General features: G+C 41.1%; 4 protein-coding genes and 1 long non-coding RNA gene across 6 annotated transcripts; 4 read left to right on the forward strand and 1 right to left on the reverse strand.

The window, feature by feature from the left end:
* The first annotated feature begins 17,344 nt into the window (after positions 1-17,344).
* Positions 17,345-18,818, forward strand: LOC124290418. The gene is made up of 2 exons (XM_046727119.1): positions 17,345-17,767; positions 17,874-18,818. The coding sequence occupies exons 1-2, from the start codon at positions 17,398-17,400 to the stop codon at positions 17,909-17,911; spliced, it is 408 nt and encodes a 135-aa protein (XP_046583075.1). The 5' UTR covers positions 17,345-17,397; the 3' UTR covers positions 17,912-18,818.
* Positions 18,819-28,964: 10,146 nt separating this feature from the next.
* Positions 28,965-29,908, forward strand: LOC124290414. The gene is made up of 2 exons (XR_006901922.1): positions 28,965-29,352; positions 29,465-29,908. It is a non-coding gene; the product is annotated as an uncharacterized LOC124290414 (long non-coding RNA).
* Positions 29,909-44,405: 14,497 nt separating this feature from the next.
* LOC124290394 (peroxisome assembly protein 26-like) lies at positions 44,406-51,435 on the reverse strand. The gene is made up of 5 exons (XM_046727099.1): positions 51,227-51,435; positions 49,699-49,839; positions 47,191-47,519; positions 46,157-46,312; positions 44,406-45,118 (listed from the first exon to the last, which is right to left on the reverse strand). Exons 1-5 carry the CDS (start codon positions 51,433-51,435, stop codon positions 45,027-45,029), a joined length of 927 nt encoding a protein of 308 aa, XP_046583055.1. The 3' UTR covers positions 44,406-45,026.
* Positions 51,436-55,398: 3,963 nt separating this feature from the next.
* On the forward strand, positions 55,399-62,353 carry LOC124290419 (laccase-1-like). The gene is given in 5 exon segments (XM_046727120.1): positions 55,399-55,501; positions 56,077-56,299; positions 58,035-58,283; positions 60,746-61,127; positions 61,130-62,353. Coding segments are annotated over 5 exon segments (1,962 nt in total). The 5' UTR covers positions 55,399-55,490; the 3' UTR covers positions 62,227-62,353.
* A 5,912-nt stretch (positions 62,354-68,265) lies between these two features.
* On the forward strand, positions 68,266-103,783 carry LOC124290401 (laccase-4-like). Of its 2 annotated transcripts, none has more exons than XM_046727107.1 (3): positions 68,266-68,390; positions 96,030-97,996; positions 100,198-103,783. In XM_046727107.1, the coding sequence occupies exons 2-3, from the start codon at positions 96,031-96,033 to the stop codon at positions 100,404-100,406; spliced, it is 2,175 nt and encodes a 724-aa protein (XP_046583063.1). In that variant the 5' UTR covers positions 68,266-68,390; position 96,030; the 3' UTR covers positions 100,407-103,783. The 2 variants fall into 2 exon arrangements, with proteins under 2 accessions (XP_046583063.1, XP_046583062.1); XM_046727106.1 differs by lacking the exon at positions 68,266-68,390 and adding an exon at positions 80,132-80,253.
* Positions 103,784-109,578: the final 5,795 nt, after the last annotated feature.

Raw genomic sequence — 109,578 nt, forward strand, 5'->3', positions numbered from 1 at the left:
CTACTGCAGCAGTTTTATGAAAGGTTTGCAGTTTTGTACCCGAAAGGTTCATGTGGCCTCAACGTGCATAACATTGGGGCTCATTTCACAAATTATGTAAAAGCATGGGGTCCAATTTGGGCCTGGAGTTGTTTTGCTTTTAAGGATGCAAATGCGATGCTTCTCCAGTCAGTCCACGGTACAGGTTCTGTTAGACAAATCATGCGTATTCGCCAGGCTAAGATTTTGCTGAGGAAATGTTCTGTGAGCAGAGAAGAGTCGAATGCCTGGAAGATCCTACAAGAAGCGGCAAACACTACTGCACAGCTGGCTCTCATCAGCCTCTCATGCATGATGCATTCTCTCCTGTCATTCTTGAATGAGTGGAAGAGCAAAACATAAATACTCTGAAGAAGGTGTGACGCATAGTACGTGAAGGATGTAGATTTTTCTCTGAAGAGTATTCTAGAATGCAGAAGAGAGAATGCAGCACTGTGCTTCTTCATGGTGGAAAAATTGCAACAGTGAAATACTTTGTGTTTAGTGAGAAATCAACAAATGTTTTTGCAGTTGTGGAATTTCACCAGATTCAGGAAAGGACATGAATGCTCTTCAATATGCTCTACTCTTGTGCCTATCAAGAAAACAAGTGATGTTGATTATGTTTCTGTGGAGGATCTTGCCGAGAGATTGTTGATATCTCCAGTGATTTCATTCACAGATACATGACTGATAGTGACCAAGCAACGTGGGAAGAACTCAAGTTGGACCTTTCTAGCATGTTCGCAGAAATAACCGACTTTCATGATTCTTGTATGCTTAAACAGAAACCAGGGGAGAGTGTACAGCACTTTGCTGAAAGATTACTCAACCTACCAGAAGAGGCCTATGCAGGGCTAGGGAGACAGCAGAATGACTTGGCAATATAACGCCAACTTGAAGGTTTTTATTGATGGATTAGCTTATGACTATCTGAAGATGAAAATAATGTGGGAGAACCCACCAAATTTAGCAGCAGCTGTAACAAGCACAACACATGAACAGAATTTCAGGGCAAGATTTAACATAAAGACTAGAAAAACAAAGCTTTGTTGATTGAAAGGCTTTGGCTGGATATTACTGTAATGCTATTCAATCGGACTACCATATTTTTTTCCATTTTGAAAACTATAAGTTTTTCTTTTGAAGCTTCTATATGTTAACGTATGTATAGGTATGAGTGTCTGTACAGGAAGTGTCTGTGGCTTTGCTTGTAAATGTATTACAGTCGATGGGTGGAAGAAGCGAAAGTATGGCAGCAGTCACAGACTTGGCAGAAGACAAACAAGGTGCGGCAATAGCTCTTTCATTGCCAGAAACGGACAACATTCGGGATAAAGTGTTCAATGAACTGGGAGCGGTGAAACTCAGTGACAAGAATAGGACATTGTAATTATTCCTAGATTATCTTGCATATTTCTGCTCTTCAGTTGCCAAGATTACTCATCGGATGGGTACGCCAAAGCATCAACATCTTTTGTCAGATCAAGCGGTCAATGCGGTTGGATGTGGTTATAGAAAACCAGAAAGAGCAGATGTCTCTGATAAAGCAACTGATCACCACCAGTAGAGGTCAAATGGCTGACAACCTCGAAGATATCCTCCCTTATCAACTCAAATCTCGACTTGAGATGGAGACACTCACTGACAAAATAAGGGAAAGCACTGATTTTAGAAAAAAGATGGTTGGTAAAGTCACAGACTCAAAATGAACCAATTACTGAGATTCCCAGTGGTACAAACAGAGAGAATATAACGAAATTCTGTATTGTTTTAAATCATAGCTTAGTTGCTTAGTTAATATATTGAATGTGACACATTCATAAGTAATGGGCTCCGTAGTCACGATAATCTCATTACATTTTCATTCCATTTAAATTTAGTGAAAGGAAATCCTTCAAAGTTATAAATGTCATTTGCTTCTTTGCCTCCCTTGGAGGATTCAATGCTGGGGATACCACAAGAAGGATCCTGAACAAGAAGACAAAGTCATCAATATCCCCCGCAACGGCATAATACTCATTATGAATATGTCTACAACTTATGGTTATGTCAAATGTTTGAAGTGTATACAGCAAAGTGGAAGGAGAGTATTGAAAGGTTTTTAAGATCTGCTCCAGAGAGGAGCACTACCATCAAATTCAGTTGAAGCCTAACTTGTTGCCATGGAAATGCAACACGATGACATCCTCATAGTCACAGCCTAAGTCACGTTTCCATGGAAACCACAAAAAAATACAATTCATATCTGTACCAAGTTTGATGACACTAGCATGTATAATTTAGGAGAACTGCTACAGACAAGATAACATCCTCATAGCCACGGCCTAAGTCATGTGTCTTTGGAAACCATAAAAAATACAATTCATATCTGGGTCTAAACCCCAAAAGGCACATCTAGGTTTCATGCTTGATATGTGTACCAAGTTTGATGAAGCTAGCATGTATAATTTAGGAGATCTGCTACAGACAAGATGACAGCCTCATAGCCATGGCTTTGAGATTCAGATATCCGATATCAAACGTGCATTCTCCTGGCTGTCTACATCTTCTACCATTCGTCCACCTAAACGTCATTCCCAAGGAGAGGGGACTTCTACGAGCATGAAAACACAGTTCACTACCTCAGCATCCTCAGACCTGACATAGGCCAAAGTCCAAGCATCATGAAGTGGGCACAAGACCTGCTGAAGACAGGAGCTACGGGGAAGTCCTCTTCACCTTGGTGGGACCTCCATCCTCTGGCCACCGAAGGGATGGATGGCCATGACAGCGGACAAGAAGCTGCTGAACTGGGAGTTTGCAGCCATGAAATTCGAAGAAGAGCTCCGGGGCATCCAGCAGACAGGACCTGTTAGACAAGTACAACTTCCTGGGACTTCCAGGCACAGAGATGCTAAAGTCGAGTTGAGTCAACTGCACAAGGTGAGACTCTATCAGTATAAGTTCCTGGTGATGGTGGCCCGAGCAGAGAAAGAGAGTGACCTGCCCCCAACTGCTGCCAGACAAGTGCAGATGATGAACTCTTGCCACCATGAGATACTCCGAGCTGGATCCTCTACTTCAACAACTGGACGGTGTGCCGGTGTGCCGCTGCGCCTCGAAGCATGAACAGATGATGGCAACTCTTGCCACCATGAGAGACTCCGAGCTGGATCCTCTACTTCAACAACAGGACGATGTGCCGCTGCGCCTCGAAGCATGAAGAGATGAAGACACAGCTATTATAAATACAGGAGTATTTCGGATTTTAGTGGGAGAGGGGAGTGTAATAGAATCTAAATAAATGTAGTAAAGTATTAAAAACATCATGTAAACTTTGTCAATCACAAGTGTCACCTATTTTATAAGTAAGTACATCATAATCATCAGGGTACAATCAATATAATGAAATGTTCCTGGTCTCCTGCTCATCACTGTAATTGTAGTGTATAGCTCTCTATTTATTTCCGTGTGCCTCACCTCATTTTTTTAAACTGCTACATGAAATATAGTATACAAAATTATATTGATATTAATATTTAATTTCAGACCAAAAAGAGGAATGTGAAGATTATAACTTCACAACAACAACTGAAGCCTCTGACTCTGAATTTGAGACATCCCAACACTTGATGCAGAAAAGAATGCCTAAAAAGAGGACATTCTCTGACTTTGTTTCAGGTATTTTTTCCTATTAAATCTAAGAAGAGGCGCAAGTGTATATTTATTCAATTAATTCAATTAAAGAAAGTACAGCCTCCAGTAAAGATAGCTCAAGACTTGCAACATTGCCAATCTAGACTGTTTACAAAGTCCGACACTCTTCAAAACAGAGCCTCAACTACCATACACATATACAGACTTTTAAAATATATTGTTTTTGGGTAAAATTATTACATATTGAATGGTTACATCATCTAACCTGTCTTTCAAGCCATTTTCTTTTGTACATTTTTAGACCATGACAGTTCCATGTATGGGGATGACTCTGAAGGTCAGAGTAATGCCAGGCGCCAAAGACAAGGTATGCATAATGATACCAACTCAGTGGCAAATGTATGGTTTATGGTTTAACAAATAACTCATTTGTCATCATTGAATTATTGGTGCCTTCCACCCTTTCATGTTGGTGTTGAATAAGGTACTTGACCATTATAATGGAGAGGTATATTATGATTTCATCATCGTATTTATTCTTTGATTTCTGTGTTTGTTCAAAAATTTAATTATACCATTGAACATTGAATTCTCATTTTCAGAATCGACATCAACTCTCCCACCTGTGCCAAGAAAACAAGTGCCGAATTCAAGACAAGCTGGTAAGTAATAACTATAAAGCACTACAGTTCATACCATAATTACATATTTTCACGTAATTGTAAACACAAGAAAATGTATTACCATAGATTACTAGCTTTTTCCACAAATATAATAACTTGGCATTATTTATTTTCATTATGAGCGAAAAGTATATACTGGCATATTATGATTATTACAATATAGGATTTGAACTTTCAGAAAGACATTTGACTTCTTGTGTGGAAGAATGTCTGTCCAGGAGCTCGACCCCAGCTCCATCTCTACCTCCACGCTCTCCCTCTCCGCTCTCATCTCCTGATGCCTCTCCTGTCCGTCCGCCTGTCATACACAAGCAGAGAGTTGGAGGCGGAGGCTCATCTGCACACAATTCATCAGGAATGGTTTCAACCATCCGCAAACCAGATGCATCTCCTGCCAGTGGTTTCCCAATGTCAGAGGCTCGTATGTATATTAGCAGCATTAAAACTTTGCAACTCTATGAACTAACTATTAGAGAAGTTACTTGTCACATATCTCATTAAAATGAGATCTTGAAGTTGCTCCCTGCTTCTCTCCAGTCTAAGATCTTATGGAGCTTCATAGAGTTGTCCACCGAAACTTGGAATATTCTGAAAGTGCCTTTGAAGTTCAAATGAATGAAATCATTTCGGTACAAAGTTCACAAGGATGACCTAGTCACAAGTGGTCCATCAACTCTTAGACCGAAGTGAACCAGGGAACAAATCCAAGCTTGGATTTTATTGAATATGTGAAAACAATTTACATTTTTTATAATTACTATTGTCATATTATCTGTTGATATCAATGACACACTTATCACCCATGTCCAGTTTGTCGGAATCAGCGATGATGGTATATTTTTTTATTTCCCTGTAATTTTATCACAGACGACAAGAAAATGGTAAAAATATACAAATTGATATTTCAGGTTTTCAGCGAAGAGTTCTCTTCCTTTTAACTGACATAAGGGATTCACTGAAGAAAACACAGAACCATCCAGGAATCCAACAGCCACAGCCCATCCTGCAGAGGTTATCAGTTTACTCCAAGCCAGCAACCTGGAGGAATTTAAAGACATGGAAACACATCTTGAAGAAGAGAACTACCGCACTTATGTGGTAGGTAAAGTTATGTCCATTATATAAAAATATATTCATTATTCATTGTTACTTGTCATGTTTACACATTTATGTACACGTACCTGTTGAAACAATTAATTTAGACTATAAATCAGTTTTCATTCAGCGGCCTTAGTTTTTGTTGAAGTTTCTTCCTTAAATGTTCTAATTTTATTGCAGGTGTCAAGTCTACAGAAAATGGGAGGCTTAAACTTTAAGGACAACATGAAGAAGGGCATGTCAAGGTAATTGAATGAACCTTCTACTTGATATTCTCTATGTGTGGTGGTTAGCATGTTTGGCTTTGTTTGGAAGAATAGGGCTTGGCAGAGGTAGCTAGAGAACTGTTCTGTATGCAGTAAGGTGTGGGTGCGAAAAAAGCAACATTAAAGTTGTGGCTGACTTCCTAAATTTCAGAAGTAGGGCAGGTAGGTATGATATAATAGGATAGTAATTGGCTTGTCTGTTCACAAATTCCTTGTTTCTATAAATGAGTTTTTCTGTATTTTAGACAATGTGTGTCCATCCTATTGCATAAAAATTATTCATCCGAATACTTTCGTATCTGACAAGTGTCGTTTACACTTTTTGCAGTGGTATATCAACAGGTTTGGAACAAATCAATGAATTATAAAATGTTGTCATAATCCACGGGAAATTGTTATCAATATCCGCCAATAGTTAGGATGTGCGAGGTCAGGCATGCAGGGTCTGGGGTTTTAGTGAGCCATGCTCATATTTGTGCTTCTTTTGTACTGTAGTAATCTCATTATGTTGCAGATGGATGACGAATGGTGTAATGGCCAAACTGAACCTTGCAGGTCATGGTGATAAGTTTGGATTCAGAACAACAAAGCTGTGTTCACCTCTTGTAGGTAAGTCAAATTAGGTTATTGTTAGGAGACATGTTTTCAAGGGTTCACATTCTGAAGAGCTTGCTTTAAAAGATGAGATAAATTGTAAGTTCACTGGCTAAAAAAAAACAATTGTTGAAGTTGAGTTACTTTGCAGACAAAAGTTTTCAAGATATTCTAGTTAAATCATAATATAAGGGTTTTGAAAGTTTTTATTGGAATTGTAACATTTCACTAGCAAAGACTAGTAATTAACAAGTTCCTTTGAGCCCTGAAGGAGGCAAATATGACTTGACTGTCACTTAGTCCTTCTCACTAAATGATAATTCTCTCAGTTGTAAAGACTTATTAAGTTACGCTTATAATAGGGCTAAATTGAGATTTCCCCCTCAGGGTCTTTGTAACGACTGCTATCAATAGTATACAAGCAAATAAGTAATGTCAAAATGATGCTCTGGAAAACTTATTAATGTCTGAAAATGAAAGGACAATATCCCCAAAACAGTATATGCCTATTGTACCCCAAATATCCTGTAAAATGGAATTATTTCTCAAAACCATGAGGAATCAGTTCACTTAATTACTTGATTCAATTTGATCTTTTCAGAGACTATAACAAACTCTCATAGAGTAACAGAAAACGAGGTCTACCTCGAGATGGGAAAATACCTAAAGAACGCCCCTGGACGATGTGGCGGGGGTGGCAGATCAAAAGAAGACTGATGCCCCAAATTTGTATTTATATTGAAATGAAATGAATAAACTTGAGTTTACATCATTTACAAATTTTGTCTTCTTTTATCAATTTATGTGGAGATAATGCACTTGCGCTTATAAACTTCATGAGTTCAATTTCATGCTCAACTCAAAGTTCATGCTTAATTCTGACTTCATGCTCAAACTTACTGCTGAAATTCAAGGAAAAACATTGAGCTGCATGAAACTGACCTCAAGAAGTCTTATAACCTGGAGCCCATCCCGGTGGGATGAGGACGGTACATGTTTGAACTGGCAACTTGTGTAAACAACAGGTATTCTAGTTAGTAGAATAAAATGTGTTTTGGTGCACCATTAAAACAATACAGTAATTGGCATCTAATCAACGTCTTTTATATGCTTTTTCAGCGTTTAGATGACGTCTATCTCTAGACGTCTAAATGACGTTTAAGTTTCAACGGCTTCTAGACTTCCATTTTAAACTATATTTAGATGTCTTTTCAACGTCTTGTGTAGACGTCATTTAGACGTCTATTAGACGTTGATGTGCCTGCTGGGATATTGCTTCACAAGATTTGCCAGCATTTGGGAATCATTAGCAGAAAGCAAATGAAAAATCTACAGCTACTTTTATAGAGTTTCCATGGCTTTAAACAAGCATATCTATTTCTGGATAATTATCAAAGCAATTATTTATTTATACAAACAAGCCCCAAATTTTATATCCATTTTGATTATGTCATTATTTGTTACAGATACTCTACATGGTTGTTCCCTCAAGAGAAGCCATCGATCCGATGGATTTCTCTCCGATGACAATGATCTTCAGAGAAAATCAAACTTGGAATTTGAAGTGGAAATAGAACCTAGAAATAAGGTAAGTGCCATTTTACAATTTAACATTAGTGAAATAGTTTGTAGATAATCTTAATATTAAAGTGAACAGATATTAAATCTTTGATTTAAGGTGTACATTGTGCATAAATTGAGGATATTAAATGAACACCAGTGTAATACCATTTTCAATAGATGTGTTAATGATTTGGAATCAAGTGAGTGACATTGAGTTTGATACTTAATCTTTCATAGGTTTAATAACAAACATATTTCATGGGAACAAGTTTAGTATTCTATTTATTTCTCACCCCAAAAATCAAGTGAAATAAACAACAGTGTGATGACACTTAGATTATCGCTGGTCAAAACTGGTCAAACATACCTTTGTGGTGGCTATACTGAGATTGTGACGGCATAATTATAAACAGTTATGATATCATACGTGCAGTGGTATGACACTTGTGTCATTTTGCCAAAAAATATTACACTGCAGTATCTTCCACGGGCAAGTAACACTGAGATATCTCATTTCCTATGATGAAGTGAGTTGTTAATATGCATTTCCCTACTATTCCAATTATTCAAATATAAATTTTCTTTTTATTTAGATGAACTAGATAACAAAGTAAATCATTATTTTAGACATGTATATTTTCTTAAAAATTCAGATCAATGTGGTTTCAGGCTGCCTCACCTTCCCCTGTCAATAAGCTTCTTTTGTGGGACATCATAACATCCATCAGGAAAGATGTCACAGCTGCTCAGCAATCAGCTGGATCACTTCAGACGGACTCGGGGCGATCAGTTCACGTGGATGTGACTGAGAGTGAAGCTGATGTACCAGAATCTGGACATTCTAAAGTGAGATATGTGGCTGGATTTACAGTGGCAAAACTGAAAAACCACTACATGAATATCGTTAGGAATTCACTTCATGCCATCAGACTCAAACTTGACATCAACAGCAAGCTACAAGTGGACCTGCTCCAGTCACTAACAACTGCTCATACCGACATTGTTGAAAGAACAAAGAATCCTGCAAACATCGCAGAAGTGTCAAGAAAACAGAAAGACAGATCTGGTATCACCAACATCTCCGATGAATGCTTTGAATTCTTCCTATTACTTGAAAAGAAGAGATTACCATTGTATGGGCAGAGGTATTTGGAAGTATACAAATCAGAGTTGTTGACACATATCCATTCATGTGTTCTGGCTGATACATCTTTATTTCAAAGATTTGCAGGCCTGTTTGAAATTTTAGGTTGGCATGGTTTCCAACGGATTGGGCAGACATCAGTTCCATACTAGATGATCTTACCCTTGGATACAACATTGTCACAGATCTGTTCAATCAAATTGTCAACAAGTACTTGGATGTGACACATTCAGAGTGGTTGTCGCCAACAAGTATTGGAAAACCTTATTTTGAAGGAAAAGACATTACAACTATTTCCAACAGGCCTCTAAGGCTCATATTGTTAGCCTCTGATATAGGCTTAATGTTGCATTGCAAGTTTGTTCTATATTGTACTTCCCAACTTCTAAAATGCCACTCAAAGAAGGATTCAAGTTAAGTCTCTTATTATTGAACTTAAATGATGACAACTCAACTTAAGAATATATCACCTCCAGTGCGTATTTCTTCCAGGACTAATAACATCCTCTCTTATAAATCATATGTACTCTAATCTTTAATTGACTCACATGGACTCTAATCTTTAACTGAACAAGACGGATGTTATATTATGCAATAGATACATCAATATATGTACATCTAGTAGGAACTATATTTCACCATCACCAAGCATGCAGTGTGGTGTATGAATATAGCACTTCATCATGGTGGATTCAAGAAGAAGAATGAAACAAAGTTTATGAAGGCAGATATTATGGCAAGTTCCATTTGTTTCCACTATGATGTTTTAACATCACTGTCCTAGGAACTATTTCTTATTCTTTCCCTAGCAGTTATACTCGTGTATATTTTTCATAAAATTGCAGGAGAAAGAAGTTATATCATGACCATATCAGAGCCTTATAAGATACCCTTCCCAGGCAAGGGCCAAAAGCTTACACCCTATTCTGCAAAGCTTTGGAGGAATGCGGAGAGACAGAAGCCATGAAATTGTTGGAGCTTGAGACTTTGAACCCTACTGACAAGCCGTTGACAGAGTTACACGATCCTCTTTGTCATTTGAACTTCTCTCCTGGCAACCTATCTTCTTCCTTCGTCAACATGGCCTCACAGTCAAAGGACATTGCTTCCCACATTGCCAATCTCCACAACATGATGATTCAAAGTGACTTATACAAGACCAACTACGGGTGATGAACAGAAGCTGCCATTGATCATCCGCAAGTTGGCCGGTATTTGTCCTAAAAGAGAGACACTGTATGGGTTGATGGGCCGTTTCTGTGAGTTGACTGAGGAAGACTATTACTGGATTTCTTATCACAAAGACCACTTACAACTCTCTGACAACGCCAACAACTCTGTTCACTTGTTACTAACAGGTGGCAACGATGTGTGTGCAGCAGAAAATGCAAGGGAGGCATTCCTGAACAAGCTCCTAGAATTCATGTTCAAGTTGAGGAATGGATGTCCTATGCCCTTGGGCAATGACGTGGTGTACATCAAGATGCTGAACAAACTGCAGGTGAAACTCTGGGCTCACCTGCCCAGCTATGATCATTGGCGTGCCACCTGCACGCTACCTTTGTTCTCCAAAGATCCCGAGGTCACAGATAGGTGAAACTCTGGGCTCACCTGCCCAGCTATGATCATTGGCGTGCCACCTGCACGCTACCTTTGTTCTCCAAAGATCCCGAGGTCACAGATAGGTGAAACTCTGGGCTCACCTGCCCAGCTATGATCATTGGCGTGCCACCTGCACGCTACCTTTGTTCTCCAAAGATCCCGAGGTCACAGATAGGTGAAACTCTGGGCTCACCTGCCCAGCTATGATCATTGGCGTGCCACCTGCACGCTACCTTTGTTCTCCAAAGATCCCGAGGTCACAGATAGGTGAAACTCTGGGCTCACCTGCCCAGCTATGATCATTGGCGTGCCACCTGCACGCTACCTTTGTTCTCCAAAGATCCCGAGGTCACAGATAGGTGAAACTCTGGGCTCACCTGCCCAGCTATGATCATTGGCCACGTGCCACCTGCGTGCCACCGCTACCTTTGTTCTCCAAAGATCCTCCGAGGTCACAGATAGGTGAAACTCTGGGCTCACCTGCCCAGCTATGATCATTGGCGTGCAACCTGCACGCTACCTTTGTTCTCCAAAGATCCCGAGGTCACAGATAGGTGAAACTCTGGGCTCACCTGCCCAGCTATGATCATGGCGTGCCACCTGCACGCTACCTTTGTTCTCCAAAGATCCTGAGGTCACAGATATGATGCCAAGGACTGTCCCTCGAAAATGTATACTTCCCAAGGCACACCCTGCAACTGCTGTTGTTTGATCTCCAAAGAAGAAACTAAAGCAGCAGAAGAAGGCGGCACCGAACAAGAGTCTCAAAGCATTCAAGAAACAGTTAGAGACTGATGAGCTTGACAATCTGATTCGTGGGAGAAGAAACAAGCAAAAATGCCCAAGAGTCTTAAAGCATCCAGGACTGCCAAGACACATGGAGATTGCTGATTTGTGGGAGAATTATCAACAAGCCAGCTGTGCTGTTGAAGAAGGTGAAACCAACCCTGGCCAAAGGGTCAGTCCTTGTGCTGTTGCACAGCAACATTTTATTTAGTAGTCTCAGATTGAGATTTTATGTATGATTCATTACTTCTGTGTTATCTTTTGGAACTCTCCTTACTTGGGAGATGCATATATCAGGTAGAAAACCGCATGGTCTTGGGAGTGTAGCAGGGAGAAATTTCCTGCCCGACCATAGATTGAGTATACAGACCAGTTATCACTGATGCCTTTAACTATGTATGAATGTATGGTGAGGTGATATTTCCACCAAAACAGTTTTTTTCCCCGGTGCATCACTTTTGACTTAGTCTGCTGGATTGAGCTATACATTGTTGTTGGTTTAGTTGCATTTATATGTGAATATGATTTGTTTGTAGCCATATTTTGTTAATTTATGGTGTAAACACACAACAAAGGTGTATGTAACAAGAATATATAACTGAAATAAGGTTTGTTAGTTTATTCAGTAACTTTCAGTAGCTTTTCTCTCATTCAAAGTATATTTACTGAAGCGTCCATAAAATGGCTATATATTGTCCATGTCAAAGATATACATGCTGTCAATGTAATGACTAAGTTCCTGTTATTTTGCAGCCTTTCACCTAGTGTCAGCATACTTGATGTTGATGAGAAGAAGAAAGTTCAGATAATTCTAATGGGTTAACTGCTGTTATCTCTTCCTAGTGTGAAACAGTGTAGCTACAGAGGGACCAATAGCGACCGAGGCTTCTACGTCACAGACGCCCCAATAGCAGGAGAGATTGAACTTCTGACATTACTTATCCTGCCAACAGAGTATATACCGGTCAAGTATATATGAACTGTCTTTCTCCACAGCAGAGGGCAATTCAGAAAATGTTTGGTAAAAGGTGTTTGGTAAACTGTGTTATTGACAAGATAAGATAGAGATATCTGCATTGTGGGACACAGGTGCAAAAGTGACTATTATTCTTATTCATTGGGTGGAAGCACATTTACCAAACCTCAAGATTTGAAATTTAGATGAGCTGTTTGAAGAGGGAGAATTGAATAATGCAGCTAATGGTTCACAAATGGCATTGTAGGGTGGCTGAAGTTGAAGCTTTCCAGATAATCAGGCTACCAAACATAGTCTCAGCTTTCATGTGATAATTTGTGAAGAAGAGACGCTCGAGTTGCCCATTATGAGATACAATGTTTTTGTTGATATTGTTCATGCTATCCAGAGATGCCAACCACTACGATTTTGGCATAATCATTACGTTTTTTAATGATAAAATTAAGCTCTTACGTTTAATCCGACTTTAATTATGATGTTTCACATGTTTTCATGCATTATTACAATAATCAAATATCACTTGAGACAAATTGCTGTGCATCGGTTTCTGAATCTAAATAGCCAATGAGAAGCGCCACATGCAACGGCGATAGTGTTAAAATACCAGCTAGTTAATGATACAAAGAATTTGATTGGTTGTTTGCTTTCTCGCTTGCACTAGCAATTGATCTAAATTCATCTAACACTAGTATGACAGCAGAGCTCATTACATCGCGTTGGTTTTGAAACTCTTGACATACTGGATGGTTTATAGTTTGATAATGAGCATGAAAGCAGAAAGTGGATAAAATCTTGGACAAATTGGAAGCCTACTGTATTGGTGAGACAAATGAGACATGGCAACATTTCAATAAGAGAAACCAAGAACAGTTTGATTCTGTAGATGCTTATGTCACTTAGGACTACACAATGCTAGAATATATACTCTTAGAAACAAATAAGGGAACACATGAAAGTACAAGTGTTCCTTTATTCTTTTCCAGGTTTCTTCGCAAGGTATGTATCGCACTGTGGGTGAAAATCTGGAAATAAATAAAGGAACACTTGTACTTTCATGTGTTCCCTTATTTGTTTCCATGAGTATATTTCTCTTGGTAAGAGAATAATTTCATACACTATATTTTTCCAATCCCGGCATCAGAATTTATTTCGATATATCATTGGGTATGTTTTAACTAAATCACCGGGAAACATGTGGACAGCTGATTGCTATTTCCGGCGCTGTATACGAGACAAATACACACGGTAATCATAATCCCTGCATATAATACGAATATTTTGCCTAGCAAAAACAAATTAGAACTGAAAAGATAAATAATCTTGTCTAGTGATTTTTAATTGCAAATTTAACGTGTTACTGTTACGTGATATATACTGCCCTGATAAGTATACAAAGAAGGAAAAGATTGATTTGTATGACATTCCTTGGGTTAACTGTGTTGCCTTTGGTGTCGACAACACCAGTGTTAACCTTGGGAAGAGGAATAGCATCAAATCCCGAGTTACACAAGAGGTTTCATCCTGCTACTGTGTTGGATGTCCTAGCCACTTGGTCCACAACTTGGCTTGTAGGGCATCAGATTCCTTTCAACAGGAAGTTGGGTCTGACGTCAAAGATTTTTGTGTTGATGTATTCTATTGGTTCGAGAAGGGAACAAAAAGAAAATCTATCTTGGCTGAGTTTTGTCACTTTTGTGACACTGACTACAAAGATGTCAGACATGTTAGCACTCGAGGGCTCAGTCTTGAGCAAGCTGTTGACAGGAATCTGGATTTATATGAATGGACAAAAAGTTACTTCAAGCAGGGCTTGCATGGGTCATGGAAACCTGGAAAAGTTTTGGGAAATTAGTATTACATTTCCAGGCCTTCAAAAGTTATGGAAAATGGGCATATATTTAAAAAGTCATGGAAAAGTTATGGAAATTTAGTTCATGTGAAATTTCAAATTATGAATTAGTATTTTTCACGCTCATTTTTAAATTAAAATGAAATAGGACGAGATCTTGTGAAGAACCTATCGACCAGCAATTCTGTTCAGCTCTGAACATCATTGTTTAATATAACAGTGTGCGTGGTAGCACTGTGTGAAGTAACCGAGTTTCTGGTGTAAAAAAAATGTGGCTGGCTAATTTTAACGGTTTGGGATTGTTTTTATGATGGTGAAAGGTGATAAATTGAACAGTTTTGCACCTGTATTTTGTTTTTACGATAAAAAACTATCAAGCAACATGATATTCAATTGAGCTATGAATTCCTTGAGTAAATAGATAATATTGAAAATTTTATAATAAATTGTATATTTATATACTTATCCTATCTCACGGTATGCACCATCTCTCTCTTCTATGACCATGTGTGGAAACGTGCTGTCAGCTAAGTAGAGTCAAATCTAACTGGCCTCTGACCCGCCCTGACCTCTGCCCTCACCCCGACATCAACACGTGTCAATCATCCACCAAAGCGTGCGGCTCGCCTAAACGATCACATGACCACCTCTACTTGTCATTCTCTTTCTTGTCGCCACGCTGTGTGGACGTGTGTTGTGGTTAAGAGAGTTTTTGTTTGTGTTTCTACTATGGGAAAATCAAATCGTCACGCTTCAAAGAAACGTAAACATTGTGAAAGATGCATTAGTAACTTTTCGGCAGCGGACCCTCATAACTCTTGTGTGGATTGCCTTGGACGATGCGATTGGTCTAAACGTTGTAGTTTATGTGCTAACCTGGACGACGATGCATTCTCAGAGTATCGTCGGGTAGCTAGCAGGCACAAGGCAGATAGAGATCGGAGGAATCCATCGGAAGGTCCATCGGAGCCGAAACGTTCTACATTAGATCGCCGAGTAAAATCTGCAATACGTTCAAAATCCAAGTCTCCTAAAGAAGATTTTCTGGACGAGGCATCGGACTCTTATCTTAGCAAGAATGTGCGTCAACTGTTCCGACCCCATTCGTCTAGCCCTATTACTTTGGAAGATTTGTCACCTCCACGTATTGTTGTTTTGTCTAGATCTGACATTCAACCACGGCCTGGTCCTTGTAGGTAAATGTGACTCAGTGCCCTAATGGGTCGGAGGTGGCGACTACTCATACTATTACATCACAAGTGACGGATAGATAATATTAATGTATTATTTCGTTTGACAAATCATTCCATCTTTTCGCGAATTCTGTTTGACTGGAAGGAAAACGAGAGCAATTGTTTTGACAGTTTATGAGAAAAAGTTAACGGCGATTTGCTTAGTTACTATGCCTGGTCATACATTTAGTGCCACATGGCTGTCAAAATATTCATGGATAAGAAGGAGCCCACGAAGTAAGTTCAATGCAGAATGTTGCCTTTGCGTAAAAGATGTCGGCATTTCGAATATGGGCGAGGCTGCCCTTACAAGTCATTTGAAGTCTGTAAAACACAGAAAAGACATTGAAAATCATCGATATAATGAATGTAACCTCGAGAAGTTCGGAAGATACTCCACCTGAAACTTAAATATGTGTGTAAAGTGCAGGAACTCCAAAACAGACTTTACACATGGTTGGCAGTTTGCAGTGTCAGTTCTAATATGTAATGGAAAAAGTCATGTTAAATATGTCCAAAGACATGATTTAGTAAAGGTGTTTGTTTTCTTTCCAAGTTTGGTGGTCTTTAATTTTGTGTTTTTGTGTTTAAGTATTGGGTCCTTGCCCTGTCATGGAAAGCTCAGAAAATAGCCTTGAAAAACCATGGAAAAGTCATGGAATTTAGGGTACTTACAAGTGTATGAACCCTGTTCAAGTCAGAGAACGAGTGCCAACCTAGGTTCAAAAGACTTCGGGGAGTATTTGAGGATCCAATGACTGAGGCTTCTCTCCTCTTTTATCAGTCAGTTCTTCCAGTCTTTACAGCCTTCAACAGATTTCTCCAAAGAGAAGACCCTTACCTCCACAGATAACATCATTTCTCAAGAAACTGCTCTGGACGTTTGTCAAGATAAGCATTATTAGAGAGAATGTTTCTGGAAAATCAACTGGAGGATGGCACAAGAGACATTTCGCCTCACCAGCAGAAGACCTTCTTCAAGGGTGTCAGGTCATTCTACACAAAGGCAGCTTGTGAAGCCGTGAAGAAGCTGCCCTGGCAAGATGATCATGACTTAACATTAAGGCATGCCCGGTTAGTTGATGTGTTCTGGAGGGAAGAAGCTACATTCGAAGACGTTCTTTTCTTCTAGAAAAGGTACAGCCACCTGCTGCCATTCAGCACCCCACCAGAAATGGCTACCCTACAGGAGGAATTTACTGACCTTCAGCTTCTGGACAGATCCAACATTCCTGGCGCTATATGGGAGAAGGCCACTGTGAAGGGGGGAGGTGAACATGGTCACTATGGTATTGATGTAAGCTGGGGATATCTTGGACAGATGACCAAGCTGCAGGCAGACTTCAGTTTCCCCGATTTTTAGATGCAGCCTTGCAGTGGATGGAATCATCATGTCCCTCCTTACTGTGCAGACTGCCTCCGTGGTGTAGTGGTTAGAGCGTCCGCCTGGAGAGCGGAAGGTCGCGGGTTTGATACCCGACCGCGTCATACCAAAAGTCGTTAAAATATGGTACTTGTTGAATATATCTGTCAGAAAAATGGTTAAATTTGAAATTGTAGTTGTTTACAATCCTGAGCGTTCTTGATTCATGATTCATGTTCAAACAATAACATTCCACGAAAGTGGTTTGTTACCCAATCAGAAAGACGATATACTATTCAATTTTTATCCAATCAGACAACATCTGCACTACTCAAGAACCAATCCGACGGTAGATGTACCATACAATCCCATGTTGCAACTTCCACTATAAGACGTTTTAAATCTTGCATGTTGTCATTATCACACACACACAAGTGTTTGGAAGATCGCCCCTGCGTGCAATCATCATGGCACAGAAGTGTCTGGACATTAACAACATGGTCTTTTCAACAGACCAGTTACTCACCAACGTGTTTCAAGAAGTGAAGGATATTCTTAGTACTCAGGTACATTTGCATGAAACTATGATACGGACAAGCGACTTCTACAAGACCACTTACACAGAGATGTCAAGACAGATGAAGACCTTAGAAGAGAAACTTCCATCAGTATCTCCTGCTCTCCTGACTTTGGCTTTTGATCACACAAAAATCGCAACCACATCTACCAGCAGGAATTCAGGGAACAGAAAGCAAAAATCTCATAAGAAGACTCTTCCTAAGGTAAAGAAGTCTAGAGAAGTGGAGGAGATACCTTCAGCTACAGAGAATGTGGAACCTCCAGCTGCAAAGAAGACCAAAGTTTCAAATACAAAGAAGGAGAAAAAACTACACAGAAGCAGAAGATCAAACAGAAGAAATCCCTTCAAGCTGCTGCAGTCTCTTTGCAAACAAGGTAAGTGTATTAAATCTACTCATTTCTTTTTATTGTATGATATTTTTCTATGATGAAAATTTTACGATTCACATGTCTTTCATTTGTTTTTTATGTTATTTCATAGCACAATGTCGGAAGATAATCCACATACTGAGTCAGTAGTACAACCATCAACCTCGCTCATGGCAGACCCTGTAACTCCTCTAACAGAACCTACCTTGGATGACTGGTGGTTGGAATACACTCAACTCACTAAAGACATTGAACAACAAGAGAAACAACATCAAGTCATGGAGATGAATGTTACCGGTGATTTATCCAGAGGTGTTACTGATCATTCAATAGTGGAACATCCATATGAAGAAGAGAAACTTACTCTCCTTCAAAAAGAGCGTGGCATATGTCGTCACAATAATATGTTACGTCACGTGAGTTGTCATAGTGGACAAGTCCATTGTCATGTCTGTTGCAAGGAACTTATTGACTGTTTGTGTTACTATGATCCAGAGGGGATGATGCAAGACATGCTATCTCAAGACTTTGAAGGACATATCCTATCAGTGTAAATTCAGAAGTGTTTTGTTGATATGCTGTAACATAATGATTATGTATTGTAACAAACTTTTGTAAATTGAAATAGGGGAAAGAAGTGGAATGAATAAATAAATAAACCTTATGTGTTTTACGTTATATATTGTTTAGTAAGTCATATTATGAAGACTTTTCCTCGCTTATTATCTATAAGTGAGCATATATTCACTGCCAAAGTAAATGATAAACTGAATGATATACATGTACCTTACAGTGGTTTGAAAAATATAAACAGTAACTTCTTAAATATAACTGTATCAAGTTTAGCCTTCGTCCTAATTGAACTAGAGAGTGTTTTATTGGACCTGTCAACAGAGACTCGCACTTCTGTAATTCAGGCCATTCCTTTGATATTGCGGACAAGCATCCGAATTCTTTCGCCCTCAGGATGAGGAACATTCTTATTGGCTTCAAAAGTATGAGTTGCACCACTAAAACATACAACAATCCCTGTGTAGAGTTGATAAGAGCATTGATGGCATCAAGATTAGCGAAAACCATATACCAGGATAGAAGGCCCACGATAGATACGATATATCGATTTGAAGGATGTGTAATGTGAAAAATAGGATACATTATGAATGCACTGCTACAAACTTCAATCTAAAAATATCTAAAATATAGAATGACATATTGTTTGGAAACAAAAGGCCAAATTCGTGGTGATTAATAATGTTTAAAACAATGACTTTAGTAACCCACAATGCACCACACAAATACGCATGTGCATTGAGCAGTGTGCACAAAATGGCCAGTGCAAGTGCAGACAAAAAAACGAAATAGCAAAGCTTTTGGACCCACCAGTATAGGGCAGCAATTTGCCGAAATTATGGTTTCAATGATAAAGCGGGAGTTTCAGCTCCTGACAAGAGCAAAGTTAATTGTCGGCACTGCCGAATGTCCGATGACCGATATGCAGCGACATAATCCCGAAATTCTTGTTAAAGTTGAGTCAGGCATGTCAGTAAGTGACACCTGGAATAAATCTGGTCTTGCCAAAGGCACTACAGTCCAAACATAACCTTGATGAACAGTTCAGTTTCACTAGTAGGCGATCATAGTCAATAACAAGGTTGATGCCAGAGTTTATAGTGAAAGACTTACGACCTTTCTCAGTCTTTGAAAACGAAGGTTTCAAACACATGGTGCATATGTTAGAGCTGAGATACAAACTTCCTTCTCGTCCCTACTTTCTGATCAAGCTATCCCAGAAATGTACTGCGAGGTCCAAGCACAACTGGAACAAGATTTAAAGGCAGCCCAGTCAGTGAGAGTGACATCAGATAGTTGGACTTTGAGAAACACCGAGTCCTATGTTACTGTTACAGGGTTCGAAATCGCTATATAAATTCTGCACCAGTGCAGGTGAAAATTGCCTTGTGCAGCCTATATCTCTTACCAGACTGCACCAGGTACAGCTTGAAAAAAATCGTATTACATTCGAAGAATAATGTAAAAAATCGATTACTAAAACGTTTGAAACGTTAGCGATACGTAAACAGTGGTTTACTTCCGCATTGACAAAAATAGACTTGACCTAAATACGGGCTTCATTTGCATATTCATTTTGACAATGAACCAATCACAAACGCTTTCTCGAGTTTTTCCTACGTCATTGTTGCTAACAGCCAATGAAAAGATTCAAAGGTCGTAACTTCATTGTCCTCGGATATTTCCGTGAGGACTCGTGTGCACTCGTTTTTAACTTCGGAAAAAAACGTTATCGCTTAGTAAGGAAGTCTTCCGGCCTCATGTCAGCTGTCACACCACAGGCAATCGATGCATGGGATTCACCCCTTATACTACTATAGGAACAAGGTAATTCACCCGCCATATTGGATACCTCGATAAACCTCTATTCACGCTGATTTCTCGCTTGACATGGATAAACATGGATATATTCAGTCACGTAAGTATTCGTTTTCGTTGTACAACTATATGTTTGTAGTGATCAGTGCTTCCACACTCGTACATCGGGTAACATTGGATTGGCCATCTGATGCTGCTCGTATGTTTCCGGGTGTGATCGAGGCACGTGATCAACTTACCCGCCAAATCTGACAGGTGACAATTAGGATATCAAGACGAGACACTGAACCGAACGGACGCATATTGCAGTATACTTACAGAACGCTTGATCTCCCCATCATCTACGCTCACGAAGCAAGGTAAGCGCCTTTCCTATCACTAGGCTTTCACAACAGGTTTATCGAGGTATCCAATATGGCGGGTGAATTACCTTGTTCCTATAGTAGTATAAGGGGTGAATCCCATGCATCGATCGCCTGTGTGTCACACGTGTGTTCAAAAGCGAAAATGTCTGGACCGACGGGGCAATAAAAAATCTTCAATTTCTTAAGCTAAAAAGACACTTTCAGACAGAAAAGAAAGTGATGTTGATCAAGCAAGTGATAGAAGTGCGAAACCTGCTTCAGGTGGACTTAATGACATAGAAGTGAAACCGAAACCAAGCACAAGTAGCGAGATTGCCGAGAAACGTACGAGTTCCGAAAAACTTGACACAGAACCAAAGTAAAGAAATCTAAAACTTATTCGTTTCGAAATGAATGGAAAACAGGGCGGGACTGGTTAAAACATGATGAGAATGTAATGTTCTGCTCAGTGTGTCGGAAATTCGACAAAAGTGGGAAATCGAATGCGTTTCGTGCAGGAACAAAATCTTATAGATTACAAGAAATAAAAATTCATGAAAAGAGTGAAATTCACAAACGATCTGAATGCAGTGAACTTGCTGAACTTTGTGCTAAAACCTCATCTACTAGAGCGAAGTTGCCACTTGAACAATCAATTTCGAAAATGCATGAACATCAAACTGATATGTTGAAGGTTTTATTCACAACTGCATATTGGTTAGCATTAAATGAAAAAACAAAAAGTGACTTTCCAAAGGTATTGGAATTGTTGTCAATTGCAGGAGTTGACAGTGTGGGCATGAACTATGCATCAGATAAACAGGCCAGGGAGTTCATCAAGTTTATTAATGAATGGACAATGAGTGAAATTGTTTCTGAACTGAAAAAAGCAGAGTTTTTTTCGGTGTTGTGCGACGGCAGTACAGACTGTAGTACAACTGAGCAGGAAATAATGTTCATCAGATATGTTCATGATGGTTTGCCGAAGTCAGTATTTGTGTGTTTGTCTAAAGTTACAAAGGCTGATGCCAGTCATATCTAAGATGCAATTGTGGAAATGATGCATGACAAGTTGGAGTTTGACTGTGATGAATGGAGATACAGCTTAGTGGGGGTGTGCTTTGATGGTGCTTCGACAATGATGGGTTGCAAAAGTGGAGTCACAACACGTATAAAAACTTTTGTACCACATCTAGTTGCAATACACTGTTGCTCTCATAGATTAGAACTTGCAGTAAAGGATTCAGCAAAGTCAATCTCCTACATGTCAGTGATAGATGAAGTTCTGTACAATGTGTACAGTTTCTACAAATATTCAGCCAATAGATGGGAGGGGCTGAAGGCTGCTGCGGAGGCTTTGAACTGTAGTCTGTTGCGTCCAGTTCGTGTTTCTGGTTGTCGATGGGTGCCACATCATGCAAGGGCTATCAAAGCTGTTCACCAATCGTATGATGCAATCGTGACACACTTGGAAAATGAGGCAATCAGGAAAAAGCAAGAGCCATTTTGAAAGTGATACAGTCTATCAAATTCATTATGTTTTTGAACTTTTACTTGGTATTCCTAAACATGCTCTCAAAACTAAGTAAAGTCTTTCAGTCAGACAAGTCAGGCCTACACACTGTCCATGAAGCCATTGAAACAACGTGTGGAAATGGAGAAGATGTCTGGGGATCACCTGAAAGATACCATGATGCAGGGTATTCATGTGACAGAGGTACCCAGTGATACCAAGAAGCTGTACCAATTCAATGGGCACTCCCTCAGCATACCTGAAAGGGCACCAAGCCGATCGAAGATTAAGGAAAAACCTGAAACAGAAATTGCTAATGCTGTTTCTGATGGTGAGAAAGTTGTGGCAAATATGCAGGCAAACCTTGCCAAGCGTTTTGACATTAAAGATGCTGTCTCAGCAGGATCATCTGTATTGAATCCAGATGAATGGCCAAGTGACCCAGATGTTCTCAGGACATATGGTGACAGTGAAGTAACAGAAATATTCACACATTTTCAAGCCCCCCTGACAAGAAAGGGATTTTCTTTGGAAAATGTTCTTCTACAGTGGACTGGTGCTAAAAAGAAAATTCTGAAGATGAAAAGTGTTGAGGCAACATTATCGTTCCTTGCTGCATGGCAAAAGATGGCCCAGTTGCCAGAATATGGTGATCTTATGGCACTTGTGAGGATCATCATTTCCCTCCCAGTCAATAGTGCCATCTGTGACAGGGGATTCTCACTTATGAAGCGTGTTAAAACAGACTGGAGATCTAAACTATACGTCAGACAGTCTGACAGACTTGATGTCACTCAAGCTAAATGGTCCAGCTCTGAAAGACTTTAATGCTGATGGACCAGTAAGTCTTTGGTTAAGTAAAAGGTTCCCAAGACAGCCGTATGGGAAGAGAAAACCCCTACCTACTGACAGTGACTCTGCAGCATGGTCAAGTGATGATAGTGATGATGACTTGGATGAGTAAATCTACTAATGCTAGTATGTAGCAATAATGTGACTTACCATACTAAGAGTTTCAAGACTAACAGTGATACCATGATGCACTTAATAGACTATGATATTAGTGCATCAAAACATTTTCTCCTTTTCATGCTAAGTTGTTCAGCTTTCTTTCACATGAATAAAAAAACAAAACAAGTGTATTTAATAGTTATTTTTAATTATACAAACTCATAAAATGGAACACATTAACGTGACCACTGAGGGTGCAGTCTGAGTCTCTTTGGTGCAGTCTGGTATAAACACTCAACTGCACTTGGTGCAGGTACTGAAAAAAGACGAATACGTACCCTGTGTTACCTGCCACTTTATTTCACCTGTTTGAAAAATGCTCAGCTGTGTGCTTGGGACAGAAATTATGAGTGAATCTCATACTGCTGAGAATGTGGCTAATGCATTACTCAAATGTTTCAGTGATTGAAACATCCATGAAAAGACTTCTACAGTGGTTACCAATAATCCATCCAACATGGTGGCTGACATGGAGATGCTGCCTCAACATCACATGCGTTGCTTTGCTCACACCCTGAACCTAGCTTCACAAAATGCTATGAAAGTTTTGCTGTTTTGATTCCAGTTTAGTGACAAAAGAAATGCACTCATGATACAGACTTAATAATGACGCATTTCCAATCTAAACAAAAACTGATCAAGTGAGCAGGTTCTATAATTTCTCTTTCTGAGAAGATTTGATGTGTGAAACTTGGAGAAACATTGTACACAGGTATTAAGCTAGACCAATTTTATTGCTTGTTTTACGGATCTGCCAGGCTCATTTTTTCAAGATTAAGACAAAAAAAAAAGAAGAAATTTTCCCCGTTCGAAAAATGAACACCTAATGTTATGATATACGAGAGCAGACTTCGATCACGCAAGGCAGTTTGTTGGACACTAAAACACCGGTATCTGTTCTCAGAAACTTTAAACTAAATTATCTAACAACATTTGTGTTAGAAATCAGTGCTCCAAGCACCTAAGCGAGAGTGAACTTGAAAAACAATCCGGCATTGCATTTCACGATATTCCGCAAGTAGTCAGTGTCTCGGATGCCATTTGGCAACAGATTCAGGAAGGGGGTTATGTTAATGTTGCGCTATTGTTAAACGACCATCACCAAGATAACGATTTTCAGGCAGTAGCAGATGTGGATGGTAATGAAAACCGTATCAAGGGCCCACAGTCAGCCAAGCTGCTGAAATCACTGACAATTAATGAATTTCATGTTGCTTTTGGACGATACATGTCTGTACTTTGCAAGACAGACCCTGACAGACGAGCAGAGCTACAGGCTTATCAAGCAAGAATTGCGGAAATGGTGTCCACTTATGGACTATCTGTCCGCAGCAATCTTATGGATCGCAGAGAACGTATTTGGCGTGCAGCACATCCTGCACTTACTGGACGACTTCCAGGTGGTTGATGGGCGGCACTGTGATGGTAGCAACACAATGACTACAATGTTTAAAGTGTTCGACATGTAAGGGGTGCTGCTGTCTCAGAAGAAAACTTTGGGCCCCACTCATTGTCTAGAATATCTTGGCATCATCTTAGACTCGTGTCAGATGCAAGTGTGGCTCCCCCCAAACAAAGTGGACCATATTTGTCAAGAAATCAGGTATTTTCTAGAGCGCAAATCATCTATGAACAGGCAATTACTACCGTTACTTGGACACATGCAGCTTGCTTTGAGAGTGGTGCTCCCGGGCCGATCCTTTGTGTCTCGTTTGATACTGTTCTCAACTTTAGTCAAGCAGCTCTCCCATTTTGTGCACATCAATCAGGACACTAGGACTGACCTGTATATGTGGTTGTTTTCCCTGTCCCAATGGAATGGGGTGTCTCTCTTTTTCGAACGGGAGATATCGTTGACAGCAGATATGAACACAGTTCACAGACGTGTCAAGCACCAAGGGGTTTGGAGGTTACTACCAGGGTCAGTGATTCAGCTCCTCTTGGCTACCAGACTTGCTGAACTCCAATCGTTCCTTAGCATTACTGGAGCTCTATCCCATCATGGTGTGTGTAATTGTGTGGGGTCATATGTGGCATAGGAAGCATGTTATGTTCAACTGTGATAACCTGGCTACCGTGCACATCATTCGGAACGGAAGGGCTAATTGTCAGTGCAAGCTACTTCATCAGGCCATCTCATCTAAACGTTGGGGCGATGGTCATCTATGGCGTACACATGGTATATTCATACCTCTTTGGCTACACTAAAAGCTGCTCAACTCGATATGTGTCATTATTAACCTATTTTTGGGCGGCACTCGGCTCTGCTCCCCAAAGTGTTTCTGGGCTCAACCTCAAATTTTTTAGCAAGCCTCCTTTTTGGGAAGCTAAATCATATTAGCTTGCCACCCAAAACCGTTTTTTGTACTTACGTGGTATAATGTATATACTTGTTATATTCATATCGGTATACCTGTCATGTTTTTACTATGTGCTATCTGGCAATGCAACAGTAGGGGTAACACTTACCTGTCTACTCTACTGGCTGCATGCAATAGAGGGCTTCACCCATAAGTACCTACCATTCTGTCAATGGATGGGCCAGTAATGGGCAGCCCAGATCTACTTGACTTACTGTACTCACTCCAGCATTACTAGTGTTAGTAGTATCAGTAGTGCAGTGTAAATCTTCAGTCTTTTAACAATAAGTAAAGGGGGGCATCACCCTGGTTTACTTATTCTCATATTAGTGGAGGGGCCAGTAATGGGCAGTCAAGATTGGCCTGGCTTACTGCGATCACTCCAGCTTTAGTATGTTTTTTAGCTTGTATCAGTGCTGGTGTCTACTAGCTGTAGTAGTAGTCCTAGTACAATAAGTAATGGAGGCATCGCCCCTGGCTTGCTTATTATGGGGTTAGTGGATGGGCCAGTAATGGGCAGGTTACTTGGCCTGTCTTACTGCGCTCACTCCACCGGTAGTACGCAATATTCATGTGTCTACTTAATTTTTGTACATGTAAATAGTGAACAATGTTAAATACCCTCTAGCATGCATGATAGATGTTGCACCCCCCTTTTTGCCATATTAATAAAATGTTATTAAGTTCCAAACCAAACAACTTTTAAGAGTCTATACTTTGTAGTCTATATTTTGTAGTCATTATCAATGTGAACTTTTAAGTAGTTTTTTGCATTTTCTCATAAGAATATTCTTCGCTTTCAGATGGGTGAACTGGTTGACACAGGACCTCCTTCCAAGAAGAAAATATGCAAACCCATATTCAATAGCACACCATCAAAAAGAGATTTCTCTGGCCACTTGCTGAACAGCCTTTCATCACCATTGAACCACATTTGCAGTAAGACACAGGAGCTTTGTGATGACTGTGAAAACTGGGACACTAGTTTCAATCAATCTATTGAGTGTGATAACAGCCACCATTTTGACACATTATGTACAGGGTGTGGAAAGCTTCCAGGGGATAGTATCCTGTCCAACACTCACACGGCCACATATGTGGTAAAGCAAAGAGTACTGACTGTGGTGTTATAAGTCAAGATGATACAGAATTCCTGGACTTGTACAAATTAGCATCATCAAAACTGTCAAATGAAAGCAAGCCAAATGTTATTTTTGAACTAACAAGAATTATTGCTAATGAAAAAATGGCTCTCCATGGAATAACATTTGAGTTATTTTGGGACACTATCAAGGCCTTTGGATCTGATTCCTTTACTTCCATTAGATTTTCTCAAACATTTTGGAAAGTTTTTACGGAAAAATTTGGCGGTGCAGCTATTCGTGCCTTAACAGGATGGAAATTGATTAGGTCATTGCTCTCTGGTCAGGCTGAGCCAGGATATTTGTCAGGTTCAGATGCAAATCTGATTCTTTCAATTCCATCTGAAGATGTTTTGAAACATCATGACCTGGAATGGAAACTGGCCAAGAAAAATTCCTTCAGGCATTTGTGAAGAAGTTGTGAACAGATTTGAAATGAAGCACTCACAGACAAGCATTTGCCTTTTGTTTGATGGAGAAAAGCTTGCACCAGGTCTGAAGGACCAGAAGGGGGACATTGACCTTGTTGGTAAGGAAACTGATGGGCTCACTGTGGACAAAAGGCACCAGCAGCATGACACAGACCACCAGAAGATCAGGGATTATGACACAGACCACCAGAAGATCAGGGATTTAATGGAATCTGTGATAACTAAAGCGGCAAATCTTGGCGATTGTGACCATATTTCAAAGAGTATGACAGCTGTCATCACCCTTCTCGCTGAAAATAAAAACAGTCTGGAGCAATTAATAGAGAAAAAGCGGTATTCTGTGGAAAAGCTTAAACAAAGAGGAGGTGATAATTTTGTCCAGTCAAAATATGCTTATGCTATAAACATGCTTACAGCCCTTTTGCTCGAACTAGATGACATCAGGAAGAGGAACAATCGGTGCAGGGAAACCCTGGGTGAAACATGTGCCATTCTGCATCAGAATACCTGGCCTCAGACAATTCACCTGTTGATTTCTAGCTGCAAGTTCATTCCCTTGGAACACAATGCTATTGAACCAAAGCAAGGGACAGAAGCCTGGTTTAACGCTCGAGAAAAGGCATCTGCCACAGGGAGACGCCTCTGGGATGCAGTTGGGTGTGATGGACTAAGTGCTCAGAAATTATACTTCCATGAAAAAAGGGGCAAGGCAAAGAAAACCTTCAGTGACACCACAATAGCAGCCATGAATCATGGAAAGAAGCATGAGGTATGTGCTCTTGCAACATATTGCTCCAAAGTTGTACCATGTTCCTTTCCTGACTGTATTGTTAAGGAAACAGGAGGTATCCATTATGAGACTGCTTCTCTAGATCTCATCATTTCACCAGATGGGTTACTCTACAAACCAGGATATTCTAGTCACGTGGCAGCAATAGTAATAAAGTGTCCCTTCAGTGCTGGACTACACCAACAAGTCCCTGACAGGTACTATCTGCAGATCCAAGCAGAAATGGTGGCTTTGAATGTTGATACTTGTCATTTTGTTTCATGGACACCGCAAAGTACAAGAGTTTTTCTTGTCAAAAGGGACGATGCAGTGTGAAATTTAGCGCTGAACATTCTTTCCTCAACTTTTGGGAAACATGTGAAGAAATGTCCTTCACGTTTGACATCAAAAGTAAGAATTTGAAGGCAAAAATAAAGGAAGGTATACATCGGAATGCTCAGGTCCTTTGCGAGTTCAAGTTTCTACATTCCTGTGATGACAACTTGACAGAGACATTGACAGGAGATCTTTGATACATTCCTCTTTCCATAACCTCAAGACCTGTATAATTGATGTATCTGAGGATGCACTTTCCCTTACGAGAAAACAGTATCAAGCCACCAGACAAAAAGCAGCTGAAGTGGTAACATTTGTTGCTGGGGATCTTGACAGACTATGGTCTGAAGACCAGATTCATGGTGTACCTGTAGGGTACTTTCTTCGTGGTTACAGCTTTCTAGTACACATTGTTGGAGATATTCTTGAAGACTTTCTGACTTTTTGTCATGCCAACAGCCTTCATATTCCAATAACTTGCTTCGATGGTCAGTTTATGAAACTTCTTCAACAGTCAAGAGAAGGTCAACCACTTACTTTGATGGAGCTCCAGAAACAGTTCTGGCATAGTGTGACAGTGAAAACAAAGGTCCAAATACTCAATGAGATTAAATCCTGCAATGTCAATACTATCAAGATTGAGGTCACTCCAGATGGAAAGAAATTAGTGACAAGTGAACTCTCTCGAATGCCAGCAACAGCATTGAGATTTTTGACAGAATATCGCCAGAAGAACCTGTTTTTAAATCAAACAGAATTTTTGGAGCGACACATTGCCCAAGATATTCAAGATGTTCCTGCTTAGATTATGATTGAGAATAACAATTGCCATGAGTTGTTGGATATATATATGCATGGATGATCAGGGCGAAATCACTGCAGTACATCCAATGGAAATAGGAGGTCAAGAAGAGGAAGAAAGAACACACGAGAGTATGTGTGATACTACAGCATCCGAGATTTCCTTGAAACCAACAGACATTGACATTGAAGATCTGCATCGTGAGTTGTCTGCCGTTTCAAACGTGTGCTCGAAAGTTTCCAGTGTGAAGGTTGCTGAGAGATTGAACTCTTGTGATACCGTTGCTAAGCTCGTGCCATCACCTTTGACATCACCACTCCTATCATTACCAAGGCCACATCTACCGTCGCTGTCGCCAACACCAAGAATATTGCCTCCAAGTGATCCACTGCCATCAACATCACTGGCACCAGATGATCGAGTGAACAGTCATGGAGATTCTCCTGACTTGAAGACTCTCTTGGCCAGTTTACAGAATGTTCCAAAGACTGATGTGTCTGGAAGAATTAAAAAACTTTGACTTAGAGTGTCTTCTCAAAGGAGGAACTCTGTGACTGCTCACTTTCTGGGAAGCGGTCTGTTTTCACAAAGGAAGTAGCAAGACCAGCACTCAATCCAAAACTTGTCAACAGTATTGAGCAGGTTGTTTCCCAGCACCTGTCACCAGCCCTTGACAGAAAAACATTTGTAGAAAAATTCCAAAATGTACAAAAACATCTCAGGGCTTCAAGGGCGAAAACAAATATCTGTAACTAAAGTATTTCTGAGTAAGGCATAACTTCTCTCTCTACCTCGTAAGTTTTTCATTGACTGCTGGTGTAATTATTTCATTGGAGTAAATATTTTATCCTTGGTATGTTCTATTAATTGAGGACTTACTCACTGTTAATTAATTTGGTTACCTGATGACAAATATGTAAAAAAAGTGTTATAGTATGATGTTAAACGACTTCGAAAGTGGTAAAGTAAACTGGGCCTTCAGACTACAGCATCTTCTGAATGAAAATGTTTTGGTTCCTTATGAACAAGGGTGGCATTATGCTTTATGCAATGGTGAAAAAAAAAATCCTTATATTCTTCATTTGGTCATGACATGTACATAGACACTTTAACACTGTCCAAAGGAAGACAGGAAGTCTTCATGAACTCTTCAGGAAGTCTTCGCGAACTCTTCAGGAAGTCTTCGCGAACTCTTCAGGAAGTCTTCGCGAACTCTTCAGGAAGTCTTCGTGAACTCTTCAGGAAGTCTTCATGAACTCTTTATGAAGTGTTCATGAACTCTTCATGAATTATCTCCCACATGTCACTTCCAATTGATTGAAAAGTTTACAATAACACTTAGCAGAGTGCCAATATTGAACACTTTTCATATCCTTGGAATAAATATCTATGGAATGGCCAATGGATTCACATTCGATTTCATAATGGCAAATGCACAGCTAGATCAGAGATTCATCCCTTCAACTTGCGGCAGTCGTTACTTGGTTGTTGGTGGGTTCATGTACAGAGTCAACAAGAGAAAACGAGACTGGATATCTTGGATATGTACTGTAAAAGACAGCAAATTCACTGCATCAACAACGAATGACATCGTCACCATGGTGAAAGATGAACACAATCATCAAAATGTCATGAGTGATATTAAGGTAAGAGTTTAAATTCTTATATATGTATAAATATTATTCAGTGATTGCCAGTTTTGTCGAATTTTATAACAGTGTTTCAGTAAGCTGCTTAATAAATGGAAAAGTTTGGAACCAAATGGTTAATGATTCTTTGTTTGTTTGTTGGACCCAAATGGTTAATAATTCTTTGCTTTTTGTAGGCTAAGGAGACGCTAGAAAAGCTGAAGGTGAAGGCAGCTTCGACCCTCCAGCCCATGCATGCCTACGAAGAAGGCCTTTCAGGTAGAGGCCCTTTCGTCGACCCTGGAAACCTGGTGTTCAAGACAAAGAAGGAGCGGCAGCGGTCCCGGAACACTCGAAGCGATCACTCGTTGCCAGCCAGGCCCAGTCTGAGATGAAGCGATCACTCGTTGCCAGCCAGGCCCAGCCTGAGATGAAGCAATCACTCGTTGCCAGCCCGGCCCAGTCTGAGATGAAGCGATCACTCGTTGCCAGCCAGGCCCAGCCTGAGATGAAGCAATCACTCGTTGCCAGCCAGGCCCAGTCTGAGATGAAGCAATCACTCGTTGCCAGCCAGGCCCAGCCTGAGATGAAGCAATCACTCGTTGCCAGCCAGGCCCAGTCTGAGATGAAGATGCCAGCGGAGCCATCTTGGGAGCTCGCTTTATGACCGTCCTCAGGATGGAAGTGGAGCAGATGACCTGGCGACTCCACAACGCAACTCCAGCTTGGCTGACGATGTCGGAAATACCACTATTCAGGCCAGCTCTCGGCGAGTTTATCCGGGCTGGCAGGGAAGCCATGTCAGTTCTTCTCTTGCGGAAGATAGGAGGTTCATGGAGCAGCTCACATTAAGGAGACAGGCAGACACTTACAATAACACTCTGCAAGCCCAAGCAAAGAGCTCTGAGATGTGACTATATACATTGTGATTCTTTGAATTTTTCTTGGACTCTTTCTTGGATTTGTCGTAAGTATGTGATTATCATAAACTTGTGAATATATTGTGTGTGATTCCCTATGGATTGTTCTTGGACTATGTAAGTATGATTGTTCTTAATAAAAGAACTGTATCATTCTATAACATAGAAATGGTTATCTTAACAAAAGAAAGGTGTATGGGATGGAACTGAAAGAGTAAAGTGAGGTCATTCTGCTGATCTAGTTCATAGCTAAAGAGCACTTTGTGTTGAAGGCATGTTCCTTGCAAATCCACACAATATAGGCACAGTTTTTAATACTGATGGAGTTCCCCTCCACAACTCATCCAAGGTGAAGCTCTGGCTAATATTTTTGGCCATCAATGAATTTCTTCCATCTCAGAGATTTGCAAAGGAAGATCATGGAGAAGGCAGCCATGGTTTAAATGTTCAAATCATTGGTGTTCATCTGGTGACCTTTGTAAGAAAATGGGGATCATTGTGGAGTTGGAGTTGCTTCCTATTTGAGGACAATGCACGGCAGAGGAGATGTGACAAGCAGTATCTCAGCTTGTAAGAAGTTCGAATGAACATTTGTAACATCAAGCTGGAGGGTGTACAGCAAGAGAGGACAAATTTCATTTACAATATGAAAGATGGATCCACCAAGTGTTGGGAAGGTTTATGGAAAATGAAGAATTGCCAAATAGCAGGACAGCCAAAGCCTTTGTCCAGTGTCACAGCAAGTGGCATGAATAAGAGGTCCTAGCAGGCATTACTCTGTTAAGTAGATCAATTCATATGTCTATAGTTTATTCAAATGTTATTGATGAACAGTTAATAAGTTGATGCTGAACAAGATTTATCACCATCATCTTGAGAATTGCGAAAAAACAGACGATGAACCTGTAAAACTTCATATATTCAGGCCAATTTTCAAATGAGAATTCAACATGGATTTTGTGAAACCAAAAGAGGATCGATGTGACAAGTGTGAGGAATATAGAATAGCCCAGTCATAATCTTGTCACAGAGGCTATGGAACCAGATTATATTCAGCATAGGGACTCGAAAGACGCAACTCGACTTCAAAGAAACATTGACAGAGAGAATGGCTTGGCTATTGAGTGTTTTGACTTACTGAATATTGTAAGTTACACAAGGGCGAATATCTCAAGTTTCTTTTACAGACATAAGTTATCAGTCTATAATCTCACAGCCCACTGTTCTGTGGATTTGAGTGCCTACTGTGCTATGTGGCATGCGAAGCAGACTGTTCTTTATCTCTTCAGTGTATCACGTGAAAAATACTAATTCTTTTTCAGAAGAAGTCCTCCTTGGGGTACATATAAGCATTAAAATGTCCATTTTAATTGCCTACTACAATATTTCAATGAAATATTTTACAAAACAAAAGACTTGGTTTTGTCTTGTGAGACCACCCCTACAGGGCCCCACTACAGCCAAGAGCGGTAACTCTGGCTGCTTACCTCATACCACACTTTACCTTACTGAAAATTACCTTACTGAAACACAGTTTGAATTATCACAGAGGCATCAAGCTGTCTCTATTTTTTTTAGGGGTTAATCTATGCTAGGATAATCTATGCTAGGAAAGTTTAACTAGTCTGGTGGGCTAAGTAAGATGAAAGTTAATTCCCAGCCCTGATAATGTTTTAGGTCAATGCTGTTGTGTTGTGTCTGCAACAGTTACAATGGTTACAAAACAGTTTGTATCTGTTGTAGGAATATGGAATGACATCCAGAGATACAAGGCTACCACTTCCTGTTGGAATCCAGATGTCATCAGTGATATATCTGATGGGTCATGCTACCAACAGACGTACAATGATGAGGGGTTTATGGCAAATAATCATAGTCAGAATCTCACTGTTGTTTTAAATACAGATGCTGTAAACTTGTATTCTTCTTCTAAAACTGAGCCAATATTCTTGGCAATAAATGAACTGAGTCCTGAGTTGAGGTTTGCCAGAGACAACATGCTATTCGTGGCAATCTGGCAGGAGAAAGGAAAGCCACCTTATAGACAGTATATGCAATGCTTTACCCAGGAAATGAATTCTTTGTACCATGAAGGCATTGATCTACCATGTGAAAAGGGAGCTGTAAATGTCAAACTGGCAATTACATGTGGAATAGCAATCTTCCGGCCAAGGCAGCACTTCTTGACATGACTCTGTTCAATGGATGCAATGCCTGCATAAGTTGTGAGGAACCTGGAGTGCAAGTCAAACAGGGCGAAGGGACATCCAGATGCTTTCCTTATCGTGAAGAAGATGGTCGCCACCCACAGAGAACTGTAGAAGGTGTTTGGAATTGCATGGATAGTGCAACTGACAGACATCAGAACAAAGGATTTAGAGATACATCTGGTTTGAATGCCCTTTGCTTTTGACTAAGTGCAAGGTATTGTTCCAGATTACATGCACAGCATTCTGTTAGTCATTGTTAAAACCCTGCTTAATAAGTGGCTTGCTCCATCTGGCATATTTTGGGGGAAAAGATATAAGGAAATCTCCCAAAGGCTGCAGACAATAAACCCCCTGTAGCTATTGAGAGACTTCCAAGAAATCTGGAAAAACACTTTAGCAACCTAAAGGCCACTGAATTGCATGTTCAAATGGATTTCTGAAAGAACCATATCTGCTTAACCTTGCTTGCTTGTCAGAAGGTATATATATATTCTTCTTGGAGATTCCATTAGTCAACAGGACTTGAACAGAGCTGACCTTCATAGAGTTGTAAGGACAGGATACCTGTGGTCTTAATGTCCACAATGCCGGGAGCTCACTTGGTGCTGTATGTTCGTATGTGGGGCCCAAAATGGTCATGCAGATGCTTCCCATTAAAAGACGCCAATGCTATGCTACTGCAAGCTGTTCATGGCACAGGATCAGTGCTCCAGCAAGTCATGCGCTGCAGACAAGCCAGTCTTGTATACGACAAAAGGGTATACTCCCAGGACATAACACTTCCTGGAAAGTTTCCATCAAGGCTGACAATTGTTCATGTGCTGGTGCCTCCAAGGAGTTCAAGCCAGGCGATATAGAGGCGTACATCATCGAAGACCTCAACATGTTCAAGTAGAAAACCTTGAAGATATCAGAAAGGTAGACAGAGTGGTAAGAGGCGGGAAAAGGTTCTATGCAAAATGCTACTAAGGAAGGCAAAAAAGACAATGTAGCATTGTAATGTATGAAGAGAACTGTTTCAAGAAAATTGGATCAATCACCTACTTTGTACATCTAAAAAACAAAAATATTGTACAGCTGTAGCTCCTGTTCAACGTCATCAGGAGGGTAAAATATTTGCAAAGCATTTGATTCCTGTGAAAACAATTCCAATGCCATCCAAACTTGTGGAACTGGATGCGCTGGTTGACACTTTGGCGTTCATCAAACCAAACAATTCATCCACTGGAGCATTCATTGCAAAATTCCCCAACAGACATGGCCATTCAGTTTTCAAGTACAATGTGTATTTCTTGGGGTTTTTTTGCACCAATTCAGGAGGGGCATAAGCATTTCTATTTATTTTTATTTTTTGGGGGGTGGGGGGTGGAAAAGAGGTAAGATTCAGCAATGTGTTTGTTACCTTACAATGCTATATCTTGAATATGCTGAATTATGAATTATCTTATTATTTTATTTGTTTTTACATGTTTAATGGTACGATGGGTCAAGCGGATGGAGGCACAGGATCAATTCCCAGGGATAAATAATCAGTTAATTGGTCTAGTGGCAGGAATAAAAGGTCCTAGCAGACATTACTCTGTTAAGTAGATCAATTCATATGTCTATAGTTTATTCAAATATTATTGATGAACAGTTATTAACTGTTACCAGCCATTGCCTATTGATGTATTAACTGTTACCAGCCATTGCTATTGATGTATTAATCTGCCTGTGCATTTGATAAAGATTTTGTGGCTCATTGAAAGAACAATTGAACAATGGAAACACTGAGTCATTTAATTATCTTATTTGGGTCTAACAGTATTAGCGTATACATATTAAATGTTAAATATATCATAATATGTGTTGTGGATCACTAGGGAATAGAAAAGAAGGCCATATGTTTATATTTGTATTACTTGCTGAAATATTCATTTACAGTTTTAAACCAAATGATTCCCTCCCACAAAAACATTCACCACACACTGTATTTTCAAGAGGAGATAGACGAACAGCATAAGATCGAAATTAGAAAAACCCTGCAGGAAATCACTCATGTGAACTCACTGGAAACTTATGATAAATTACAGGAGAAGCTGAAGATGCATAGTTTGTGTACTTCAGGCTTTTTCCAATATTTTGAAGACAATTGGGATCAATGTCGAAGCAGATGGGCCTTTTACATCCACCAAACACTGCCCAATTTTGGCAATAAAACTACCAATTATATTGAAAGTTTCCACCAAAAACTGAAGGGCAGTCTTTCGAAGAATACTGTTTTGGACAGGTGTCTGAAGTTCCTGTATGAGTACAGTGCATTTAAAAGTGACCAGAGTTCTACAAAGGCCATTGATTCGATGACCTCTCAGTCATATGATCTAAAAGAATGATTGCCAATTGTTGACAGACTGAAGTGCGCAAAACAGTTCTTTATTATAAATTAATATGTCATTATGGAATTATTTTTACCGTTATAATTTCTCATAAATATAACATATACTTTATTTAGTTGTCGTGTGAATGACAGCATTATATAAATGATAAAAGGACTGTCGTTCATATAACAGACATATATACATGGCATCGTCTTGTCGTGTATATAAGAGCATACACAATGTCATGTACATAGCTACAGCCTTTTGTTATTATGATTTCCGAGTGCAGTATGGTACAGCTGTCGTGATTGGTTGGCTGATTCCTTTGGGGGCCAATGGATAATGGTGTAGCTATTTGGCCAGGGTCAAAGGTTAGCTCACAGGGTATATAAGGGTTAGTAACACTCACAGATGTTACTTACTTCAGGCCACCCTGACATGATAGTAAGTCATTTACTGGGAGGTCATCCTCCTTTCCCTTGTTGTTGTTTATTTCTGGTAGTTTGTTAGCATCGATTATAATTAAGGGGTTGGAGGAAAATGTAGCAACCAACCACTTCAAAGCATGTGTTTGTATGTTTATAAGACACTGTGGCATCAGTGACTCCACAACCTGACAACCTGGTAAAGAAGAACATGCACCAAGAATAATCAGAGAATCTAGACATTGAACCACACTGTTCTTACAGATGATCCAAATGTGTATCAGTGTACCATAGATGGCTGCCAAGGATATCGGTATCAAGGTTCACTTTCATTTCAAACTAGATTATCCAGAGAACCCAGAAATATCTGTAATGGGAGATACAGCAGTAGAGTTGAAGTATCTCCCCAAAAGAAAGGTGTATGGGATGGAACGTAATGGGAGATAGAGCAGTACAGTTGAAGTATCTCCCCAAAAGAAAGGTGTATGGGATGGAACGTAATGTGAGATACAGCAGTAGAGTTGAAGTATCTCCCCACCAAAAAAGGTGTATGGGATGGAACTGAAAGAGTAAAGAGAGGTCATTCTGCTGATGTAGTTCATAGCTACAGAGGACTTTGTGAAGAAGGCATGTTCCTTGCAAATCCACACAATATAAGCTCAGTGTGTAATACTGATGGAGTTCCCCTCCACAACTCATCCAAAGTGAAGCTCTGGCTAATATTTTTGGCAATCAATGAATTGCCTCCATCTCAGATTTGCAAGGATAATATTGTGATAGAAGTAATTTGGCAAGGTAAAGGTAATCCACCATTTGTACAATATCTGTATGCATTTGGTGAGGAAATGTGTAACTTGTATGAAAATGGAACATCAAACCAGCTTGCTGCTGCTTGTGAACCTTTGTTGTGAAAACAGCAGTTTTACTTGCAACAATGGATCTTCAAGCCATATGTTTTATAACGATAATGCTTAATGGCAGCCTTGGATGCAGTACATGTGAAGAAGGAGAAATTGTAGCTCATGGAAGAGGGTATGCTAGTCACTATCCCTACAAACCACATTTGGAAAGACCTGATAGAAGACAGTCTGATGATATCAAATATCAGAATGGACCCGAGCAACTAGAACCAATCACCTCAAACTATTGTTGGCATTGACAGAACCTGTCATCTACGCTATGGTCTGATGTTGTTGATGGAGTTGTACTGGATTATGTAACAGGGTTGAAAATATGTAGTAGTTTGTATTCATTTTGGTATTGTTTGGTGATAGGTTTTAATTATAGACTTTAAAATATTGTTAATTTCATAATGAGGTGAGACCCTCAGTACCACTCGTTTGGAGCCTCGCCACCTATGTAAGCATAGCTTACAGTTCATATTTTCTACCAACTGTGCTGATTGACTTAAAGGTTTACAAAGAAGCCTTACAACTTTCCTTATTGGCTGCAAGTTGCAGTTTATGCTTTTCACTCAAGGCAAGGTGCTCAGTAATTTCATTCTGGCTGAAGCACATTTATTTTGTCTTGAGGAAAATTAAGGTTAATTTTATGAATTATTATGTATTTTAATACAGATAAAAGTACAGAAATATTTCAATTGGTGAATGGTGTTTTAAAGTATTATTATTGGATGTATGATATGTAATGCTGAGATAAAATACTTTTCAATATCTAAGTTATGCATTTGTGTGAAACCATAGCTTTGAAAGTAATTTGTATTGCACTCGCTATCATGATGTATTTTATCCTAGTGTTTTCTCATAAAATACAGTTGGTATTGTATTCATTTAATTATACATTTTTGTAGTATTTTGTATAGCATTCATATCTTTGATGTCGTGTTTAGATACACAGACAGACTATTGATGGCGTTCTGTTAAGGAAGCAGAGGACCATTTGATTCAGCCCATAGGTGGTAATGATGTATATTTTGGTAGTTTCTATCTACAATACTATTTTCCATAATTAAAATAATTCTGTCACTTGAGTATTTATTTAATGTTTGGGTAATATGTTCTTTATTTCAAGGGTAGTTTGTATTTAAATGTGACATAACGTGTAAACCACTAATTAATTAATAGTTTCAATCTATAAATCTCACAGTGAGAATACTGTTATTAGTTGTGTGGCCTATGTAAGACACATATACATTTATCATTAAAATGTTGCAGAAGTGATGAGTGTGATAGTCTCATCAGGGCGAGGGGCCCACGCAGGTCATTCATCTTGATCTTGATGAAATATGAACACCGCCTAGCTTTCAACACATGCAATAAAGAACGATGCCCTACAGCTTGACCTCAGTCATTTCTGGGACTAGTCTGTTTACAACTACATGCATCGAGTCCTCGCGCGAGTTACCAAGAAACTATTGTACATGTGGTTGTCGCCTACAACTAATGGAAACCCTATTTTGAAGGAAAAGACATTACAACTATTTCCAACAAGCTGAAAAAGATTTGCCCACCAGATTATCCTGAGTGCTTACCAAGAGACCTCGAGAAGAATTACAACCATCTACAAGCAACAGAACTCCAGGCACGGTTGCTTCTTTAGTGAGTTCTGTGTTGGAATGGTATTTTGGATGATGTGTATTTGAAGCACGTTGCTATCGGTCTGCGGGAACATATATTCTCCCTGGAGACAGGATTACCCAGGTACATCTGGAGAGAGCAGAGACACTGCTTGAATATTGTTACTCCAGTTTGGTGAACTCTATGGAGAAGGCAGCTGTGGATTAAATGTTCATAATATTGGTGTTCATCTGGTGACGAAATGGGGACCATTGTGGTTTTGGAGCTGCTTCCCATTTGAGGATATGAATGCTGACATTTTGAAGACAGTACATGGCACAGGACCAGTCAGTATCTCCACTTCAAAGAACTTCGAATGAAAATTTGTAACATCAATATAGAGGGTGTCGACCAACAGGGGACAGATTTAAGTTACAATATGGAACCAACAAGTGTTGGAGAGATTTATAGAAAATGAAGAATTGCCAAATAGCAGGACAGCCAAAGCGTTTGGCCACTGTCACAGCAAGTACACAGAGAGAGATTTTGAGTAACACAGATACCCAAGGCTTGTCAAGTTTAAGGAAACTGCACAGAGTTACACCAAAGTTTTACTCACAAGAGTATACATGCATGAAGAAAAGGGTGTGCTACACCGTGATATTATAACATCAACGGAAAATGACAGAGGTCATGAAAGAACAAGTAGGGAGCAGTCATATCTGGGTAATTTCACTTAACACATTCGTAATGTGCTTGTACCATGCTTGGCTTCCGCACGTTTCCATCGTTTGTATATATTCCCATTTACCATGCTGTTTGATGCCACCGTACCCCAGTACACGGGTAAGGCTAAACACTTCATGTTTGGTACTGTAACAATTAATATAGGTTTCTTTGGCTAATATTACTACTTTGCATAACAAAGTACTGTATCCGGTATATTTTTTTATACATACAAGTCTTAAAATAATCTACATCATACGTTTATCTTATCGAACAATCCTATCCCTCCTTACTGCCCACAGTACTTTGTCAAGCTATCCACAATGCATTCAAAATTCTGGTTTCTGTGTAATGCATACTGAATCTGTTTTCAGGGATGATTTTTTTGTTTACAAATCCCAAAAGTCTGTCACGATGGAATGACGTTGGCCCCACACTCGCCAGAGAAATGTACGGTCTAATCGTTTAACTGATGCTGTTAACAATAACAGATTACGTAAAATCTCTGAGAATTAGCAGCTTTAGATGTATATTGAGAGTTAATGGCCACAACTATCATGTACATGTAGCGACTCAGGGGTCAAAGGTTATCAACGTTAAAGCTGTATGCTGTTAACACTATGCAGGCTATTTAACTTGTAATGTCTTTGGGTTTGCTGCCATTTATCAATTAAATATTGCTAGACATTGTGTTAAAGAATTGGTGTTTTTGCAAGATTGCATTTAAAGGTGCAACTCTGTGATGAATTCACTTAGTGAAAGTAACCATTTGTGTTTTGCTTAATCTCTACAAGTAGTGTAGATTACCAATGCTCATTGAATTTTGTTGTTGTGTTAGGGCTTCTGTCAAGCAGTCTGCATGCTGCCGCCCTTACCCTTACCTAACCTTTCAAGTTCAAGTTCAACAAATAGACAGTGATAAAGCTGTAGACATGTGTTACCACTGAACCTGTGTACACATGCAAGAAGAAAAGGGTGTGCTACGCAATGATCAGGTCATGAGAGATCAAGTAGAGAGCAAGGCCATAATGGATGACATCTTGTTTTGAGTAAGTTGAGGAAGAGAGATTAATAATCATGAAGTAATCTCTCACATTTTGGACACAAGATCAGAGAAAAAGCGTAGAGTTTGATTCAGAAAAAAACCAGGGCAATCACGGATCTCAAGACACAGAATTACACCACATGGTGGAAATGATCAACTACTTGAGCTGATGTCTGAAGGATCAGTCTGTGGTCGTGAAGCCTATCACTGACTGTAAGTCTGCTGTTGCATGGACATGGGGAATCCTTTGCTAGAGTCAAAGATATGCCGATATTAGAGCTTGTTCTGCAATTCTATAATGTCAAAAAATCTACAGTGGTTAGTGCCGATGGGGCTATTCTCATACTGCAAAACGGAGATAAGCTTCTAAAACTGGTATATGCTTCTGCTGAAAATGAGTATGCACAGATTGAAAAAGAATGTCTCGCCTCAGTATGGGCTTGTGAAGAATTCTCACTGATTTCCTTAAACCTGATGACGGAGTACAAGCCATCTGAGATTCAGCAAGCTACAAAAAGGGACCCTACGTTTTAACCAGTGATGAAGATGATGTTTGTAGAGATGGGAGAATAGGGACAATATCTAGCAGTTTATCATAGTTTTATATTCAGATTTTACAGCTTTAGACTGTAACACCCATTTTGGGCATATTTTGGATTATAAAATCCCATGAAAATATTTTGACAATAAAATAATTTCATCATTAATTCAAATATAAGAATGGCTGTGAAAGCATATTTTGTGATATTGTCCTCTGTTGTAAGTAATCTGATGCAGTGATCTGTTATAGTTTCTAGGGGAGTTTTGTGGATTCAAGGTACACTTTTTCGACACAATGTTGTGTCAGCTATGACTCGTATGAAATAATTTGGCAGTAAATGTATTTTACAGAACTGTCGATTCAAACATGCAGGAATTACACGTCATGTAAAACCCTGATATTGCCTATCGATGATAGATTCTCAGCCATATGTCTTATAATCAGGGACATACCACCTCACCTCACTACGTGAAGGTTGTTCAATATGCCATGGAACTGACAATATTCTACACAGAGAGAGATGCCATTGATCGAAGCGGATTACATCCTGGATAATTATCATGAGTAATGTATCTCTAGCAGACCCGGAAGGGTTGCTTGTAGAGACATCTTGGTAAACAGTCCCTCCTGGATTCCGCGATGAATTTCTAAGAATTCCGCGGCAAATTTAAGTAAATTCTGCATCCCATTTTTCAAAATTCTGCAAACTTCTGTGAACATAATTAGAGTTAGAAATTCAAATAATATTATTTTAAGGTGTTGAAGAAAATATTGCCTCATGGAAAAATCACCTTTATTCGTGAATATTTTGAAAATATCATTACAACAACTGTCTCAGTTCGTTTTTGTGTAACCAATTATACTTTTGACATTTACCCCTACTTTTTGTTTTGGTTGATAGTCAATCTGATTTAACTTTCAAAATAAGTAAATTCCACGGCAGAGAAAAAGGCAAATTCTGCAGGTATTCTGCATGAAAATGTGTTTTCCGTGGACCAGATGTTTTTCTGCATCTAAAGGTAATTTCCGTGATTTATTCTGCAACCGGAAAGGAATCCAGGAGGGAGTTAAACACTGGATGAACAAACAAACATACTTTGGTAAATACAAACATACTTAGATAAAATGACCACAAAGTCTTTCATACTGCTATAGCAAATGTTTCATGGCATGAATGATTAATAATAGTAACATAACAGAATGAGTGATTCTTGATATGTTTTGTGTAGTATAGAATTGTTTAAGACTAGCTTGTTTTCGTTCAGTGTGTAGTTACATTAATTATACACATACAACTCAAAACATCTAAGAACATGATATTTGCATTTGAGTATTGTTATGAAAAAATCAATATTCTTTCTCTTTTTTGGAGTAGCATATTTTCTTAAACAAAATTTGAAAGCTTGTTTATATACTGTTGTCAGTAGTTGGGAAATATGTAGAAAACAAATCCGTCATGACACAGAATGCTATACAGAAAGCCCCAGTAATCTGGACACTGTTAATACAGACCACCCAGTAATATGGACAATAACCGTCTGTATTGTCTACATATATAAAAGGGACATTATGCTGTAAGTTTTGTTAATTTAAGACCCCCACCCAGTTATATACACTATATGTCCTCATGTTAAAGACATGATATTACGCAGTTGCACGTTTTCATTATTCTGGAAATTTATTCATCTGAACAATATCACTGTGAGCCATGCTGTCTGGATTAATTGGGTTCTACTCTAAAAACCCTGATATAAATAAGACACAGACTTCCTGACATTTTGGTTATATATTCAGCATTGTTTAGCACATGTGTTCCAGAGACAAGTTGTAGACAATTACACTTGCATGGGATTTGAACCCACAGCCGATAAACTGTTCCTCAGGTGTTCTACATAGTCCACTGACCATTCCTTATGTAATGTCTTCATTAAATTAGCCAGTGGACTAACAGGACAATATAAAAATACATCTCATGTCTAATCTGTAAAATAGAATCTAAAATGCAGATTTCAGAAAACAGAACTTAAACATAACTCATTTGTCAGACATAACAATAAACTGATGCTGAAATAAACATGAAAAATTATTTCATTTGACTTTTATGCATGTTCTGATATGAAAGTACCATTCATCACTGACTAAAGAAAGCACTGAATCTCACATTAACTCTATTTACACATAAAATATACACCATATGCATATAATTCAATGGCATTGAGAGAATCAAAAAGGAAGTGTTCTGATTAAATGCTCATATTGCTAAAACTATCTGTAAACATCATATAAATTGCTATCACAAAATAGTCCATGAGAAAAACTTCTATGGATAAATTCTATACTTGATTTAGTAGCACCTCATGGTTGAAACAACAGACACATTAACACAACAACCGACACATTAACACAACAACATTATATCAGGATTAACAACAATAACTCACATATGTAAACAACAGTTATATCGTAGTGCCCAGAGTTGACTTGCTGTCAGTGGGAAGCACAGTGTCTAAGTCAGCATCTAAAGGATTTGGCAATTTGGCTAAGGGCAACGGTCAGTCACAGCAACTTGGACGTCCAAGTAAATAATTAACTTAATATATAAAATGCATGCTGTGCAAATCATTTTCATAATGCATCATCTGTTTTCATATTTCATGGTTAACATAAATAAATCAGCACCAATCTTGTAGAAAGCATTCTTAGTAAATACACCACTGTTGGGACATGGCTGGACCCATGGTTCTGATTAGAACTGGTCTTCAGCAGGTTGTAAAGAGGTGACTAACAGGATTGGTTGATGCATATCATTGAATCCCTGTTGCGTTGATCGATGGTCCAGATGTCAATCACTGGATTGTTTGACCCAGACCAGTGTGCGAAATAGTTTCCAAATTTTGCTAGCCAGTTGGCCTAGCTATGCCTGAAAGTTACTGGCACACAAAATAATTCACTAGTCCGAAATTTGACAGGGATTTCATCAATAAGCTGCGAATATGATTTAAAAGCGTGTTATAACTTAACAAGTTGGAGAGAGTGATATATCTACAAAATGACCCCATGAAAATTTACTAGCCAGTCTGGGCCAGTGACTGTGGAGACTTACTGGCCTGACTGGATTTTTACTAGCCACAAGCTATCAGGCCAGTGGCTATTTCACACACTGGTCCGGACTGAATTATTTACAGACTGCTGCAATATAGCTGGAATATTGCTGAGTGCAGCAAATAAGGAAGGTAGACAGGGTGGCACATGGGTGAGTGAGGTAGGGGAGTGGCGTGGTTTAACGTGCAAAACATGATACACAAAACATAGTTATTCACCTTGGTACAGTCAATGTGTACCTGGGATGCAATAAGATACATCGTATTGTACCCAGAGTTTCACATTTGTATCTCTTTGTAACTGGGTACTGACTCAAAAATACTGCCATAAACATGTGTCTAAATTGCATTATTTTCTGCTTAATGTGAAAGTATAGAAAAAGACAACGATCTAAAGGAGATCACTTTTGGTTCCACTGGCATGACTAGGTATTTTACACACTAACTTTGAAATGGTTGACAAATGCAATCACTTTGGTAAAAACTTCTCTGAAAAAGAATCTGAATACATAACACGTGTTACATAAATCTGAATACAGTATAAACATAGCTGTGTTGATCCACTGAAATAAGATTCAGAGACACATGTGTGTCTCCTGTTGTATAAACCTATGAGTGTCTACAGACTGAAGTACCCTTAACTCCGGTCCCTCCACCCTGGATGAGGCATCATCCGTCCACCATCAAGTCAGCACATTGGTCAGCCTGGTTTCCCGGAAGTCGTCACTGACCACAGTTTTGTGGCCGATGTCACCATAGTCATTAGGCGTCCATAACCGGTCATCATGTCGCCTGTACAAACAAAAGACACGTTTAGTATACACTTAGCAATTGGGTGTAGTTTTCTGGCTCTCTTAGCAATATTCCAGTTAGATCATGGGAGTGTAAGGGAGGTAACTCTAGTTACTGGTTGGGGGAATTCTAATGGTGCTGTAACTAGGAAGTAATGCTGAGATTGAATGTTCTGTAGGATATCTCTTATGGTTGTGAAAGATTGGTATTGATTGTAGAAAGAGCAGTTTCAGTGTAAATTTTAAATAAACAAGTAGTGTGTGCAGCTATTTGTAATAACCTTGTGCAACATGAAAAGACACAGTGCCATTTAGAAAGTGGTCAAATGCAACATATGTCATATTTGGGATTACACTTTCTTAGTAAAGTACAGATTCTAGTACTTTTGTTGGGTAGAGTCCTGCCTGGGATTCGAACCCACACCCTCAGAGTCAGGCACCTAATCGCCAGCACACAAAGTCAGACGCCTAGATCGTGCAGCCACCGCGGCTTCCACAAAAATGGAAGTCAGACAACTGGTAGTCTAGACTGCGGACTTTGTGTACCCCTCTCATAAGTGTTAATTGGCACGGCTCCCACGGCCAAAAGCTATGAAAATACACAATGCCATTTAGAAAGTGGTCAAATGTAACAGACAAAAACAGGTTGCACTTTTGCTCCTTATGAATTTCTATTAAATTGATATTGAGGATTTTGAACATTTTGAACAAAATTACAAAATACCCTGAAAATATTTACCATGCATTGGGTGCAGTTGGTATAGATAGTAGGTTGCACTCTGCAGTTTCAAGTTGCACCAGTGCAAGGTCTATATGCTTACATCAAGCCCTGCTGCTGTACGTATGAATGTGTTCGCCTGTGATAACAAGGATGCATATTCCTAAGCACAGTTGCTGCTGACAAGACACCAGTACAAGACACTAATACAAGACACTAGTACAAGACACCAGTACAAGCCACAGAGCAGAGCCGAAGAGAAACAGCATTTTTTGTGCCAAATGGATGAATCCTCTATGAAGCACTCAGAGACCAACTTACTATTAAAGCTGTTGACGAAGGCCAGTGCGGCTAGAGTGACTAGAAAGACAAGTCTCCATGCTGGACTGAGCCTCAGTCGCCCCACCCACTGCAGTAGCTTGTTGCTGACTCTCCGTAAAGACTTCACCAACTCCAGGTGGGCAAACCCTCGCCGAGCTGAAGGGTGAAAGAGGACAAACATACAAACATGCAAACACACAATATAAACAGCATGGAAAAACTGGACAGAAAGAAAATATGGACTGTTAAGATTATATAATGGGTGTAGATCTCACTGAAGATGAATATCACTTCCTGTTAATATGCCATAAATATGACAATCCTTGTGGTAGGGATGTCACATATTTACATAAGTTTCATGAATCGATTTTGTATACCTCTGTCCAAAAGCTGATACCATATGTTATGATTCGATACATCAGTTTCATGTGATACCCATGTTATGATCACCATACCTATTTTCGCGGCATTATTGTGTAAATTTAGTTACATTTTGAACATTAATATTTCATATTTTATAATTGCCCGTGAAAAGATCAACATTTTTTATTCTCAGACAAAAAACTTCTATTTTCCCATCTTTGTGCATGAAAAATAATTATTTATAACTCTCATAACATCAAAAAACATGATTGATACAATTGCAAAATGTAAGCGATACATAAACATACACAAACTGATACTTTCAAAACTAAATATGGATACAGTTTTGAATGTATCTATAATTGTATCGTCTTACAAAAAATATCGATGCATCGACGGATCGTGGCATCCCTAGCTTGTGGCCTCACAGTTTTATATCAATAATTTATCTGTCAGTCTGTGCTTCTGTCAGTGTAACTGCACTCACACAAACTGTCAAACATTTTGTTGACACTGGCCAGAAGGCAGACATTTTTTCATGTATTTCACACTGATAAGTACACATAGTACACAAAATATTGTTTTGTTAAGAAATCCCAATGTAGATTCTTATTCTACTCTCTATCTAGTATTCTTGAAATAGAGAAGTTACAAAACATTGTTACAAATACCTCTGGTTTCTTGTCGAGTTATGTTCTTTTCTTCTTCAGGCTCGGCAAGGGAGTGAGTTATCCCCCCTCTTGCTGTTTTTCCAGCATCTGAATGCAGCGCCCTCATGGGTGACAACATGGCGTCCTTCTCTGCATCACCGAGTCCTTGACAGCTGTCAACCAGTTGGGGGATGAGGTTGTAGGCACCGAGTGGAACCAGCACGCGCTGGACGTACAGCTTGACCACATCGGAGTATTGAGGGCATTGTCGATTGCGGTCCTTCTGCAGCCACGTTTTGGCAATGGCGTGACATTTGATGTATTCTTTCACTTTCACATGGAGGAGAAGACTGAAGAGCAGATATTTGTCATATAGTTAATATCGCTCTTGATATGGTGTTCTAGGCTGAACTGATCACAGATTGATGAGCAAACACTTTAATAACCAGGTTACCCCACCAACCCCTTAATGATACGATTCTTACAATTACAATCTCACAATAATCAATTCACCTGGCTAATCTCTTTAGTAATCCAAAAACAATCAACCAGCAATCCAGGTTAGAATTGGTCTTCAACAACCCATGCTTGTCGTAAGAGGCAACTAACTGGATAGGATGGTCATGCTCGCTGACTTGGTTGACACATCATAATTGCGCAGATCGATGCTCATGATGTTGATCACTGGATTGTCTGGTCCAGACTTGATTACTTACAGACCCCGCTATATATGACAATTAAACACACCACAGGATCAGTGGTGTGGTAATGGAAATACAGTGAGACCCCAGATACATTTGTTTTTGCGTAAATCGTCCGCATAACTGAATATCCGGATATCTGGATTTCTGCCATCCAGGCATTGGTGTTGAAACTGTAGCGAGCATACACTTCTGGTTTAAAATCACTTCCATAACAGCGTGGTCATTTGATTTGCAAATTACAGTTCACTCAGTGTCAAATAGGCCTACTAATCACCACCAATACCGTGCTGATCGGTCATTAATCAGGATTAGCAGACCTTGTCTCGTGTCAAGACACGTAGGACACTCGCGCTTCACTTCACACGATCGGTAGAAGATCAAAGCTTTGTGCGGATAAGTGAGTCAATTTTGCGTTGATTTAGCCGATTTGTTTGTAAAATTTACCGTCTGGAAACGGACACTGCATATCCGTTATAGACAGTGTCTTTCATAACGTAAGAGATTCAGGGATTTACGCGAATTCCTGCGTCCTATATACATAAAAATTGGCAATGGACGCAACACAATATATTAGCACGTCCACAGGGACTCAGAGAAAGTCTAAATATCTTTTGTAAAAATTTCAATCAAGTGACAATATGTTATCACTGAGTTTGCTACTAGCTGGGTTATGGTGTTCTTGCAATTTAGTTACTGTAACAATGTGATGATCATGATACACAATACACTAACAGTATTAATAATAATAATTAAGTGTCTGGGCCCCCCATTTTGTTGTCCAGGACCCCTGAAAATTAAGAGGATGAGTCCCACGGACCCTCAAATACAGGACTCCATGTAAATCCCTGTAGATTGTTTTTTTATGAAAATTGACCGGAAGGCGAGGTTTCCGGATATCTGGGGTCCGGGTATCCGGGGTCTCACTGTATATGTTAGCATGATGTTTAAATGTATTGAGCATGTTCACACCTTGGAATAATGCACAAAGGTAAAGACAACTAATTAACTGTGGAGTCAAAGATGTGTATGGTGGGTTTGAAATAAAGTATGCATAATGTCTTCAAACAATAACATGAGTGAATATAATTTTACGCTGTTTTTCAACATCCCATCTATGAAACATCTGGGGGCCATTAGAAATGGGCTTCACACATTGCATCATGTGGGGAATTAAACCCGGATCTTCGTCCGGCCAGGTGAATGTTGTAACCACTAGGCGACCCCACGTGACAGTTGAGTTTGAAAGTTGTTATTTTCACCAAAATAGGGGGTGTGGTGGGCAAGCGATCTAAGGTGCCAAGGCTGGTCATCCAGCGAACTTGAGGTGACGGGATCAAGTCCACCTGTGACCGGGTGTAAAAACCTTGGAGTCCACTTTGTGTGCAGACTCTTTCAGTGTTGTCACAACCTCTAGTGTACAGTACACAACCCTGTGCACTTAAAAGAACCCACAAATCCGTTGGTAAATGACCAAATGGTGGCCACATGAATAGTGCAAACACCTAGTTGCGGGTACAGCAACGTGCAGTAAACATGGATAAATTACTGTGACTATGTGTCCCAGTCCACCCAGCTGTGAATAGGTACCCTGTAAGGATGGGAAAGCCACATTAACTCAGTGCGCCTAAATGGCTGCAAGAGTTTATGATCCCCAGGGAGTTGAGATGGAAAAAATAGGATGTGCCATTGAGATTGACATCCAGTGATCGAGGGAAATACAAAGCACCTTTGAGCAGCTGAGCTGAGCTGAGCTGAGCTGCTGGATCTTGGTGCTATACAAATATCATATAATAAAAAATAATAAAATAAACAACTAAAAACTCACCACAATTGAATGATTCTGACAGGACAGTTATCAATGTTCTTATAAATCCTCTGAACGAACGGAAGGACAGCGTCCCACTGGTCCAGCTCGGCAAACGCTTGGATCGTAACGATACACAGGGAGTCCACATAGCTCTGGAAACTGCAAAACAACAAAATTAAAACTTGTCCTTATACATCATTTTTCATTAACTGACAATCATGAGAGAATTACCTGAGAGCAGTGTGTGAAAAGTTTCCAAATTTTGCTAGGCAGCCTGAAAGTGACTAGCCAACAAAATAATTCACTTGCCCAAAATTTGAATGTAGAAACTAAGCAAAATATTACAAAACGGTAAAATACCATCATTTATTAGGCCATAAGATTTAAAAAATTGTATTATAAGTTAACAAGTCAGAAGGAGTGATATATTTACAAAATGAACCCATGAAAATTCAATAGCCAGTCGGGCCTGTGACAGTGGAGATTTACAGGCCCGATTGGATTTTTACTAGCCATAGGCTAGCAGGCCAGTGGTTATTTCGCACACTGCCTAAGAGAGTGACAAAAAGCCGATGAAATGAGGTTTAATGTCACATTCAAGAGTACTGTACATAAATACTGATGTACATGTGTCCATGGAAATACCAGGCTGATGGGGTTAAAGCGACAATCCATGTTCGATTCCCCACATGGGTACAATGGGTGAAGCCCATTTCTCGTGTCCCCCAGCCGGGTGGAATATTTCTAAAAGCGGAACAAAACTAACCTCACTCACTCACCCACTGGGATACCATATGTATTGCAGTTAAACATGGATACCCACCGACATCCACAAGGTACTGATCTGACAAGTTGTTTGATCCCTTCAGTGCTGAGTGCAAGGCAGGGTAACAGCAACTTGTCAAGTGCCATCTTTAAAGAAATTTGGTATAAAGAGGCCAGAAAACTGAACCACTGACTAGTTTCTGTCTGGACTGTCCATGGAGGCAGTGTCACACATCAGTGAGTAAGGTTTTACCACGATCTTAGCAATATTCCAGGAATACCACAGTTGGGTACACTAGGGATGTGCTTCACACATTGTAATGGAGCCTAGATCTAGTAGCATGACGAACTGATGCTGTAACTACTACCCTGGTAGTGTTATGCATACTGGCCATGGTCTTGACGGAGGGCGTTCATTCAGGCTAATTCATCAACTTAGAGCTTAGATTCAAATTAGTGATGTCAGTTTGATCCTCCACGCTGCACAAACTGAATTTAAAAAAGTGCACGATTTAGCCAGACATATTCAGAATCCGAGTTCAAAACGAGGTTAACGGCTCAGGGTTTTTACCTTGCCTTCGTGTTCGAAAAACTATAAAAGTTAAAAACTGAAGTCAGGAAACTTAGAAAAGTAAGCTTTATAGAAGCTGGTGCACTTTCAGAAGTCGACAGTGCAATACTTTTTGGTGGATCTGTATCGTTCAATTAGCGACCAGTAGATGTCAGGAAAAGCGGCGCCAACACTAATTTGACCTAAAATTTAGCAGAGCGCCAATCGTACCTCGGTGTATGTCTAATTCTGTCAATTACTTCAGAACAATGCACCAAACATCTATCAAAGTCTCTGCACAGGAGAAGATCTGAAGCTTTTTCAACTGTTTGCTCTAAATCATGACCCGGTCCATGTCCCAAGTCGCCAGGGTCACTGTCTGAAGAATAAAACACATCACTATCTGGAGATTCGCGAACTCCACTGCTGCCTGCCGCCATGTTCTCATCAACAAGTGTTTTCAGAGTGACCTGCCCTTGTTGTGGAAGGCTGCACAAGTACCGGATGAAACCGTAAAATCCACCTTAATGGATAGGACAGCAAGAGTGCGATTGTTAAAAGGGGCGAGGTGATTGGTGATCAATAATGCTGTTTTATTGAAAATGTATTTATATTCGTCGAATATGACAGCATATGACACCTTTGTCCGGAAAAAACCCATTGTTCGGATACCAACCATATAGTGTGACAAATCATTTTCGAAAAGTTAGGACCGTTCATAATGTGTGTGTGTGTGTGTGTGTGTGTGTGTGTGTGTGTGAGAGAGAGAGAGAGAGAGAGAGAGAGAGAGAGAGAGAGATATCTAAGGGGGTGGGGGTCACCCATATTGTCTTGGGAGATAGGGGTGAGCAATTTTGTACATCAAAATATTAAAAAATTATGCTTAAATATTATGGGAAGGGGGAGGTGAGGTCATTGATTTTGTACATGATATGCAATGGGGAGGGGACTTACTTTTTACGTAAATTTTAGGGGGGTCATTCACATTGTACATGCTTCTGCATAAAAATCATCACACCCCCTTGCCATAATTTATGAACGGTCCCTTATCGCGTATTTTCCTCTCATATCTTTCATTTTCAGAGGCCGTACCTACCGTTGTCAGTAGAGACGCTACCCCAACTATACCGCGGAAACCCGGTATAGCACAATACATCATGCCCTCGCTATAGTTAACTATATTTTGAGTTTCGAACATATCCGTCTATCTACTATGTAATAGAATCTGCCTTGTTTTGTTTGTTTTAGTATCGCAACCCAGAGCAATATTCCAGCTTTATAATAGAAGGTTTGTAAATAATGGAGCGTGGACCATACAGTGCAGGGATTGACATCGTGGCCATCGATCTACGTAATTTGGCCACCGATGACATGTCAACCAAGTGTAGCGAGCCTGACCACCCGATCCCGTTTGTCGCCTCACAAGCATGGCTTGCTGGAGACTAATTCTAATTTTCACGGGGCTGTTGTTTCGTACACTTACTGCCTGTTCGAAACGTAACATAACATTTTCAAGAAATCTCCCGACTGGCCGAGTCTGGTTTTAATTTCTTTAAACAGTATTTCAATTATCCCTGAAACTAAACTTTGGTAGGGGTGAATCCTGAGACTTGAGTATGTTTCACGCCGCTTGTAGCAATATTCGAGAAATATCACCAGAAATGTAATTCACATGCGAGGAATCGAACTCGGGTCTGTTGTGTAACGAGCGAACGCTTGAACAACTTAACTATAGTACCCGGTGACATGAACCGAGTTAACCTTCAGGAACAGCAACAATAACGCGACCTTGGCAGACGATATCACGTTGTTGCCGGGTAGGGCCATGCCGAAATTCCCGGGACACTAAGAACCCGAAACACGTCCTAGTGCGCAAACCCTACATGTAGATGCTCACCCTCACCCACAGGAGCAGCCCATCGTTCAGTGTCGTCTGTTCAGGTAAGTGACCATGCATGCAACACTGGAACCACAAATGTACTGGGTATCTTATCAAATAATGTCTCCATCTCATCGAGTGACCCGACTAAATGGTCAGTTTGGGTATCGTGTCCTACTCCTTGTTGTTGCATCAGGACCACTTTATCTAACATGGCTATGGCTGCTGACGTTGACGTATACATCGTCCGATACTGCCTCACTCGTAATCACTGAGGGTCAGAACGGGACAATTAAGGATTTTCTGAAAAGACGATTATCCCGCGAGAAAGTACACTTTTTGAGTTTTGTCAAGATGAACTGACGTCAGCCTGGAAAAGGAACTGAGGGAAACCGGTTTAACCAAGAGCATAGCCACTGACCGGCAAGCGTGGAGCACAACTGTTGAGGCCCTATGCTCCTCAAGGAGTAAAGAGGACTAAGTCAAAACTGACATTAAGCCGCTGTTCAAATCACCTCCCACGTGATCTAATGTTACAGGGGCGGTGGGGTAGCCTAGTGGTTAAAGCGTTGGCTCGTCACGCCGAAGACCCGGGTTCGAATCCCCACATGGGTACAATGTGTGAAGCCCATTTCTGGTGTCCCCAGCCGTGATGTTGCTGGAATATTGCTAAAAGCGGCGTAAAAACCAAACTAAGTCAGTCAGTCAAAGTCAAAGTCAAAGATATTTATTGTACTTAAGGCCTCCGGCCCATATACAAGTAATAGAAGTACATATACAGCACATGTTACAGACATTTTACAAAGAAATTACAGTTCAGATAAGATATTGCTTCTAAGGAAAACAGCATGTTTTACATAAAGCGCAAGATTACGTATTACATTTTCATTTTTGGAAGATAGAATGGAAGCAAAAGCAGATTTAGGATATTTTAACAGGTAATTATTTGGGATATATTTTTTTCTTAAATCAGCATAATGTGGGCATACAAAAGCGAAGTGAATTTCATCTTCTATAGCCGAGTTACATAATGGACATATCCTTAAACGTCTCTCTATTGAAAATCGTCTGCCCTTATTTACTGATAAGTCTAACAATGTTACACCATCATTCCTTCATCTGTCAGAGACTGAAGACGGATCACGGATGGCGCAGTTTCAGTCGAAAATATGAATTTCCTGGGAAGGGTGATGTAACCATCCAACAACCATCTTTAATACCTCGGACTTTTTCCAAACATTGTTCAAAACCACCGTGTCCGCTCCACAGGGTTGAAGGACGTCTCCGACAAAGTCGGCGACATGTCTGATATCGGCGTTGTTCCTTGTGATGGTGACATCCTGTGGACACAGACATGCAGTGCCCTTAAAGAGTTTGATAACAACATCTGCACCTGTTGCTCAAAGTATCACAATCAGCAGTCAATCAGAGTGTGCATGTGTGTGAGTTGGGATCAACAGCATGAGCATCTATCTACGCAATGCTCGTGGTAAGAGGCGACTAACGGGATCGAATGGTTAGGCTCGCTGACTTGGTTCACACATGTCATCGTATCCCAGTTGCGTAGATCGATGCTCATGCTGTTGATCACTGGATTGTCTGTTCCAGACTCGGTTATTTACAGACCGCCGCCATGTAGCTGGAATATTGCTGTATGCGTCGTAAAACTAAACTCCCTCACCCACTCCCTAGTCCAATGCTGCAAGACGCATGACGCAATCGCAATTTCTAAAATATCTGCTTACAAACTCAAAGATATCAACTTACATTGAGTAGAGAGTTACGATAGAAACATCTTCCAAAGGAAGATGGTGTAGCATGGAGGTTAAAGCGTTCCGTTGTCTCGTCTCGCCGAAAAGCCGGCTTCGAGTCCCCACATGGGCACAATGTGTGAAGCACATTCCTGGCGTCGCCCGCCGTGATATTGCTGGAATATTGCTAAAAGCGGCGTAAAACTAATCTCACTAACTCATACAACAAAGGAACTATGTACGGCGTCTTTAAGAAACATTCCATAAGTTTTGAAAATTACCTCAATCTGCCAGAAACTGTTTGGAATGTATTGGTAAAATTCTTAAATGCTTATCATGATCTGACTACTAAAACTGGCAGGTGGGAAAACATTGCATGCAGTAACTGAACGAAATTAAAATTACTTTTTAATACTCGAAAACTAGGAACTCTATGAAAATTATCCAAAATGTGTAAAACCATTATGTTACTGTCTAACACAAACAACATACTTCACAACTGACTACTGACTGTATTGTATTCTGATAACTGGCTACCCCACCGCCCAAAGTATTCTAGGAAGACACAATTCCATTTAGAAAGTGGTCAAATGTAATACCTTATATTTGGGACTACACTTTCTCAGCAAAGTACAGATTCTAGCACTTTGGTTAGGTTGAGGCCCGTTCGGGATTCGAACCTTCTCTCTCTCTCTATTAGGTGCATTCATTCTAATGCGGTCAAGTGTAAATAAGTTCAGTTCGGTTCAACCAATGACGTCAGAATGCAATGTTGCGATTAGTCAAAAACTGGATTAATCGTGACTGCGGAGTGCCCAGATAAGCTTCGTGAATCCTAACACCTGTAGCTTTCTGTAGAAACCACATGGATTCCAGGTAAGAGTAGAAGTAGCCAGTGCTTGTTATGAGAGACGACTGAATGGATTGGTGACATGGCTAGTTGCGTTTCATGATATTTTAATTGTTTTATCTGAAGTTAACACAATATACGTCTTTTCCATTGAACAGAGGCCGGTCACATGGCGTCAAGTGTTGGATTGAATTTCCGTTGTGTTCATTATAAATCCTGCATTCTGATTAGCTGAACTGGTCCCGTGTTAATTGTAATTCCTGCATTCTGATTAGCTGAACTGGTCCCGTGTTAATGCATCTCCCAATGAAAGCACAAAATTAAGCCACGCCCACCATTTGCCCACGACTTTCGCCCCCATAGACTATCCACTATCTCAATTACAATTTTGTCTCAGAAAATGTGCTATATTGCAATATTTCTTTATTGCAATGAATGCTTGATAGCGGTGTTAGTATCTACATCGAAACGCCGTTTTTATTGCAACAAAGAAGTTGACTATCCGTAGAACTTGGTTTTCCTTCATCTTTACAACTTTGAAAAAACCCAACCATTCCATGCATGCTATGTAAGTTTCCTTGGAAATACTTATTTGTTGCAGCATCATGGTCATCATCACCGTGGTGACGTTGCTACTGGTGTGTCACGTGACACCAGTGACGTCAACGTGCACCATGGCTGACAACGTGTGCGAGTTCCGCCTGAGCATCAGCCGCCAGCTCTCCATGGTACACAAGGACTCCATGGTGAAGCTGCGATTCGGGAAGGTGTACAAGTCGGTCGCAACTGTGTATAACAACAACACGGAGATCCCTCTAGACGAGGTATTCTTAAAGAGGGGACCCGTGAAGATCCCGGTTAGAACTGGTCTTCAGCAACAAATACTTGTCGTAAGGGGCGACTAACGGGATCGGGTGGTCAGGCTGGCTGACATGGTTGACACATGTCATCGTATCCCAATTGTATAGATCGATGTCATGATGTTGATCACTGGATTGTCTGGTCCAGACTCGATTATCTACAGACCGCTGCCATATAGCAGGAATATTGCTGAGTGTGGCGTTAAACAACCAACCAACCACCCAACCAACTTAAAGAGGGGGTTACACTAATGCAGTGTCTGTCCAAAACATTATTGATAAAGTCTTCCAAACAAAAGCACTTAAACTGACAACATGATATTATCCTTCTTATCTTTAGAAGATGTCTCAGTTCCTGAGTCGCACTAATTAGATTTATATGCCTGTACACATGAACATTAAATAAGCACCACCCTTATTTGTATAAGTACGAAACACTCCATCTTCTTGTATGTACTTTGAAAACCAATTTACACAGTTATGGTAATGGTATGAAACACCATTGGCGACGACCTCAGTAACTGGTACAGCGACCCCTCGCACAGAGAACATCTGCCACACTCCTCCTGATACTGGCAACCAAGCGTCGAAATCTCAGCATCGGAATCCTCCGCCTTTCCATATGGAGTGCTTGCAGATTTGGAACAGGAGTACCTACAGCTCGAACTTGGAGTCTAAGATAGTCCCAAAGATGTTCGATGTGGTTCAAATCGGGGCTCCTTATTGGCCATGGCGTTGATGTGCAAATGGGCGATGACGGTTCGAGCAAGGCGAGGTCAAGCCTTGTCATCCATGAATATCGGACGACTAGCAAGGGAGTGGTTATCGAGATAGTATTGATATGTTGACCCATAGTTGACACATAATCACCGGTTTGGTTGGCCATGGTTGTCAAACTGATGATGGGCGCATTTGGATATGGTCATCGGGTACACAGTAGCCCATCATGTTAGCTCATTCTTGGGACAATGAATGGAAATTCATACTAAACCATGGCCCATACTTGGCCCAACGGAATGATTTTGTTGGCACCACCGTATTTCAACATTTAGCTCTTTACTGACCTCTGCCATCAGAAACATATATACTACAAACAAAAAGTATGGGAACACTCTAAAATTTGATAGTCATATATAAACTTATGGGCACTTTAAACTACATGTTGAAACATGCAGTGAAACAACTGATTCAATATTCGTTGAGTTTGAGTGAAATTAAACATTGTCAAAAACAGCGAAAAACAAGGATGCTGAAACATACCAGCACCATGTTTGATTCAAACGCTCAAACACAACAGCCTAGTGCATGTGGAAGACAGACTTACAATTTTACATATACATGTACTACATGTACTACAATAATGAAACGTATACCCCAATTGCTTGGCGCCTTCGCAGCGCATGGACATGCGACCCATAGCTTTTGAGGTATTGTGTGAAGCACGTGCTTTATATGTAGATATGATCGCCTGTATGGAACAAAATCTACAACAATTGCGTTTGGAATCAGTGGTGATGTATTCATGCTTATGTGTACAGATCAATGTAACAACATAATATTCCCCTCTTACTTGTGTCAGTTCCTGTGCAGCACAAATTACATGTATTTTTAATGAAATATTTCTTTTTTACTCAAATTCTACTACCCAGAATATGAACTTGTCACCATATAACAATGACACATCCTATCATCTGTTGAGGTCATTACAGGGGATGGCTGGACGGAGCCCCGACCGGTGTTGGTGTTCAACAACCAGATGCCTGGACCCCCTATAGAAGTGTACCAGGGGCAGACCGTCCTCGTCCACGTCACCAACAACATGGACAGCGACACGACGTCCGTTCACTGGCACGGGGTGCACCAGAAGGGTAGTCCCTGGATGGATGGCGTGCCCTTCCTCACACAGTGCCCAATCCTGCCCGGACACACCTTCACGTATCAGTTTGTTGTACGTAGTTCCCTGTATATCAGTTTGTTGTAAGCAGTTTCTTGTGTATCACCGTATGTTTTATGTCGTCTGCTGATTTGTGTATGTTTTATGTCGTCTGCTGTTTTGTGTATGTTTTATGTCGTCTGCTGATTTGTGTATGTTTTATGTCGTCTGTTGATATGTGTACGTTTTAGTTTTATCTGTTTCAACTTTTCCATGTGCAAGACAACCTCGTGCTGGACAGAACAGTGGGAGATGCATTTCACAAGCAGTGGAAGAACTCTGCTGTTTAGTCTGTGATTCATGGTGTGTGCTTATTTAGTGTATGTTTCATGTCGTCTGCTGTTTAATGTGTTTCATGTCGTCTGCTGTTGAATGCTTCGTTTCTTTGTATATTGTTTAATGTCTGTTTTACGTTTTATGTTTAGAGAATAACGTCCATGTTATCTTGAACTACCAGTCACGTACCAACACAAGAGGGCCGATGTTATATATAGAAGCACGTGGGGTATTCTAAATAATGCAATAACAAACGTCATGTTCTCAACCCAAACAACAGCCTTACTGTGTGTAGGATATTGTATATATCATACATACGTCGTCTCTACATCGTATGATATATGTGGGCGGTGGGGTAGCCTAATGGTTAAAGCGTTGGCTCGTCACGCCGAAGACCCGGGTTCGAATCCCCAAATGGGTACAATGTGTGAAGCCCATTTCTGGTGTCCCCGCCATGATGTTGCTGGAATATTGCTTAAAGCGGCGTAAAACCAAACTCAGTCAGTCAGTCAGTATGATATATGTTGTCTGCTAAATTGTATTTTGCTTTGTGTATATGAAGACGGGGTTTGCGGTATATAACAAAGCTTTGCTTTCGTTGTATTATGTGAACGGACGTACAAAGAATGTATGCGTGTGAAAATGGTATTTCAACAACAACAGTCGTAACTAGACTGAAAAATGTCGCCTGTTGTGACATATACATGACCTGAATGAAATGATGCGTGTAATATCGCCTATTGTACTCGTATAAAAGTGAGTGAGTGAGTTTAGTTTTACGCCGCACTCAGCAATATTCCCGCTATATGGCGGCGGTCTGTAAATAATCGAGTCTGGACCAGGCAATCCAGTGATCAACAGCATGAGCATCGATCTGCACAGTTGGTTTACGATGACATATGTCAACCAAGCCTGACCACCCGATCCCGTTAGTCGCCTCTTACGACAAGAGGGTTATAGAAGACCAATTCTAACTCGGATCTTCAGGGGTCGTACTCGTATAAATGGATGGTGGGGTATTCTAGTTGGTAGAGCGGTCCTTCGTCACGCCGAAGACCCGGGTTCGATTCCCCACAATATGTGAAGCAGTTTTCTGGAGTCCCCGCCGTTATATTGCTGAATATTGCAAAAAGCGGCGTAAAATCTTACAATTCTATACCCTGTTAATAACATCACCATCGAATAACTATTTCTTATTTGTTTAATACCCAGCTACCATTGAACAAAAATGGATGTTTTGTAACCCATTGATGGATGGGAGTTTTCATCTTGACCCTTGGTGTTTGTGTGTTGTTTTCGAGCGTGTGTGTTGACTCACAATAAGTAGTCGGGACTCACACAATATCATCAGTTGTGTTCCACAAGTCGAATATCGGGGGTGATTGGGGGGATTAAATGACCGTTGACAGCTGGACTAATTCCTTGTGTGATGACGTCGAGAAGACGTGTCACGCAACTGGCTGTTATTGGGAAGCTTAGGGAATGCATGAATTGTCGGTTATTCTCTGTATTACTCAATGTCAGGTTATTTTCTATATAGTCCAGGGCCCCGTTTCACAAACCTCTTGTAAGCCTAAGATCTCGTAACTTTTCTTGTAGCATTCGTGCCTCCTATACTGTAACATCGGAGGTACTAATGCTACGAGAAAAGTTACGAGATCTTATGCTTACGAGAGCTTTGTGAAACGGGGCCCAGAGTCCCTTTGTTCTGAAAATATGTCGTCAGATATTGGTTCATCAATAACAATCTACAGTTGTATACTTTACATAAGGTCAGTAGATTTGTCAATGGGGGTGAAGGACAGTGAGGTAGCCGGTGGTTAAAGCGTTCGCTCGTCACGCCGAAGACAAGGGTTCGGTTCTCAGCATGGGTAGAATGTGTGAAGCTAGGTGTCCCAGTCCAGCTGCGTTAACCATACACACAGAGTCATATCTGTAGCCTTTAGAACGTAAATATAACTTCAAGTTGCAATGGTTCTATTCACAAGCAAAGTGATTTCTGGAATAACCAATTCTTATAGAACAGAACTGTAATTGACTTAAAATGCGATTTACTCTGAAAATAATCTTATTGGTTTCCGTGGCGCTACGGCTATCACAAACATACTTCACACAGGTGGGTGTGCAGGTGGCTTAGAATCCGTATTACCTGTTCGTACATCGACGTATGTGAACATCCATGCTCTCATTTCTTCCCACAGGCTGACCGAACAGGGACCTACTGGTACCACTCCCTAATGGCCGGACAGACCACGGACGGTGCTTTAGGTCCACTAATCGTCAGGCCACGTAAAGTCTCGGACGGACGAGAGTTCATCTTGACCATCCAGGACTGGAACCACTCTTGGGATAGCCAGGATTCGAAGCTGAGGATGAGACAGGGTTGGGTCCGGAATGGTGCACCTACCCCATCGACCACCTCTCCGACCGGATCCAAATACACAATCACAAGAGTGGACACCGGCCTCGTGAACGGCAGAGGACGTTACCAAGGTGGATCCAGCAATATTCCCCTGACCAAGTTCCAAGTGGAACAAGGCTTGGACTACCGGTTCAGGACAATCCATGCAGGAGCCATGCTTCCTTTCGGATGTCCATCGACAAGCACATGCTGACTGTTGTTGCTCTAGACGGGGTTGACGTTCGACCTGTCACGACTGAGTCGTTCATTATCTATCCGGGCGAGAGGGTGGACTTTGTCATCTACGCCGACAATGCTGTGTCTAACTATTGGGTGAGGGGCGTTGCATTGGAGGACAAGAACCCGCGTGTCCTGAACTCTATCCTGCAGTATAAAGGTGCCCCAGATGCTGAGCCAAATTCTGCTAGAAAAGGATGCACTGCCAGTGATGTATGTCTCATTCTGAACTGTCCCTTCCAAAGCTATCCTTCAATGCAGTACACAAGATGTTTATCTGTAGATGCGTTGAGGTCTTTTAAACTTTACCAAGCTACAGTTGGTAAGTCGAAAATCAAAGAAATATTTTTAAACTTTGGGTTTCCCGGGTATGACAGTAAGCCAGGTTCTGTTAACGGTTATGCGTTTGACAACTACCCCCAGTCACCACCTTTGACCCAGAAAAGCGTTATACCATGTAATGCAAGCGTCTGCGGAGACGACGCGGTTTGTCACTGCCCTCTGGTGGTGGACTTGCAACAAGGGGAAGAACTCCAGCTTGTACTCATCAACATGGGTCAAGGCGGCGGCTGGGACAACCCGGTACACATTCACGGCCATCATTTCCACGTGCTGAAGACGGGCTTCGCGGTATATAACAAAACAACGGGCCTGTTCAGGGGAGACAACTTGGATGTCGACTGTTTGGGAAATCCAGACAGGCAGGTCAACTTTTGCAACAGAGCCACGTGGGGAAATCCCGCATGGCTGAATGGAAACATACCGGGAGCCAATCTGCAAAATCCCCCTGAGAAGGACACAGTGGTGGTACCTAATGGCGGATACGTCGTAGTCAGACTAAGGGCGGACAATCCTGGGTTGTGGCTGGTGCATTATGGGAACACGCCTCACTTTATGGATGGTATGGCACTGTTATTGAGAGAATCATTCGCTTCCATACCTCCTACCCCCTCAGACTTCCCCTCGTGTGGGTCCTCCACCCAGGGATATGCGGGTACAACAACAGCCCCCGGAACCACTGGAGGCATGGGAATCGTTGGATAAAGAACATATGCAGATATAGTATGACCAGAAATTATTGAGAATTTTAGGAATATGGTTAATTGGATTTCTAGTATAAAAACCTTGACCAGCTATCAAGTGCTTGGGTTCATTCAAGAGAGACAACTCCGTTAATCCTTTTTCATTAGTTTGTGAAGAGTTATGCCCCTTTGTTTACTTGCTAGCAGACGACATTTTCAGTGATGCTCAGTCTGGATGATTTAGAGAAGAGGAAGTTGATTTTAGAGTATTATAACAAGGACATCAGATTTCAAGTAGAACAGGCATCCCTTTGTCCACCGTTTATCGTGTTTTGAAAAATATTGCAAATGGACATGACATTGAGCACCAGGGAGGCGCAGGTAGGCCCAGAAAATTGACTGTCGGTGACAGGAGGCGGCTTGGTATTCTTGTTTCTATAAACAAACGAAGGAGTTTAGAAAACTTAAGGCTGGATATGATTGATAGAGGAACTGTGGCTGTCTGTAATGAGACAATTAGAACTGAACTGCATGCAATGGGTTGGCAGAAAAGTCGAAGGATTCCATCACCGATCATGAAACCTGAACAAAAGGAGCGAAGGTTGAACTGGTGCTTACAGCATAGAAATTTTAACTGGGACAATGTGATTTTCTCAGATGAAAGTTCTGTGTGGCTGTTTCCTAATACACTAGAATTCTGGACCAAACAAACTGAAAAACCTTTGTACCAGCGCCCAAAGTACAGTCCGAAATTTAACGTGTGGGGTGGCATATCTGTGTTAGGGGCAACGCCCCTCTGTGTATTTGAAGGGAATATGAACAGTGAGCGGTACACAGATATTCTCGAGGGACATTTACTTCCATCTGCTTACGTGTTCTATGGAAATTTGTGGATTTTCCAGCAGGACAACGACCCAAAACATCATTCAAAGCATTCACAGGCATGGTTTCGGACCCAAAATATGACATTATTAGATTGGCTAAGCTATAGCCCTGACCTAAATCCAATGGAAAATGTTTGGGGACTTATGAAGGAAAGTGTCAATAAGAAACATCTGACAATTATTGCTGAAAAGAAAGAAGAGGTGGTCCGATATTGGGATAGCATGAACCACGACTTTCTAACTTCTTTGATCAGTAGTATGCCCCGCCGCATTGAAGCCTGCATTGCTGCCCATGGTGACTTGACAAAATGCTAACTGTTCACTTGTCTTTGAATATGGAGTTATGTTCTGCAAATATTCACATTAATACCTGAGTAATGAGTGAAGAAAATATAACAAATTTACAATCTTTAAAATTCTCAATAATTTCTGGTTGTACTGTATAACCTGTAAATATTAAGATAGCGTTAAGAAGTGTGTCACTCTTAACTGTGTTGTCAGTGTACACAGATGTTAGATATGACGCAATGAAATTACAAAATATTAATTCACCTTTATGTCAACAGCCTCTTAATAAACTGTCCGCTATTCAGTCAGTGATCCATTTTGTGTCTGTAAAGCCTGAGCAGGTTGACCTTTGCTTCCCATAGTGTCAAGTCAGTCACTGTTTTATAGAAATTAGAACGTGTGACACATGAATAAAATATTTCCCTCGTTCTCTGCCTACTGTAGTCCTTGACCAGACTTATCAAACAACTACGTTTTGGCAAACTTAAGTTTTTTATTGACTAATGTTTTTGATAAATACGGGGCCTGCTGTCACCTGGCCCCTCGGCTCTTATGCATAGAAGCTGACATAGAAGTCGAGATAAGGGCATCATTTTTTTATGTTATAGGATATTTATATATTATAGGATATTTATATAGCGCACATATCCATGCTCAAGGCGCTAGTATTTTTTCCCTCGATGATTGGATGTCAATCCCAACGGCACATCACATTATCAATCTCCACTCCCTGGGGAGTATACAACTCTTGCAGCCACTAGGCACACCGAATTATTGTGGTTTTCTCGTCCTAACGAGGTACCCATTTACAGATAGGTGGACTGGGACACATAGTGCTTGTCCAAGTTCACTGCATGTTGCTGTACCCGCAACTAGGTGTTTGCACGTATTCTTGTGGCCACCATCTGGTCATATACCAACGGATTCGTGGGTTCTTTTAAGTGCACAGGGTTGTGTACTGTACACTAGGGGTTGTGACAACACTGAGCGAGTCTGCACACAAAGTTGACTCCAAGGTCACCTGTCACAGAGGGGCTCGATCTGGCCCCGATTTCTCGAAACAAACTTAAGTTTTTACTCAAATTTCAAACTGAGTTTGACTATTTGAAACAGCTGAATTTTAACTCAGCTGCATTTTTAAAATAAAAAAGCCCAAACAACTTCAGTATTCTATTCACCAAACTCAAATTATCTACTATGTATGAATTTAATATCGATTTCAGTTCATTCTTGGAAATGCGTTTTCTCAAATTTGAGTAAGAACTCTAAGCTTAAGTCAAAACTCAGACTTAAATTTGTTTCGAGAAATCGGGGCCAGGACACCTCAACCTCGCTGGATCACTAGCCTGGCGCCTTTGCCAGCTCGCCCACCATGTGTTTCACGTTGCCACCAAATTCTGAACAAAAACAAACAGGGGAAAAAAACAAACCTGAAAATACCAACTAAATAAAGACAAAATTACTGAATAATGTTCTTGATTCTCATTTATTGTAATTCTTATTACAATTTAGCGCGTTTTTTTACTTGTAGCAGCGACTGATTAAAAATAAACATTTCATATGACGGGGCGATACGTTGAGTCGGCGGTGTTGGAATGAAAGGTGTTTTTTGTTTTTTTTGTTGGGGGTCGGCAATAAAGTTAGAAGGGTCGGTCGGGCGATGAGAAACACAGAAAATAAAAATGCCGCCCTAAGAAAGTATGTTCATAGCCGCTGTAAGCCCAATTCACTTGGCCCAATGTCTTTTATTGTTCGCTCAGGCGATACCAAAGGGGTGGCAGAGTAATGCTTCTCTCTGTCTGTTGAGTGCAACCTTCTTATACCCTTGTGCTCAGTGTAACGTGACGTCTGGAGAGGTAGACTTCATGTATAGAAAAACTTGAGTGCGCCGCACGACACCTTTACCCGCATCATGACGACGCTGTGAGGAGTTTAGAGACTACTTCTGACCAGCCTATATACACGCAGCCTGAATGACCAATTTGTTGCTTTTTTAACGCGTTATGTTAAGTTTAAAATGCATTTTACCGAAATTTTGTTTAACCTTCACCATGACTAAGCGGTAATGATTGGGTTCGTTAGATAAATTGACGACGTGCCCGCTTATTGTTAGGGGACGATGTTATGTGAAGGGAGGCGATGCATGTCGTATAACGCTACCACTTTAAACATAGTGAAGCATATTTCATAATGTGGTCGAATCTGTTCATCTGCATCCTGATGTACCCCAAACTGATTCAGATTTACAAAGCAAAACCATCTTAACCGGGTAGTATATCGTTGACATGATACTAACATTTCTACGTTCCTTTGTTTGTTGTGTCATGCAGCATTCAGCAAGATTCCAATTAAATGGCGGAGGTCTGTAAATAATCGAGCCTGGACCAGACAATCTACTGATTGACACAACGGTCTATCAGTGATGCAGTTTCCGGATTTTAAGGTTCCAGGACAATAGGGTTCAGTGACTCCACGTTCATATAAGTAGAGAATCACTTGAACATATATCAAGAACAGACAGCTAACTGAGTGAGTGAGTTGGGTTTTACGCCGCTTTCAGCAATATTGCAGCAATATGACGACGGGACGGCTATGTACACATGCATTGGGCGTGGATAGGCTACCAGAGAAAAGCGTTATCACTGAAGGTTTGTTTCTTGCAAAATTCCAGCTATCTGACGGCGGTCAAACGAAGCTGGGCCAGAACATCCAGTAACTGACATTATGAACATCTTTTGCAAATCGAACACGATAACAACTGTCAACCTTGCCGACGACCTTGTCGACCAGATCCCGTTAGTTGCCACTGACGACAAGAGTGGGCTGCTGAAAACTGATTCAATCCAGCACCGTTCTCCGAGATAACAGTGAGTGAGTATAGTTTTACGCCGCACTCAGAAATATGCCAGCTCTATGGTGGCGCTCTGTAAATAATCGAGTCTGGACCAGACAATCCTGTGATCAACAGCATCAGCATCGATCTACGCAATTGGGATACGCTGACATGTGTCATCCAAGTCAGCGAGCCTGGCAACCCGAACCCTATAGTCGCCTGGCAAGCATGGGTTACTGAAGATCAATTGTAACCCGGATCTTCACGGGTCCAGTTTACAGTGGAAGCAAAACAAATGAAGAAAACGTATGGCAGGACTATACAGAGAGTGAACAGTTTTCACCGGGCATAGTAACAATAGTCTACCTGACATTTCCTTGTACGTTGACTGTTTTATGTACATGCACTGAGTTATTGTGTGCTCAGTTACAACTCTACTAGAAAGATCTGAGTTGAAGTCAGTTTCCTTAACGCCGTGTCGCCGATGGCATTCGGGTGTATTCCGTTACTTATGTATAATTCCCATGGAGTGGTGACAAGTCTTCACCGCCAGATGGAGTTACTTGCAAAATGACAGCCGTTTATTCTGAGCTGTGTTGAAATAAAGGTTTTGTTTAGAGTAAATTGAAAAAGATACTCTCTATATATTTATAAAAATAGCGATATTGTGGCGAGTATTGTGCATCTGATTGTCGCGTGAACGAATCTTTTAGAGTATGAAACCCTGAGATGTCCAATATGACAATTCAAATTTTGGATTGGGATGGGTTGAGACACATTTTCGTGTAATTAGAGTTATTCGCCCTTGTTGTGTACGAAATAGCAGATTTTGGTGGGTATTTTAAAAGGAAAATTTCACATCCAGGCAGGAAAGGAATTTTCTATAATCCAGGCCCGGGCTGCTTGCTCCTGTCAAACCACAATTTCCGGAAATACAGAGCCAAATACAGTGGTGATGATTTTAAAGCATGTAAAATGTAAATGCCCATGTACAAAATCAGTGCCATGCCATACAAAATTGCTGCCCCCAATACCTGCACAGAACAAACTGGGTGCCCCCCTTAAAATCATCATCACACCCCTAGCCATAAATTATGAACGGTCCCTAAGATCAAAGTTGAGGTCTACAATCAGAGTATTCCCACTTGTGTTTGAACACATTGGGCATATACCGAAAGGTTTGATTGAGCTTAGTTTTACGCCGCACTCAGCAATATTCCAGCTATATGGCGGCGGGCCGTAAATACTCGAGTCTGGACCAGACAATCCAGTGATCAACAGCATGAACATAGATCTGCGCCATACGGGATCTACGGGATACAATGACATGTGTCAACCAAGCCAGCGAGCCTGAGCACCCGATCCCGTTAGTCGCCTCTTGCGACAAGCATGTGTTACTGAAGACGACTTCTGAAAAGAGTAGTCGGCATTCACCGGCTTACAGTGAGTAAGTGAGTGAGCATGGTTTTACGTTGCTTTTAGCAAAACCATCGGGGAGGACACAAGAAATGAGTTTCATACATTGTACCCACACGGGGAATCAAGCCGGGTTCGCGCTACGAGTGAACACTTTAACCGCAATGACGCAATGAATGGTGTATTCAGTCCACCAGATATAGTACACAACCATACCCTGATCGATATGCTCACACTATCAACCACTAGAGCATCTCCCTACCTGTCATCTTACACGTACACGATGCACTTGGCTGTACAACCCACTCATGACTGTCACTGAAAACAAGCTCGGGACGAAGCCTTCAGAAACAAAGTCATTTGTTAAAAAACTTCCCTTAGAACGATTACATCGCCAGAAATAAAAACCGCATTGTCTCTCAAACGTACTTACAACAAGTGCATTGCGTCAAGCGCATACAAGCCTGGCTGACACAATCCCTGCTGAAAGCACCTGTTGGGATGTGTGAGTAATGTAATCGAAAGTAAACCCCGACAGATGTGGGCGGCTTCTCAGCCATGTGTTGTACGAAGCAGATAAGATTTACTGCAATGCAGGCTGTAATGGGCATGTGCTGAGTGTTTTATAAGTAAATAGAAGTCACGGGCGGCACTGATGCATTATTGCTGTCGGTGTGTTTCCCTGGATGTGTCGCATGCATATGGAGGTTAGGATGCCCACGTTGAGGCTCCATGTCGTTGAAGAAGAGGACGCTTAGAGTGCAGGTAAGTCTGTCGTTATGTTCGCTATCTCACGCCGACGACGGAGACGGATGATGACGATTGTTGTTACACGGGCAGTCAGTAAACTTGAACTATTTTGTTTTATCAAACGTCAAACGGATCTGATTTACAATTTTACTGAATATTTGTGAAAATCTTCATTGTAGACATGTTATACTTTTGATATTTCGTTCCACATTAAGACGCCACGCAGTGATACATATGAACTACTGTTTAAAATTGGGGAGGTGGGGTAGCCTAATGGTTAAAGCGTTCGCTCGTCACGACGAAGACCCGGGTTCGATTCCTTACATGAGTACAATGTGTGAAGTCCATTCCTGGTGTCCCCCGCCGTGATATTGCTGGAATGTTGCTAAAAGTGGCGTAAAACCATACTCACTCACTCACAGTTCACAGCACCCTCTGTGAGTGTAGACCGACCGACTTTGCAAAGCGATCTCAGCGCTAAGGTACGAAAGCCTTTTAGGGTCATTCGGTTTTTATTTTTTTTCTTGAAATATCAAAATACCACTGGCCAATGGAAACAGTTTTTCGCAAAACATGTAGATTTTTCTCAATGAAATTGTTCATTTCATGGGATATACTTTTGCAAATGATTGTTTTATAGCCTTCGCTCGTCACGCCACTTTTATGAAAATGGTTACTGATGATAAACCAATATCTATTCAAAACACATCCTCGAGAGATCGTGAAGTTTACGCGATATATGGAAGATCACAGATAGAACACTTCGAGTCCTCAGGTCCTTTGCACACATTTGAAAGTCTTCAGTGCTCTAAATAAGGGGCGTATCGTCGTATGTACGGCTAAAAATAAGCAGGTACGATTCAATTTCTAATTAATAGTGTATCATGTACGGAAGTGAGAAGGCCTGTGCGCCACTATTTACGATTTGTACAGTATTTCTCCTCACGCTTCACAGCCAGCCATTATATAAACATCGTAAAGGTTCCACTACACTAAATGAGAATCGCTTGCTCGCTGAGCCGGACCATATGTAAACAAGTGAAGAGATACAGAGACATGTGACAGCTGTGATTGGATGAAATAGTGTAAGATGTTTATGTTTTTTAAAAGCATATCCAACCAGTAATTAAAACTAACCACACTTTTAAGTATTTAGAGCTGTGATTTTTATCACCATGACTTATGCTTATTGTGTGTACAGATATTTTCCAGTAGGTGACATTTGGTGCGGAACTGGGGTTGATGTGTTCCGCTTCCTGTGCTCGCAAAACAAGCCTGACAAGTTGGCCAGATATTGTGTTTTATTGTATTTTAAAGGCCAAGGTGTACATGGAATGGCTGTTAAAATAAATATAAGGCTACTATAGAAGTCTATGGGAAAACATTTGGTGTTGTGTAACCTAAACATTGTGTTTGAAGTATATCCGCCTTGCAATGCATTATGGATCTACAATGTGAAAGGGGAATCCTCGTTGCTAAGCAAGTCCGCATCAGCAGATAATGGCTTCATTCAATTTTGATTGGCTGAAATTAATCACCTCTTGGAACGTCGCGTGTTTTCGCGAGTCTTCTCTTGCGGTGAACTCGGAAATCGCTTCACATTCATAGAGAACAATCACATACTGTTTTTGTTAAGGAAAACGTGTCTACGACTAAATACTCGATGAAGGACGTAGTCAGTGAACTTGTAAACAGCGTCGTGCGAAAGTCTTGCTGAAGTCACACGTGGTTTACAAAGGTACGCGGTGAATTAAGGGTCAGGATATCGTGAACGTATTGCACGTTGTGTAAGGCAAAGGAGACTAACAGTGTTGTTGTTGCCTTACAAGGCCAGGGCAAAGAAACTGGAGTAAAAATCATGTGAAGTTAGTTAAAATAGTTTTTGTTTAATTTCTGGGGCCTTATTCTCGGAAAGTACGTAGCCCTAAGAGTTCTTGACTTTGATCGTAGCTAATGTGCTAAGAATGGGACTACGAACGTTTCGAGAATAGCTAGCCTGGTTCTTAGTCCCGATCTTCACTTAATAATTAAATGATGTGCCATAAAAAAGATGGTGTTATTGTTCAACAGTCACAAATATTGCCCGTTATGACAGTGCCAGAAGTATTAGAGTGCACTATATATAAGGTTTTATCAATTTCATAATACATTCTATTTCCTCATACTTTTATATCTTCAATCCTGTAGAAACATAGAATGGCCTTTTTTCGAGATCACCAGGCCTTGAAGGTAATCCCTCCCAAGCTCACGCCTGTGTTTTTACAATTCTACGTCATGGGAACTAACCATTCTGCAGGTTCTAACAACGATTAACTTAACTGGATCAAAGATGTAAAAGTATGGTTAGTTCAGTAAATGAATTCAAATCATATTTCACAACATAGCTCAGAATTTTACAGCACCCAATGACTTAATCCCTTATAACAACACCGGCACAACATCAAGGTACATTGTATTATACTGTAATAACGAAATTCTACTTCACGGCAATACCCCTGCAGAACTATTCTTAACAGTGTAACATTCCGCTGTCAAAACCGGGCCAGCGACTCTGGGAGATTATGAAATGTTAAGTCACTGCTCTTTGTATCCAAAACACACGGCACTTAAAGGTTTAAAGACATAGACGCTCTAGTCACAGCTGACCAAACCAGAACGATTAACAAAGGAAATTAACACGAGCTGTAACAATATGCTCGGCTGGTAGTTAACTTTCTCTTGCTTTGGCTATGCGGATGAACGGTATGTGCACAATCAAGCAAGCATTACTGTTAGTCCCCTAAGCTGCTGGGTGAACGAGAAGACCCCGCTATCAACCTTATAAAACTTGCATAACATGACAGCATCTTATACGGGCATCCACTTGCTTTCAAATTCGGGCATGAGGTCTCAGGTGTAACTACAGGTGTAGCTCGCCACTGAATTCTTTTTGTTTTGCCTGACATCCTCCTGTTTGTTTTTTAAGGTAAGTCACTTTCATTGGTTAAATTTGCGTTACAGCCTTGTAACCTCGCTGCTCTACTGGAACTATTACGTATATAGTTTAGTAATGAGAACATTATGAACGCGCCTTTTCCAGGCTAGATATCTTGCTCAAAGCGCACAATCTGATCATTATTACCCCGGATAACCCAAGCTGCCTGTTAGGCGCTCAAAGGTTAATAGTCTCACGACCTATTTCACCGGGTACCCATTTTCTGCTGGGTGAACAGAGGCAATTTTGAACAAACACACCTGCTTAAAGTGAGGCCACATGTATCACATGTGCTTCGTTGTGGGGCAGGACTGATGTCCTAGAAACTCTCAGGAGTCAAGCTGACAAACACGGTCACCCATCCAATGACTCTGCGCTCGGCGTTGCTTAACTTCAACTGATTTGTGACCTGAGCTCTACGCACAGGACCGCCATGCTGTTCGGTCGCTGTATGTAATTAATTCTGTACAGTTAAAATATATACGTCGTTTAATTAAAGAGAGTCGTTCAGGTCAGTACCTGGTGACACCACCCCTCGCAGCCGTCATTGCACGACACCGCAAAGTCGTCGGATTACAAAGTCGTCGGATTTTGCTTGGAGAATTCTTCGCCATTCCTCCTGCGACGCGGTGGCAAATCTATCTAAGCGTTCGTGTCGACGTCGATAGACACCTTAGCCTAAATTTTCGAAGCTCTCTTAGCGCTACGATAGTCGTAAGTGCCATACATTAACATCTTAGCGCTAAGAGAGCTTCGAAAATCTAGACCCTTGTCTCCAATCCTGCCGTTGCATGAGTTAACGCAATTCATGGCTGAGCCAGACAGTTCCTCAGGCCCCACACACGTACCCTGTTGCACCATTGGATGCGTCGTTGTCGGTGTAGTCGTGTCAGGACAGGTCCAACTTTTGGTCGATCTACTCGACTTCCCACTTCTCTCAGACGAGTTAGTCTGATGGTTTGGTTGGAAATTCTTCGAAGACCAGGCACCTGTCCTGCAGTGTCCGTTGCTGTAGCGAACCGGTGACGTAGGTGAAACACCCGGATGAATCGGCCCTGAGCAGGAGTGGTGGTCACTTTTGGTCTGCCACTTGTGGGACGATCTTTGGTCGAATTGAAGCGGGTATATCGATGCCATAATCGAGATATGGTGATGTGATGGACGTTAAAGCGTCTTGCAACGGCAGACTGGGACTCCCTGCTTTCAAATTTCCAACATGTATAAGCTATTGGTGTGATCTTTTTAGGATGTCCGAGGATCATTATCGAAAACAGTCTTAATTACTTATGAGGAAATTAGATTTAGCTGCTAGAGTAACGTGGGCTACTTCTGTTAAATATTTGTTAAGTTCCTATGGGTTTGGCTTTGTTTGGTACAGTCAGGATGTTGGCGATATTTCTCAGTTTATATAAAGTTTTAAGAATAGACTAATTGATTGTGATAAACAGCGTATATTTGGTAATATTAATCAATCTTCTCATTTGATGTACTTTAAAGAAATTAAGTCACTTTCGAATGTTGAATATTATGTAAATTTTATCAACTAAGTAACTATTAGGGGAAATAGTTACCTCCCTTTACGGTGTAATATACGAGGTGTGAATGGGCATCATTCCCCCAGCCGCCTGTTGTTACAAGCCACTATAATTAGTACCGCTAGCCCTCGCCTGGCTGTTCTGTTAGCTGTACTCACTCCCCTGTAACTGGATTAACTGCTACTAACCATGTTTGATCCCTGGTCAAATGCATATCCGATCTCTGTTGTCTAGTGTCTAGTGGACTCCACCCCTCTAGCCCCCGTCCCTCTAGCTCCCCTGTAGTTACAAGCCACTATAATTAGTACCTCTAGCCCCTCGCCTGGCTGTTCTGTTAGCTGTACTCACTCCCCTGTAGCTGGATTAACTGCTACTAACCATGTTTGATCCCTGGTCAAATGCATATCCGATCTCTGTGGTCTAGTGTCTAGTGGACTCCACCCCTCTAGCCCCCCCAGTCCCTCTAGCTCCCCTGTTGATACAAGCCACTAATTAGTACCTCTAGCCCCTCGCCTGGCTGTTCTGTTAGCTGTACTCACTCGCCTGTAGCTGGATTATCTGCTACTATTAATTAGGTATTGGCTGTGAGTAGGTGACTACCGGTACTTGGTATAGAAGAAGTAGAAGAAGTGTGAATGTGGCTAAGTATTGTAGAATGTGTGAAGATGGGGTGAATGAATACGATATACAGTTTTTGTTTGAATGTAATGCTTACAATGTAATTAGAGATAGATATATCCCTGTAAATGGTCAGTTGAATGTAGTCGCTAATTATCGTAATATATTAACTAGTAATTGTAGATATACCCTTGTAAATTGTTCTAATTACATCAAAGAAGCTTTAGCTTATAGAAAATAATGTTACATCATAAGCCATTTCCTTTAATTACTAGATGAAACTGTCTCCTCTCGAGAACAGGGGCCATTATGTAGATATATATTGTGTTTTGAGTGGCTCAGAATCACCAGCAATAACAATAGCGTGACGTGATCCTAATCGACTGTTTGACGAGCCACCTGTCACCTGGGAGTTCCAGACATGTCTTGAATACACCATTAGACTTAGTGCACAGGGCACACATGGCTGGGTCAACGTACAGAATGTCAAACAAAGACACGGGTCGGGGTTGGAACTATTATTTGAAGATATCAAATGTTCTGTTTTGAATTCAATTAAATCTGTCACACAGGATGTAGGTAACTTGCATATGCTTCTACATGGCGTGTCTGTTAGGTCAATAGCCGGAACACACGACCTAACCCGATCGACAGGAATATTGACTTACTTCTCACGGTATTGGGGCGATGGGGTGGCCTAATGGCTAAGGCGTCCGCTCATCATGACAAAGGCCCGGGTTCGATTTTACACAAATCACGATGTGTGCTTAATGAAAATGGAGGTATGGCTAGGCCATAAAATATTGAAAATATTGTCAAACTTGACAAAATGCTGACGTTTGCATCTATCGAATTTATACCTGGATTGGGAGAGAATTTGATGTGAAGGTCTAATCCCATACTTTCGTAGATTTCTCAGAATTTGGCTCCAACTGGTAAAATAAGCACACCCCAACTTTCATGTGAAGATGAGCAAAAAACATAAAATCATAATATCCCAGGTCTTAAAATAGGTCTTAAACAGTTACTCACTATCGTAATTCCTAACAATGTGACTCAACGCCGGATTATACACAACTAAAGCAAACGGAATTGTAGCAGGAGGTGAATGCAAGGACCGGATTTGCCAGTGTTTCCTGATGCGAACCCTTACAACATTGACTGGATATTTCACACATCACGCGTCATAATCAACCTACGTTGCTGTATGCACGAACACCATTGCCATGGATGCTACGACCGGATTTGCAAACATTTCCAGGCAAACACGCATTTCAAAGAAGGACACTCCATTGCGTTTAGCAATATAAAGTTTAGTTTTACGCCGCACTCAGCAATATTCCAGCTATATGGCGGCGGTCTGTAAATAATCGAGTCTGGACCAGACAATCCAGTGATCAACATCATGACATCGATCTACGCAATTGGGAACCGATGACGTGTGTCAACCAAGTCAGCGAACCTGGCCACCTGATCCTGTTTGTCGCCTCTTACGAGAAGAATGGGTTACTGAAGATTTATTCACAGGTTTCCTCTATTCAGTAAGAAAAGACATGTAAAGACGTAGACCACATCACAATCAAAAGCCGCATTGGGTAACTGTCGACAGTGTTGTACTAGTAGGTTATCTCATGTGTTCATGGCGTTTGTCACGTGACACTAGACATTTTAAACATACCGGTGCATGTGCCTAATCTAAATGACGTGTTCGACAAAGGCGGACCACACGTGCATGCACCGATTCCACTTCTCAGCAGGTCGTGTTGTGCTGTCTGATAATGATGAACAATAATTCTGTCAATACTTCCATACACAGGTCTTCAAGTAGTTCATGCACTTCTTGCCCTTGACAACATGCCACTGTCCTTTCACGATAAGATTGAGGCCTTGTAGGGGTTACCCAATCATTGTGTGCGGGATATGCTAGTCTTAATTTGTTGGATGACTTTTAATATCACACAAATCAGATCCGTTTCAAACTTTGGGTAGCATCCTTTTAACCGTCGTTACCTGTTTATGACCCGGTCAATATCAGTTTTCCGTGTTAACCATACTGAAACCATTAGAAATAATATTTCGCATTGTGTTTCACCAGATGTTGTTATCAACCAATACGTAGGTCGTAGACAGTTGTTGTAGAAATATAGAACATCAACACTGGAGAATAACCAGTTCGATTTTTCAGAGAAACATATTCCGTTTGGTATAAAATGAAAAAAACCTCGGGTGAACATTATCTGAATATGTCACTGAAAATCAGAGATGACACCAGCTGTCTCACAAAAAGGCAAAGTCTTGTCTGTGATGAATGACCGAATTATGCATAGACCGCAAGCTCTCGGAATTCTTGTTTGCCAGCTGGAACGCTGTCAATATCTGATATGTAAATTGTGTGTAATAAATGAAGCAGGCATCGTTAGACAGTATTGAATGGCGAAGAACAATTTAGGTATATAGTTATTTCCTTCTTTAAAGTTTGCCTGTGTTTGTTTGAAGGGAATATGCACTTTTAAGGATTGCTAAGAACCCGACTTATACACCTGACCCGTGAAGATACGGGTTAGAAAGCAATCAGCGTAACATATGTTATATTTGGGAGTGCACTTCTTAGTAAAGTACAAATTCTACTACTTATTCTAATACTTTTGTTGGGTTGAGTCCCATCCGGAATTGGAACCCACGCCCTCACAGTCAGGCACCTAATCGCCAGCACAAAATGTCAGCGGGTTAGGCTGCAGACTTTGTTTCTGCCGCCTTAGTCTGAGGGTGTGGGTTCGAACCCAAGTGGGACTTAACCCAAACAAGTACAAGAATAAGTAGTAGAATTTGTACTTTACTAAGGAAGTGTAATCCCAAATATAACATATGTTACATTTTACCACTTTCTAAATGGCATTGTGTAATTATAGCAATCCATGCTTGTCGTAAGAGGCGACTGACGGGATCGGGTGGTCAGGCTCTCTGACTTGGTTGACACATGTCATCGTATCCCAATTCACGGCGTAGATCGATGTTCATGCTGTTGATCACTGGATTGTCTGGTCGATTATTTACAGACCGCCGCCATATAGCTGGAATATTGCTGAGTGCGGCGTAAAACAACAAACAAGCCAACCAGTAATTGTGATGTCGAGCGATAGATTGAAACAATATCTGTGATATTCCTAAGGTGAGGTACATGTTACAAGTTCACAAATGAGGACATCCCTCTATATTAAAAAAACACATAGGTGTACCTCATATAGACTAAGTTGTCAGATTTCCTGTTTTTGCTGGAAGCCGCGATGGCTGAGTGGGTTAGATGACTGACTTTGTCTGCTGGCGATTAGAGTCTGAGAGGGGGTTCGAATCGCGGATGGGACTCAACCCAACAAAAGTACTAGAATCTGTACTTTACCGAGAAAATGTAATCCCAAACAGAACATATATGTTACATTTGACAATATCCGGGTTCCAATCCCGGATTGGACTCAACCCAACAAAAGTACTAGAATCTGTACTTTACCGAGAAAGTGTAATCCCAAACAGAACATATATGTTACATTTGACAATATCCGGGTTCCAATCCCGGATTGGACTCAACCCAACAGAAGTACTAGAATCTGTACTTTACCGAGAAAGTGTAATCCCAAACAGAACATATATGTTACATTTGACAATATCCGGGTTCCAATCCCGGATTGGACTCAACCCAACAAAAGTATTAGAATAAGTAGTAGAATTTGTACTTTACTAAGAAGTGTACTCCCACATATAACATATGTTACGTTGATTGCTTGCTAACCCGTATCTTCAAGGGTCAGGTGAGTAAGTCTGGTTCTTAGCAATCCTTAAAAGTGCATATTCCCTTCAAACAAACACAGGCAAACTTTAAAGAAGGAAATAACTATATACCTAAATTGTTCTTCGCCATTCAATACTGTCTAACGATGCCTGCTTCATTTATTACACACAATTTACATATGAGATAAACGTACTGGGATTTCAACCACGATATTTCTAACACCAAATTATTTACGTTCATTCGACAGCGTGAACATCTGACAATTACTCATATAAAAGTTCGGGACAGGTGAACTTTCTACTCAGATAAACAGGCTATAGACTGCACTGCATTCCGACAGACCTGTTTATTGGGCCATGTCAATAAGCTTATACAACGATTACGGTCTTAATCTAAAATGTACATAGAACTACTAGCACCGTTATCAAGCAAGCGACGTTTTGGTGTAGCTACTAACACCGTTATCAAGCAAGTGACGTTTCTGTGTAGCTACTAACACCGTTATCAAGCAAGCGACGTGTCGGTGTAGCTACTAACACCGTTATGAAGCAAGCGACGTTTTGGCGTAGCTACTAACACTGTTATCAAGCAAGCGACGTTTCTGTGTAGCTACTAACATCGTTATCAAGCAAGCGACGTTTCTGTGTAGCTACTATCACCGTTATGAAGCAAGCGACGTTTCTGTGTAGCTACTAACACTGTTATCAAGCTACTAACACCGTTATCAAGCAAGCAACGTTTCTGTGTAGCTACTAACACCGTTATCAAGCAAGTGACGTTTCTGTGTAGCTACTAACACTGTTATCAAGCTACTAACACTATTATCAAGCTACTAACACCGTTATCAAGCAAGCGACGTTTCAGTGTAGCTACTAACACCGTTATCAAGCAAGCGACGTTTCTGTGTACCTACTAACACTGTTATCAAGCTACTCACACCGTTATCAAGCAAGCGACGTTTCTGTGTAGCTACTAACACCGTTATCAAGCAAGCGACGTTTCTGTTATCAAGCTTCTAACACCGTTATCAAGCAAGCGACGTTTCTGTGTAGCTACTAACACCGTTATGAAGCAAGCGACGTTTCTGTGTAGCTACTAACATTGTTATCAAGCTACTAACACTGTTATCAAGCTACTAACACCATTATCAAGCAAGCGACGTTTCTGTGTAGCTACTAACACCATTATCAAGCAAGCGACGTTTCTGTGTAGCTACTAACACCGTTATCAAGCTACTAACACCGTTATGAAGCAAGCGACGTTTCTGTGTAGCTACTAACACCTTTATCAAGCTACTTACACCGTTATCAAGCAAGCGACGTTTCTGTGTAGCTACTAACACCGTTATCAAGCTTCTAACACCGTTATGAAGCAAGCGACGTTTCTGTGTAGCTACTAACACCGTTATGAAGCAAGCGACGTTTCTGTGTAGCTACTAACATTGTTATCAAGCTACTAACACTGTTATCAAGCTACTAACACCGTTATCAAGCAAGCGACGTTTTGGTGTAGCTACTAACACCATTATCAAGCAAGCGACGTTTCTGTGTAGCTACTAACACTGTTATCAAGCTACTCACACCGTTAACAAGCAAGCGACGTTTCTGTGTAGCTACTAACACCGTTATCAAGCAAAACTTCGCTTATATTAATAAAAAATAGAAATATTGATGGAAAATAAAACCCATTAAGAAAGCTGACATATGATTGGCTCTCTCCTATCCTTCATTTAGACAGGGCGATGTAGGCGAGAGGTCATCATGCCATTAGTTTTTCGTGATAATACGCACAGAACCATACACAATATTATTGTTAACGATAAATAATGGAACCACTGAAATGCTCGATGCTCCTCGTCTATTCATAGAAACATCAGTGTCCCGTTTTACAAAAGTACCACTGAAATGCTCGATGCTCCTCGTCTATTCATAGAAACATCAGTGTCCCGTTTTACAAAACTATCGTAGTGACACGACTGCCGTTACGCCTATACTTTAGCATAGACTTACGACGGCCGTAGAGCTAATGTTGTTTTGTGAAACTGGGCCCTGCATTGTCATAGAAGTGACCGTCCGGAGAGCGGAAGGTCGCGGGTTCGATTCCCGGCAGCGTCATAACTAAAGACGTTAGACTATGATACTTGTTGGTCCCTGCCTGGCGCTCGGCATTATTGGGTACAAGGACTGGTCGGATCCGAGTCGGTATAATGTGTCTGAGTACAGTATTCATGCTTAACTGGAGCATGGTATCTCAGCGAGCTCTGGTACTATAAAACCAGCTTAAGTCTGGGCTAGTACAAGCAGCCACACATACACACGCATGCAGGTCGTCATATGAACGTTAAATCCCATTTCTCCTTACCATTTATTCCCATTGGAAAATTGATATTGTGGGGCGCTAAAATCGCAGACCTTCCCCATCCCAACCCTAACATCTAAGTGAGTGGTGAGTGAGGAGTGAGTTGGGTTTTACGCCCCTTTTAGCAATATTCCAGCAATATCACGGCGGGGGACACCAGGAATGGGCTTCACACATTGTACCCATGTAGGGAATCGAACCCGGGCCTTCGGCGTGACGAGCGAACGCTTGAACCACTAGGCTACCCCACCGCCACCTTAACAACTAAGACTTTTATCTTACCGAACTGTTCATTAAGACGTTATAATGATTTACTGTTACGACTTGTGCAGTGAACACGTACGAAGCGTCACCGGCTTCCTAACTGCGACAGATCCTTCCTTACCGAGAACTGCCGCGCGTCTTAGAATTCCCAACTGAATACGTCATTACCGTGCCCCGATAGGTCACGGCTTTCTGAGCCGAGTGGTTTCCGACAACTACCGAATGCGAGAGCGCGACCACCCGGGTTCTGAGCTTTCATAAGTTCTGGTGAATCAGCCGGTTAACAGCGAAACCTGTTCTAGGTGTGTGTCTTGTCTCAGGTTTGCATAAGGCTACCATGAACAGGTAAGGCGTTATTTATATTATATAACTCTGTATTTAATGTTTAAGAAACTCATGAATCAAGTATCGCGGGTGACGGTATGTGTTGTGTTAAAGATTTGATCTCTCAAAACGGATTGCATAAGGGGGAAAGATATTTCAGTTCTAGAAGTCATATGGTGAGGATCGGAACCTGGATGTGTTGTACAATTTCCTGTCGGCAAATGTCAGGGGCGAACTGTCAATATCATCCGGCTACACTGCCAGGATTAAATCAGATAAAATCCCTGTTAAATGTCAGCGTTCGTTACCGTGTACAAATCGGGCCCACTTATGTTCAAATCTGGTGACATAGGTAGCGATGCTCTAAAAAGCGTCCCTCTGAATTACTTATATTTAAATCTAATCATAGAACACGTACTGTAGTGAGAGTTCAGGCACGTGGTCAATATTTCGATTTATCATAAATAACTATAGACCATAGACTCTATGGAACTAAACCAACAAAGGGGCAACCATTTGAGAACGAAATTTACGAAATTGACCAACAGAATATAAACCACCTCTCTCTCACATAATATCCGTCTACCTACCTATCTGCTTATCTATCTATCTGCCCATCTATCTATCTATCTATCTCCCTGACTATCTGTCTATCTATCTGCCCGTCTACCTATCTATCTGCCCATCTATCTATCTATCTATCTATCTCCCTGACTGTCTGTCTATCTGCATCGATCGATCTATGTCAATCTGTCTACCCGCCCCTCTATACTTAGTTAAATATTTGTATATGCATTCATGTCATCGCCACCCATGTTGTGTTAACCCATTTGATTAGGTAAAGGTGCTGTTGTACCGCCACTTTCGTCCATACAAAGGCGAGTTTCGGGTATGAATACATGTATTGAACCAATGTTGTATTGCTTTTGTAGGTCTATAAAACACCTCTAATAATAACACAGTAGAATATATTACAATCACAAAAATATAGTGAGAAGAAATTGACGGTTTCACGTTCACCCGAAGTGGCGGAATAGATCTGAGGGACATCTGTGTACTTTACAAGCATTATGATTTAGTCAGTAGAAGCCTCAGACTTTCATCGAACCCAATATAGCCTCTGACAAGGCCAAGGCTCCTTGTACAATTGTGAGATCTTCAGCCTAAGGCGCATGATCAGGGGGGGGGGGGGGGTGACAATGACGGTCTCCGGCGTCACGGGTGTCTAGGTTTATATGGGAGATCTGAAGAGAAGGGGCGGACACTGGGTTCAAAACACCCACCTCCAGTTTGACCCAATTCGCCCTGCTTCACTAGATATGCGCCCATCGTGTGTCTGGGTCAGTGAGAGCACCAACAGTGATGCCTGATTTCACTCCTGTGGTAGATTTGTATCAGTTCCGCTTCTCCTCCTATCTGCCATAGAACAAAGTGGGAGTGAGGTTAGCTAACTCACTCACTCCTAAGTGACTCAGGGAAGGGTGAAGAGCATTTTCCTTGTGTTTGTTTGTTGTTTAACGCCGCGCTGACCCCGATCACGTTAGTCGCCTCTTACTTTTCATTTTGTGATAGTGTTGTAAACGCTTATAACACGTGTGTTGTATACATTTACGAGTCGGGGCGTTATTGTCGCGTGTATGATATAGAGGCTAGCAATGACCTGTCAGAAATATGGACTATATCACTCTGTTGAGGGGCGGTGGGGTAGTCTTGTTTTTAAAGCCTTGACTCGTCACACCGGAGCCCCAGGTTCCATCCCCCACATAAGTACAATGCGTGAAGCCTAGTTCTGGTGTCCCCGTGATATTGCTGGCATTCTGCTAACAGCATACTCACTCACTCTGTTGAACGCAGTTGACCTCAAGATCCGGGTTAGAATTGGTCTTCAGCAAATATAGTCTCATGTCATACACCGTACATCTTCTATTGTATCAACACAATACCCGCCATGTATATATTTCTCCTTGCTCAAATGTTTTGTATCATTTGCTTGATAACGGTGTTAGGATCTACACCGAAACGTCGCAACTACTGGGGCGGTGGGGTAGCCTAATGGTTAAAGCGTTGGCTCGTCACGCCGAAAACCCGGGTTCGAATCCCCACATGGGCACAATGTGTAAAGCCCATTTCTGGTGTCCCCCGCCGTGATGTTGCTGGAATATTGCTGAAAGCGGCGTAAAACCAAACTCAGTCAGTCAGTCAGTCAGTCGCAACTACTACTGCAACAAAGAAGTTGTCTATCCATAAAATGTGTTCCACTTCATCATACCAGCTTCTAAATGCCACTTAAGGAAGTCATGCTTTGACAACGGGCAACCAACGGAATCGGTCAAGGGTCGGCATCGGTCAACTGTCATCCTATCGCAATTGCACTGATCGATGCTCAGGATGTCAGTCACTGCACTGTCTGGTCCAGACTCGATTATACAACTGGAATTTAATATTTAATTTCATTATTAGTAATATGTCTATATGTCAAGGCGGCGTGTTGACTATTCCGCCAACATAAAGAGACCATGGACTTTGGCGGTGCATCAGTCACTTTCATCTGTCTTTCTCTGTGGTTCTAGAGAGTGAGTGTGTGAGCTGCTAAATGTGGGAACAAAGCCCGAAGTCACTGAGGACCACTTTAGTTAAATAATCCACAAAGAAAGGTGTGGTGCCGACAAACCTGGAACCATAATAGGACAAACTGGGACGATTAACAATTAACAATTACAAGATTATGGCGAGGTCAAGGGCAGAACATTGCACAACGAGTTGGTCCATCGAGACGACTGCACCATTAAGTGTTAGGTCACTGCTCCTTGTGATCCAAACACAAAGCACTCATCGGTGTCCACGGTCTAGTTGCGGTTTTTCAACTTAACAGGTCAGATCAGAACCAACTGTTTTGTCCCTACAGTATTTCATAGCTTCTGTTAGCTCACTTAACATTGTTTTGGCTATACAACCTTGAAGGTGTAGAGGTTCCTGAACTTACTGCCCGCAATATATGCTAGGTTTTATGATCTGCAACAAAAGACTGTTCAGTAACACCAGGGGAGTAATAGTTTGTTTTATTCGTCCGAAAGAACTAAATATATCTCTAAAAATAAGAATTTGGACCCTCGGGACGTGAACAATCCAGTTTGCCATCTCTTTAACAGTTTTTACAAGGTTCTCAGATTTTCACAAGCTGTGAGTCAGAAGTGCCACGTCTTCAGATCTAGTTTCGGCGTTTCAGTGGATTACAGTGTTAAATTTCAAATCTGCGATGTACTAGTCTGGGTTTGAGAAATTGACAGTGGTAAGCTTGGTAGGAGGTAGGGTCGGGTGGGGTGGGGCTGCACTTGACAGTGGTAAGCTTGGTAGGAGGTGGGGTCGGGTAGGGTGGGGCTGCACTTGACAGTGGTAAGCTTGGTAGGAGGTGGGGTCGGGTCGGGTAGGGTACTATGGATTCTATCAACAATGTATCCTTTCGGCGAGCAGTCATATTTTTCTGAAAGGGTCTGAAGCAAGATAATATTTTAGCACTTACTAGGACATTCTTTTTCTTGCTGACAAGTCTCAAAATATGAAAACGATTCCTACTCGACAAACTGAAAAATCCGGTAGACAACGAGAGACAAAATTGATTTACTGCCGTCAAACATCAATCATTCTCTTTCACTATTAGTACCTTGGGTAGCGCTGACAAATCATGAGGATCACGCGACCCTCAATGTACCAATGACTTGTATAAAGCCAAGGTGATGGTTACAGTAATGCATGCACTCTTGGCGACCTACTTTCTGATGGCCGTGTGCATAAGGCAATGTCAACAAGTATAAACGGGTCAGCGTGGATTTGTTTTTAATGCAAACATAAGAAGAAGCTTCAAAAGTCTTCGGACTGAAGTAGGGCAACTACGTTTGTTTACGCTGCTTTGACCCGACGTCGTATATTCACCTGATATGGAAATGAGCTCCTCAAACTGCAGTTAGACCAGGGTTGGTGTTTTATTCGATCTATATATGTTCAATCTCAACACTGCGGTATATATACTGAACATCATTGAAAACGCACCACTTATAAAAAGTTCAGATTATTAAAAGCATGTGTAAGGAATTGATATTGTTTGAGTGGATAATAACAGATGGACGACTGACAAAAACAACAACACAGAAAAGACGCTCATTCATTGAAATGTTCCACAGTCAGAAAGGATCAAACACACGTGGGGTCAAATCGAAAAGTCAATATCGCGTGTGACCGCCATTTGCATTGACACATGCAGTTCAACGTCTTCTCATTGAGTCAATAAGCGTCCGAATAGAGTTCTTGAGAATGGCATTCCACTTCTGCAGTAGTGCAGCCTCAAGTTCCCGCATGTTTTGCATCTGTTGTCGCCGCGAAAGACTTTGACCAGTTTCGTCCCACAAGTGCTCCATGGGGGATACATCTGGCGACTGTGCTGGCCAATGAATGACCTGGATGTGTTGCTGGGCCAGATACTGCATGGAAAGTCTTGTTGTGTGTGCCCGTGCGTTGTCCTGTTGAACAGTATGGACATCTTGGTGGTGATTGAAGACAGATACGATGTGATTCTGAAGAATCTGCTCACGGTAATAAAGGGCATTAACTCTCCCTTGACAGACATGAAGGCAGTCCTGTGATTGTAATTTAGTCCACCCCAAACCATGACACTCCCACCACCCAAAGGTCTGTCTGAACCACAAACTCATCAGCATAACGTTCACCACGTCTACGCCAAACACGTAATCGGCCGTCAGCATTGCGTAGATGAAGACGTGACTCGTCAGTGATTACCACACCATGCCATTGTTGTAACCTTTACTGAAAATGCCTGCTAGCTCATTGTACACGCTCATTACGATGTCTGTCAGTCAGAATTGGTCCAACGTAAGGACGTCGAGCGTGGAGCCCTGTAGCGTGTAGACGGCGTCGCATGGAGTCCGCCACGTCAACCTTGAACTAGTGCAGCAGTCCTGGCAGTCGGCAGTGTTCAATAACTGATATGGACAAGGTCAATATTGCGATCCTGATGGAGCGCCGTAACAGGTTGTTGCCAAGGTCATTGAAGGTCACTGGTGCTGCCTGTCTATTGATGTCGTCTATGAAGCCTAACGATGGTGGAGTGGCCAAGTCCAAGTTGTCGAGCAATATCCCTGCTGCTGGTGCCAACCTGAATCATGCCTAGTGCACGTTCTCTTTCGTGAGGTGTTAACCTCGGCATCTCTGTCCTCGTTTCACAATCGTTAGTGAAGCAATGAGAATCGGTTCTCATACACCTGCTTTTAATGTCACAGTCAGAATGATTTCAGAATGAAATTCGCGCTTTTTTCATGGCGTGGCTGCATGTTGATGCATTTTGGAATTAAGAGTCATACTGTGGACAGGAATTTGTTTCTAAAGCATTTTTTCAACTGGACATGCCTTTCGACTTCATGTTAGTTATATTCATTGATCATTGTCATGCTGAAATCCATCTTGATGCAAATATGGACAATTTTAGACTGGTGCGCTTTCAATGATGTTCAGTATATATGGCCCCTTACCGTAGAGCTGTTGTAAACTGTGGGTAGTTGACTCACCACAGACGGTCAGCGAGGTATAAGTTATGGCAGATTGAAACGTTTTATACTCATGTTATCTGGTATGAAACAACAAAAAACGTTTAACTGAAAGAATCAAGCCGGAATTATGACATCAGCAGTTCAGGGATCAGGGCGGTGGCCTGGTTCGGGAGGGTCAGCTGGATAACCAGGTTTGATTCCACGCATGGCTACAATGTGTGAAAAACATGTTTAGGGCCCAGCCATATAACGGATGAAATATTGATTGAAAGGGAGTTGGGTCGGGGAGGCGGGAAGAGGGGGAGGAGTCTTAAAGGTCCACCATTCGCATCAGTTATAATACAATATTTTTTAAATCCTCACCTCTCGACCGAGACTGTACCTCGCTACGTGAAGATGTCACATGCTCTGTAGGAGTCACCAGATGAACTTCCAACCAATCAGCTGATCTGCAATTATTAACACATTATTCATAACCAGCTTGCGAAGCATTTAGAGCATCATATCGGATTTCTGTATCTCGAAAACGAACATAAACGACCACTTCTGAATGATAGAAATACTAGCTTTGACGTCTAGACCCGTACGAGAGGACAATCGAGGGCCTATTTGTGATAGATGGCGAGTTTTTATGGAATCGAAATCGAGGAAAAAAAGGATAGAAGACGATTTGAAAGGTTTGTTATATTTTCTGCAGACAAGTATCGTATCGAAGTAGAACATCTTTAAATGATCTGACTGATGATGCTGCAACCATAGACACATTTCCGCATCTTTCTGATGTAATTCCACGCAGATATGCAATATCCGGAAATTCAAGTACTGCGCCTGTTAGGTAGAGCGGCGCGTCATCCGTATGACGAGATGGAAGTAATATGTTTACAAGACCACGTATTTACTGTTAGAAAGAGTGTCGTGAAGGAGCAGTGTAAGTGTCGTCCAAGTCGTAGAAGTTGTGAAACTTGTAGTTGTTGACGGTGAAGTAATAAACAGGAATTTGTACAGTAGTGTATTAGTACTGTTTTGTCAGTAGTAGTAGTAGTAGTAGTAGTAGTAGTAGTAGTAGTAGTAGTAGTAGTAGTAGTAGTAGTAGTAGTAGTAGTAGTAGTAGAAGTAGTAGTGGTGGTGGTGGTGGTGGTGGCAGTGGTTGTGGTAGCGGTGGACGAAGTAGATGTCGCGATGGTGGCGGTAGTAGAGGGAGAAGTCGTTGTGGGGGCGGTGAAAATGGTGGTGGTGGTGGCGAGGAGGGAAGAAATGAGGTTTACGACGTGTTGGTAGGTGTACGAGTTATTGTCGCGGATTAGCGGTTGTGGGGATGGTGGTAGTAGTAGTAGTAGTAGTAGTAGTAGTAGTAGTAGTAGTAGTAGTAGTAATAGTAGTAGTAGTAGTAGTAGTAGTAGTAGTAGTAGTAGTAGTAGTATGAAATAAAACTAATCCTATTCTCTATGTCGATGTAACCAAGTTCGTAATACCAAGCGCTATCTATATTCAATAAACCGAGACTGTTCGTTAGGCATGGCAATTTTATCATTCGACCCACTGAACTCTTAACCCCACACATGATTAATGGCAGATACGTGCAAGCCATATTTCAGCGTTTTACGAGATTTTCGATACCGCTGCTTATTGACCAAATTCCTATGTACCATATCAACGGAAATTTAATAAAGAGCACAGGAAAGTAATTTATTATAAATTAATGAAATGGGATAGAATCGATGAATATGTGTCGACTGAGTCATTGTAAGAAAGTCTGGCATTCCGTGCCAAGTTACGGGTTACGGAAAGGGGCGAATGGTCCCGAAGGGTCCCGAAGGGTCCCGAAAGGACAGTCTGCAGCGGGGAGCTATGTTTGAGATTTGGTATTTAGTCAGCCATTTATCTTATCTCCTTGTGTCTTATCTGACATGTGTCTTAAGAACATCCGCAACGTGCAGTGAAAGATTGATTAAGTATAAACTTCGAGGACAGCTCATTTTTAAGATATGGCAAAATATTTTTAAAATTTCTCATGGTAAAACCTGTATTGACTGATCGCTAAACAAAACAGCCTTAGCTTTCCATGCCCAACCACCACCACCACCACCACCACCACCACCATTATAAGTAGAGAATACGATATTTTGTACACATTCCACCATCAAGAGCCCTCTATACAGCCTGTATATTACCGTAGTAAGTCTATTAGACGCCGCCAGAGGTAATACTCTTTGTCGTTGAAGCCAGGCCTCCGTTGCATTATGTTATCATCTGATAACATTAATGATACGTACGGTCTGTAGTGATAACTCCTTTCACACCCGTGAAGATCCGTGTTAGAATTGGTCTTCAGCAACCCATGCTTGTCTCCACCCGTGAAGATCCGTGTTAGAATTGGTCTTCAGGAACCTATGCTTGTCTCCACCCGTGAAGATCCGTGTTAGAATTGGTCTTCAGGAACCTATGCTTGTCTCCACCCGTGAAGATCCGTGTTAGAATTGGTCTTCAGCAACCCATGCTTGTCTCCACCCGTGAAGATCCGTGTTAGAATTGGTCTTCAGGAACCCATGCTTGTCTCCACCCGTGAAGATCCGTGTTAGAATTGGTCTTCAGCAACCCATGCTTGTCTCCACCCGTGAAGATCCATTGGTCTTCAGCAACCCATGCTTGTCTCCACCCGTGAAGATCCGTGTTAGAATTGGTCTTCAGCAACCCATGCTTGTCTCCACCCGTGAAGATCCGTGTTAGAATTGGTCTTCAGCAACCCATGCTTGTCTCCACCCGTGAAGATCCGTGTTAGAGTTGGTCTTCAGCAACCCATGCTTGTCTCCACCCGTGAAGATCCGTGTTAGAGTTGGTCTTCAGCAACCCATGCTTGTCTCCACCCGTGTAGATCCGTGTTAGAATTGGTCTTCAGCAACCCATGCTTGTCTCCACCCGTGAAGATCCGTGTTAGAATTGGTCTTCAGCAACCCATGCTTGTCTCCACCCGTGAAGATCCGTGTTAGAATTGGTCTTCAGCAACCCATGCTTGTCTCCACCCGTGAAGATCCGTGTTAGAATTGGTCTTCAGCAACCCATGCTTGTCTCCACCCGTTAAGATCCGTGTTAGAATTGGTCTTCAGCAACCCATGCTTGTCTCCACCCGTGAAGATCCGTGTTAGAATTGGTCTTCAGCAACCCATGCTTGTCTCCACCCGTGAAGATCCGTGTTAGAATTGGTCTTCAGCAACCCATGCTTGTCTCCACCCGTGAAGATCCGTGTTAGAATTGGTCTTCAGCAACCCATGCTTGTCTCCACCCGTGAAGATCCGTGTTAGAGTTGGTCTTCAGCAACCCATGCTTGTCTCCACCCGTGAAGATCCGTGTTAGAATTGGTCTTCAGCAACCCATGCTTGTCTCCACCCGTGAAGATCCGTGTTAGAATTGGTCTTCAGCAACCCATGCTTGTCTCCACCCGTGAAGATCCGTGTTAGAATTGGTCTTCAGGCAACCCATGCTTGTCTCCACCCGTTAAGATCCGTGTTAGAATTGGTCTTCAGCAACCCATGCTTGTCTCCACCCGTTAAGATCCGTGTTAGAGTTGGTCTTCAGCAACCCATGCTTGTCTCCACCCGTGAAGATCCGTGTTAGAATTGGTCTTCAGCAACCCATGCTTGTCTCCACCCGTGAAGATCCGTGTTAGAATTGGTCTTCAGCAACCCATGCTTGTCTCCACCCGTGAAGATCCGTGTTAGAATTGGTCTTCAGGAACCTATGCTTGTCTCCACCCGTTAAGATCCGTGTTAGAATTGGTCTTCAGCAACCCATGCTTGTCTCCACCCGTTAAGATCCGTGTTAGAATTGGTCTTCTGCAACCCATGCTTGTCATAACATCGGGATCGGGTGGTCAGGCTCACTGACTTGGTTGACATATGTGTCATGACGTCCAAGATGCGTAGATCGATGCTCATGATGTTGATCACCTGAACAAAACTTCTCACTTGTTACTACTGTATATGACAACACGATGTCAAGGGTACACGATTTGGGGGATCTGGTACTTACCGACTTGCGACAGACAGAAGTGTAAAGGTATCCGGGTCAACGCGTTTACCAGAACGCGTAATAGAAGAAACGAGGTACATATCAAACACTCTGCTTGGGACTCAGCATAGGTGTTGCCGTCTTCAGTTGTCTGTGTCTATAGTTGGAGCCACTCGAGTGAGTTTTTTAGTTTGCCCTTCTCACGCGTCGTCTTCAGCGTGTTTTCGGCTGGCTGGCTGAGTATGGTTTTACGCCGTTTTTAGCAATATTCCAGCAATATAACGGCGGGGGACACCAGAAATGGGCTTCACACATTGTACCCATGTGGGGAATCGAACCCGGGCCTTCGGCGTGACGGGCGAACGCTTTAACCACTAGGCTACCCCACCGCCCCTCAGCGTGTTTTCTGGATATATACAGATGAAGATATTGTTCAAATTAAGACTATGAGCGAACATTTATAAATTAAGAATTCATAAAACATATTGCAACAAACCATTCTTTCAACTGTCCTGAAAAAGTATTTTTAAGCATTTTCTGTGTGAATTTAATGAATATCAAATGTTCCGTCTTCCAAAGAAGTTTAGTCGTCAAGTAATTGGCTCGTACTAAAAACATGGGTTGGAAGTGTCCTTATCTAATCCGGAATCCCGGAAATAATTCTCTAAAACAGATAACCTTGATTACACATAAACATTGTCCCATTTCATAGGGGTCGCTATCTACATACCGACTTGACAGGAAGTGAACAAATACTGTAACTCTTTAAAAAGGGGTTAGTCAAGATTAACGCTACAAATTAGCACACACACCCCACCCCCAACCCCCAACCCCCTCTGAATAGCGTTCCGTGTGAACCATGTCAGCGAGACAATGGTCTGCTCAGCTTTCTTGTCCTCCATCTGTCTGATTGCAGATGTAAACAACCTTTTAATAAACCCACACCCACAGCGAAGTGTCATGGTTATAAGCTCCGTAACGGCCAATATGGCGTGCCTTCAGCTGGACGTGTTTGTCATGGCCTCCGTGTACAGACACAGCCTTTTTTCACAGTGGAAAACTAAAACAATCAATGCCTTGACCATTGCTCGCTAATTCCATGTGTATTCATGAAAAGGAATTTGTAACATATGATCTCAAAACAAGCGCCCATAATAACTTCTATATACCAGGGGGCGGTGGGGTAGCCTAGTGGTTAAAGCGTTGGCTCGTCACGCCGAAGACCCGGGTTCGAATCCCCACAAGGGTACAATGTGTGAAGCCCATTTCTGGTGTTCCCCGCCGTGATGTTGCTGGAATATTGCTAAAAGCGGCGTAAAACCAAACTCAGTCAGTCAGTCTATATACCAGCTGGTCGGTAAGCTTTAATGCAAACTACTTCATAAATATTCAGACACTCTACATACTTGAACCTTAGATATCTTTACATTGCGGATCTGAACAATACATTGTTTGCATACACATGACTTATTACACAGATGGTTCCTAGCGCTCGATGGCGATGGTCGTGAGTCAGTAACCTTGTACTACCAATGTCGTAAATATAGAAGGTCAGTGCACCCAGTCTTGACTATCCCCAGAAACAAATTCCAAATGTACACAATACAAATTGTATGAATGGATCACTGAAAGTCAGTGATGACACCAGGTGTTCGGGAAAAGAAAAAGCATGTCCCGCCCTACCGATAGCACCCAGCATTCACAAAACTTAAAATGGAAGTATTGGTTGCCCGACGCTGCACACCAGAACTCCTATCATGCGACGGCGGTCTGTACTGACTGAGTTTGGTTTTATGCCGCTTTTAGCAATATTCCAGCAATATCACGGCGGGGGACACCAGAAATGGGCTTCACTCATTGTACCCATGTGGGGATTCGAACCCGGGTCTTCGGCGTGACGAGCCAACGCTTTAACCACTAGACTACCCCACCGCCCCGACGGCGGCCTGTAAACAAACCAGACAATCAAGTGATAATGTGATAATGAAATCTCAATACTACGTCTGTTGTAACCCGCGTTCTTAACGTCAGAGGGCGTGGTGGGATAGCCTAGTGGTTAAAGCGTTCGCTCGTCACGCCGAAGACCCGGTTAAAACCATACTCACTCACTCACGCTTAACGTAAGCTAAGTACAAATACTTCAGTATATCTCGTGTTTTAATTCTACATATAACCCTTGTGCTTTAACGTAACCCCAGTATCACAGCTGTCGTAATTCACGTGTCTTAACGCATCCTTAGTGCTACAGTTGTTACAACAGTTATGCCGTAATGCAATCTAGTACTACTGTCGTGACCCGTGAAGATCCGGGGTAGAACAGGTCTTCAGCAACCCATGCTTGCCACAAAAGGCGACTATGCTTGTCGTAAGAGGCGCCTGACGGGATCGGGTGGTTAGGCTCGCTGACTTGGTTGACACGTGTCATCGGTTCCCAATTGCGCAGATGTTCATGATGTTGATCACTGGATTGTCTGGTCCAGATTCGATTATTTACAGACCGCCGCCATATAGCTGGAATATTGCTGAGTGCGGCGTAGAACTAAACTCTCTCACTCACTCACTCACTACTGTCGTAATACTCGTTTCTTTACCCAACCTACGACCATTGTTATAGTACATGTGGCTTCTGGATTTGGTTTTTGTATATCGCCGCACTCAGCATGTCGGCAATAATCGAGTCCGGACAATCCAGTGATCAACATAACACGAGCATCAATCTACAAAGTTGGATACGATGACATGTGTCAACCAAGTAAGCAAGCCAAGTAACCCGATCCCGTTAGTCGCCTCCTACGACGAGCATGGGTTGCTGAAGGTCAGTTCTATCCCGGATCTTCCCGGGCTATGTCGCTTCTGAAAGGAAACCGTTGAACAAATACTCACACTATGAATCCAAGTGCTATGAATGCCGTAACAACTAAATATTTCATTACTGAAAGTCGTAGAACTGTGGTATTTGCTTCACATTGCGATGTTAGCCCTGTCGTAACCTTGAAGGCGCTTTGTAAAGCGGGCGTCTGGTCGCCCCACCACGACCAACGGGGATGTTGTAACCGCCTCCGTGGTGTAGTGATTAGAGAGTCCGCCCGGAGAGCGGCAGGTCGTGGGTTCGATCCCCGACCGCTTCATACCAAAAGACGTTAAAATATAGTACTTGTTTTTCCTTGCCTGGCGCTCGGCATTAATGGGTGCCACAAGGACTGGTCGGCTCGGAGTCAGTATCATGTGTCTGAGTGGGGTAGTCATGCTTAACTGCGGCATGGTATCTCAGTGAGCTGGCACTTTCAAACCAGCTTAAGTCTGGACTAGTACAAGCAGCCACACATACACTCGCATGCACGTCGTCATATGACCGAAATGTTCTTACGTACGATGTTAAACCCCATTTCACCTGACGTACGGGGGATCTTGTATGGAGCTGCACGCATTCCCCTCCGACTCACGCAGCCTTACGGTATCTTTGAAAAGAATTGTTAAGATTTTAAAGCGTATTTAATTTTGTCTCCAGTGTAACTCCAGTGCTGAATATACCTTTCATAACGACTAATTATCCGAATAAGCTGAATGCCGTCATTTGAATGAAACGAGTCACACTGTGAGCAATGATTGATTTCAATAAAAGCCGGAGTGGTACAAAAAGCATTTAAATACGATCAAATATCAAGTCTTGCGTTAAAAAAAGACTTTATTCCTTTATGGGATATATTGAGGGTGTTTAGACACAATACCGCTATACTGTGTCCCACGCCCCGTGTGTATGAGACGACACAGTGCATGCTGGGAGGGTCACGCGTCACATGCCGGATGTCTGAATCGGCGACGTGTTTTCGACAGGTCGTAATACTCGATGCAACGCCTCACCAGAAATGACAAAAGAGTACAACTTTGTCCGCATTCATACTTTTTAGAGTAACCTACATAACAAACCACGCCCCGCCTGATTCTGAGTGAGTTAAATACCGTAAATCTGGATTGTCATGCGAACTGGAGGTCGTAATGACGTGTTGTTCCTCATAGGCGGATCTAGAGAAGGGGTGTTGGAATGGGATGGGGGTGGGGGGCTACAGGGGAGCGCACCCCACTTTTGTTCTGAAAGTTTATTAAATGACCCATGAAAACCGGTGGAAATAAAATGTGCACCCTCCCTTTCTCAAGAGTGTGCATTCCACCTTTCTCAAAAAGCTGAATCCGCCCCTGTTCCTAAACGATCTTGAAACATCACTCACGGAGGACTTTTGTAAAGGTGTTGAGTTGAATGCTAATGAACTCTATGAACAAACAGAACATGTTCATATTATTGTGTGAAGATTACGCATCAAATACAAAGGTTTACAGAATACATTAGATTCAAAATAATACCATTGTAAAAACTGGAGGAATAATATCAAAATTTCAGAAACTAAAATAATTATTTTTGGTGGGGATCCGAATGGGATTACTAAACACTTTCATTGTAGGCAGGTACATGTGAAATCCTATAATATAACTTGCTGTTATCTTCCCCAAAACAAAGTTTCACGTACGCAGTAACGCTTATCAGAACAAGCCATTAAACCAATATGAAGGGCGGAAATTACTGTTATAAATTGAGTGTCATCGGCGCTTTTAGACGTCATTGGTGTACCAGTTATATGGTGATATATGGGGATTTCAAAATCTTTTTATATATTTGTCTATAAAAGCGTTCGTCAATACCGATGATGACGTTTGGAGGACGTTACTTACAACATTCAGTCACAAGTTACCGGAGGAATCAAACAGGGGGAGGGAAATACCATGTAGTGAAACAAGATGCCCACTTTGACAATTGTGTGGCTCAGGTGACTTAGGTCACTCACGGTTTAGATCATTTAAAAGACAGAGTGAGTGAGTCAGTTTAGTTTTACGCCGCCTTTAGCAATATTCCAACAATATAACGTCGGGGGCACTAGAAATGGGCTTCAAACAATGTTCCCACGTGGGGAATCGAACCCAGATCTTCAGCGTGATAAGCGAAGCTTTAACCTCTATAGGCTACCTGATCGCCTATTTAAAGACGGATGAATGTGTTTAACCCAAACATGTCTCACTTAAATACATTTTATATAACTGAAGATTAGGAACATTTTGGGACCTGATGACGATAAGTTTAAACCTTGAAAGAATATATTATGAATGTCTGCACATACATTCTTAGATGACTGTGTTCTGCACTTGGAAATGATAAGCCTGAATATTGATTTAGGTATTTACTGTAAGATGTACACAACATTTTGTATTATCAAAACTTGGATAGTACTTCTAATGCTGAGAGCAATACAGAGTTTAGTAAACGACAATATGAACTGTGTCACAGCCTGATAAAGAACACTGAACAATCAGCGGAACTAAAATCGTGATCAAACATTGTATATATTTGTATATCATGCATTGTTATATAGCCTATATCACAGGATGAATAAGCACATTTTTAACAGGTGTTTGATAATGTGCTATATTAAGCCGAGGCACTCTAACTGTACTAGCAATAAATCACGTCTCAAGATACAGCCGTAGCTTAAAGCTGTCTTGGTGGCAAACGTTGGGCGAAAATGAAAGTCACCAGATATTTCACCAGAAACCTCACCAAACAGTTCCCCAGAAGACCTACCGGGCATTTCACCAGACATTTTGCCAGACATTCGAACCATTTTATCAGACATTTCTTAAGATATTTCATCACCATTTCATCTTACATTTCATCATACTTTTCACAAGTTATTTTACCAGACATTTCACAGGGTATTTCAGCAGACGTTTCACTAGAAATTGCACGAGACATTTCACAAGACATTTTACCATGCAGTTTACCAGACAATTCACCAGTCATTTTAGCAGACATTTCATAAGACATTTGATGAGAAATTTCACAAGACATTTCACAGATCAATGCATCAAGCAGTTCACAAGACATTGGACAAGACATTTTACTAGACATTTCATCAGACAATTTACAAGACATTTCATAAAAAAAATCAGCAGATATTTCACAAGATATTCACAAGAGAATAGGAAATGAATGCATTGTCAGTAAATCCAACGTGCCCCTTTGTCCTTGTAACGTGTGCTATGTGCAAGGAATCTGTGGATAAATTCATGACGTGTATTTCGTAAGGACTTCCATCGCTAAGATCCTTCATGTCATATTGTTTATCTTTGTCAGTATTGACATATTTACCTATATATTGTACCAATATTTCTGTCTCTGTTTTGCAGGATGAGGTATGTCCAAGCGGTCACCTGTCTCCTGCTGTCAATCATTTCAGCGAGGGGTGTGGTTTCAGAATGTCTCATGACAGATGACGAGTGCGTATTTTACCTCACCATTGAGCATCGCCTGACAATGATGAAAGGTAGCATGGCAGTGTTCCCTTTCGACCGGAAGTTGTACAAGTTTGACGTCACAAACACGTCGGCAGCGACACCTTTGGAACTGGAAGGAATAGTCCAAGCAGACGGCTATGAGCCACAGCGCCTGGTTACAGTTGCCAATGGTACCATGCCCGGACCAGCCATTGTCGTCTATGAAAATCAAACGGTGATTATCCATGTACAAAATGAGCTTTACAACGAGGCCGTATCAATCCACTGGCACGGCCTTCACCAAAAGGGCACTCCGTTCATGGATGGAGTAGCCTTCATTACTCAGTGCCCTATACTTCCGGGTCAGTCGTTCACCTACAAGTTCAAGGCCAAACCCAAGGGTACTTTCTGGTACCATTCACATATGGGAAACCAGAGGACCATGGGGCTTCTGGGTGCGCTGATCATCAAGGAGAAGAAGCCTCCAGTGATGGAGGAAATGGTAATGGTGCTACAGGACTGGAACCACGATGACTCAACGACGGTGCACTTAAAGATGAATTTCGGTGGATTCGAAGACCGAAAGGAGCTTTTAACAACAGATGCTCTCGATGGCTCCCATTTCAGTCGGTTTTTTATGACAAGTGCTCTTATTAATGGCAAGGGCCGTCTCTATGATGAGTTCAATCGTCATAATGGAGCACCCCTAACTGTTTTCACGGTGAGACCAAGTCAGCAGTACAGGTTCCGGGTTATCGCCGGGGGCCATCTCTACCCGTTCCGGGTGTCAGTGCATGGTCATGATCTCACAATCGTAGCGTCTGACGGGTATGACCTTCGTCCAGAAGTCGCAGAGTCCTTCGTCATCAACCCCGGTGAGAGGATCGACTTCATTATCAACACCACCAACACAGTGGACAACTACTGGATTCGGGCACAGACTCTCGAGGAAGGCGTGGATCACAAGGCGGAAGCTATTCTCAGATACGAAGGAGCGCCTGATACAGAGCCAGCTACTTTCAGAAGAACATGCACGGAGACTGATCCCTGTCGAGTTGTCAACAGCCCCTTCACCTACTTCCCTATAAGTAACACTAAAACAGTGAGGTTCGACGAGCTCAAATCTTTGCCTGACGATGATCCAGCTCCTCCAGTTACTCCTGGGAAGTTTAAAGAACACTTCCTCAACTTTGCTTTTCCTGGCTATACACACTACCCAGGTCAAGTGAATGGACATAAATTCAAGATGCCGAACGTTGCGGCTCTGACCCAGTTGGACGAAATTACGACATTTTGTGACAAAACAGACTGTGGGTTCAACAGGACGTGTCATTGTACGTACACCCTCAACCTCACCTACGGGGACACTGTTCAGCTGGTTATCCTCAACATGGGCAACGGGAAGGGATGGTCTCATCCTGTTCATCTGCACGGACATTCCTTCTACGTGCTCAAGATGGGCTATGCCATACAAAATAGTTCCACGTATCAAATCGAAGACAGCAATCCGGATATAAGCTGTAACGGAGATCCTTTTTGTAATGCTGCTAGATTTGCAAACTCTTCATGGACGGGGGATAACATTCCGGGTCTGGAGCTGAAGAACACCCCGCGGAAGGATACCATAATAGTTCCAACTGGTGGTTACGTGGTTGTGAGAATCCGCGCTGACAACCCTGGCGTGTGGTTCATGCATTGCCACATTGAGATGCACAACGCTGACGGGATGGCCATGATGATCAACGAAGCTCAGGACATGCATCCTGCTCCGCCAGAGAACTGGCCTCGATGTTCGGAATTTGGTCCGGAAGTGATATACAAGACGAAACCTAACGGATCAGACAAAAAGAACGATACTGAAAAGACTAGCCCCAACGAATGTAAGTTTAGATCACTATCCCTTTTAATCTAAAACTGAGAGGTCCTGGAGCTCATGTTGGTTCTAGTCCAAACACAGTGTCGAGGTCCTAAGTATATTTCTTTGAAGATTAGTGTTTATAGTTTGTAGTCCTTTATTCAGAATATTGGCAGTTAGCAAAACTGACCTTTTTTAATCTCAGTGTTAAGGATAACAAGATCGATGTTCAAGAATGACGTGACCTGATTTTCAGTTGGAACCAGCATCACTTGGTTTGTGTTTCAGAAGTGTACCAGCATGACATGTTACGTGTTACATGTACCAGCATGCCATGTTACGTGTTACATGTACCAGCATGACATGTTACATGTTACATGTACCAGCATGACATGTCACGTGTTGCATGTACCAGCATGACATGTCACGTGTTGCATGTACCAGCATGACATGTTACGTGTTGCATGTACCAGCATGACATGTTACGTGTTACATGTACCAGCACGACATGCCATGTGTTACATGTAACAGCATGGCACGTTATGTGTTACATGTACCAGCATGACATGTTACGTGTTGCATGTACCAGCATGACATGTTACGTGTTGCATGTACCATCATGACATGTCACGTGTTACATGTACCAGCACGACATGCCATGTGTTACATGTACCAGCATGACATGTAAAGTGTATCAGTGGTGTTTCAGCATGACACGTTATGTGTAACATGTACCAGCATGACATGTTACGTGTTGCATGTACCAGCATGACATGTTACGTGTTGCATGTACCAGCATGACATGTCACGTGTTACATGTACCAGCACGACATGCCATGTGTTACATGTACCAGCATGACATGTAAAGTGTATCAGTGGTGTTTCAGCATGACACGTTATGTGTAACATGTACCAGCATGACATGTTACGTGTTGCATGTACCAGCATGACATGTTACGTGTTGCATGTACCAGCATGACATGTTACGTGTTGCATGTACCAGCATGACATGTTACGTGTTGCATGTACCAGCATGACATGTTACGTGTTGCATGTACCAGCATGACATGTTACGTGTTACATGTACCAGCACGACATGCCATGTGTTACATGTACAGCATGCATGACATGTTACGTGTTGCATGTACCAGCATGACATGTTGACATGTTACGTGTTGCATGTACCAGCATGACATGTCACGTGTTACATGTACCAGCACGACATGCCATGTGTTACATGTAACAGCATGACATGTAAAGTGTATCAGTGGTGTTTCAGCATGACACGTTATGTGTAACATGTACCAGTATGACATGTTACGTGTTGCATGTACCAGCATGACATGTTACGTGTTGCATGTACCAGCATGACATGTCACGTGTTACATGTACCAGCACGACATGCCATGTGTTACATGTAACAGCATGACACGTTATGTGTGTACAGCATGACATGTGTAACATGTACCAGCATGACATGTTACGTGTTACATGTACCAGCATGACATGTTACGTGTTGCATGTGCATGATCAGTGGTGTTTACCAGCAGCATGCGTGACATGTACCAGCACGACATGTGTTACATGTAACCATGACATGTAAAGTGTATCAGTGGTGTTTCAGCATGACACGTTATGTGTAACATGTACCAGCATGACATGTTACGTGTTGCATGTACCAGCATGACATGTTACGTGTTGCATGTACCAGCATGACATGTTACGTGTTACATGTACCAGCATGACATGTCACGTGTTACATGTACCAGCACGACATGCCATGTGTTACATGTAACAGCATGACATGTCACGTGTTACATGTATCAGCATGACACGTTATGTGTAACATGTACCATGACACGTTACGTGTTACATGTACCAGCACGACATGCCATGTGTAACATGTAACAGCATGACATGTCACGTGTTACATGTAACAGCATGACACGTTATGTGTAACATGTACCAGCATGACACGTGTTACATGTACCATCATGACATGTTACGTGTTACGTGTACCAGCATGACATGTCACGCTTTTTACATGTACCAGCATAACATGTCACGTGTTGCATGTACCAGCATGACATTTCACGTGTTACATGTACTAACATGACATGTCACGCTTTTCACATGTACCAGCATGACATGTCACGTGTTACATGTACCAGCATGACATGTTATGTGTATCAGTGGTGTTTCAGCATGACATGTTCTGTGTTTCAGTGATGGTCCGGCATGACGTGTTCTGGACCGTGGTTGGCTGTCTGATCGGGATCTGCGCCCTCCAGTTCCTCATCCTGCTCTGTATGTGCTGCCGGCGATGCGAGGGGTCCGGCCGGGAGAAGTACTCCATGGAGAATTACCCTGACGCGAAAATAAATCACGCTTTTGATAATTTAGACGGTGATCTGAATAGTAAACAGAAATTTTAAATCATATTGACGGAAAGTTTATGTTTATTCAATGCCGTCGAATGGATATTTACACAAAGTGGAAACCATCTAAAAAATTAATTACATTTTTATAATTATATTATACTGTAATAATCATGTTTTTAAAATCATTGAATACATTGAATAAGAAAAGGATGGTTTAAGTTAGGACAGCGTCAATCAAGCATGAGCACCGTGTATGGAGTTTTTGTCGCCATCGCATAAAGGTTTATGGATTCAGGAGATCTTTATCTTTTAGTTGTCAACAATTTGACAAGGTTGAGGGGGTAACCATGCTCTCTATGGGGTTGATGGGGTGGGGGTGGGGATTGGTTGCGAGTGGGGGTGGAGGAGGGGGAATATGTATCCTATTAAACTGGCCTTTATTAACCCGGTGTATACTAGTGAATGAAGTGTAAGTCAGATTACAGGGTGACGTTGCCTTTTCAGGAGTACTTGTGGAGGAACGTCGTGTTTGTGTGTAACGAATCTCAGCATTGTCCTTTCTTCCGGTGCCAGGGAGTTATCTCCCTTGTCTCTGTGCACTTTGTATATTTAACTTTTAAAACGTCACTTATGTATCATGTAACCATTTACACACGATTCTTGTTTCTTGGTTTTATTTGACTCAAGGGAAATTATGTTCACTTTTCCATGGAGGCGATTGTGGTGTGGCCAGGTTTCAAGGATTTTACGACGTTTTACTGTCAAACTATAATAGCCACAAGAAAAGTCATGACACTCTCTGTTGAAATAGATTTCAGTATATGAGTTAATCGAAGATGGATGATAATGGATAATGTTAAATATATGTAGACTTTGGTTGGTTGTTGGTCCTGAAACCTTGTTGAATGACATTCCACAGAAACTTGTAAAACAACATTCAATAAGTTTTCTTTTATGGATAGGAAAGCAGACACGATATCACACCAAGGGAGAATGGTGGGAAAGGTGTAACAATAAGAAATGAACTTGAAAACTACATAAAGTGGAATAACTATACCGTATACATTTTACTGCTTGGTCTCAATGCAGATATCTTGTTTCTAGAGTGTTCATTTACCCTTGTGAATTCAGAATGGTAGAAGTGTTTTACTAACCCTGAAATTACAAATGGTGTTTTATTATGACAATTGTTTTTATTGTATATACTGTCTGTCTTATTGAATGCCTTAAGGGTTTTGCCGGTTTCTTCCATTTTCCAGAGGCACAAATCGGATTTTAAAAAGTGTTTTATTTAGCGGATATTAATGCTTTGAGTGTCTTGTACAAACGTATTTATCAACGAATGTTTGACATTTTTTATTATTCTTTCATCATTTTATTACATAGATTTCACGTATGCTTTGATTTTATTACATTTACTTTGGCATTCTATATTGTATAAAGGTGTCCATTGCAAATTATTTTCTGTATTGAGAAACGTAGTCAAAGCATGTCCATGAATAACGAACTATACTACCACAAAGCATTTGATTGTGGAGTTAGGCAAGGGCCTGTGCTTAGTCCTTTTCTATTTGCAATGTTTATGTCACGATTTCAACCCATGTTAGAGGAGGAAGACTTAAGAGGCATATCTATAGGTGCATATTATCATGTTGCTACTGAAAAGCTCAAAAGAATGAATACAACCGAGAAAAAACACAATGACCAAAAGATTCCATGGTAACTTATACTCAGATTTTGTTGACTGGTTGGTTTCTGGGTCATACATACACTTCCAGTCAAAAGCTTAGACTCACTAGTGTAAATGTAGCCACTTACTTCAGTCAACTAATCTAAACTAGATTTGGCAAAATATTCTATACAGCTTAAGGGTACTGTTTACACATGAACTGATGTATTGTAAAACAATGAGTTCATGAGTTCAATAAATGATGAAACACAGTGAAAATTGGCGAATTCTTAACAAAACTTTATACCAAAACGAAGCTGTTCACATGCACGACATTTGCACATACGTTTCAGCAAGTTGAAGCATGATCCTCGTGCAATTCATCCGCATAAGGTTTGCAGTTGGTTCCCCCAAGTTAGTGGAGAAATTCATTCTCGATGTAACCACATGTATAAACATAACATATAGTGAGTGTTTTAAGTGAGCCTAAACCTTTGATGGGTAGTATAGTTGCCGTCTTGTCAGTCTGTCTCCATCCTCGTCGATTTGAGTACCTTCGGATAAGTTCTCCCCCAAGTTGTTATATCCGCCATTGTGATGGGCAAAACTTGAAGCACCTGTGTTCAGGCCGTGTTTGAACTCTTTGTGGGTCATATCAGTCTTCAAACTGCTGATTTGTAACACTTCAAATGTGAGTAAGTTTTATTATCAACCACTCTGACGTTGTGTGATCATCCCGAGTGTGACATTATTCTTCCAGGTGACTATAATGCACGAACTGGTAATTGGAAATGCTTTATCATTGACAATGATAATAAATTCATAATATGTTAGAAAACATGGACTATGTGTCTGATTGACTTTCATCGATATTCTGGGGATGAAATGTTTAATGACTCCGGAAGAGATCTTGTGGCGTTTTTTTGTAAATTTGCTGTCTTGTTTAAAAAGGTTTTAGGGTAGACATGTGGAACATATTTCGAAATTTGATGCGTCAGTGACAGATTTGACGTCCGATGCAATTCGTTATTTCGACTTGTACCATACGTTCCGGATACTGTTACCGGTGAACAATGGCTGTACATTGTATATATTTATGACGGGTAGGGGTGGATAAGCTCACCTTACCGCGAAGCCTGGTATCATCACTTTTTCATAGTGATTCATAAACACATGCTCTGTCATTAAATCTCATATTGTCAATCACTGGTTTGTGCGACCCACACTCAATTGTTTACAGACCGCGTCGTACAGCTGAAATATTGCTGAATGTGGCGTCAAACAAACACATACTAATGATGTTGCAAGAATTGTAAAACCGACTCTGCTTTTAACAAAGATTTCTTACGTGATGTGGAAAGGGATTTGTCGTTTCTGTTTTATGGAAACAATGATCTTATACTTGTTTTAAGGCGAGCGGTGCTGGTTTGGTTGATTTCACTAGTTCTTGTTTTATTTCCCTGACTTCAGAGTAGATACTCGCAGTGAATCAGGTCATTTTCCCATCATACTGACATTCCATGGTTGTGATAAACACATATAGATAATAGCAATGATAAAGGGGAAGAACCTCACGTAAATGATATCCTAATATCTACCTGGAGAAATAATATGTGATTCTTTCAGATTCTTTCAGAGATGCTGTTTGTTAGCCTCTGGTTTCACGTAGCCTTGACTGCTAAGGTCAGGGAGTAATACCCAGGTGTCTGTGCACTTTGTATATATAACTTAATAAAAATCATTTATTTTTTATAAAACCGTTTCATGTTTTTCATGTTTTTATTTAGCTTATGGTCACTTCTGTTTTGGCATCGTCGTTACCTCGACTGTGTGCCTGTGTGCCTGTGTGGAAACAGTTGGATAAGGGGAAGTTACTCTTCTGTAGACACTTTATTTGAAGGCTCTTAATTCATAAACATCTCACAAATAAAGGTTGTAAGTTCGGCGCAGATCTTTGTAGATTTTGCTTAAGTGTTTGACTGGGTTAACTGTAACACATTATGGGTAATACCTCGTTCTCAAAGACGGGGTAGTAACATGAATACACAATGCCATTTAGAAAGTGGTCAGATGTAACATATGTTAGATTTGGGATTACATTTTCTTAGTAAAGTACAAATTCTAGTACTTTTGTTTGGTTGAGTCCCATTCGAACCCACAGAGTCAGGCACCTAAGCGGCAGCACACAAAGTCAGACGCATCCCGGCTTACACGACCGGAAGGTATAAATACACATTGGTATTTAGAAAGTGGTCAAATGTAACATATGTTACTGTGTACTGGCAATTAGATGCCTGACTCTGACGGTGTGGGCTCGAATCCCGGATGGGACTCAACCAAACAAAAGTACTAGAATCTGTACTTTACTAAGAAAGTGTAATGCCAAATATAGCAGGCGTTATGGTAGTAACATGTTGAATTATCATTTAGTATATATGAAAATGTTAAGTCCAGTGTTAGCGGTGATAGCATGATCTCTGTTTTGTTTGAAAGTACCACAGGTGTAAGACAAGGATCTGTACTAAATCTCTTTCTTTTCACATATTCTTATTAATGACTGAGTTGAGAAAATAGAAAGTAAGTGTAAAGGTGGCATGCACTCCCATCCTGATGCAGTAAGACTATGTTGACTTGTTGGGGCGTATTATCAAAGCGGGAGAAACGGTTTTATATATGTGGGAAAGTCGAAGTTGTTAAGTGAGTGAGTGAATGAGTTTAGTTTTACGCCGCTTGTAGCAATATTCAAGCGGCCGGGGACACCAGAAATGGGCTTCACATATTGTACCCATGTGGGGAATCGAACCCAGGTCTTCGGCGTGACGAGCGAACGCTTTAACCACTACGCTACCCCACCGCCCCGGAAGTTGTTAAGAGCTATAAGTACCTGGGAGTAAAATTTCCAAGAACTATATTTTGCAGTTTAATTTAATAAAGACTTCAACACAAGAGCAACGATATTCTTTGGAATATAAATAATCTAAAACTTTTAGACAGAATATATTGTAATGTTCTCTTGAAATGTTTTACATAAAATTTAGTCCTGGTCTTGCACATAGTAAACTTTTGTAATAGTGGATACGGTCAATCAACTTATAGATATCCAAGATAGTGTTATGATATGAATTTGTTAGTCGATAAATTAGGAAAGAAAACTGTGTTTTATCTGTATGAAAGCTCATTAATGAGGAAAGTTACTCTTATCATTCATGTAGAATTATGCTAATATACTTATTAGAAGGTGCTCTCAAAGACTGAAGGACATTTATGTTCACAATTTGCACTATTCATCAACAAAACTTCAGTCTTATGGTATGCTTTAACAACGAAAGTACACTTCATGAAACCACTTCTCTGTAAATATAGTTCACATTGCATTGAGATGTTCATTACATTCATTGTTTATTTCAACAGGACCATATTGTAAAAATAGACGCTGCAATTTTGCTCTCTGAAACCTAAGATAGAAGGAGGGAACCATTACACCCTGAATCATCTTATACTTCAATGTGGATGGCAATATAGCAATGTTTACCAGCAAAAAATCTTGTTTGGCTGCACAAGTTACTTTCACGAAAACTGCGACCCTGTAGGATTGGTTATCATGTATTAATTACGCACGATTACACTTAACAAAACAATGGGGAAATATATGCATAACTTGAAATTTTATACTTTTTATAAATAGCTGTGATTCTGCGAATCTGTTGTCTGGAACTATACTATAAGGGAACGATGCTTTAATATCTTGTTATTTTACCCTTTTTCTCAGTAAGGAATTCAATGGTGATTCTAATAATCATACGATCTCTGCTTAATGGTAACAGTTGTGTTAATTTAAGGAACTTAAATAGGAAATATAGAAGTGTTACTCCGTGACGTCAAGCTGCTGATAGTCAGTGTCATCATACAGTGATTTCCAATGCAAGATATCCATAACAAGAACACTAACGGTCTGAATATAAAGACCTACTGTATAATACTGTCTCGGTTCTAATGGGGGCGGTGGGGTAGCCTAGTGGTTAAGCGTTCGCTCGTCACGCCGAAGGCCCGGGTTCGATTCCCCGATTCGATGTTTTGTAGTCAATCGGCCCATGTGCAGGTACATTGGTAGGTAAATACGATAGTCAAGATGTTATCAGTCAAAACAGTTTTACATTTAAAATCTTCCTAAACAAACTTTTAATCAGAACCATTATCATTGATAGTGTGGGGTAGCCTAGTGGTTAAGCGTTCGCTCGCCACGCCGAAGGCCCGGGTTCGATTCCCCACATGGGTACAATGTGTGAAACCCATTTCTGGTGTCCCATGTCGTGACATTGCTGGATTATTGCTAAAAGCGGCGTAAAGCTAAACTCACTCACTCTTTACTAATGTAAATATTCATCAAGAAAAATCCAATGAGATATGATGTAGTGAGTTTGTGAGCTTGCTCTAACGGCGCTTTGAACACCATTTCAGTTATAACACACAGCGTGTCATCTTGTTGTAGGAGATAATGGTTTTCATTTAGCATTACGATCTGTTGTGGCACTTTTATACTGATGAGGGGCGATGGGAAACCTAAAGGTTAAAGCTTCCGCTCGTCACGCTGAAAACCCGGTTCGATTTCCCATTTTTGGTGTCCCCCGCCATGATATTGCTGGAATAGTGCTAAAAGCGGCGTAAAACCATATTCACTCAGTCCGTTGTACTGATGACTTTGCTACTAATGTTCCAAATAGCCATATTTCATTGGAGGAGATTGAAGTAGCCGTAAAAGATTTCACTAACACTATTTATAGTTTGGGTTTTAAATTTTTTTTTGTTTATGTAACTTGTGCAAGTATGGATAAAACCTAAATATTAGTATTTCGTAATGGTGGTTATTTACCATGAGATGAACTGACACTAAAACAGTAACTCTTTATGACTGTTTTGGCGTCATGTTTTCAAATAGATTGTCATGCACTGTAAACACACTTGTATCAAGAGGCAGCGAAGAACTGTTTGTCATAAAGCATTACGATCTGTTGTGGCACTTTTATACTGATGAGGGGCGATGGGAAAACTAAAGGTTAAAGCTTCCGCTCGTCACGCTGAAAACCCGGTTCGATTTCCCATTTTTGGTGTCCCCCGCCATGATATTGCTGGAATAGTGCTAAACGCGGCGTAAAACCATATTCACTCAGTCCGTTGTACTGATGACTTTGCTACTAATGTTCCAAATAGCCATATTTCATTGAGGGGATTGAAGTAGCCGTAAAGATTTCACTAACACTATTTATAGTTTGGGTTTTAAATTTTTTGTTTATGTAACTTGTGCAAGTATGGATAAAACCTAAATATTAGTATTTCGTAATGGTGGTTATTTACCATGAGATGAACTGACACTAAAACAGTAACTCTTTATGACTGTTTTGGCGTCATGTTTTCAAATAGATTGTCATGCACTGTAAACACACTTGTATCAAGAGGCAGCGAAGAACTGTTTGTCATAAAGCATTACGATCTGTTGTGGCACTTTTATACTGATGAGGGGCGATGGGAAAACTAAAGGTTAAAGCTTCCGCTCGTCACGCTGAAAACCCGGTTCGATTTCCCATTTTTGGTGTCCCCCGCCATGATATTGCTGGAATAGTGCTAAACGCGGCGTAAAACCATATTCACTCAGTCCGTTGTACTGATGACTTTGCTACTAATGTTCCAAATAGCCATATTTCATTGGAGGGGATTGAAGTAGCCGTAAAAGATTTCACTAACACTATTTATAGTTTGGGTTTTAAATTTTTTTTTGTTTATGTAACTTGTGCAAGTATGGATAAAACCTAAATATTAGTATTTCGTAATGGTGGTTATTTACCATGAGATGAACTGACACTAAAACAGTAACTCTTTATGACTGTTTTGGCGTCATGTTTTCAAATAGATTGTCATGCACTGTAAACACACTTGTATCAAGAGGCAGCGAAGAACTGTTTGTCATACAGCGGTCACAGCATGAATTTTCAAACATTCCTGTAAATGTGTTCTTCAAATTGTTGGGCCGAAAAATGGCACTGATAAATTTAGTTTTTATAGATATGTTCAGGAGCGTATGTAAACATGTATCAAGTAGCGCAGCTTTGCTGAATGTGTCAGAATTAATCACAGTCATGTACAGTAGTAGCGAAGAAGTGTACAATATTGGTGTGAATTGTAGGAATGTCCAAAGCACGCTCGCTATCACAAACAATGTTATATTCTCTTTAAACAAACGTAACAGACGTCAATATATGGAAATTAAGAAGATATATATGTTTGCTGCGATTTAATGAAATATCATTACCTTGTAACGCTAGGTGTAAAGAAACTGTACCTTTTAATAGAACATATGATATACTAATAGCATTGAAACTGAGATTCGCTTTATATTTGAATGTGACGATTATGTGTTATTAAGCAATAAGTACATATCAACTTGGAATAATTTCACAGACCATTAAACATTTAATAAAATATTGTCATCAAGCGAGTTTTTAACAATATTCTAGCAACATCACGGCGGGGGACACCAGAAATGGCCTTCACACATAGTACTCATGTGGGGATCGAACCCGGGTCTTCGGCGTGACGAGCGAACGCTTTAACTATTAGGCTACCCCACACTATCAATGGTAATGGTTCTGATTAAAAGTTTGTTTAGGAAGATTTTAAATGTAAAACTGTTTTGACAGATAACATCTTGACTATCGTTTGTACCTACCAATGTACCTGCACATGGGCCGATTGACTACAAAACAGAAATAAACTCTCTTATAATTACAAACCACACTCCCCCTTTTGTTTGTGGAACGTGTTAGATATAACGGAAGTTGGGAGTTTACACGCTACGGAGTGGATCACGTTTTGCAAGATAATATCTTGTATATCGTATGTACCAGCTAGTTGACATACATGTATTAACTTACATTATCTATATTTATACAGTGGCCGGTGGACTATAAAAGAGAAATAAACTCTCTCTCAACCAACGCCCCCTTCGAAAGGAACCTGTTTGGCACAGGTCACGTGACGGATCACTTACTAAGGGTTGTGTACACAACTTTGTGTTGACACACCTTGACTGCAAACCCGCATCAGAAATGACATGAAACTATTGCTCAGTGCGTGAGGTAAACTGTGTGTGCGTTCATATTATTTACAGTAATCTTGCTGTTTTGCGAGATGGAGATCGTATTGACCTTCTGTTCATTGACCTTGAAACATCACTCATAGAGGTCTCTTCTATAAGTGTTGAGTTGAATGTGAAGCCCATTTCTGGTGTCCCCCGCCGTGATGTTGCTGGAATATTGCTAAAAGCGGCGTAAAACCAAACCAAACCAACAGTCAGTTGAGTTGAAAACAAATGAATCTTATGAAGGAATAGAAAATGCCATAACCAAGTTTGCACAAATGTATTCAGATAACATGCGAAGGAGTTACAAACTACTGTCATAGCGACTGATTAAAGGCAGTCATCGTCCAAATATTTTCTAAGGCCAAAAGCTATGTAGCCAAGACATGTAAGACTTAATTGCAATTATTATATGATGCTAATCT

Source organism: Haliotis rubra, unplaced genomic scaffold (genome assembly GCF_003918875.1).
Source record: "Haliotis rubra isolate DU_JTF1 unplaced genomic scaffold, ASM391887v1 Scf464, whole genome shotgun sequence".
NCBI classification, from domain to species: domain Eukaryota; kingdom Metazoa; phylum Mollusca; class Gastropoda; order Lepetellida; family Haliotidae; genus Haliotis; species Haliotis rubra.

What these genes read in the sequence shown, in the direction of transcription:
- LOC124290394 (XM_046727099.1), bottom strand. Translation starts at nt 51,435, where the DNA reads ATGGCGGCAGGCAGCAGTGGAGTTCGCGAATCTCCAGATAGTGATGTG. An exon ending in AACTCGACAAGAAACCAGAG is followed by an intron (nt 46,313 to 47,190) that starts GTATTTGTAACA and finishes TTCACCCTTCAG; the next exon opens with CTCGGCGAGGGTTTGCCCAC. An exon ending in CTTCGTCAACAGCTTTAATA is followed by an intron (nt 45,119 to 46,156) that starts GTAAGTTGGTCT and finishes TTGTTTGTACAG; the next exon opens with GCGACATGATGACCGGTTAT.
- LOC124290418 (XM_046727119.1), top strand. Translation starts at nt 17,398, where the DNA reads ATGATACGGACAAGCGACTTCTACAAGACCACTTACACAGAGATGTCA. An exon ending in GCAGTCTCTTTGCAAACAAG is followed by an intron (nt 17,768 to 17,873) that starts GTAAGTGTATTA and finishes GTTATTTCATAG; the next exon opens with CACAATGTCGGAAGATAATC.
- LOC124290401 (XM_046727106.1), top strand. An exon ending in AAAGACTAGCCCCAACGAAT is followed by an intron (nt 97,997 to 100,197) that starts GTAAGTTTAGAT and finishes TCTGTGTTTCAG; the next exon opens with TGATGGTCCGGCATGACGTG.